Here is a 144179-nt window from a genome sequence, read left to right as displayed (position 1 = left end):
CTAATATGTTATTTGCATTTTTCTAAAAGCCTTTTGATGCTTCTTTGAAATATTTTGATACATTCCCCGATCAATAATTCCAATATGACATGCACCGTTTGGAGAAAAATCAAGCAAGATATTGTTAGGGTGTAAGTCTATGTGTAACCTGTATAATCTTCATCTTGAAATAACGTAGCCTATCTATGCTTTCTATTTCTACTTTGATGTTAATGATTCTTGTGTTTAGTGCCAAGGGGAACTTTCCGTCTTGCAAAAAAAAAGAAGGTTTGGCACTAAACACAAGCAACATTAACATCAAAGTAAAATAATCAAGTGAACCAAGTGTTTCGATAGCAATTATTATAGAAAATAAATAGCTTGCAAGAGAGAGAGAGATGGAGGCCATAATAGAAAGCATAGATAGGCTACATAATTTCAAGATGAAGATTCTACATGACACACATAGACTTACCCTAACAATATCTTGCTTGATTTTTGTCCAAACGGTGCATGTCATATTGGAATTATTGATTGGGGAATGGATCATGATACTTCAAAGGAGCACCCAAAGGCTTTTAGAAAAATGAAAACAACATATTAGGAATTTGGGAAATTTCGAATACTTTGGGAATCCCCTTAATTTTAAGAATTTAGTTAATATTAAAATAAGCCATGAGATAGTGTATTTAGTAGAACTACAATTGTATTATGTCTGCCTCCATTTTCAGACATGGTGTGAGGGGCTAGGCCACATGGTAAAATATCATGATGGTAGTGTTTGTAAAACTAGCTATGAACACACATGGTACAATCTTGATAATACTCATATCGATGGTGTCTATAGACACCACAAACATTGGTAATAATCATATTAGTGGTGTTTATGAACAATGTTTGTAGGGCTTGCATAATCTCACTACATCACAAAGATGCCTTCCCATAGGACAATTGTAAATTTTCTTGGGCCTTTGCTACATGTCTTGGTGAAATCTTTATTTTGGGAGTTAGCACTCGTATGCATGCATGAAAATACAATACTATCTATCATCTCCCATCACTTAGGATCCTTTGTGTTGCACATTAAAAATTTATACCAACTCTCTAAATACACTTCTTCATCTATAGAATTTTGGCAAAATGCAAATAGGTGCCTAATATTGTACAAGTATCTTCTTGTAGTTTTTTTAATGTCCTATCACTTTGTGCAACTCCAAGACATATTGGATAGATTGCTTCTAGTGGTTGAACAAGCACAAAATAACCCTTCTTCACATCCATCTTTGGCTTAAACAGAACTTTGGGTCTGTCGAATGAAGGCCCACAATAGTGATCATCCAATTCTTCCAACTCTTCAAAGTCATCCATGTCATCTATGGTAATAGATAAGCATGCGCCATGTGTCCTTGGTATTAAATATTACGTCTTCCTATGTATTTGTAGTTTCTAGAGTATCCACCATATTTTCCAATAATCAATCATAAGTTCAATGTACTTTGTGAACATAGAGATTTTCATGTCGAATACATATGAATACATGGCCATCTTCCCTCCCCTTGTATCCAAATCTCTCTCTCTCTCTCTCTCTCTCTCTCTCATATGGGATGAAAACAATATATATAACATCAGTTAGAATGGCCCACAAGCATGGGTCTAGTTCAGATGAAAGTGAACAAGAGTTAAGATCCTCAAGCAAACACATAAACAAGAGTTCATGGGTAAAAATATTTAGATATCTGAGGAGCTCATTTTGGTCCATCTCAAACAAAGAAACTATGAACTCACCAAAGTAAAGGAAGCACACAAAGCAGGCAAGTGGGCAATCTATCAAGATGGGCAAGCCTTGATTAGGGACTTCAAATCCAAACCCAAAAACTCTCAATCTTAGATAGATGTTATAAAGTCCACATTATGATAGTGTTAGAATGTAGCTATGCCTTATAATAACTCAAGAGGAGGTAGGTATGTGCACTGCCTAGATTCTTTGGTTATCTAATTGTAGTAAGTCAATTTTGGACATTGTAATTTGTCTTATAGGCTTCTACAAGTTTTAATAGATCTCTCTCTCTCTCTCTCTCTCTCTCTCTCTCTCTCTCTCCCCCTCCCTCATGGCATGTATTGTTGTGATTTCTTACCTATAGCTTCGTTCTTAGACTTCTTCTCTCCGATTTCACCCATTATTGTCTTTCAAAGATTAAAATGTTTAAGCTTCTAATTGATTGTTTTTGGTACTTGGTTGCGATTGATTGCAGAGAATTAGGATTGTGCAAGAGAATTTTTTGGCACTTGGTCGCGAGACTGATAGGAAATTTTGCATTGAATTATCTATCGAGGAACAAGGTTGCTCTCTCTTTCCTTTATATTTTTATTCTTCCAGTTTACAAATTCTTCAAAAGGTTACCTTCTCAGAGTTTACAAGTTCTTCGGTTTTGGGTTGCATTGTATTTGATAGGCTAGGAAGAAGTTGGTGATTACAACACCAGAGACGACATAAAAACCTTGGTATCTCTTAACTTTACTCTTGGTTTTTTATCTTGGTGTCTTAACTTACTCTTAGTCTTTATCTTTTATTTTGGTTATATACATGTTAAATTCAATGCTGATCATAGGTTTGTAGTTCGAGTGTTAGATTGCATTATTGATATTCTTTTATTATGTTTTAGGTGTTCAACTTCCAACAGTTTTATAACCTCTTTAAGTTTAGAATGGCCCATTATCGAACTTGTTAAAAATGTTTTGTTGATCAAAATGGCGAGGGAGAAAAAATAATTGAGATCCGTTACCTCGCCAACCTAAGGCTTCTATTTATTCTACGGAAATCGCCAACAAAATCACAATTGAAGGTCTCTGGCAAACATTGAGTATAGCAAACGGATGATGGCTGCTAATGCAACCTGACAGGAGAAGGAAAGAAAGGCCTGGCAATGAATGCCTGACATCTTGGAAAGGAAGAGAAAGATTTTAGAACTACAGATGGGAAAAAATCCAAACAAGAAATATTGATTCAACATGTGTAATGCATAAAGAGCCTGTCTTGTTGGATCATCCAAAGTACCTTTCATGGCATAGACCAAATTGTAAGTGACCTCCTTGAACGTTTGTATAACATAACTTGAGATGTTCTTAAAGCGATCTTACACTTCATCTTTTTTATTCAGATGTTTACCCTTCATCTTATGAGCAATAGCAACGAATAGAATGCATTTTAGGGTTCATGGATGTGATGCATGGATGTATAGGAGAATTGCAATATGCAAGCAGATCTGCAATTCATCTTGCCCAATCAGGTATCTTCTTATATAATCATTATTACAAATTATTGGATAAGGCCAACACACATGGTATGTTGGAAAAATTAGACCTCCCAGCATGGAATAGCATTGATTGGCCAATTCTTGAAGGCAATGTGATAGAGAGCTACGGAGCCAAACTATTTATGAAAATACAATCATCTCCGAGCTCATAATACCATACACACCACAGCTCAATGGGGTAGCTGAGTGCGTTTTCAGGGATCGTGCTTAACATGGATCACTGCAATTTGGTTGCCACTCCTATGGAGCCCACTGCCATCTCTACTCTCAATGCTGTCTCTTTACCCAGTGATCCTTCCACTTTTCCTTACCAAAGTCTTATTGGTAATCTTCTCTATACCATGGTTTGCTATCGCCCCCGATATTGCTTTTTTAGTGATTACCTTGTCTTAGCATAGCTCTCATCCTCATTCCACTCATTGATAGCTCCTCAAGTGCGTACTCAGGTATCTTCAAGGTACTCCCACCCACAGTCTCACCTTCCAACAAGGGGAGTCCACTATTTTTCTAATGACTACATTTTGTGATGCCAACTAGGGATCCGATCAGCTCATTGGTAGATCCATTTTAGGATGTTGTTTTCACATCAATGGCACAGTGGTCAGTTCATTTAGCAAGCCACAAAAGGCAGTGGCCCTCTCATCCACTGAAGCTGAGTACCTTGCTGCCTCCATTGCTTCACGCGAGATCGTTTGGCTCTATCGGCTACTTCACGATCTTCATGTTCTCTCTCCAGAGTTGTCCATTGTTTTATGGTGTGACAATCAAAGTGCTATTGCCATCACAAAGAATCATGTTCTCCACTTATAAACTAAGCATTTTGCCCTTTACTATCCCTACATTCGTGAGCTGATTTCTGACGGTCTTCTCACTGTTTAACACCTTCCAACTGAAGACATGCTTGCATACCTCCTCACAAAACCCCTTCCTTATCCACAGTTTCAACAACTTCGAGCTCTTCTTGGTGTGCATCCCCTTCCTATGCAAGGTGTCACATAAACGAAGGGAATTCATCGACGTGTTTGAGGGGGGATTTGATGCATCAACCACATCCATGCATGAGCTTGCATGGCACATGGCCACATGTACACACATGTGTAGCTTAGTATATTTAGCATGCATGTGCTTTGCCATGGACCATCAGAAATACTACCAGCCCAATCAGCATTAGTGTATCCATGCAACTGTATCTGTTAATAATATTGCAAAACCACTTAAAAGGGTTCTTCTTTTTCCTTTTTGAGATAAAGGATATGGCTTGGAAGGCCTTCACCATGCTCTTTGGACCATAAGGTATCAACCTCTCTACTTAGAGTTTTGGTCTCAGAACTTCAATCTTGACAAGCCTAGATCCACCTTTGTACTCGTTTGGGTAGAACTCCCTGACCTTCCTTTCTCTTTGGTGAATCAAGCCTCTAACCTTTGTAGAAGCTTAGGACAAGTAATAGATGTAGAGAAGGAACAATTTATCAATCCTAGAAGTCACCTCTAGGTATGTGTTAGGTTAGATGTTACTGAGGAGCTCCCAGAGACATTGGTGATACTCAACAGAAATGGGAATGTCTATTTGGAGTAGCAGCCTCTAGTTTACAAGAACCTCCCTAATTCCTCCTTTCTGTGTGGATTGTCATCTCACACAGTTAAAAGTTTGCCTATAATGAGGAACAAACCCAAACAAATTTAGGAACCAACTCAACAACAGGCCAATCCCCCTCCCAAGCCCAAGTGGACTATCAAAGCTAGACCAAAGAATCAGACTTTAGAGAAAAATACAAAAATAGGGGCAGATTAGGGTACACTCAAGGAGACAGATGAATAGAGGAAGCCTGATATTCAACAAGAGAAGGAGAGAGTTACTTTTCCATTGGCCACTAACAATGCTTTTGAGGCACTCATTGACTAGGAGGCACTCATTGACCAGGGCCCAAATGGAAGAGACTGAAATCAAACTTGGCTGGTCTAGAGAGTTTGAGGAGGATATTAATCAAGTAGATGCCAGTATGAGTGAATCAGATGTGGGAGAATCAGAGGAAGAACTCCCTCTGGCACAGAGATAGGATTAGACTGCTAAGGCCCTTGTCAAACCTCAAGCCACTACCCTGAACAAGAGAAGAATCTCTCAAGTCAAAGGCTAGAGTGCCCCACCTAAAAGTCTAGCCCCAAAGGCTAAAAAGGGAAAGAGTAAGAATGGTAAATAAACCATTCACTTTTCTCACACTCAATGTATGTGGGTTAATTGACCCTTGGAGGAGTCATGAACTAGCCAAGTGGCTAAGGGATAGCTCTTTGTCCCCAACTTTTCTTGTTTTACAAGAGGTTAAAGTAATTAATGACACTCTGGAAAATAGACTAAGAAATAATGACAATAGAAGAATATGGTATTTTACAAATCATGAGGAAGGTAGAGGAGGCACTACAATTGGGATACTTTCACACTTCAAGGATTGTGTCATCAAGTGTATGGAGGACTTCAATCATAGATGGCTGGCTCTAGAATGCAAAATGAAAAGGTTTTCTTTCATAGCTGTGTCAGTATATGTCCAAACAGGATCCATGCATTGTTGAATTTGGGGAGTGACTGTGTCATTATGGGGATTTCAATACGGTGGAGAATTTTAAAGACAAATGGATGCAGAAGGGATCAGTAATTAGAGGGCCATAATAACAAATTTGGGAACAATTTCAAGAAAAACTTGCAAGTTGTTGACATTGGAACACCTAGTATTTACACTTGGAGCAACAGGTAGGTAGGCAATCTGAGGAGGGAAGCCAGATTGGACAGAGTGTATATTGCTCAATCTCTAATTGATCAGGCTCTAGAAGTCAAGCAATCAACCTTTTCCTCTCTCACCTTGTCACATCACAAGCATGTGTCAGCTTGTATTGATTTGGGGAGTGGGAAGAAAGGAAATTCATGGTTTAAAGTTGACCCTTTCTTGTTCAAGCTGCAGATAGTCCAAAAATAGATTATAGAGAAATGGAAATTTTCTTTTTCAACAGTAGATACATTTTCATAGGGTTGGCAAGATGCTATAGAAGGTGTCCAAACAATTCTAAAGGAAGCTAGAAAAAATAGAGCTGCTATTAGAGGAAGGAGAATGGACAAAATTAAGAAGGAGATTATAATACTGGAACAAAGAGCAAGGATGAATGATTTCAATGCTTAGCAACAATTACTAGATAAAAGAAAAGAAATCAGGATATAGGAGTATATCAAGATACAAAATGCCAAGATTTATTTCAAGGATTGGTGGGCAAGCAAGATAGACAGACCAACCAAGGAGAATTTCATGAGGATTAGAAAAAAGAGAAACCAAGAGGAAATTCCTTTGTTGCAGAAGGAAGATGGTGAAGTGGCTAAAACAGAAGTAGAAAACGTGGACATCATTATCAGCCACTTGAAAAAACATTTGAGTATAGTGGACATAGCAGATAACAAGGTCCTGGAGGCTAGAGACAGGTGTCAATCAGTCATACAAATCAAAGTGTCTAACTTAGACAAAAATCACCTAGAAAATGATCTCTCTACAGGAACTTAAAGAGGCTGCCTTTTCAATCGCTAATGGCAAAACACATGGAGAAGATGGACTTCCTCTAGAATTTTGCAAGTTTTTAGGGACACTATTGGCTGTTTGGAGGGAGAGTGCTAATCATGGCTTTCTTCCAAATCACTTAAATGGAGGGGTAATAAAGCTTATCCCAAAAGAAGGGGACAGGTCAGTCCTAAAAAATTGGAGACCCCTCACCATGTTAACTTGCTCATACAAGATTTATGCCAAAGGCATTGCTTTGAGATTGATGTAAAATGCACAAGTAGATTTTGGAGGAACAAAAGGGATTCATAAAGAACAGACATCTTCTGGAGGCAATTATCAACCTGTGGGAAGGTTGCACACATGCTAAAGAAAGCAAGCAAGAGATCTGTTTAATAAAAATAGGCTTTGATAAGACATATGACCAACTTAATTGGGATTTTTTGCTATAGTCTGGACCTTAATAGTTTGGGACTGGAACTAATTTCACATCTTATGTAGCTCTGCTGCTCTCCAATGCCTCTGCAAAGGTGTGTGTTAATGGAGAAATGTCCCAGAGCTTCATGCTAAAAAGATCCATAAGACAAGGATGCCCATTGGCACTCTCTTATTTTCTATAGCTATAGATGCTTTAGGATGGCTGATAAAAGATCAGGTGGCAATGGGGAAAATCAATGGTATAGAGATCTCTTCAGGAAAGTAGCTAGTAAACCATCAATTTGTAGATGATACTACTCTGAACATCAAAAACACAAATCTAGATATATAAAGAGCTATGGATTGTATGGATATCTTTTGTACTGCATCTGGATCCAAAATAAATCACTTAAAAACTAGTAATGCTTTGTTATCTAGGGACCCCCAAAATCTTCTGGAATAGAAGGGCTATAAGAGAATTCCTCATGGACAGATTTTCAGACTATTGGGTATCCCTATGGGTTTCAAAGTTAAGATGAAAGACAAATGGGATTGGTTTCTAGAAAGGTTCCAAAAAAAAAAGATAGACTTAGGGGTTTGCACGCAAACTTAGCAGGAAGAAGGGTAGTACTAAATCTCTATATATACCCCAAAGCTATCTTCTAGGTGTCCTTCTAGAATAGGCTTAGAAAAGTTTATAAGAATCCGCAGCTCCTTCTTTTGGGGGGGGGAGCAACACTAGAAGAAGAATAGTCAAGGTCAAGTGGGCTTTCTGCACTAGACCCAGAAAGGAAGGAGGCTTGGGTGTTATAAATATACAGTTAGTAGCTTATAAATTAGCAGCCACTTGGATAATAAATGCCATCACTGCTCCTGAAAGTAATTGGCACCACCTATGTCGAGGATCTAGTAGGCCTCACAGGTTCCCACCTTGGGTTGGATTTTAACTTGGCTTTAGGAACTGACTCTTAGGCAATTCCTTATTCTTCTCAAGGAGTTATTCACATTTCTCATTGACAGGCCCCCCTACACACTCCACAGTGCATAGATGGGAGTGCCTTCAAGGTAGACCCTTTGGCATTTCTAGTGGAAGGATAGGTGTTTGAAGGGGGGAAATTGCCGATGTTAGCTAATTGTCCACCCCTCCATCAAAATGACATGTTGACATCATATATCACTGCCTCTTCAGGCCCTTCATTCTCCAATGTGTCCCTTATAAAGCAACAAAATGTAGACTACAAGAAATTGTTGTCTATCCTTCACAAGAAACGCTCTCTTGTTTGCTTGGAAGAGGAAGATGTCAATCAGATCTTCACGATCCCTTTACAAGAATCCACAGTAGAGAACATGAAAACTTCTAGGGCACAGAGTTGTTGCATGGACTTGGATCATCTGGCACCAATGGAGACTCTAGCAAAAGTAGAAGGATGTACTATGCCAACCATGTTTGAGGAGTTGGGGGATGTGATAAATATGGCAGACCGGCTGAATTTTAGTGATAGATATGCATGGATGAAGAGATCCTTGCATCTAGCACAGCACATAACTAATGAAACCTTCACCCAATTGGGAGCCGCACTCCTTAATTTCATAGGCTATACACATAAAATGCTCTCCTAGCAACAACACTTGAAGCTAGAATTTGAAAAAGCCCTTGTAGCACATCAACAACTTCGGAGGTGTGCTTCGAAAGCATGAAGACGGCTAGGAAAAACAACAAGAATTTGCTATACATGAACGAGACATAGCATGAAATATTCAGCAAGCCGCCCTTGAGGATCACCATCTAATTCAAAAACAAGAGTGGGAGGCAGACATGGCAGCTTTGCGAGGCCACCGTGCCAATGAGGTAACCAAATTATAACATGAGTTTACTCAGTTGCAAGACTCTCTAACTTCATCGATGTATGCGAAGGAAAAATCAGATTGACGAGTGGCTAAATTAGAAGAGAACCCTTCAGCAATGGATAATGAGTTCATGCAGCTCCGTGCATAGCTTACCACCCTTCAGAGCTCACATACCACCTTGCAAACATGGCATGAGCATTAGTATAGAGCATACCATCATTATAAAGCAAAGTACTAGAACATGAGGAATGTGATGGATAGGACTGAAGCAGAGGAAGAGACTATTGCAATCCCTCCTCAGTGATCTCTAGACACACATACTCTCTATTTTGATCCAGTAACTTGCTATCGATCCTGGAGGCTAGAGATAGGTGTCAAATAGCCAGACAAATCAAAGTGTCTAACTTAGATAGAATTCATGTGGAAAATTATCTCTCCTTATAGGAACGTAAAGAGGCAGCCTTTTCAATGGCTGATGCAAAACACCTGGAGAAGATGGACCTCCTAGCCTATAGAGTTTTACAAGTTTTTCTAGGACACAGTGGGATCTTCTTTATTGGCTATTTGGAGAGAGAGTGCTGATCAAGTCTTTCTTCCAAATCACTTAAATGGAGGTGTGATAAAGCTCACCCCAAAAGCAGGAGATAGATCAGTTCTAAACAACTAGAGACCCCTCACTATGTTAAATTGTTTGTATAAGATTTATGCCAAAGCCATTGCTTTGAGATTGAGGTGTAAAATGGACAACTAGATTCTGTAGGAACAATAAGGATTCATAAAGAACAGACATTTTCTAGAGCCAATTATCAAATTATGGGGAGGCTGCACATATGCTGAGGAAAGCAAGCAAGATATTTGTTTAATAAAAATAGACTTTAATAAGGCACATGATAGGCTGAATTGGGACTTTCTATTACAATCCCTTAATAGCTTGGGACTGGGAACCAAGTTCATGAACCTCCTTTGTTGCCCTACTGCTCTCCAATTCCTCAGCAAAGGTGTGTGTTAATGGAGAGATGTCCTAGGGCTTCATGTGACTTATTGATTGTCATGCCAAATGCCAATCAGAGAGGAAATTGCCATCTCCTCATGTCGAATGGAAGTTTAAGGTGAAAAGATGCATAAGACAAGGATAACCTTTGGCTCCTCTCTTATTTGCCATAGCTGGAGATGCCTTGGGATGGCTGATTAAAGACCAAGTATCAAAGGGTGAAATTAATGGTATAGAGCTCCCTTCAGGAAAGCATCTAATTAACTAGCAATTTGCAGCAGATGACACCACTCTCACCATAAAAAACACGTGTAGATATACAAAGAGCTATGGATTATATGGACATCTTCTATATGGCATCTAGATCTAAAATAAATCACTCAAAACTGGGTATGCCTTGATAACTAGAGACTCCCAAAACCTTCTAGATCATATGGGTTGGAATAGAATTCCTCATGGACAGATCTTCAGACTGTTGGGTATGTTAGATATAAATGCTCCACTCTCGTGTAACTATGTAGAAACCAGCTAACTCTACTTGTAAGCCCCCCATATGAGGAGAAGGCATTTGAGTAGCTTGGTTATCCGGTAGATCCTGGTTTGGACACCAGATGGGGGCCATGTGTGGCCTGATGGCTGGACGGCTCTAGATAGAGTTGGCACACTTCCAACTAGGCTACATGCAAGTGCAGGAAGGCATCCCATGACTGACCGCACTAAGGGTAGATGGAGCATTTCCCGGGGCAGCCCACTCTCGGGCTGCTAGGCCTGTTTGGAACCCCACATGATCTCGGATGGCTGTGGGCCAAACGGAGATGGTGTTGCTCTATTCTGTGGTCGGTGATCTATTTCGGGACCGACCTCCAGTCGGTCAATTTGGGCAGACTAGGTCGGTCTCCCAATTGAGCCTAACCGACTATGACTAGTGGCTATATAAGAGCAAGCCCGTGAAGCCCATTATCATTATTGGCTATAGCAACCCTGATTTCTTAGCATCCAGCCTCCGTCCTCTACTGTTTCCAGCATGCCATCGAAGCTTCTTACACAGGAGCGCATGGCTGGGAGGCAGCGCCATCTATTGTATCAGTTTTACAGTACTCAAATTTTTGATTCTCCATACTATCTGTTTTTCTCTCTTGCATACGAGGTCCTGTTATCTGTTGAGCATAGACATTGTATTGTTTTCTTACAGGGTATCCTTGTGGGTTTCAAAGTTAAGATGAAAGACAGGTGGGAATGGTTTCTAGAAAGGTTTATTAAAAAAAAGACAGACTCAGAGGTTTGCACGCAAACTTAGCAGGGAGGAGGACAGTGCTAAACCATTGCATATACCCAATAGCTATCTTTTATCTCTCATGGTGGTGTCCTTCCAAAACAGATTTAGAAAAGTTTAAAAGAATCTGCAGATCCTTCCTGTGGGGGGGGTGTGACACAAGAAGAAGAATAGCCAAGGTTAAATGGGCTTTCTGCACCAAGTCCAGAAAGGAAGGAGGTTTGGGAGTTATTCATATACAATTGGCAGCATATAAATTAGCAGCCGCATGGATAATAAAAGCTATCACTTTTCCTGAAAGTGATTGGGCAACCTCCTTCTTAGAAATTTCAAGTATGTTAGACCTTACAGGGCCCCTAGATGGAAGGACTTTCCTCTTTTCTCAGCCATAGGCAACCCATAACCATGCACAACCAAGGGGAGCTAGCTTTGGAAAACTCTATGGTGGGCCTTTGAGCAGATCAAAAGTCACATTATCCTCTTTGGAAAAGGGAGCTTCATGTCTCTAGATTCGATTTGGGTTTCTGTCTTCTTCACCAAACAACAGTTAAGTGATGAGGACTTCCTGAAAGAAAGCATGGCATCTTTTAAAGAAGGGATTATCATGTTGGGGAGATGTTTGGGATAAAACCAACTTCAAGTGGAAGACATGGTTTGAGATAAGAAGGGAATTTAGACACAGTAATGCAGACCAAGAGTTGATTACGAGAAGAATATAGTTGTGGGAGGGAGACATTACTTGGACAGGTGGCAGGGTCCTAAACTTCTCTAGAGAGTTTGGCTAGGTAGGTAGTTCATCCCTCTGACCTATCCCCACTCCCTTTGAGGCATTGAAGAGGTTGTAACCAAACTTAATGCCAGATGGAATAGTCTGATACTGAAAGGAAATGGGGTAACAGATTTGAATTGATCTAGGATAAAAGAATCCCAGAGAAAATGTCCACTTTGTTATGGCTAATTGTGCACAAGGCTATCTGGACTAATTGCAGGAGCCTCAGGATTGGTAAGGGAGATGATACATGCAAATACTATTTTGGTATCAAAGAGGACATTTTCCATTTGTTTATAGCTTGCCCAAGAGCAAGAAAGGTCTGGAAAGTTGTTTAGTTAAGGATAGGGGAACCAATAAACTGGAGGTCTATCCTATTGGGAGATGCACTCAAACTTCCTCATGCTACATGGGTATACATCAGGGCACATGCATTATGGTTTTTTTGGATTCTCAGAAATGCTTATCAATTCAGTCATGCATGTTGATCAGATTTTTTTTAATTAGTATGAAAGATATTTCCTACTAACTGAACACTACTTGTTGTGGTCTAGGCCAAATTCTTGTTGGACCAAGAGTTCCATAACTATAATGATCAGGTCTCACAACTACAGACAGAGCTTGAAGGCCACATTAGGGATGCAGGGAGGTGTACCAATTCCAGGGTTCACTTGCAAGCAAAGCTCCTACCATCTCTATTCCCTGTTAAAGAAGAACCCTGAGTTTAAAGAGCCTCCTCTGGCACACTAATTATCATTGGTGAATCATACTTTACAAGAACCAAGAAGATGTAGCCAAACCATATCTTTATGGGTCTCATAGCTCCCACTTTCACTCCCTTCTAAATAGGGCTAGCAAACATGGCTTACAAGTAATATAATTCACTAGCTGCATTGCTTGCTCAACCACACAAAACACCCACAATAACTTCCCAAGGTTGTCCGATCATCAAATCAAGAGAGTTTGAAGCATAAGGGGTCCACACAATATTGGGATACTTCTCCTCAAGGAGACTCCATCCTCTTGCAATTGGAGCAATTGTTGGCGATGGCTTGCACCACATTGTCTTCACCAACCTCCTAATGGTTGCCTTAATATGGCCCCATATCCACTCTTGTGATGTGAATCCCATCATCTAAAGCATCAACCACCCTCAAGAAGATGCTTCCCACACAACAAGTCACCAATACACTAATCATGTGGTCTCTCCAAGATGGTAATTGAAATGATGGTGTATCCATACCAACCCCAAGTGCCCTTTATTCCTTCCAAGTTTTTCTTGATCAACCTTACTTGCTTCTTCAGATGTGTGGTGGAGAGAGTCTCAGAATTTGTATGTGCAAGGGATGATGCTTTTGCTTGCATCAACTACAAGTGCATAGTAAATTTTCTTGTAGGTCCTTGTAGCAAGAAAGAGGATAGTGATAGAAATAAAATTTGTCCTTTGCATTTTTAGCCTCTTGCTTTAGACATGATGCCCAAGCACCCTATATAGGAGTGACTCTTGGAGTAGATTTTGTTGGCCGTCATGTCCTCTTCGTAAGAGGAAGTGCAATAATTGCCATGGTAGTTAGTGGAAAGCCCAACAATTATGGATAGATTGGATTTTCAATGGATCTACTCTCATGTCCTTGTGATGTTGGTTGAGTATTCTCATTCCTCTCATGTAGTGAGTGTAACACACCCAAACTCTCCACATCCTTCGTATTTGTTGAAAGGGAGAGGGGGGGGTTCCTATCCTTTCGGAGGTGTTACTAGAGGCCAAAGGCCACTGGTATTAGAAGCATGGGTGTCGTAAGCTCTAGTGCATTGGATCATGCGAAGTACAATGTGTAGTGATGTGCGGGTGTCATAGGCTGTAATGTAATGAATCATGCCTTATGAGTGAACTATGCCAAGTGATGGTCACATCGGGATGAGAAATCCACAAAATGAATGCAAGAGAGTCGGGATGAGAAGTCCATAAAACAATCATAATATACCAAAGAGTCATAAACAATCCCCATATGCTAGGGAGACAGAAGGGATGAGAGAGAGACCAGGTTGGTTGAAGTACACAAATCACCAGAATGGACAACCGATGTCATAAGCCACAAGTCACAAGTCACAAGAGGTGGTCATAGCTACCAGAATACATAGGTCTATCCCAATAGTGAACATAAAGCTACAACTAGTTCGCTTGGCAGAAAATCCCTAGGGCCAAATCCACCTGATATGATTGACCTCCTTAAAAAGTTGATTTGGTGGTAGGGCTGATTGCCTGAAGATGTGGTGGGACTTGGTTCCCTATGCATAGCTCCGGATTCCAATGGTTGGGTTGACACTTGAGGCTCTTTTGGCACCCTATTCTACCTATCAAATGCATTTACCATGTTTTTTGGTTCAATCATCCTAGACTTTTCCATCATATTGAAAGACGTTGGATGGACAAAAATAGTAGAGCCTAACCCGCCTTCACAACCACCCTCATCCACGTTTAAAACAACCCGAACAACACAATCACAAGGCCAAAGGCATTCATTCAACATCAATGTCTCTACTCATCCAATTCATACACTGGCTCCATTTTCCCATAAGCCAGACAACCTAAAAAAAACCTAGTGGATTATGTAGCTCAACACGAGCTCTCCTACTGATTGGGCTTCCCTCAATAACTCACAAACATTCAGATTCATGATGCATCCATTCTTGCCATTTACAAGACAACCACCCACATAGTGACCATAGTTAGTAACTTGTCACCCATCTCTATGTTCATATAATGACTCCCAGAACCACAGCTATCTCTTTCTCACAGGATTTGTGGAGCTCATGGACTCTATTGCCCATCACCTCTAGCATCGTTTCTTCCTAATATTAATAACAAGTACCGGTTTGCTATCGAGATCCTATCGAGATCCTTGAAAAACTGAAGTAAAAAAAAACACTCGACATAGCTTGCCATCACTGGCACTCTTCATTATCAAGGTCTCTGCAGTTGCACTCGTCATCTTCATGAGATTATAGTTGCCACTTAGCTTCTCATCTCACAGAGCACACATTCCATCAATCAAGGCACCCCCGACGTGCTTTATAAAGATGCCACTTCCAAGTCCAGAACTCTAGCTCACACAGTGTGTCTTTCAAACAGCATCACCGCCTTTACGTAATAATCCAAGCATCCTTCTCTCCCGACTCTCCAGGCTGCAAGCTTCATACCATGCCTCGTACATTTTTGGCCGCCCTTCAGACCCTGCAGTCTGTAATCACTCCTCACTGCAGCCACTCTCCCTTGCTCTAGAGCTCGCACCCTTCCTTGATCCAGGATTTCCCTGTAAAAAAAACATCCCGTGCTCTTCATGCTAGTCTACTACAACTCTTCGTTCCTCTCCACTTCCATGACTCTCCTCATCCTCACAGAGCCGATGGAGCTCATGCCTCTTCCCAAACAAACTACCTGAGATGTAGAGATGCCTTTTCACGAGACCAAGAAGCACAAGTGTTTACTCTCTGTTGCTTACAATCCTCTCCAGATACTAAACCAGACCCTTCAACCAAAAAAAAACTTCAAGCTTCCATAGTAGAGACACACCCGCTCATTCAAGAATCTTCCAATAAGAGCAGTCGACTTCTCCTTTGCAGTGATAGATAATCATAGTCTCTCTACTGTTCATAGAGCACCCGCATCGCCATGGTCCTCCAGCTTATGTAGTAGTGATGCTCCTTGCTAGCCCAAAATCCCTCCACCATGAGCTCCTTAGTAGAGCCTTCCTCCTGTGAACTCCTTTTTAGCTTCTTCTACTGATCGCGCACCTCTTGGTGACCTCCACAGCTCCTGAAAAATCCTCGGTCTCCTTTTCTCTCTGTCCAATCCTTCCCCCCCTAAAACTGTCCTCCTTCCTTCCTCTAGGCAGAGAGAGAGGCAACCAAGTAGCAAGATCCTCCGTTGCCACCTCACCCTCCATAAGTATCCTTTCCTCACATAGCATGCATGGCTTTCCCAAAAATTGCCACGTCATGCTTTCCTTTTTACCCCTCCCAAAACTTCCTTCAACTTTACACCAAGACCATTGATGCCAAAAATCCCATCCTTTAACACACCAATGCATGCCACAATCACTTATCATCTAATCGCCCACCACTGACCATCCACATATGATAACACATCTCGACCCTGGATACCATGAAGTGTTCGAAAGCTGCTTACACAAAATCTGATTGAATGCCAGCAAGCACACACACAAGTTGAACATCACACATGTACATATGTACAAGACAAGTTTGGGGGTTTCAAAAATCTTCACACACCTTTAGGTTGCCCCTTTTCTTCTGCTGTGACATTCATGTCCAGCAGCTAAAGAAAAACATCAGCAAACCACCTGGATAAAAAACAAAGCAAGTTTGTACTCTATGCCTCTGCTTTTCTCCTCCCGGATCAAAAGGATAACTTTGAACCCTCCACTACCAGATATGCATAATCCACCATCCCCCTGGATCAAAAGGAATCAACAACACACCAAATTGATATAACCACCAACTCCTTCCATGTACCCACATCTTCATTAAGCCCCCAGGATCCCATATCTTATCCTGCCAAGACATTACACAACTCCACTGGCTATTAGCCATCACACTTGTATCATGAGTCTTGCTCATTTTCACATGAGTCACATCTTTTGAAGTCACTACCTCATAATCTATGATTAGGGACTTCTTAGCATACCCTATTGCCTCGACCTTGAAAGTTGCAAAACTTAACCCATCACATGAATTATCAAGATCACCTAGAAGCAAACAAACATTCTTCCCACTTGTAGAATGCCCTAACATATCAGCACACTCTTTCTTGTCATTGCCAACCACACATGCAAAATCCACAAGGGTATTATCAAGTAAAGCATCCAGCTGATCGTCAACCACACTATCACTACCATCCTGCTCAACACGCATACTAGTGTTTACATTCTTTTTCAAAGAGATCAATGCTAACATATCATCCAGTGCATCATCAAGAACATAATTCAGCTCATCCTCTGAATCACCATCATCCTGTAAACATTGAATCTTAACCTCATCATACACATCACAGTCCACATGCACACAATCAACACTTGCTAGTCCCACCCAAACTAAGTGTTTTAACTGCAGGTCTTTTTCTTTATCAATAATAGCCATTCAACTTCATCACTGTCACACATGATTGAGCTCTCATCTTCACTACTAGTTTCACCTCTTTCTTCCTCACTTGCTGAACCTAAAATCTCAGCCTCATCGGTATGCACAATCACAGTGTCAGCCACGAATTGATTGCATATAACCATGATAGGCACATCATCACATAACACTGGAGCATGATCATCATCTACAAACACAGACTTATCCTTAGCTGCCTTTAATGGGCTCTCAACCTTTCTGCCATCTATGGCAACAACCCCTTCTCTCGGGCTCTCCTCTGCTGACCAGGGGAATCTTCCCCCGTTGGGAGAGCCCACCCATTCGCATTTTAATAAGTCTGGTTCTTCACGTCCGATATCAGAGCAACGCCTCTCTCCTGTTATTTTGACCTCTGCTTCTTCCTGCAGTCTCCATCTAATTTAGGCTAAATGTTTTCATCAGCTCCACAGCTTCATGCAAATCCTTTCTCAGGGAATTATCCTGCACAGGAACAGACACCGGCTCTCTCTCTGCATATGCCTTAATCATTTCTGGCCTGCTGACCAGGGTTTTAGGCTCCTCTTGTGTGCCAAGTTGCCTCAGTCTCTTGACTTTTCACTCCTTCTCCTTGGCCACTCTGATTGCATCCTCAAAACTATCAATATTCCTTAGCTCCACCTTCAAATGGAGTGAAGGCTTCAGGCCTGAAATGAAGCAGTCTTTCTTAATCATCTGAGGGGGCACCTCCTGCACAAGAGCTTCACACCATAAACTCCATAACCTCCCAAACTGAATTATGTACTGATTCACATCTTGTTCTTCCGCCTGTCTTACCGAGCATAGCTCTTTCCAGACTTCATTAGGGCTCCTAGATTGTGCAAACCATGTAAGGAAAGCTGCTCTCACCACTGTATACTTCGGATTTTGTTGCTAAGGATGAGCAGTCCTGAAGGTAGCAACTTAAGTCTGCAACCATGCTTTTGCATCTCCCTGCAAACAATAATTCATGATCTGAAACAAAATTTCAGGGGTTGCCCTATCTTTCATAAGTGCTGTAAATTCCATCTTCTCCAAGAATTTTACTGCATTTTCATACGGCATCCCCCAGTATTCTGGGAAATCTTGTGCCATCCCTCTCAGCTCTTCAACACTATAACTGATTGCACAACTTCACACTTGTAAATTGAAGTGCATAGTCCTCCATGGAGGCACCAAAACGTGGATGGACAAAAATAGTAGAGCCTAACCCGCCTTCACAGCCACCCTCATCCATGTTTAAAACAACCCGAACAACACAATCACAAGGCAAAAGGCATTCATTCAACATCAATGTCTCTACTCATCCAGTTCATACACTGGCTCCATTTTCCCGAAAGCCAGACAACCTAAAAAAAACCCAGTGGATTATGCAGCTCAACACGAGCTCTCCTACTAACTGGGCTTCCCTCAATAACTCACAAGCATTCAAATTCATGATGCATCCATTCTTGCCATTTACAAGGCAACCACCCACATAGTGACCGTAGTTAGTAACTTTTCACCCATCTTTATGTTCATATAATGACTCCCAGAACCACGGCTATCTCTTTCTCATAGGATTTGTGGAGCTCATGGACTCTATTGCCCATCACCTCTAGCATGGTTTCTTCCTAATATTAATAACAAGTACCGGTTCACTATAGCCAGTAACCCTCAAGCTCCTATCGAGATCCTTGAAAAACTAAAGTAAAAAAAACACTCGACATAGCTTGCCATCACTGGTGCTCTTCATTGTCAAGGTCTCTATAGCTGCACTCGTCATCCTCATGAGATTATAGTTGCCACTTAGCTTCTCATCTCACAGAGCACACATTCCATCAATCAAGGCACCCTCGACCTGCTTTATAAAGATGCCACTTCCAAGTCCAGAACTCTAGCTCACACAGTGTGTCTTTCAAACAGCATCACCGCCTTTACGTAATAATCCAAGCATCCTTCTCTCCCGACTCTCCAGGCTACAAGCTTCATACCATGCCTCGTATATTTTCGGCCTCCCTTCAGACCCTACAGTTTGTAATCACGTCCTCACTGCAACCACTCTCCCTTGCTCTAGAGCTCGCACCCTTCCTTGACCTAGGATTTCCTTGTAAAAGAAACATCCTACACTCTTCATGCTAGTCCACTGTAGCTCTTCATTCCTCTCCACTTCCACGACTCTCCTCATCCTCACAGAGCCGATGGAGCTCACGCCTCTTCCCAAACAAACTACCCATGACGTAGCGATGCCTTTTCACGAGACCAAGAAGCATAAGTGTTTGCTCTCTGTTGCTTACAATCCTCTCCAGATACCAGACCAGACCCTTCAACTAAAAAAAAACTTCAAGCTTCCATAGTAGAGACACACCCGCTCGTTCAAGAATCTTCCAATAAGAGCAGTCGACTTCTCCTTTGCAGCGATAGATGATCATAGTCTCTCTACTATTCACAGAGCGACCGCATCACCATGGTCCTCCAGCTTGTGTAGTAGTGATGCTCCCTGCCAGCCCAGAATCCCTCCACCACAAGCTCCTCAATAGAGCCTTCCTCCTGTGAACTCCTTTTCGGCTTCTCCTACTGATCACGCACCTCTTGGTGACCTCCCCAGCTCCTGAAAGATCCCTGGTCTCCTTTTCTCTCTGCGCAATCCTTCCCCCCCTAAAATTGTCCTCCTTCCTTCCTCTAGGTAGAGAGAGAGGCAGCCAAGTAGCAAGATCCTCCATTGCCACCTCGCCCTCCAGAAGTATCCTTTCCTCACGTAGCATGCATGGGTTCCCCAAAAATTGCCACATCATGCTTTCCTTTTTACCCTTCCCAAAACTTCCTTCAACTTTACACCAAGACCATTGATGCCAAAAATCCCATCCTTTAACTCACCAATGCATGCCACAATCACTTAGCATCTAATCGCCCACTAACCATCCACATATGATGACACATCCCGACCCTGGATACCATGAAGTGTTCGAAAGCTGCTTACACAAAATCTGATTGAACGCTAGCAAGCACACACACAAGTTGAACATCACACATGTACATATGTACAAGACAAGTTCGGGGTTTTCAAAAATCTTCACGCAATGTCTCCCACAATTGAGCTACTATAGAAGGGGTAGAGTAATGGCATTCAATAGAGTCGGAGTTTGGTGCCATTGAGGCTCTAGCATTAGAGGGCTCTCCCTTTTCTTTATCAAAGAAAGATCATGGATTCTTTCAAGCTAGACCAGTCACCCTAGGATGGTCCATGCATGGAGCATGAGCTAAGGGTTGAAGACCCTTATTAGATTGATGCAAGATTGAGTAGGTAACTGGTCAAGATGTTGTTTGAGGTACGGTCTTCAAGCTCAGGTTTTGCTTCTAGTACTCTATCAAACCAAAGATGCATGTAGAAGAAACAATGTCACCTTGTGTGTAGCCCAGTGGTGACTCACCTATCGTAGGGATCTTCAAGTAATGCTGATGGAGCCTCCTACTCCAAGCTACTCCTTCTGGGAGTTATGCAAGCATGCACGGTCTGTAAGTATCACTGAAATTGCTCTCAAAGCTGTTGCAAATGTGAATCACCTACCAAAATTTGTGTGGCTCTATTCTAGCTCTCCCTCTCTCTTACCCTCTTTTGTTCCACTTCCATTGAGATCTTTTGTTTTGCTTTTATTGAGAGCACTTGTAGTACTGGGTGGTGCAGTGAGCCATCTCAACATTATCGGGTGGATGAAGATATGGAAACTCAACTAGAATAGCCAATTAGGTGGGAAGGGACTGTGATGGAGAACTTTGATTGGGCCTCTTGCAGCCTTGAGCACTTGCTGGCAGTGGTGGCAGACATCTCAATGATGCGGCCTTTTTTGGCCTTCCTCTTGAACAGTGCCTTGATGGGATTGTTGAGCCCAATGATCACCCCAATAGTGGTCTTTACAGCGACATTCATCAAGGCAAGGGGAATAGACACAGAGGTGGCAAGGAGGGACACAATTGTCGGAAGAATAGATGAAAAAATGGCCAGTTGGGAGGAGAACGTCAAGGTAGTCAAAATAGGAGGGTGGAGTGCCAACACGATCTTGCCATCGAGGGTGAAGGCCACAGTTTTGAGGCCAATGGGCAAGGGAAGGAGGTGATCAGCTGAAGTCGTATCGACAGAGGCATCAGAGTCGATGGTATCATTGGGGCTGTTGTCTTCTAGCTCAATGACTCTTGCTGTCTATTTTGTGTGCCCAGTCTTCTTCTATAGTGCATGCTTCGAGTGGCACTTCATAGCCTTGGAGGTCTCTATTGATGGGTTGGCCTCCATTGCACCGCCTATTGGTGGTATTGAGAATGGGAACAAGACTGAGTAGATTTGGCCAATGCAGCTATGAGCATTTGCCTGCTCTATGAGGCATTTTTCCTTGTTGAGGAAGTGCTATAGGAATAGCCATGTCCATGCCATGGGCTTCCCTTCCTTTGCCTACATCAACCACCCTATTGCAAGAACCGAGATGTTACAAGTTTTTTCTTGCAACCAAATTAGTTAGAGAAAGAACCTAATGCAAGGGTTGAGGGTAGGGTTGGCGAGGCTGCTAAGGAGGTACTTGGGCAAATTTCTTGCCAAATAGATACTCCATATCATTGGACTTGGCACTGGGGCAACAATTTTCACCATTGTGAGGGAGACGAAGAGTTGTGGCAACCAACTTTGTTGTGAGCATGTATTCCTTGGAGGCGACACAAACTATCTTTCCTCGTTGTAGTTGTGTCATAATGCTTTCAGCCTTGGGGTGAATGGGGATTGTGCTCCAAGGCAAGATCGCTGCATCTCTTAGTCATGTTGTTGTCAGCCATTGCTCAACGTGGGGTACTATAGCATCGAAGGTCAACTTAGTGTAAACCACCATGGTGGGAGCTGGAGGGATCTGAGGCAGAGTGCAAAGAGTAAGAATGGTAGTCACAATGAGAAGAGTTGCAAGTGACAAAGGGGATGAGCAATGTCATGGAGGAATAGGCATGCAGGGAGACACTCGCATGCATGCAGAGTGACGATAGCCTTTTTTGGGAGGAATAGGCATGGTAGGGAGACACTCGCATGCATGCAGAGTGATGATAGCCTTTTTTGGGAGGAATAGGCATGGTAGGGAGACACTCGCATGCATGCAAAGTGATGATAGCCTTTTTTGGGAGGTTGCATCCCACGTACTACAATTAAGCTCACCTTGGGGCACGCCCTATCACTCGATGAGTTAGAATTCAACCATATCAAATCCACTTATGTGTACATTACTACCAGTGCATCTTTCGATTCCTTGGGGAAGACATATGGTGGCAAAAGGCCACCATTAATTGGCTTTTTGAAAAGTTCACCTTGAAGCATGCCAAGTAAAAGCATGCTATCAAAATAATGATGTACGAGCCAATACGGTATGGCCATCGGATCTCCAATTTGCCGGGGTGGGGACCATGTCTGGATCGAAACAATAATACTACATCCTTTTCTTTAAAGATCCAAATCTTTGCATGGTGGTCGTCCCATTTCTTTTTGTGGATCTGGACTATATCAAAAGTGTGGGCTGCAACAAATTTGGTCCACCGAGGTGTTTTGCAGGTGATCAATACAGTGTGTGAGCAATTCTTCTGAGCTCACATGCTCTACGACCAATCCAGAGACTTGGCACTGAATACTCCATAGGTACCACCACTTCAATTCTATACACCATCTTGAAATGGGGTGAGGCTAGTTGCTACCTTATAAGCTGTTCGAAAAGCCCATAAGATGGAATACAACTTTTAGTCCCAATTTGTGCGGTTCTCATTGACGATTTTTTTCATGACCTTTGTCATGATCTTGTTAGACGATTCTGCCTAGCCATTTGCTTGTGCATAATAGATGTGGATAGCTTTGGGATAATCATATGGTGCCTTGTCATCTTCTTCATCACGTCATTAATTTTAAAGAATTTCTTGGAGGAACAACCCTTATTTGTGAAGGCCCTTTGCCTAGCTCTGGTTTCCCATTTCTCCACTTTTCTATGGTCATTGCATTGAAGAAGTGTTTAGCTTGATGTATGCAATCAGTCTCAGCTTGAGACAAACCCTAAAGATGACTAATTTTTGTGAAATTCTGGCAAGTGTATTTAGCTTTAGCAACATTATCTTTGAGGTTGGGCATGTAAGTTTTGCCATAATCACAAATGACAGTTTGCATGCAGGAAACAAATGTTGTCCAAGCATATCAGCATTTATGCGACACAGTGTCCAAAGAGGAGCAAAAGTATCACGTGCCATATTTTTATATTCCTCATGTTGCAAATTAATGATGCGACCACCTTTGTGGCGACCACATTAGAGTTTTTAGATCATGTTATTGTGGGAGCATGTGAGTGGGGAGAGACCCCAATAGAGAGAAGCCTCTTGTTATATGCTTCAGAGACACTCAAGCACATTTGACAGCTCTACGTCGTAGATTGGCCCTACGGGATCATCCCACCATATCTATGGATGAGGACCTGACTCCTTTGCAGATAGAGGAGAGATGTGCTCTCCTCATCCTGTATAATATAATGATGCAAGGTTAGTGTGTGCAACAAGGACAAGCAATATAAATATCCATGAATCATTCAAATATCATTGGTTTACCAATGATTTACTAGCAGGTCAACCAATATCCTCTTCTAGTGGCACCTCTCCATACATCTGCAAGTGGTGCATGACAATACGGCATTGACAATGAACCCCTCACCTGCAATGCATGCAAGGACAAGGCAATCTCTCATGAAGCCACTTGAAACTCCCCATTACACTCTTCATTCTCACATTGGGTTTGAACTTCTCTTCACAGTGGAAAGGGGTGTTGTAAATGTCTACTACACACACACACACAAGAGCCAATGTAGAAATACTTAAATCACAAATCAAGTATCACTGATCCAGGCCTTCAATAATGGTAACGAATACTCAATAAATAAGAGAGTGCTGGGCTCTAGCAATATGCTCTCCCCATGAACTATTGAAACTTTACAAGACAGGAAAGGACTTCTCCCTAGTCACAATAGTATAGATTCCATATACAAAACTTATAGTTAATAATAAATATAGAGAAGACAATTTAGCAAATGCTCCAATCGCCTTTATATAGTAAGAAAAACGTGCCCTATCCTCAAGGTTACCCACAAAACCCAAAAATCACTTCTACTTGATCATGCCCTTTGGGTCCAATGGTCCAAGAAAGCATAAGATATAATATACTTTATAGAGTACAATTATCATCAAAGATTTAGGTAATGAGCATAACATAGTTAGCAAATTGGTAATGTCAAATCGCATCATCCATGAACTAAAGAACTATTAGGTAGGCCACCAAACACGTGAGAGACTATCCACCCACCATTTTTCAAAGCAATTCAATAAGTATATAAATTTAAAACATCAATCATCTTCATCACATCCCGTTTTTGGAATTTACCAAAGATCTAGAGAAGAATGAGTGTCAATCGGCTTCTTAGAATCTATAAGAAATCAAAATGATCAATGCTAGGGTAATCATTAACAACAAATATTGTGATAATAAAATGTTAGACTTACTATGTTTTAAAAGCACTAATTAGCAAGGATGCAAGGGACCACATTAAAATATAGGATCAAAAGTCTAATTGATATTAATAGGGTAAAGGCTATTGGGATCATTGAGTACCCATACAACCTATAAAGCCAAAAAGGGAATTAGTGTTACTAGAATGTGGAAAAAGTAATTGTTTATTATCCAAGTATTTGTATAAAACTAGAAAGCATTTTTAGCATTTACTTTAAAGTGTAGTTGCAACATGATCCATTTTCAAATATACAATGCCAATAAATCATAATAGGGGAAGATGTGATATTTTTACATTCAGGGTTGGAATCTTTGTCCATTATGCTATGAATAACTCTCCTTTGGGTATTCTAGAAAATGTATTAAGAGTATAGCGATTGGGGATTCAAGATCCATTGTTTGTTTAAGGTGATTGAGAATCACCTTAACACCCTCACAATACTAGGTGTTCTATACTTAAGCTCATTCAAAACCTCCATCCCTGAATGTAAAGATGTTTGATGTGAGCAATTATGTTAGGGACTTGTCCACCAACACAAGAATGAAAAACTTAAGAGCTCATCCCTGAGAGCATACATTCTGTACATTAAGTTAAAACCATATGGAAGATCTAACAAAATATACTATGGGCACAAGGAGGGAGCAATTGCTAAAACTTTGGCAATTACAAGCAACTTTTAGTATATGGTCCTTAAAAGTTCCACATATTTTTTACATAACAAGTGTCATTGTCACTATCCTTGAAGTCCACAATTCCTTTGGTGCATGGAAATATCCCAAGTAGAATGGGACATCTTGGCATCATCCATATCATATATTTTGAAAAGATCATCGATTTAATAATCTCATTATTGGGTGTTGCAATTGTACTCCATTAAATGCATTCAACCTGCACTCCTCTATAGCAATGGTGTATAAAATAGTAGTTAAAAGATTAGTAGACCCATGAATCCATGGAAATAGGTGATTAAATTAGTAAATGACTAAACTTCATGTCTCAAAATCAAAAGAGGAGCAAGTCACCACCACCCACCATGTGTGGCAAGCATAGAAAGGGCTTGGCCACCCTAAGGAGAATAACCAAACAAAGGGAAGTTGTGGGCCTATCCATCTCAGCCTGAAGTTCCATCATGGTTGCTACAACTTCTACATTTATTGAGAACACTCATTAGAGGAAGATTTTGTAGGTGCAACACAAGAATTGGAAAAGTAAAGATCTTGTCAGCAATGACTCATGGAAAATCGCATAATTCAACTTCTTCATTGGAAAATACTCTAGGTCTTTGGAATCTTGGACCATGCATGATATGACCCACTTTAATGAACTGCTCACTAATCAAAACAATAGATACAACCTCAAATAATATTAAGAGCTTCATTGACTTGCCAAAACTAAGGATAGCAATAGTGAACTTGTAGGTTACGATCATTGAAATCTCAGAGGTTGTAATGATATCATGTAGACAAGCATTGACGATGCGAGACATAATTTTTTGGGGGTCATTTGGGAAATAGCTAAGGTGCTATTGACATAGCCACAAAAACCAAGGAACAGACTGCCATCCAAGCCCCATTCAAGATCACAAATCTCTTTCTTAGCATAACTACCAAGATGTAGAATGCCTTAACACATTTAAGTGCCATAGAGCTAGCAAATGCTTGCTTGGAGGTGAGTTAACTTATGACTAATATAGTACCCGTAGGTCCGTACTATGTTATACGAGGAAAAACTGCTTAAATTGGCTTTAAATTATGATGCAATTTACTAATAGCTTATGTTGATGCAATTTATTACTAGCTTGCATTTCAAACAAAATCTTTATAAACGAGACTAGTGCAAAGAGCTGCATTACAACATTTTACAAAACCTTGCTTTCCATATATGACCACTTTCATTATATTTAGTATCTATTGAATGGATAAAGTTTCACCACATGATTGACGTGTTTTTGTTTAAGGTTCTACTTTGCAAGGAATGAGGAAGCTACATCAAAAGACTTCAATGACAACAAGGAAGGGAAAGATGGTTCGTGCGAGAAGGGTAAAGAAGAGGCCCCAGAGTAGATACTCCCCACTCCCTCGCAGGTGACGGAGAAATGGTTGATGCTACTAGACTCATGAAGCCAAAGGTCCTGAAGCTCAGCTCGACAGAGGAGGCGGGCAACAAAGGAAAGATGGTTGTTAGTTGTAGTCTCACAAAACGTATCAAAGAAGCAGCTCACCATGCAGGAGGAGGTAAAGAAAACCGCTTCAAATTTTTAAGGATGTGTATAAGATCTTTTTGTAGCAATAGGGGTAAGGGGGTCGGAGATAAGTCGAAGGTCTCACTTTTGTCATGGAATGGAAGGGGGTACTGCAACCCCACCAAACAACAAGGTTGCATGTCGATCTTGAGAAAGGTCAATCGATCAATAGTCCTTTTGCAAGAGGTGAAATGCAGAGGGTATGATAGATTTTGGTTCGCCTTACATCAATCTAGGTTCACCACATTTGTGAATAGTCTAGTGAGAGGAAAAAGAGGTTGTATGGTCCTAGTTTCTAAATCCTTATTTGTTAAAGACGTTGGGTAGGGGTGAGGAGGGGTGTTGGATCGTGGTCTCAGTTATGGTCGATGATTTTGAGTTTGGTGTTGTAAATGTATACGCCCTGAATTGTCCAAGTGAAAGAGAGGATTGCTAGTTGAATATGCAGGATAAGCTGAATGAGGGAAGATGGATTTGGGGAGGGGACTGGAGTTTCACAGAATCCTATAGTACAAAGAAGAGCCAAGGAGTGGCAAAGAGTTTGTTTAAAGTTTGGTCTCCTTGTTTGTGGCACCCTACTACCACAAGGTCTCACAGAGTTTACTTGGAATAACCGTCTAAAAGGTGAGGAATTTCGGGTGGGGAGACTAGATCAGTTCTATGTGTCGGACGAGGGCTGGTGGCTTTGAGGCCTATTCAAAGGTGAGATCCTGGCATGCTCGAGTCTGTTTGATCATTTATTTGTGACTTGGGACTTCTATGTCCTGCTTGAGGCCCAGAGACATCTCCTTTACCTTTAACAAAAAGTCCCACAAATGTGTGAGGCCCAGGAACATCCCCTTCACCTTTAACAAAAAGTTCCTAAATAATATAGAGTTCTGCTCAGAGGTTAGAAGGACATGGAAGGAGGCGAGAGAGACGGTGGCAGACCCATGCACTAAATGGGATGTAGCTATCCGTAAAGTAATGTACCTGGCCAGGGAATGGGACATAGCTTATAGAATCATTGATGGCAGTACTACGACTGGCCCCCCAAGATCAGATTTTGGTGACACCAATAGTGGAGGTTGAGCTTGAAATGATGACGTGGGAATTGGAGGAGGCATAAACAAACCATAATTAGAAGTTGACAACGCCAATGGACTTTGCCTTCACATTAGGACATAAAGCAATGTTTGTGGGGATTGATATGGAAAAAGCCTATGACAAAGTCCAATGGACTATCTGCTTGGAGTCATGGATTCATTTGGGTTTGGCAAACAGTTCTTACAAAGGTGGCCAATTTCTTCAGGAACGCATCACTTGCCCCTATAGGCATAGTCCCTTTGATGCACCAACTCAAGGCAGCGGTAGACTCGGGTAGAATTAAGGGCTTCCACCTCCCATCGGGTGAGCAACTTTGTATACAACTCTTTGCCGATGACATGATGGCTTTGGCAGAGGAAGACGAGGTAAGTAATCAACAATATGTTGGCGATTATCAACAAGTTCTGTGTTGCATGGGGTTCCAAATGTAGCTGGGCAAAGTCCTACATCCTTCATTCCGACTATGGTCATGGCCGGTGAATCAACATGTTCATATCATCCCCAAGGGCGGAGTCGTAAGATACTTGGTGCCCCAATCGGGTTCAAGGTTACCTTGCATCAAAGGCTCCAATGGTTCAAAGACAAAATGAAGGATAAGCACTAAGCCTGGAGCGGGTTGACATTAGGATGGAACGCACAGGTGCTCGTTGTTCAACATATTTTTGCACCATCAATCACCTACATTGCCACAATCTAGAACTTCAAGAAGAGCCAATGGATGGAGATTGAGTGCCTGCTGAGAGCTTTCATCTGGGCTTAAGAAAACGGAAGGTGGAGGATGCACAACGTCTCGTGGGAAGCTTTGAAAGCCCCCAAACAACAAGGAGGCCTTGGGCTCCATCTGAAGCACATCGCGCTGTCATGTAAATGGATCTTGGCATTGTTCAAAAAAGGGTATACTTTTTCTACCTTGTTTAAAGAGATCGAGGAGATGTTAAGATGGTCTACTACCAAAGAATATTGTCACATATTTATGGTAAACTTTGAGATTTGAAAACACATTATGATGACAAATGTTGTTTTTTATCAAAGATGCATCAATTGGATTAGCAAACTGAGGCATGGACATTTTGTCATGTTTTAACTTACCTCTAGGTCATCCACATTATCATATTGTGAGAGGCCTATGTTGCTCATTAGAGGCATGCATGGACGTGTTTAACATCATTATTGTAGGCCTTGGACATAATGACGAAAAAGCTCAAAACATCCACAAGGACAATGTAAAGTCATTCTAGTATAGATGCCTTGGTATTGAGTAATTTTGGGTTATTTTAAAGAGTAGCCTTCTCTTCTCTATATATATATATTTCAACTACCCTTCCAATGCACAATGTTTTACTATATGATATAAAGGACTAAAAACAAGGTGAATGATATCTATCATTCAAGAGGCTTGCCTTGTAACTACGAAAGCAAGTGACGACAGAATGTCGAACAGAGCACCATTAAACTCGTAAAAACATAAAAAAGAATACGGTTCCATGCGATGTCCAACTCTCCTTTAATCGTTGATGTCCTACTTCCATCCACAATTGAAAGTAGAGCCTAGCAAGCCTCCATTGATCGAGAGCATGGAAGAACTACACCTGTGGTATAATAGACTAGACGAAGAGGATCTTAGCATTAATCACCGGCCTTGACGCCAACTGTAGAGGACAACAATGTAAAGAAGACACGAGCGCCATAAAGAAGCGCCGCCTCTGCAATCATCTTTGTCAAAACCTTAATCCTTCAATAAAACCTCAATTTACTGATGCATGAAGAACCCAATCAAATATTTCCACGTGGGCAATCATAAAAATTTCAAAAATAAAATATTTTACCTTTGGAAGGAGAGGACCCTTCCCACAGAGATTAGGCCCAAAAAAAGTGAGAAGCATAGGCGCATGATGTAAGTGAGAGTAATATAATGTCTTTGAGCATGTGTCCCCGATGTTGAAAAATGGGTAACTACGGTGTGGTAGGCCGTCTAAGGGGAAAGGTCGAATGAATGAAGAAATCTTTAAATCACTCGATTTAAATTAACAATGTTTAAATTTAAAATGAGAAAAGTATGTGGAGAATATTTGAATTGTCGTTATATCACTTAGCATTGTTCCCGGCTATTGTTGATGGCTCTAATTTGCTTTTCTTCTTGTCGAATGTCCTACTTATAGCTAGGCGTTGTTTCTCGATAATCCTTTGTGTCATCATGATACCAAATGTATGTATCATAAGATGTGAGTATAGGAATTGGTTCATGTGTTCAAAATAAACCAAAATTAATCAAGAAGAAACTTGAAATGATGTAGCGAGTTTGTTCTTTAAGAAATTTGTAGATGTACTGAAGATTGTCATGCTTGAAAACTATGATTTCTCTAAGTTTTGAAAGTGAAAAAAAGGGAAATACCTGACTAAGCCAGCAACAGCAAGTCACGTGTGTGTTTAAGTGTTCCCTTCTTGTGAGCACCTCAACACAGAAACATAAAAGAATTTAGAACATGCAAAAACAAAAGTCAATAAACAAGGTGAAATTGAAAACATATATATACATATATACAATATACTTATATAACTACACATAGTATGGCCGGGGAGGTGGCACGCTTCCTTTCCCGATGAGTTATAATCTGAGGGAACGGGCCTTTCCCCATGCGCCGAGATTGGAATCGCCGAGAATATTAGTGTCGAGATTGAGTATCGCGAATATGTAAGAGAGTGAGATATTACCTAAATCTCAATGGGCATATCTGTATTCCAAGTTGAGCATCCAAATTCTTGTACACCCCAAGTATGTACGTCTGCTTCACTTTTTGAAAAGATGCAACAAGCACATCCGAAATGGAAACAATATCAAAATATAGTATTATTAAACAATTATTAGTCTAGCTTGTATTAATATTTTATATATGAATTGCTTGCTACATGTAGTGTTGGAATATAAAACAACATTTTCAAGAATATGTTTTTAAATTACTATAGGTGGTTTTGCAATGTAAAATGATGTTTCTCACAATACATTTATAATTTGATTTACAGAAGTAAAAAAGCCTTAGCTAAAAATATGTCGTGCTCACTCTCTGATCTCAAGGAAATTAATTAAGCATCATGCAAGCTGCCAAAACGAATAGCGTATATTCCCATTGATCTGATGGTCCACGCTCCTAGTTTAAAAGTACCCTCTTTCAACTTTTCCCATAGCTATTTGAAGTTTAGTGCAGCTTCAACTCGTGGGGACTCAGGGTGTTCTATGTAGCAATTGATTTTTGAGCATTGCAATGGCAATTTGTCACTTCCATACAAGCAATTTGGATCCAAATCATCCCTCCTTCTCTGGGCTCGAGATCTCACCTAGGCAAGGAGAGGTCTGCCACTGGGTGCGAGCTGACGAGCATCTTTGAGTTTTTTCTCAACAATGACCTTGTTGTCTAGCAATACGCCCTTGTAAACAACACTAAATCCACCTGCACCAGCCTTCATTGGTAGTCAAGAGATCTTCGGTCCTAAACCTTTGCCTTCCAAAGGTTGCACATAACGCGGAAGTAGCTTGGGGTGCGAAGTAGAAGATACCAAAGTAATCCCCCCAACAATGGCAATGTAAGTAATAACAATGGTAACGAGCTTTGATCGTAGAGAAAGTCGATCCTTGTCATGGACTAAAATCGCTCCATCACAGACTTTAAGAAAGATCGGCCCACAGAGGCCCATGTTGCCTAGGTGGCAAGGAGATTGGGGAGGGTGTTTGAAGGCTGATGATCTGCCACAGCTGCCATCGCTCAGGGTGCAGCTATCTCTGCCTCCACAAGACTTTCCACACCAACACAACTTGACGATGGAGTTGAGTTCCTACCAGCCCGACGATGGGTAGAATAGGAGCAACCTCCCCTACTTCGTTCAACCTTGTCGAGTTGCAATGAAGCAGCATCACCACTTCTAACTAGTGCTCCAGCCTACTAACTAATGCTTCGACCTCATGTGTAGGAAGACTTTCACCTTATCATTTATTGCTGCTTCGGCTACGATTTCTCGACAGCAGGTCAACATCATGGCATGAAGGCGGGATCAAGTCGTACGAGTATGTTCCAATATGGAGACTGTAATTTCATTTTCAACTAAGTCCATGCTAAATATATGGTAGCGTGCCCTATGTATGTTATTTTGTTCTGCATTTTCTTGGTAGTTCTTACTTAATAAGCAGATTTCTGCCCATCATCGGGCAGCTACTATTGCCAGGTCAAGCACATGTTGGTGGACCTCACCTCCTTCATTAGGCTGTGTTCATGTGGGAAATCGGGAAAATTCATTTAGAGTATCAAGACGTGGGATGTGGAAGCACATATAAGCTGCATCCTAAGCGATGGCAGCTTCTGGCGACGTTCCTATCCAAAGGCCTTTTTCAATGGAAGGGTGCAGCTTATTAGCTAGCATTGATATGCAACAGAAGGGAAGAAAAGAGACTCCCGCCATAGCCAAGCATGCGAACCTCCAACGAAACGTATTCCGAGGTAGCCAGAGAGGCAGGGAGGGACAGAAGGCGATAATCTACCATAGCCAGCGAAGCTCCTACTACATGAATTCCAAGAAAGCCAAAGAGGTAGTGGAAAATTCAACTGGGAAGACGATGAGCCGCCATAGCCAAGCAGATCGACGCCTACAGTGAGGGAAGGCGATGATGAGCGAGGCAAATAGAGCTAAACGAAGCAGAAGAGGTTGTTTGAAGGCGATGATCCACCATAGCCAGCGAAGCAGGAGAAGACTTATTATTCAAAGCAGGCGAGATTGTGATCTGAAGGTGATGATCCGCCATAATTAGCCACCACATGAAGCTTCACTACACTTACTCAGGATCGTACGATATATTCGTAAGGGAGCTGCGGATACTTAGGAGACTACGTCATAGAAATCTGGTGAAAATCTTGGATTACATCTCTACTTTCGAGGTGAAGCCTTTGGTCTTGGAATTTCTGAGCAACGGGAGTTTGGAGCGACACTTGGTTCACATGATGAAGGAGCGATCAGCAAGACTATTCTTCTAATGATGAATTCCATAGAAAGGGTTGATAGACGTGCATACGTTGTCAACCCCAGAGAGCTCGATCGCACATCATAGATTTTATGCGAAGCCATGTATCGCCATTGAACCGCTGATGTATTCGTAGCAAACTACACTAGAGACTACAGACATACTTCCTAAACTTTGCACGCACATTGCTTAAATTTGAGAAGGAAGTGAGTAATTCATATACAGACGGACTTTCTAAACTTTGCATGCACATTGCATAAACTTGAGAAAGAACTGAGTAATTCATAAATATTATCTACGAACCTGGAACCTGGAGATTGTTTATCATCAAAAGCATGTGTACGCTTTTTGTATTGGTAAAGGTTCAAATCAACCTATGCAATCTACATCAATGCTAATTTAGATCTACGAACCTAGAACCTGGAGATTGTTGTTATTGCTGCACTTTCTCCCACAAATTCTTCTTACGGTATTCTTTCAAAGTTTATATAGATTTATCATCAAAAGCATGTGTATGCTTTTTGTATTACCCAATAAAGGTTAAAATCAATCTACGCAATCTACATCAACACTAATTTCGATCAATGCCTCCTATTCGTTACATGAGGCTCAAGGAGGTAGGAGAAAACCAAAACATCCCTTTAGGCTGCCTACCGTTGTGTGAAGATTTTTGAAAACCCCAAACTCGTCTGAACATATGTACATGTGAGATGTTCAACCTGTGTGTGTGCTTGCTGGCGTTCAATCAGATTTTGTGTGAGCAACTTTCGAGCACTTCATGGTATCCAGGGACGGGATGGTGTTCATCATATGTGGATGGTCAGTGGGCAATCAAATGCTAAATGACTGGTGGCATGCAATTGTGTGCACATAGTCAATGAATATGTGCTTAAGTGCCTTGGTGTGTGATATGGGGGAAATGTCTTGAGAGTGGTAAAATGTCACTGATGAGGTGGCAAATAAAGCTAAGGTGGCCAAATTGATTTGGAAAGGAGCATGCATGCACGTGGCTACGTGATGAGGAAGAGCAAGCTTCTGGATGGCGAGATGGCATGTACGTGAGGTCGACGGCCAGGTGGCGAGCTCGGGTTTTGCTGGAAGCTTTTGGACTTCATCGCGACTGAGATACGAGCGGGGGCGAGGCAAGAAAGGGGGGGTGACGCTATGGTGCAACGGGATGGCCGGGGGAAGCCGGAGGTCGGTGTGCTCCGTGGTGAGCAGGAGAGAACAAAACGAGTTTCATCATGAAGGAGAGACAAGTGACGTAGATATTGCTTGAGGGACGGGTAGTGCTCTGGTCGGGAGTTTTGGGACGGAGTTGTGTGCTCTGTGAGCAAGAGGGTAGCTGCTGTGCTCCGGTTCCTTGAAGGTGACGTGCGATGGAAGTCCTTCGGGTAAGGTTGTCTGTGAGTCAAGAAATCCACAGTGTTGGATCACAAGGCAAGGGAGGGTCTCAGGATGTAGGAGTTGCTGGAGACTTGGAGAACCTTTGATGTCATGAGAGAGGAGGTCCAGGTGCAGAAGAAGCTGCGATCAGCTATTGTTTGGAGTAAGAGGGGCGCCAACAGTACAAGAGGGGAAGGACTGTCGTGGGCTTAAAGTGAAAGATTGGGAGCGACCAAGAGCTGGGCTGGACAGGAAGTAACGGGTGTGGGAGTTTCTGAGAGCAGCTGATGGAGTATGGGAGGACCGCAGACGAGGAGAGCTCTGGAGGGTGACTGATCACGTAAAGAGGAGGGGAGAGTTTTCTGAAGGAAGGAGGATGCATGTAACTACGGGGAGGGGATCTCAGAAGAGGCGATGGGAGCTTGGTTGGAGAGGCACAACCGTGAGCTTATTGTGAAGGGGACGCAAGCTGATAGAGGGAGAGCCTCTTGAACGAAAATGTTGAGCTTGATTATAGGAGGCACGTGAGCATGTAGAAGCTGGTGTGAGTTTTGGCCGTGGCTCTCTACTGTGAGCTTCTTGATCAGGGGTCGACTGTTGCCTCCGCTAGAAGCTATTGGGTTTATAAGACCTGTGATTTCTACCGTGCGGGATGAAGAACTTAACGATGGAGTGTGAGATCCATTTTTTTAAGGGATGAGCGACGGAGATCCTGCTTGGAGGACGGACTATGCGGGCTGGAGCTACTAGACAGATCCGAGATGATGGGCGACCCTACTATACGGGCTGAAGAGGTCGATTGCTACGTGTATAAAGAGCTTCTTGGCTATGGCTTGGCGGATCTCCATGAGCTCTGGGACGTGTAAGAGTGGCTGTGAAAGGCAATAGGCAGTTATCTGTTGCTCTTATTGTGAAGGGGACTGAGCTTGAAGGATGGCTATTGCATTGGTCGAGGGCTCCTAGGAGGATCTCTAAACAACAGAAGTCCATGAGAACGATGAGCAAGAGTGAAGTTGCAGAGTAGCTATCGTCATATGGAAGGAGATGCGCAACGAAGGAAAGTGGTCCTTGTAGAGATGTAATCTGTGCATGAAGGAGAGAGCGATCGAAAAGGAATAGGATGCTGCCATAGTAGAGATTGTGGGACATGGGCTGACCGCGCCTCTATCTGTAGAGGCCCGTGATAAGTTGGAGATTCCATTTCTAGCTTGGCAAGCGATGAACATTAATCCATAACATGGGTTGGCTGAGCATAATGGCCAGTTTTTTTGTTGCAAGCTGAGTGGACAGTACGTTTTAGAAGATGAGTGCCAGTTTACATCGCCATTGCTTTGGGACATGGATGGACATAGAGCTTGGGTAGCGCATCTTGGTTGTGTGTTTGAGGGACTGAACCTCAAGGGGTGCCTTGATGACACATCTTAGAGGAGGAGCCCTGGTTGGTCATAAGGCTTTGTCAATTGCTTGTGAACTATGACACGAGAGCTTGTGGATTGCAAAGAGCTTGTATATGAGATGTGTGAAGGCCTTAAGTGGTTGTGCATAGCGAATAGTTGTAGTTGTGGAGTATGCTCATGGAGATGAATTTATGTTTCATGGCTCATTTATGTATGTTCCTGAGCTTGAGCTCAATCAATAGGAGCTCGTGTTGGGCTGTGTAGTCCAGTGGGTTTCCTTCTAAGGTTGTCTGGCTTCCGGAGAAGTGTGGCCAAAGTGTGAGTTGTATCAGAAGGTATATGTAGAGACAATGATGTTGAATGGATGCCTTTTGCCTTGTGATTGTGTTGTTCGGGTGTTTTGAACGTGGATGAGTGTGGCTGTGAAGGCGGGTTAGGCTCTACTGCTTTTGTCCCTCCACGTTTTGGTGCCTCCACGGAGGAGTTCACTTCAGTTTACAAGATTGGAGGAGCAGGTGTTCTGAGATGTGTTGCAAGCAATGGGGAGAAATCCACACATGAGAGTGATACAGTGTGAGTGGTGTGGAAAATGTGGTCACAGGAAGGACAGATGTATTGAAGTCCAGCTACGTGTGATCCGACTCCGAGCTAGAGTGCAGAGAGCTTTGAAAGTGCTTGCCCGCAGGAAAAAGAATGCTCTTCGGATGTAGAGTGAGCTTCTTTAGTAGTGTGTTTATTTTGTTGCCTTCCAGTTTTGTTGTGGTTGAGAAAGCCAGGGTGTGTGACAGTTGAAAGATTGTGAAGATGGCAGAGGACTTTCCAGAGTTTTGGGGGATGCCATATGAGGATGCAGTGAGATTCTTGGAAAAGATGGAATTCACAGCACTTATGAAGGATAGGGCAACCCCTCAGATTCTGTTTCAGATCTTGAATTATTGTTTGCAGGGAGATGCAAAAGCATGGTTGCAGACTCAAATGACTACCTTCAGGACTACTCATCCTCAGCAACAAAATCCGGAGTATACAGTGGTGAGAGCAGCTTTTCTTGCACGGTTTGCACAATCCAGGAGCCCTAATGAAGTATGGAAGGAGTTGTGCAAAATTCAGCAAAAGGATAGCCAGGATGTGGATCAGTATCTGATAGAGTTTGGTAGACTGTGGAGTCTATGGTGTGAGGCTTTAATTCCTGAAGTACCCCTGCAAATGATAAAGAGAGACCGGTTTGTGGCTGGTCTGGAGCCTTCACTCCGTCTGAAGGTGGAGATGAAGAATATTGATAGTTTTGAGGATGCAGTCAGAGTGGCTAGAGAGAAAGAATGGAAGGTCAAGAGACTGAGGCAGCTTGGTATGCAAGAGGAGCCTAAAACCCTGGTCAGTAGGCCAGAAATGATTAAGGCATATGCAGAGAGAGAGCCGGTGTCTATTCCTATGCAGGATGATTCCCTGAAAAAGGAATTGCATGAAGCTGTGGAGCTGATGAAAACATTCAGCCTAAATTGGGTAGAGATTGCAGGAAGAAGCAGAGGTCAAAATAACAGCAGAGAGGCTATGGATGGAGGAGAAGGAAGTTCAGCTGATGCAAGGAGAGTACCAGATTATGTGATGAGTTGTAGGCTGGAATTGGAAGAGGAACTTGAGGAGACAGTCACAGATGAAGAGATAGATTTTTTGAGTGAGACAGAAGAAGAGAGCATCTCATCAGAAGAAGAGAGTCAGTTGTCTTCACTGTTGAAGGAACCTGATGATGTAAAGGAGCTGGATATCATTACACTTATGAGTGGAGGCTTGTCAGTTGCTATGAAGGAGGGTGTTGCTCAGCTAGTTCTGTGTGAGGCGGTAGAAGAGAACCCGAGAGAAGGGGTTGCTACCATAGATGGCAGAAATGTTGAGAGCCCATTAAAGGCAGCTAAGGATAAGTCTATGTGTGTAGATGATGATCATGCTCCAGTGTTGAGTGGTGATGATATGCCTATGATGGCTGAATGCAATCAGTTTGTGGTTGACACTGTGATTGTGCATACCGAGGAAGATGAGATTTCAGGTTCAGCAAATGAGGAAGAGAGGTGTGAAATTAGTAGTGAAGATGAGAGCTCAATCATGTGTGACAGTGATGAAGCTGATGTGGCTATTACTGATAAAGTAAAAGACCTACAGACAGCAAGTGTTGATTGTGTGCATGCAAATTGTGATGAGTATGATGAGGTTAAGATTCAGTGTTTACAAGATGATGGTGATTCAGAGGATGAGATGGATCGTGTTCTTGATGATGCACTGAATGATATGTTTGCATTGATCTCTTCAAAAGAGAATGAAAACACCAGTATGCATGTTGAGATAGATGGCAGTGATAGTGTGGTTGATGATCAGCTAGATGCTTTACTTGATGATACCCTCATGGATTTTGCATGTGTGGTTGGCAATGACAAGAAAGAGTATGCTGGTATGTTTGAGCATTCTTCAGGTGGAAGAGATGTTTGTTTGCTCCTGGGTGATCTTGATAATTCATGTGATGGGTTAAGTTTTGCAACTTTCAAGGTTGAGGCAATAGGGTATGCCGAGAAGTCCCTAATCACAGATTATGAGCTGGTTGTGCCCGTGAGATCTGTGTGTGAGGTAGTGACCTCAAAAAATGTAGCTCATGAGAAGAGGAGCAAGACTCATGATATAAGTGTGACGGCTGATAGCCAGTGGAGTTGTGTAATATCCTGGCAAGATAAGATATGGGATCCTGGAGGCTTAGTGAGGAAGTGGATACATGGAAGGAGCTGGTGGCTACATCAAATTGGTGTGTTGTTGATTCCATTTGATCCAGGAGGATGGTGGATTATGCACATTTGGCAGTGGAGGGTTCAAAGTTATCCTTTTGATCTAGGAGGAGAAAAGCAGAGGCATAGAGCACAAGTTTGCTTTGTTTTTGATCCAGGTGGTTTGCCGATGTTCCTCTTTAGCTGCTGGACATGAATGTCACAGCAGAAGAGTAGGGGTTGCTAAAGGTGTGTGAAGATTTTTGAAAACCCCAAACTCGTCTGAACATATGTACATGTGAGATGTTCAACCTGTGTGTGTGCTTGCTGGCGTTCAATCAGATTTTGTGTGAGCAACTTTCGAGCACTTCATGGTATCCAGGGACGGGATGGTGTTCATCATATGTGGATGGTCAGTGGGCAATCAAATGCTAAATGACTGGTGGCATGCAATTGTGTGCACATAGTCAATGAATATGTGCTTAAGTGCCTTGGTGTGTGATATGGGGGAAATGTCTTGAGAGTGGTAAAATGTCACTGATGAGGTGGCAAATAAAGCTAAGGTGGCCAAATTGATTTGGAAAGGAGCATGCATGCACGTGGCTACGTGATGAGGAAGAGCAAGCTTCTGGATGGCGAGATGGCATGTACGTGAGGTCGACGGCCAGGTGGCGAGCTCGGGTTTTGCTGGAAGCTTTTGGACTTCATCGCGACTGAGATACGAGCGGGGGCGAGGCAAGAAAGGGGGGGTGACGCTATGGTGCAACGGGATGGCCGGGGGAAGCCGGAGGTCGGTGTGCTCCGTGGTGAGCAGGAGAGAACAAAACGAGTTTCATCATGAAGGAGAGACAAGTGACGTAGATATTGCTTGAGGGACGGGTAGTGCTCTGGTCGGGAGTTTTGGGACGGAGTTGTGTGCTCTGTGAGCAAGAGGGTAGCTGCTGTGCTCCGGTTCCTTGAAGGTGACGTGCGATGGAAGTCCTTCGGGTAAGGTTGTCTGTGAGTCAAGAAATCCACAGTGTTGGATCACAAGGCAAGGGAGGGTCTCAGGATGTAGGAGTTGCTGGAGACTTGGAGAACCTTTGATGTCATGAGAGAGGAGGTCCAGGTGCAGAAGAAGCTGCGATCAGCTATTGTTTGGAGTAAGAGGGGCGCCAACAGTACAAGAGGGGAAGGACTGTCGTGGGCTTAAAGTGAAAGATTGGGAGCGACCAAGAGCTGGGCTGGACAGGAAGTAACGGGTGTGGGAGTTTCTGAGAGCAGCTGATGGAGTATGGGAGGACCGCAGACGAGGAGAGCTCTGGAGGGTGACTGATCACGTAAAGAGGAGGGGAGAGTTTTCTGAAGGAAGGAGGATGCATGTAACTACGGGGAGGGGATCTCAGAAGAGGCGATGGGAGCTTGGTTGGAGAGGCACAACCGTGAGCTTATTGTGAAGGGGACGCAAGCTGATAGAGGGAGAGCCTCTTGAACGAAAATGTTGAGCTTGATTATAGGAGGCACGTGAGCATGTAGAAGCTGGTGTGAGTTTTGGCCGTGGCTCTCTACTGTGAGCTTCTTGATCAGGGGTCGACTGTTGCCTCCGCTAGAAGCTATTGGGTTTATAAGACCTGTGATTTCTACCGTGCGGGATGAAGAACTTAACGATGGAGTGTGAGATCCATTTTTTTAAGGGATGAGCGACGGAGATCCTGCTTGGAGGACGGACTATGCGGGCTGGAGCTACTAGACAGATCCGAGATGATGGGCGACCCTACTATACGGGCTGAAGAGGTCGATTGCTACGTGTATAAAGAGCTTCTTGGCTATGGCTTGGCGGATCTCCATGAGCTCTGGGACGTGTAAGAGTGGCTGTGAAAGGCAATAGGCAGTTATCTGTTGCTCTTATTGTGAAGGGGACTGAGCTTGAAGGATGGCTATTGCATTGGTCGAGGGCTCCTAGGAGGATCTCTAAACAACAGAAGTCCATGAGAACGATGAGCAAGAGTGAAGTTGCAGAGTAGCTATCGTCATATGGAAGGAGATGCGCAACGAAGGAAAGTGGTCCTTGTAGAGATGTAATCTGTGCATGAAGGAGAGAGCGATCGAAAAGGAATAGGATGCTGCCATAGTAGAGATTGTGGGACATGGGCTGACCGCGCCTCTATCTGTAGAGGCCCGTGATAAGTTGGAGATTCCATTTCTAGCTTGGCAAGCGATGAACATTAATCCATAACATGGGTTGGCTGAGCATAATGGCCAGTTTTTTTGTTGCAAGCTGAGTGGACAGTACGTTTTAGAAGATGAGTGCCAGTTTACATCGCCATTGCTTTGGGACATGGATGGACATAGAGCTTGGGTAGCGCATCTTGGTTGTGTGTTTGAGGGACTGAACCTCAAGGGGTGCCTTGATGACACATCTTAGAGGAGGAGCCCTGGTTGGTCATAAGGCTTTGTCAATTGCTTGTGAACTATGACACGAGAGCTTGTGGATTGCAAAGAGCTTGTATATGAGATGTGTGAAGGCCTTAAGTGGTTGTGCATAGCGAATAGTTGTAGTTGTGGAGTATGCTCATGGAGATGAATTTATGTTTCATGGCTCATTTATGTATGTTCCTGAGCTTGAGCTCAATCAATAGGAGCTCGTGTTGGGCTGTGTAGTCCAGTGGGTTTCCTTCTAAGGTTGTCTGGCTTCCGGAGAAGTGTGGCCAAAGTGTGAGTTGTATCAGAAGGTATATGTAGAGACAATGATGTTGAATGGATGCCTTTTGCCTTGTGATTGTGTTGTTCGGGTGTTTTGAACGTGGATGAGTGTGGCTGTGAAGGCGGGTTAGGCTCTACTGCTTTTGTCCCTCCACCGTAAACATAAAAGGGAAATTTACAAGCGTTGAAAATCAGTTGCTAGATTGTAACAAGACTAGTCAAAGGCCTGCTGTGCGGGACAGGAGATAGGAAGGTTAAATGGATAGAAGACCAAATGGGAGAATACGTGAGTGTAGGTAGATACGGGCGACGGACCACGTAAAGATATAACGGAATGGGGAAAAATACTATTGAAATTTGAGGTAGGATCGTATAACCTTTTAGACCAAGTGGACAGTGCATACACAGTTAGCCTGCTTGTTGTATGTACATGTACATGTACACAAGAGCCTCGAGTCTCAAGCTTCCTTCTTCCATCGTGCGCTCTCTCTCTCTCTCTCTCTCTCTCTCTCTCTCTCGCGCCCGCTCTGTAGTCGTGGGAATCGGTCGTCTTGTTCCTCCGACGCCAAACGTACCCCCGCAGCAGTAGCTGCTAGCACGTCGCACGAGCCCCGACGAAGAAAGCACCCCCCGAGGCGTGCCAGCCATTGCTCCAACAGGAAACCAACCCCTCTATCCGCCAAAAGCACCGCGCTCTCTCTGGCAAGCGGTTGATCTTTTCGTGCGGCGGCCATATCTCTGCGGGTACCGAATTTGGCTGCAATTGGTGGAGAGCGAACCCTGAGCGCGGTGCCGCCATTGCCGGCTGCAGCAGGTGCAATACGGAGGTGGTTTCCTCCCTTGCCGGGAGGTCCAATCGAGGGACGATGATGATGATGCTATGTGTAGGGGGCAAGTAGGAAGCAGGGGTTAGGGCGAGGAAGGCAGGATTGAAAGCGGTAGGGATGGTGCTTAGAGTTGGCGAGGTGTGAGGGTGTGACAGTGACAGGGCTGTGAGAGAGAGACAGAGAGAGAGAGGGACGAGAAGGAGCATCATCATCTGATATTAATCCATTCTTTCAATTCAGGCAGACGTAACAGCAAGCAGAGATCCGGAGGAGGAGGAAGAGCTCTTCATAAGAAACAGCCGATTTCTGAGCCCGATTTAGCTCTGCCCGTTTTGGGAAGGAGAAACGGAGCATTTCCTGCAGCCAATCTGTGCGCTCAGGCACCTGTGTTTTTTCTTTTTTGTCGGATTTGACGACAATCCGCAGGGGGCCCCTGGGTCCGGAGGAGCAGCAGCAGCAGCAGCTCCCAGCGGTCATCGTCTTAACTCTCACTCCCTCCCCCCTTCCTTACCACCATCGCTGTTGCTCCGCCTGCCATCGCCACAGCTCCAGGTACGCCCACTTCATGCGCTCGGTCCCTCTCTCTCATCCGCTCCTTTCCCGCGCACGTCGGTGTCCTGCAAACAGCCTCTTTGCGGTTCCCGATTCGACACTATTCCTCAGTCCGCCGTTTATCCGTGTTGCAGGAATTGCTGCACCATTCATCGGTCTTTTGTTGCGAATTTCTGCTGCTGCTCCGTCCAAGTCTCTTTGCGCTTCTCTCAAAGCCTGGCCGTAAAGATAGCCTGGATAGCTTTGCCGCTCTAACTTCCATGCCCTTCCTTTCACCGCTTTGCATTTTTCTGACTTACCCTTTCCGTTTTCCTGGCGTTTTGTGGGCCTCGCTGCCTCCTTAGGCCGTTATCCTTCCCAAAACTCCATATGCCAACCCCACCACCCGCGCTGTAGCTCGCTGGCCTCCTCTTCACAGTTCCCTTTCCTGTTTTGCCTGCGTTCCTCTCCCGGCTTTATTGCCTCCCCATCCTTTTATATAATCGCCTTTGAGCTGCTCCTCACAGACTTTTTTATCGGGGATAGCCCTCGTTACCAACGGGAGCAGCGCAATGTCGTCGGCAAAGAAGCTGATCAACGATCCTAATGGTAAGATCGCTCTTTTAAACTTGGGCTTTTTAATTGCAACTTGCCCGTGTTTCAATCAGAGCTCGTTTTTGTGTGCCTGGCCAACTCGTTCCAGTGGAGCTTTTTCACCGAGATCTAGTTCCTATTCAGTAAACGCTGGTTTCAACCATCAGATTCTGGACATTTAGGAGAAAATCCACCTACTTGGCTGCTTAGATCCTCTCGATCTTCCTTTACCACCCCTGATAGTGTGGTGTCGTCAAAGATACGTAGATGTCGTGCGCGTAGCTTCTCGCAGTGTGCTCTATAACTTGCTTTGGGGTCCCAAATCGGATGTACGCTACTCGCTGTCGCGCCTCCACGGATCGGATCCCTCGCCCAATTTCTGGGCATGCTGCTGCTCAGGAAAATTCAGTCTATAAACTATGCTGTAGCTTAATGCTTCACCTCCTTTTTATTTCGTTTGTTCATGATCGAGCATTTAAATGCCTGAAATTATAGCTTCTTCTCAGGCTGCTCTTTTCCTTGTTAGCTAGGTGTATGCCTCTGTTAAAGTTATTTGACGTGCTTCGATTGCCGTGTAGAAACGCATTCGCGATCATCAATTAAAGCTCAGTATTGCTTTCCTAAATCTAGTGCTTGATCCGAGACCCTTTCTAAGGTTGACCAGAATATATTATACTCGATTGCCCTAAGCATAGTTTGAACTCTTGCATGAATAATTTTGCAGATGTGGTCACCGAGCTCATTGAAGGCATGGTCGAGACGTATCCAAATCTCCAGTATTTAAACGGCTTTCCAGAGGTACAAGGGAGACTTATGGTTTCAGTGCGAGATATCTTTCCCTATTCGGGGATTGGGCGATTCCATTTCTCTGGCAATCAGTTTAAGCATGCCTTGTCGTCATCGTGATGTTGTTTGCTTAGATTGACTGGTATAAATGGCTATCATCTAGTTGATTGTCATTCTGAGTTTTTGGATGGCTTGGATGGTCAGTTATTTATTGCCGTATGTGCCCGGCTGGCAGTCTCCACTCCCTTGCCAGCGCCTCCTAACTGCAATACTCTCAAATTGGGATTAACATATATTGCAGGTTAAGGTGGTACTGAGAGCTGATGTCCGAGAAGGAACCTATGACAAGGTGGCTGTTATTTCAGGTGAGGTGGTTTGCGATGTTGTATAGTAGGGATTAAGCATCGTTTCCAAATGGATACGTAGATGGATTTGTTTACGTGCTATTTGATTATTTTGGGGAACCTGTGGTCAAGGCCGGATTTGATTTCACTTCCAAGGCGTTTCTCTCAAGGCTTCAGCTAATAAAGCTGTCGTGTTTTGATTCCCTGGTCTGCATAAGCATAGTTATAATTCTCCTTATAGCCTGACAGTTATAAGTCTGCTTATAGCATGGCTGTTTATTCCTCAATGTGTTATAGTAAACAGGAAAGGCTTCAAAGAGCTGAAGAATGGTATAAGGGGTTAAAGCAAAGATGCAGAGGGGGGAAAGGCGAGGGGGTATCTTCATGCTGCATGTCTATTGAGAGCTGTTGGGAGAGCATGTTGTCATGCTTGATTAGAAGTCTGTCTATTAGTGCTGTTATAAGTGTGTCTTGTTGTTTTTTTAATTTTCCGCAGAGCTCTATAATCACATCTATAAGCGCATCCTGTTGTTATATAGACGTGCACGAGTTTGTGGATGTGCTAATAGATGCGCCTGTCACTTTTTATTTTAATTCAAAAAATGCACCTGAAAATGCGCCTATGGTCCCTTTTCCTTGTTGTCTAATGGTATTAATCAACACCTTTTGAGAGTTTCAAAACTCTAAACACTGGTAGATATGGCTCATTTAAGCTATGCCCACATCAGACGTGTCATTTGCTGGTCTGTCCTGCAAAAAATTGCAGGAGGGGGAAGCGGACATGAGCCTGCTCACGCTGGCTTTGTTGGACTGGGGATGCTGACAGCTGCTGTTTGTGGTGACGTTTTTACCTCTCCTTCGGTAACGGCAGTGCTGGCTGTGAGTATTAGATTCTCTTGGGGATGCCTTTCAGGTGGTGAAAAATCTGAAGCTTTCTGGTTTAGGTGCTTCCATTGCAGCAAGAGTTTGCTCCTTCAACTCCTTTGCTACATATTGTAGCTGTTCTTGTTTCTCCACAGATATACTGTTGTCAGGTGCACTTTTCTGCTTGCTTTCTCACATGCAGCTCAGTGTGTGATCTGACTTTCATCAAATGAATCTTTGTGCAGGCAATCAGAGCTGTTACTGGATCTCCAGGTTGCCTTCTAGTCGTAAAGGTAGTCTTGTTCATTCTATCATACAGGTGTTCTATATAGGGTATTAGAATTAGGTGTTCAGGGATAAGTCAGAATTTTACATTTCAATTCTGCAGAATTATACGGGAGATCGCCTGAACTTTGGTCTAGCAGCTGAGCAGGCGAAGGCTGAAGGCTATAAAGTTGAGGTATCACTCTTGCCGTAACTAATGCTGCATGTGAACTGCTCCGACTTCTGCTCAGCTTGGCAGAACTAATTGGCAACATGATGTTCTTGTGATACTGGCTTCGTTTTCTCAGATGGTGATTGTGGGTGATGATTGTGCCCTACCTCCACCCAGAGGTATTGCTGGCCGTCGTGGACTTGCTGGCACACTCTTCGTACATAAGGTAATTTCTGTAAGCTGAGACCATCACACAATTTATGGTGGCATGTATTATGAACAGTGTTAGTTTTTGCCTGGCTGTTTACTATCTGTGCACTCCAAAGATAATACACATGAAAATGCTGTAGTTTCTACCTCTATTTCTTAACCTCATACCTTTTACCCTTCCGAGAGCTGATCAGGTTGCTGGAGCAGCTGCTGCGGCTGGTTTTAACCTTGCAGATGTGGCCACTGAAGCTAGGAAAGTAGCAGAATTAGTTGGTACAATGGGTGTTGCTGTATCTTTATGCACGATTCCGGGCCAGGTCACCCCTGATAGATTGGAGCCAGGCAAAATGGAGCTTGGTCTTGGCATTGTAAGTCCATAGAATTAGTGCTATCATTTGAGTTTTGATTTTATGACCCTACGGCTGCAAAACGTTGCAAAACGGAATTCTGTTTATGGTTAATTCTTGAATGGGAAATTTTGGTTCTTCCCTGGTGAAATCAACTGGCATGAGCATGAGCCCCACCATGGCACTTGTGGGTGTGTCCTCTCATGCTGATGCCACTTTGCTTGCAGGCTACAAATCACCTTTCCAACTTCGTGAGCTATTGAGCTAAGACATCTCGTCCGCCTTTGCAGCATGGCGAGCATGGAGCTGCTGTTGCTGATATTCAACCAGTTGACGCTGTGGTGTCACACGTTTTGAGGCAGATTCTTTCAATGGTATATGCCTTGGTGGATTTGTTGATTGATAATCTTTATTGGGTTTACATGATGCTGAGTAAACGCGAGTGGCCACTCTCTAGGATTAATGTTTGTCATGCATTCACACTAGTTGCAACTTTCCTCATTTTTCTGATATGGTCTACATATATCTGCTATGTATAGGAGACTCAGTATGTGCCCATCAAGCGAGGGAGTCGAGTTGCGCTTATGGTAAATGGGTATGTATGAGATTGTAATGATTGTACTTTCATAAAATGCATCAGCTCGTACCATGAATGAAAGTTGACAGACTATGGCTGTTCTCATATACTTATAGATTAAAAGAGCTTTTGGTCTTGGGACAAAACGAAGGAATAGCTTTGATTTTTGGTTCTGCTTTCTGTCATATCTTAGCTTACCTTGCTTCTTGGATTGTAGGAAAGTTTAATTTGTAAGATTGGATATATTCTAGATCTTATGAAGGCATATATAAGTTTAGAAGCTAGTGTTTTGTACAAGCAGTGTAAAGAACGAAGTAACATTGTTGGCAGCAGCCCCAGACTGCTGACCTTTGTTTAACTGGAGTTGATGGTTTATAGAGCGTCCATATACATGTGCATATGGATTCTGAAGCATATCTGAAACTATATGCAAGCAAGATTCTCTAAGTATGAACCCCAGACTGCTGACCTTTGTTTAACTGGAAATGATGGTTTACAGAGCATGGATATGCATGTACATATGGATTGTGAAGCGTACCTGAAACCATACGCAAACAATAGAACTAAGTATGAGTAACAGACATGACGTTAGGGCATCTAAACCCTTAGTATGAACAAAAAGATTTGAAGATGCTCTCTTTGAACCCAGTGACCCCTTTTGTGGGAATCGGCTCTCAATGCTCATCATCCAGGGAAGGGAGCACAGTATGAATTTGCACCTCTAGAAAGTGACACACTCACACACACACAGAGTTTTTGTTGTTGTAAAGCAGATATTTCATTTAGAAAAATGTACATTCATAGCTGTCGATTTGCTACTACTCAAAACTAGAAGCAGTAATGAAAGGATTCTAATTGGGTTAGAGGAAGGTCTCCAAGAGGATGAGCATTTTGAAGAGACCGATACAAAGAAGATGGAAAATAAGGAAAGACATCCACTAAAGAGTGCTCATACATTCGAATGGTACAAGTACGATACAACGACCAGAGGGCCCAATAGCGACACAAGGAGAAGAAGTGATCATAGTAGTGACATCCACCATTTCTTGCTCTAGAAGTTTGCGCTCATGTTCTACATGTTTGTGACAGTGTGCATGTTCTTCTTGCCCTTGCATTGAAGTCTGTGCTCGATCTCCTTCATGTGAATATCCTTATATCTGAGGAGCATATTATGCATCCTGAAAGTACTCAAACATAATCTTTGCATGCATCCTTTTTGCCACCACACTAGGAAATCGCTCCCAAGTATATGCAAGAGCCTCCAATGCACTTTGCAGCTCTAGAAACTTTGATGGTTGAGGAGGAGGCATCACAAAGGTCTTTGAGTCTCTACTTGACATAAGAAAATGAAGACCGCCACCATGGAAGCAATAAATAATAAGCCTTCTTGGTAGAAAGATACGCAAGGGTGATGTGGAGGCTCCGGATCAAACCTCCAATCCAGTAAAAGGAGAGTGGAAAACTTGTGAGGGACAGGCTGAGAAGGTTGCATCAAGGTAGTAATACTGCGTTAAAAGATCTGTGATGCGACCCTCAAATAGATTTGTGATGCGACCCCAAACAATATTGTATCTTGGGCTGTGGAAAGGAAAGAGTGCAACCTCGATCATCTACTACATCTGCCATTGTTAGCAGGGACTAGCTACTACGACATCCCCACGGAAAGAGTGCAACCTTGATCATCTACTACATCTGCCATTGTTAGCAGGGACTAGCTACTACGACATCCCCACTGAGGTCATCAACGCCCAACAGTGGGTGTAGGCCATAGTATAAACATATGCTCTCACACATAGAAACCCACAAACCACACATACTTTAGCTCATTTACAAAGGCGTATTTTCTGCATTGCACGATGGAGTTTTGGTTTGGAGTTTATGGTTTTCAACCTTATGAGTGACTATCATGAGATTGAAATTGCACTATTTTGTGTTTTTAGAGGATAAGTTTGGGCATGTTTCTGGACTCATCTAGTTATATGTAAATGAGCTAAAGAATGAACAAAGGCTGGGCTTCAGTGAAGACTTTGCAACCGAAAATTGCACTATTTTGTGTTTTTAGAGGATAAGTTTGGGCATGTTTCTGGACTCATCTAGTTATATGTAAATGAGCTAAAGAATGAACAAAGGCTGGGCTTCAGTGAAGACTTTGCAACCGGATGGTGTTGCCGGGATCTGGAGGCCTACTAGACCAGAGCAATGTAAATAAGCCAGAGGCTGCTGCAATCATGTATCATGTGGGAAGAAAAAGCACAGCCAAGAATGCGACCTCGGAATTGTCCAAAAATAGCTTTAGACGTAGTCGGAACCCAATGGCCGAAAGCTTTTGTATTCATAGAGGTAACCATACAAGAAAGCATAGGAGTCCATGGCTGATGTTGCTCCCCAAAAGTAGCTAAGAGCATGGCCTTGTGAGCTAGCACATGAGTATGAAGATAATGTTCAAACTACCATGCATCTTGGGCAACTAAACATATTTGCATTTGAGAAGACAAAGTGCCATACGATCTTATTTGGTGTGCCAAAAGCATTTCATGACCTTAGTAATAAATTTTTGAATATCTACAAAAGGCCAGGGAATAATTGGCAAATAAAAATGCACATAAGCCATGAGTATAGACTGCATATTCCGAAGGCGAACTTGCAGTGGCCATGTAGATAGTTTCCAATAGTCTAACTTCGGGAACAACTTTTGTAGCACCCAAAGTCTCTCTTGTGGGAAAGAAATATGCCACCCAAAATATGACACCCAATAGGATAACCAAAATGGCGTACCACCTGATTAGGAGAGAGCAAGGGCCCAGGCCACAAGGTCGATGCCAATCACACTCATGGAGAGGAAGAAGTTGGATTTACTGAAATTCACTTTCAGCCCAGCTGCAAGACCAAATAAATGAAGTGCATGCATAATATGCTGACATCAGCTTTCGAGTTTTGTAGAAAAAAAAAGGAATCGTCGGCATAAGCTTGGCTTACAAAAGGTGTGCCTCCTGGAAACTCAATGCCATGCAAGTCTTATTGTGGAACCAAGGCATCCATATGCATTAATAGTGGATGAGTAGCAATAGCAAAGGGCAGGGCATTGAGAGGGCATCCCTTGTCAAATAGAACGGCCTAAGGACTAGGAAGGTTTGAGGGCATCATATAAAAGGGAACATTCTTGATATAACCAATAAGCCGCATTTTATATTTTGCATCCTAGGCCCAAAGCCCAACTACCGCGTAACTATAAATCCCATGTGACAGTATCAAATGCTTTTTCAATGTCCACCTGCATGATCAGAACATCTTGATGAGTGTATTTGGTATATTCTATGCCGATATAAACATTTGCAATATTGTCCATGATCTGCTTGCGGGGCACAAAGCCATACTATGCAGGGTGCAATCCAATATACAGGAAATGTGATATGCACAAGACCAACGTTTTAGAAAGTCAGCTTGTATGCCACAGACGTCAATGTGATTGGACGCCAATCAAATAGAAATTGACAGAGGGATTTTCAGGAATTAAATGCAGCAAGCCCTTTTCCAAGATCAAGGTAGTGTACCCGAGAGGCAAGCCCTATTAATCATGAACAACAGCACAGGGCTCAGCTGATCCCAAAATTCAGCAAAAAACTCAACTGTTAAGCCATACCAGCCCGGAGATTTAGAGCGCCATAATTTGGGTAATGCTGCTTTCAATTCCTGATCTGTAAAGGGCAACTTATGTGCATCCTCCTGAGAAAGGATTGGTCGGGATTGGTCAAACGTTTTGAAGAAAGAGCTTCCGGGCATTGACCTCCACAGATAGGGTGGAGGTGGGGCTGCAAACATATCAGAAAAATAATTGTGCACTTCATCATCAAGCTGCTGCCTATTCATTGTCCATGATCCATTTTGGTGCAGCACACGATGCAAAAAATGCATACAATGCAAAGTATGAAGGCTGAATGCATATGATGCGAAGTATGAAGGATTTTGAAAAAGTCCTTGGAAGAAGAACTAGTATCCTGCATAGCTTTCTGACGAGAGCCAAGCTGCAATAAGCAATGAAGAGCAGCTTTAAAAGTAGATTGATCATCTATGGACAATTGGCTCTGCTCCCTAGGAGTATAGATCCCACCCCCCCCCCCCCCCCCCCCCCCCCCCCGTATCAGGGCCTATTTCAGCAGTGTTCTAGATACCCCGATCACAGGAGCCTCGATACTTTCTGATGATGGAGTCTTCAAGGTGCGGCTTTGTGGATGACCCAGAAACCCTCCTTGAGGAGGTACTTCTAGAGACCTTGAATGGAGTAGTCTTCAGGGTCGAGGTTTTAAGCTTACCACAGCAATTCTTTCATCGCAAACAGATGGGCCACCTGGCTGAGGCTTGTCCACGCTTTGCGAGCAACCTTTCCCCTAGTCTCCAAGTCCTGGTTACAAGATGGTAGGGGAGATGGGACCTGCCCCTCCCGCACCCAGCACATCCTTGGTCGATACATGGCAAGCCTCTCGCTGCTGAAGCAACTCCTTTAAAGTTTTGTTTGCACCATTTGTATATGAAATCTGCAGATGTTTGCACCATTTGTTAGTACGAATTGATATGAAATCTGCACATGATTATAGTTTTTGCAGTTAACAAATTAAAATCATTGTGTAGCTTTTCTTATTTTTGTGGCATGAATGCCATGCATGCAAATGTGTGTACTATATTTTTAGAGTCCAAAGAAATATTGAATGAATCGTGAGAATGATGTCCAAAATGAAGCTTATTAACTTGCGGTTCGAGCTAAGCATGGTAATTCGTTCAAGAAGGGTTTGACTTATTAGGCGTTCGGATCTTATTAGCTGTGGGACCTTATGGAAAATCTGGCTTGAGGCTTTCCTTAAAGGTTGCATTTCATGGTTATTGTTCTTTATCAACAGTGTTGTTGGATGCAGCTTAGGTGCAACACCTGTAATGGAGCTGATGATTGTAGCAGGCAAAGCTGTGGCACAGCTTCAAGTGGATTATGGATTGGCAGTAGAACGTGTTTATACTGGAAGCTTTATGACTTCTCTTGATATGGCAGGTAAAGACTCAGTGGCACAGCAGCCCAAGCCAAAGTTCACACGCGTTTATGGCCTTGGAGGCTGTGGAGTCTGTTTTACTAGTTTCTCCAGAGTAGACCATCATAGGCTTGTGAAATATGCTGTCATGTTACTACAGCATGGCTAGTTGCCCAAAGGTAAAAAAAGCGTGTCTGCGACACTCTTGTAATGCATCTGGTTGGATCAAAATAATTTTGAACTGCTTATGAAAGTAGAAGATGTGCTTAATGATGGCAGAGTTGACAGGTGCACCCAAATTTTCTGTTATTCCATGTATGCTCTTTGCTTTAAAGCCCCCTCCCCCTCTCTCTCTGGCTCTCTCGTTCTTGTGTGTGCAGCTGTACCTCCGGCCTGTCTGCCAATCTAGCCACCTACCTACACCGACCCCCCATGCGCATGCGCACACCTTGCATTCGCACATACATGTGCATGCAGACACACACACACACTTTTTTTTAGTGAAAGCTTTGATTGATTATATTACACACACACCCACACACCCACGTGCACATATGCACACGTGTATATTTGCTGGTTACAAAACGATAAACGTGTGCTTATGTGCATAGGCACGTATATGCATGCATGATACAGGTTATAGTTTTGTTGCTTATTTTTTTTGGTCATCGGCAGGTTTCTCACTTTCTGTCCTGAGGGTGGATGATTCCATTTTGTCAAGGTTGGATACACCAACAAAGGCGCCTGCCTGGCCAGTAGGCGTTGATGGTAACGATTGAGTTATTGCATGCCTGCTAATATTCAGATCTTGCCAGATTTCATATCCTAAGCTTTTAAATTGGCGATTCTGGAATATTCATCTCAGGCCCTGTTATTTATGGGTGCGGATTTTCCCGTGTTGTGGTCCATTGAACATCATGACGTGTTTCTGAAGTTTTGAAGATTGCTTACTTGCAGGACCTCGGCCACAAACAACAATTCCTGTACCTCTTCCCCGAGTGCCATCTACTCTCAATGTGGTACCACACCTTCCATCCCATCTTTCTATGTAACACAATTGAGCAAGCTGATTTGGTAGTTTGTGAAATGACTTGTGACAATGCATCCTGTTCTTTAAAAAAGACGTTAGAGTTTAGTGGGGAGAGAAAGGAAGAAAGGAAGAAAGAAAGTCTATTAATGTCCACTGGAGACCAACAGATTTATTAAAGTCTATTAATGTCCATGGGAGACCAACAGGTCTATGGGACAACACAAAAACCAGCTAGTACATGCTTAGGGAGGGCACATGGCAGCTACCAAGGAGTGCAAAAAAGGCAACTCCAAGCTATTTAGAGTACTTACATTTTACTTTGGAAATAAAAAACATAATCAGCCATACATTAGTTTAAGACTGAGAATCTTTCAACCTCCTCGCTGAGTGCTACACCCTCACGGTATAGTGCCTATTTGCTATCCTTCCTAGCAGCCTTGGTCTTAGCTAATTCTTTTGCCTTATTTTCCAATTGAGCTCGTGCGGGTTCCTCAGCTATCCATACCTCGGTCCCTTTCAACTTGTAAGATTGTTGGAGAAGCTTGATCTGTAAATCTCGTGAGTTAAGTGTAATGATAGCGTGTCCTCTAGAATGCAGGATATAGTTGCTCTGGCATCCCTCATCAATCGCCAACTGTCCATTCAATGCTAGGGATGGTTAGTTTGACATGTACTAAAGTTTCACTGAAAGAGTTCTCCTCTTTATACTAGCCTTCAAGGAGCCCCACTATTCTAATCTTCATTGCATTATCATGTCTGGTTCATGCTTCTGAATCTCTTCTTGAATATGAGTTTTACTTGCATTGTATTAACCTCTAGAGTCACTTCTTTCTTAGTTGTTTGTATGTAAGTATGAAAAAGATCTTTAACTGTAGAGACTAGTTGAGGGGTAGGGGAAGAAGCCTTGCAAGTTTTCATTACCTCATCTATTACTTCCTGCTTGCAGGTCCTTCAAGAACCTGAAGTCTAGCTGTCACTGCTGCCAATTGCAACTTCAACTCACGCACCTCCTGCTGTAAATAGAAGATCTGTTCTTGACATCCAATGATAGGATGAGGAGGGGGATTTCTAAGAGGAATCAGGCTGTTCCATATTGGCCATATATGAGATTACCCCCTGACTGAGGCTAACCCCTAGGCTATTGATAAATTACTCGGCCTGAGATACTGATACTCCAACACACTAGAAGCTTCATCAAGAGGTAAAAGTCTTTTCAGAACTCCAGTTTAAACTACCTGGGTCCTGGAGCCACATTATCTTTTTGCTGCTTCATCCACCACCTATATGCAGCTTTCGTGAACATGGTGTGTGGCTTCTCAAATTATCATTATATCATTATGGACTTTCACATATGGCAAACGCCTCGTTCCATTTGTGAAGCCATGCCTAATGATATCCAGATTCCCAGTTTCTATCAGCCATCCTACTTGCATATTTCTCTGGCCTATAGTTTGCTTTATTATGCCACTTTAATTTACCCTTTTCCATTGTATGAACACGGTACTTAGACTCCATTATTCGTATAGAGGCTCTATCTGTTAGAGTATGAATGACTTCACATGATTCTTCATTGGCATTCAATTGCTGTGCCATCAACGCTTGTAGGGCATCCTCTAAATTTCCAATCCCAACATCCAATGAGCGTTGTTCATGTGCGATCGGGCATGATGCTTCCTGTATCAGCCAAAATCCCGATATACAAGGTTCACACGAGAATTTCATCTTCTACTTTTCTGGGTGGCCATTTCCTTAGATATCCACAAGGTTTTGACTTTTTTTGTTTGTCTTTTAAATTCTACTAAAATAGAACCAGATTTGTTTTTCCCTATGCTAGGGAAACCAATGCAAGCTTACATATCTGGAAATGCCACAACTAAATATCCAATCTGCAAATAACTTTAAAGCAAGTTTTAATATAAAAGACAAAGCTCAATGAGTTGGTTGGTCTTCAATTCCTTTATTTTTGGGATTGACTGCATAAGACCACAAAGGCCCACTGCAACTTCATGTGAGAAAACAGGGAGCAAGAGTAAGAGTGAGCAAAATGGAGAGAGTGAGCTGAACGTAGTTCACTCCCCTAAGTGTACTAAACCGAAGTACAATGAAAGAGATGAGGGTTTTGTCTAAGTGACAAAACCCTATCTAATCACTAACCGTAGTTAGAGATTAGACCGTGGTTAAGGGAAAAATTCTCTAAGAGGGAAAAGTGTCCCTAACGCCCTTATTACATTACATTGGCCACTGCCTAGAATATAATAATAATTCTAACACCCCCCTGCAGTGCCAATGTGGTGTACAAGGTAGTGATCAATCACCAAAAGGAGATAAGTTTAGGGCACTGCGAAATGCCTCAAACTTCTCACATGGAAGTGCTTTGGTGAAGATGTCTTGTGCTATAGGCAGATGCTAGTGGGGGATGTATTGGGACCAATCTTCTACAAGAAGGACATGATGTTGCCTATGAGAGTCGGAGACTTCGGTATGCTGAATTAAGGTATGATGTGTACAAGGAGTAGTTACTCGTAGTCATACATGCTCTGATGATTTGGAAGCACTATCTCTTGGGAGTTGATTTCTTAATCCAGACCGATCATCAAAGTGTCAAACATTTCCTCACCCAGCCCATGGTGCAAGAAAAGCATATGCGATGGGCAAACTTTCTAGCTGCTTTCAACTTTCAAATTCAGCATACACCTGGGAAAGAAAATGTGGTTGTCGATGCACTTTCACGGAGACCTCAAGTACATTCCATCACTACAGCACATCATGATGCACTTTCAGCCATGAAGGAAAAATACAAGGATGATCCCGACTTCTCCAAGATATGGGCTGAATTGGATCAAGGAGGCGGCCATAAGGATTATTATCTCCATGATATATACTTATGGAATCAAAATTATATATGTGTGACGAGAGATTTGAGGTCCAAAGTAATCAAAGAATGTCACATTTCTGCCCTTGCTGGACACTGAGGCCTTTCACCAACTTTGGGACAGCTTGAGAGGTATTTCTATTGGCCTCAAATGTGCAAAGACGTCTATCAATATGTCACTACCTGTATAATTTGTCAAAAGGCTAAATATTATAGACATAAGCCTCAAGAGCTAATTCAAAATCTACCAGTGCCAGAGGGCCCATGAGAACACACTGCAATGTAATTTGTCACGGGTTTTCCTAAATCCCCCCAGGGGCATGACATGATATGACGGTGATTGAGAGATTCAGTAAGCATGTTCATTTTATTCCTTGCAAAAAGACTCTTAAGGCGACCGAAGCTACTACGCTATTTATTAAACATATATTTCCTCATCATGGCATTCCCAAGTCTATTGTGTCCGATCGAGACAACAAATTCACTAGCATTTTCTGGAAAGCTTTCTTTGATAATCTAGGTACAAAGCTAGGATTCTCCTCCTCGTATCATCCTTATGGCTCAGAACAATCCCAATGAAGTGTTTGGTGTCCTCACACAAGAGGATAAGTTGGATGGTACCAATTATTCTTTATGGAGTTTTATGGTACGTAATCTTTTAGCTAGCAAACATTTGCAGGATTATGTCACTTTTATGGAGTTTTATAATATGCAATCTTTTAGTTGGCAAGCATTTGTGGGATTATGTCACTAGGGATGAGACAAGGCCACAGAATGTGGTTGCACCTACAACTCCTCAACAAGGTGGAGGAAGGGGTAGAGGACAAGCTCAGGGTGCAGGAAAAGTGCTAGGTGCAGTGCCTATTGCAGTTATGCCTCCCACATAGGAACAGAAAAGGTGGGATTCACGTGATGCACAAGCACTTTCAATAATCTCTCTTTCTGTCAAGAGGTTTATTATCCCACACATTTGGTCATGCATGACCTCAAAGGCAGCATGGGATATTTTGGAGAGTATGTTTGCAGCCCACGATGATGCCAGGGTCTCTTTCCTAAAGAGAGAGTTATCGTATACTCACATGGATGAGGGTGACTCAATGTCTGATCGATCACCTCACCAAGCTTCAGGACTTGAGAGAGAAACTGTTGAATATAGATGAGATTATTCATAATTCAGAGATGATAACTACTACTCTGAATTCTCTTCTTGAGTCATATCTCGGATTTCACCCCTCGCTAAATTTGTCATTGAGGGGGAGTGGCAACCCTCTCACTTTTCATGAGCTGATAGGAATTCTATTGCAGGAAGAGCAAACCAGGAAGAACATGGTTTCACATGCTGGTGAGCATGCCATGCTTTCAAAATTCAAGCCCAAAGGGAAGGGGCAGCATAAGCAGCATGCAAATCAACCTACACATCAGCATAAAACTGATTCTGGACAACCTTCTCACAAGGCTAATAATGATGCAGAGAAGCCCAAGGGCATTTGTCATTATTGCAAGAAGTCGGGTCAATACATAGGAGAAAGCAAGAAAAGAATTGCCAAGGAAAAGAAAAATGATTCAAGCATGGCCGTCTCAGATTCAGCTCCTTATGCACATGATGGTTGTGATGCTTCAGCCAACTTAGTGGGAGAAGACTATGCCTTTTTTACTTGCATTTCTGATCTTCAAGTGGCTGCTCCGGATACTACAGCCACATCTGAGGATGACTCTTATGCTTTTTTGACTTGCAGTTTTGACCCTTTTAAGGATGCATGCACTTTCAATGTCAATGAGACATTGAATAATTGGTATTTTGATAGTGGTGCCACCAAACATATCACTTCCAAGAAGTGTTTGTTTGACTCTCTACATCCATCACCCACTGGAAAAAGGGTGTCTTGTGCAAATGATTCTTCTTATTCAGTTCATGGCATTGGTGAGATCGTCACAAATGGCACAAATTTCAGAATTCATGATGTGCTGTATGTGCTTGGAATCAAAAAAATTTGCTTTCAACGTCCTCTCTAAATAAAAGAGGATTTCAGGTTGTCTTTGAGGATGACAAGTGTGCAGTTCGAGACAGAGAAGATGATTATGCCTTGAGACTATCTAGCACACTGTTTCGTGGTCTTTCTTAGCTTGATGTTTTTCAGCTAGATCAAGCACTTACAGTCTCTACTCCCACTGTTGCTATGCAAGATGCGGAGTTATGAGATGCTAGATATAGGCATATCAATTATGGCAGCTTGATGACACTTCAAAAACATGCTATGGTTGATGCTTTCCCTCCCTTGGAGCCACCTCCCCCTCATGCCTATGAAGAGTGCATACTTGGGATTCGGGACGATACACAAGTTTCCCTTCAAAAAGGATGGTGAAGTAAGAGCTGTTGGAAAACTACAGCTCATTCATAGTGATGTCTGCGGTCCCATGAGGACTTCTGCATTGGGTGGTTATCTGTATTATGTCACATTTATTGATGACTAATCAAACTACACTTGGGTCTATGGTTTAAAGAAAAAATCAGATGTGTTCACGCATTTTCGACACTTTGTGGCAAAGGTTGAGAATGAAACAAGACACTACGCATGGATAGAGGGGGGGAGTATATGTTTCATGAATTTGAGGTTTATTTGAATGAGAAAGGCATCATATCAACTTACAGTGAGGCTGATCCCTCAGCAAAATGGCAAAGCTGAGCGGAAGAATCGAACTCTTATGGAGATGGATAGATGCATGCTCATGAGCAAAAAGTTGCCTCACAGGTTTTGGCTTGAGGGTTTCATGTATGCCAACTATGTTTTGAATCGGGCTCCCACTAAGGCTTTGAAGACAAAGATTCTCTATGAAGTTTGACATGGGAGAAAGCCTTCAGTGGAACATTTTTATGTATTTGTATGTGTTGCATATGCCCATGTGCCTGTTGAGTTTCGACATAAGCTGTCAAGCACTTAAATGCATATTTGTTGGGTATAGTGCAAAGCGCAAAGGTTACCATCTCTACAATCCTGCAACATGCAAGATTTTTGTCAGTAGAGATGTAATCTTTTCAGAAAATTCAGCACATACACGTGCTGAATTTAATATGCCAGCTTCTTCCACATCAGATGAAGTTTTTGAGGGATTACTACCCATTGCTTTGGGTTCCGCATCTGAAATCCCTGCTGAGAATCAGCATTTACAGCAAACTCCTCCTTTTCCACATGCCCTGATTCAGCCATTGGCTGATTTAGTTCCTCCACAGGCAGTGGAAGATGCTGTCAGGCAAGAGATTACATAAATACACGCAGCCAAAACTGTTCCGAATTGGCTGCTCCAAACTCTCAGGGAGATTAGGCTTGATGCTGCTTTGCCTGATAGGACTCGTAGTGCAGCAAGACGCAAAGGGGGGCCTCACTCTGTTGAATCAGTTTTTGTAGGTACTCTTCTTGATGAGGAAAAGCCTAATACTTTTGAAGAGGCCAAAGACAATGTGCATTGGATGAATGCCATTGCAAGATGAGTTGCAGTCTATTGATAAAAATCAGACCTAAAATCTTATGGATTTGCCACCAAGAAAGAATGCCATAGGTACCAGATGGGTTTTCAAAGTCAAAAGAAGGCGAGATGGGTCCATTGACACATACAAGGCACAGCTGGTTGCAAAAGGCTATGCTCATTAGAAGGGCATAGATTATGAGGAAACATTTGCTCCTACTTCCAGGATGACCACTATCAGATCAGTTATTGCAATGGCTGCACATTTTGATTGGAATGTTCATCAGTTGGACATAAAAACAGCCTTTCTCAATGGAGACTTGCTGGAAGAGGTTTATGTCAAGCAACCTCCTCGCTTTGAAATTTCGGGTAAAGTTTGCAACCTGAATAAAGCTTTGTACGGGCTAAAACAAGCCCCATGTGCATGGTACTCCAAAATTGATGCCTTTCTGACCAGCAAGGGGCTTCATAACAGTCCAACTGAAAGTACCCTCTACATCAAGAAGGATGGGGGGGGATATTTTAGTCATCATTCTTTATGTAGACGACATACTGGGTCAAATGAAGAAAAAATTTCAGATTTCAAAGCTGAATTGAAAGCTACATTACATTTTATTTGGGGATCAGTTCATACAAGAGAGACGTGGCATCATTATGTCTCAATCCAAGTATGTGCAAAAGCTCTTGGATCGGTTCAACATGCAAGATTGCAAGCCTACAGCCACTCCTATAAAACCAAGGCTGAAGCTTACTATGTATGATGCAGGTGAATCAGTAGATGCCACACTCTACAGTCAAGTTGTAGGATGCCTCATTTATTTGTGCAATACATGGCTCGATATTCAATTTGCAATATCGCAGGTGAGCAGATGTATGCACAGCCCAAAGACAGCACATTGACAAGCTGTAAAACACATCTTCCGTAAGTTCCAAGGCCCAAAGTCTTATGGCTTGATGTTTTCGAGGGGGGGTGATTTGCAGATGCATGCTTACAGTGACTCAGATTGGGCTGGAGACTATGATACTAGGCAGTCCACAAGTGGCAATTGTTTCTTTTTGGGACATGCTTGCATTTCTTGGTTGAGCAAGAAACAAGCTACTGTGGCTACCTCCTCGTATGAAGCTGAGTAGCAGCTTTCACCGCAACAATTGAGTGTGTTTGGTTGTGCCGTTTATTTACTGATCTTCATCTCTCATTGGAGGGTCCTTCTCCCATTCTCACTAATAGTTAGAGTGCTATAGTAGTGGCCAAGAATCATGTGTTTCATGCTCGCACGAAGCACATTGAGGTTCACTATCACTATGTAAGAGAGAAGTTGCATGCAGGGGAGATCAGTATGATCTATGTGTCAACGCATGACAATGTTGCGGACATCTTCACCAAAGCACTTCCACATGAGAAGTTTGAGGTATTTCGCAGCGCCCTGAACTTATCTCCTTTTGGGGATTGAACATTTTCTTGTACATCATCACATTGGCATTGCAAGGGGTGTTAGAATTATTGCCATATTCTAGGCAGTGACCAATGTAATGTCAATAAGTGGATTAGGATCACTTTTTCCTCGTTAGAGGTTTTTTTCCCTAACCACAGTTAAGATCCCTAACTACAGTTAGTGGTTAGCTTTTATCACTTAGACAAAACCTCATCTTTGTATATACCTAGATGAATCCAAGAACATTCCTAAACTCATCCTCTTAAAACACAACATAGTGCAGTTTCAATCTCACGATAGTCACTCGTAAGATTGAAAACCGTAAGCTATCTTTTACACAAAGTCTTCGTACTGAGTTTTTGTCGGCACCCCAGAGGTGAAGGGCAAACTCAGCCATGATGAAGGCTAGCACTAAAGGAGAAGGCTAATCAAAAGGTAGTCCAAATCTCTTCATTCAAGCTACGACTGCTTGTGAAGTCTAAACGATTTTATTCCGAACGAGCATCTAGGGGGTGGTGGTTAGGGGGCACAGGGAGCAGTAGCAAGTAGCTAGGAATAGCATAGAGTCTTCAAGGAAGTTGGGACACATTGATCCATATTTGGTAAAAGAATTCAATATAGTAATATATTTTGATGATTTTGTGACTCAAGCTTGGTTGTGCAATAGTGTGTATGCAAGGTGCATTTGACTAGATCGAGACTTTTTCTCGGACACTCGTGACTTGCTTCATAGGTTTAAGGAAGAGATTGTATCAATTTGGTATCAAAGCTTGAGCTTGGAGCGGTGAAGAATTGTGCACATGCCTTTGGTGATGGTCTAGGCGATAACCAGATTGCTGAAAATCTACGTAGCTCAACTTGCCCCTGATGTTATAGCCTAACCGACACAAGACAATTTTCCCATAGATGATCGTTCTGGATATTTTTTGTTTCGGTGGTCATCAACAATACATGGCCGAGTTGGATTAAGGAGATTGCGCAACATAGTTGCCAGCCGAAACGGAAGAAACGAAATAAACAAAAACAAAAGAAACGGAGTTTCCCACCCCCGCCGAAACGAAAACGGAAGAAACAGCAATATGATACAATTTATGTATAAAATTTTATTTTTTATATATAATATAATTATCAATAGAGTGCAAATCATACATAATACAATTATCTATACTTCAAGCATCATGCATGCTTCTATGGGGATGGAGAGCAGGCTGAGGATGGAGAGCAACTGCCAGCCTGCAAGATGGCTATGCAGAGGCTGCTGCGTAGAGGGTATGGACAGCAGCGGGTCTGGGACATGTGCAAACAGAAGATGTACAGGGGCTAGGGGACTCTACACTCAGTGGCTATAACCAAGTGGAAATTGCTCCTAAAGACCAATCAAAAACAGCATTTGCTACAGTGAACTACTTCTAGTTCTATGTGATGATCCAAAAGGGGACTCTATACTATATACAACTACGTATCATCAAGACAGTGAACTACTTCTAGTTCTATGTGGGGGATTTGCATTCAATCGTGTTTACTAAGAGGAACGAGCACTACTTTAAATCCAATTTCTATTTTCTCTTTCGCCCTCTACTTACAACGAGTAAGTCAGAGCATGACACTTAAGCTTGAAGGCACAAGGAAATTGTTGACGCCACCTTGCTATATATACATGCACACTAGAACACGTTTTGGCCATGAGAAAGTTTAATCATAGTTTGTCTTCTTTTGTCCTGTACATGACAAGCACTTCCCAAATTGATGTAAATCTGTGTATGGTGACACGCTTGATTGAAGTCATCAATCTTCAGGAGCAATAATCAGTTTCACAGGTTTTGCAAGTGACCAGACAAGTAAGTGTGCTGCAGAATTAAAAAATAAAGCTTACAGGGTCAGGCCGGCTGTGCATGGAGCTTCTACCTAGTCATGTTATTATTCCTAATAATGTCAATTGGGAGTCTTGGTGTTGTACATGTGGAGTACAATTTTCAATGAGAAGCAAGAGTATAAAGAAGGGGTGGTTTACAATTGCGATCTGCTCGAGTTAGAAGGGTGGTTCGGTCTAAAGTGTTAGAATTATTATTATATTCTAGGCAGTGGCCAATGTAATGTAATAAGTGGGTTAGAGGCACTTTTTCCTCTTATAGGTTTTTTCCCTTAACCACGGTCTAAGCTCTAACTACGTTTAGTGATTAGATAGGGTTTTGTAACTTACACAAAACCCTCATCTCTTTCATTGTATTTCAATTCAGTACACTAAGGGGAGTGAACTACGTTCAACTCACTCTCTCCATTTTGCTCACTCTTGCTCTTGCTTCCTGTTTTCTCACAATTGGTATCAAAGCAGCTCTCCTTCCCAGACCTGCTCCTTGCTCCTTGCTCCTTGCTCCCAGCTCCCGCACTTTAGCTCCCACGCCATTCATCCGTACAGCTTCATCGCGACATGCAACCTCCATTCCGTACAATCAGCACGACTGTACGGACCCCCGTACCAACTGCATGCTCCCGTCCGTACGCTTCAACCCGTACACCTGCGCAAAACTCCGACTGTACTACTACATTTTCGTCGTCCGTGCTGTCAGAGTACCTACAGCTCGCCCGTACATCTGCGCCTCGTACTCCATACTGTAGGTGGTTGCCATCAGCTTCCGTACAGCACCGTACGACGTCCGTACAACGTACAAAGTGACAATATGTACTGTCATGCATTCCGCCGTACTTTCGTACAGTTTGCCATTTCACCGTACTTTTGTACAGTCGTATAGTCATCCGTGCACTGTACGGATTCCGTACGTTGACTGTACACTGACAGTTCTGTACTGTCAGCTCCATTCCGTACTGTCAATACAACCGTACGAACCCCCGTACCAACTACATGCTCACGTCCGTACGCTTCAGCCCGTACACCTGCGCAGAACTCCGACCATACTATTGCATTTTTGCCGTTCATACTGTCAAAGTACCTAAAGCTCGCCGTACATCTGTGCCTCGTACTCCATACTGCAAGTGGTTGCCATCAACTTCTGTACAGCACCGTACGACGTTCGCACAACGTACGGAGTGAGACAATCCATACTGTCCTGCATTCCGCCGTACTTCCATACAGTTTGCCATTCCACCGCACTTTCGTACAATCATCCGTACACTGTATGGACTCCGTGCGTTGACCGTACACTGACAGCTTCGTACTATCAGCTCGGTGCAAGCTAAAGGTATCCATACACTTCCATTGCAGGGGCATTTTGGAAGGCGTGCTTTTGACAGGCATTTGACACATTTGTGCATTTGAGCCATTGTTTGGCTGTAAAATTTGGGGTTTTTGTAGGTAGAGTGCAAATTGTGCAACATTTGGGGCTTTCAGACCATTTGCACTCTTTCGTATGCAATTGCCCACAAGAAATTGGAGCTTTTGCATTTGGGTTGCAATTTTGCAGGTAAAAGAGCATTTTGGAAGTTTGCAAGCATTTCTGGACTTAGTACAAGTCAATTTGCAGACTTTTGCCACTTTTTTGCAGACTTTTGGGCATTCAGCAGAGCATTGAGGTGCATTCTGAGCCTTGGATAGGTTGTGACAATATTTGTCACTATGGGCAGATTTTCTTTGCAGGTTTTACTTGTGCATTTGGCATCCTAGAAAGGGACTTTACTTGGTCAGTTTGCTGTGTTTTTTAAGATTATCTGGCAAAAATGACTCAGAACAACCCCAATGAGGTGTTCGGAGTTCTCACACAGGAGGATAAGTTGGATGTCACCAACTACTCCTTGTGGAGTTTTATGGTTCGCAATATCTTGGTTGGGAGACATCTTTGGGATTATGTCAATGGAGATGAAGCAAGACTTGTCACTCATACAGCTGGAGGCAGGGGTAGAGGTCAAAATGCACCACAAGTAGTTGGAGCTGTCGCTCCAGGAGCTCCCACAGCAGAGTAGAAAAGATGGGACTCTAGAGATGCACAAGCTCTTTTAGTGATTTCTCTCTCTGTCAAGAGGTTCATTATACCTCACATTCGGTCATGCAAGACATCAAAGGCAGCTTGGGAGATTCTAGAGAGTATGTTTGCGGCAAGAAATGATGCCAGAGTTTCCTTTCTGAAGCGAGAGCTTTCTCATACGCATATGGATGAGGGAGATTCCATGAATTCTCATCTCACAAAGCTTCAGGATTTGAGGGAGCAATTGCTGAATATTGATGAAGTCATTCCGGATTCAGAGATGATTACCACCACTTTGAATTCTCTTCTTGAGTCCTATCTTGGTTTCCACACCTCGCTGAATTTGTCATTGAGGAGGGGCAGCAATCCTCTCTCTTTTCACGAGTTGGTAGAACTTCTGTTGCAGGAGGAGCAGACACGAAGAAATATGGCAACCCGGGCTAGCGAGCATGCCATGCTTTCCAAGCTCAAGCCCAAAGAAAAAGGGCAGCACAAGCAACATGCCAATCAGCCCGCACATCAGCATAAAGCTGATTCAGGACAGGCCTCTTATAAGGCTAAGGGTGATGCAAATAAGCAGAAAAAGAAGGGCATTTGTCACTATTGCAAGAAGCCAAGTCATTATATTGGAGAATGCGAGAGGAGCATAGCTAAAGAAAAGAAAAGGTATTCAGGTATGGCTGTGTCAGATGCATCAGCTCCTCATTCTCATGATGGGGGAGATGTTGCAGCCAACTTTGTGAAAGAGCACTATGCCTTTCTGTCTTGCACTTCAAATTTTTCAGTGGGTAGTTCAGATGCTACAACCACTAATGATGATGACCCTTATGCTTTTTTGACTTGCAATTATGATCCTTCAAAGGATGCATGCTCTCTCAATGTCAATGAGACACTGAATACTTGGTATTTTCACAGTGGTGCTTCAAAGCACATCACTTTCAAGAACAGTCTTTTTGTATCTTTGCATCCTCCACCTACCAAAAAGAAGGTGACTTATGCAAATAATTCTTCTTATTCAATGTGTGGAGTGGGAGACATTATTCTCACATCCACTGATGGCACAGATTTCAGAATTTCAGATGTACTCTATGTGCCAGGAATAAATAAGAATTTGCTTTCAATGTCCTCTCTTAATAGAGGAGGATTTTAGGTTGTATCTGATGATGATAAGTGTGTAGTCAGAGACAAAGAGAATGACGATGCTTTGATGTTGCCTGGCACTTTGTATCGGGGTCTTTTTCAGCTTGATTTATATGAAAAAAGATCCGATCTTGCATTATCAGTGAGCACTCCCACTGTTGCGATACAGAATGCGGAGTTATGGCATGCCAAGTATGCGCACATGAGCTATGGCAGCTTAATGACACTTCAGAGGCATGATATGGTTGATGCAATGCCTCCTTTAGAGTCACCTCCTCCTCATGCATGTGAGGGTTACATCCTTGGCAAGATGCATAAAGTTCCTTTCAAGAAGGATGGTGCAGTGAAAGCTACACGCAAATTACAGCTTATTCACAGTGATGTCTGCGGTCCCATGAGGACACCTGCTTTTGGGGGTTATCTTTATTATGTTACATTCATAGATGACTATACCAACTACACTGGTTAACTAGCAATCTATGACCAGTGAGATATTTTTTAGCAAAGGTTAACCTAGTAATTTTAGTACTGATAGATTTGGGCATGTTAAACTTTTATTTGGGGATCCAGTTTATACAAGACAAGCGTGGCATCGCTATGTCTCAATCCAAGTATGTGCAGAAGCTCTTGGATAGGTTCAGCATTATGCATGATTGTAAGCCTATTGCCACTCCCATGGAGCCGGCGCTGCAGCTTACTATGTATGATGCAGGTGAATCAATGGATGTCACACTTTACAGCCAGGCTGTTGGATGCCTCATCTGCTTGTGCAATACATAGCCCGATATTCAGTATGCAATATCTCAAGTGAGCAGATATATGCACAGCCCAAAGACAACACATTGACAAGCTGTAAAACGCATCTTCAGATATTTGCAAGACACAAAGTCTTTTGGCTTGATGTTGTTTCCCAGGGGGGGTGACTTGCAGATGCATGCTTACAGTGTGATTCAGACTGGCTTGGAGACTATGATACCAGGCAGTGCACTAGTGGTAATTGTTTCTTTTTTGGCAATGCTTGCATTTCTTGGCTGAGCAAGAAGCAATCTACAGTGGCTAGTTCCTCATGTGAAGCCGAGTACACGGTAGCTTTTACAACGACAGTTGAGTGTGTTTGGCTGCGATTTTGTTCGCTGATCTTCGTCTCATATTGGAGGGTCCTTCTCCAATTCTCACTGATAGTCAGAGTGCTATAGTAGTGGCAAAGAATCCTGTGTTTCATGCAGCACATTGAGGTTCATATTCATTATGTCAGAGAAGACTTTTGCAAATCTGGCATGATTAGTACCGGGGTTGTCGTAAGAGCCACTTTTAGCAGTTGGAAGGCTGACTTCTCCTTCCCAAGTGAAAATGATGCCTTTCTTTGTTAAATCATGTAAGGGAGAAGCTTTGTAAGCAAAGTGATGGATGAACCGTCTGTAGTAGGAGCATAACCCAAGGAAGGATCGCACCTCATGGACAGACTTCAAGTCAGGCCACTCTTGGATCCCTTCCAATTTGTCTGGATCCATCTTGATCTTGCCTTCAGAAACAATGTGTCCTAAAAATCTGATTTCTGGAAGGAAGAACTCACTCTTTTTGGCATTGATGAACATCTGATGTTCTCCAAGGAGGATGAAGACAATTTTCAGATGTTCACGATGCTCCTTTTCATCCTTGTTGAAAACCAAGATGTCGTCAAAGAAGATACCAACAAATGACTTATGTTTCTGGAAGATGCGGCTTATCATGCGATTAAAAATAGCTGGTGCATTGCTTAAGCTGAAGGGTACTACCAAATATTCATAGAGGCCCTGAGTAGTTGTGAATGCAGTCTTGTGGATGTCTTGAGGAGCAATTCGTACTTGATGGTAACCACTTTTAAGATCAATCCTGCTAAAAATTTTGGCCCCTCTTAAGCTATCCAGGTTGTCATCTATCCTTGGGATGGGGAAACATTTTTTGAAAGTCATCTTATTTAGTGCCGTGTAATCAACACACATCCTCCAAGACCCATCTTTCTTCAAAGCTAAAAGAATCGGAGAGCAGAAAGGTGAGTTACTGGGCCTAATCAAGCCATGATCTAGAAGCTCCTGTACCTATCTCTGGATTTCCTCTTGCTGTGTCTTGCTCACTCTATATGGCAGCCTATTTGGTGGTGAACTACCCGGAATCGAGTCTATGCGGAGGCTGGTGTCTCAGGTGGAAGAGTCTTTGGTAAGTCCTAGAGGAAGCTATCTTTGAATTCTTCTAGGAATTTTCTTCGCTCAGCAGTTAAGGCATCTTCATTCCCAAGCTTATCCAACTCATGAACAAAAATCAAATGGGAATGAACAGAATTTTTCTGTGTCTTGCTCACTCTATATGGCGGCCTATTTGGCGGTGAACTACCCGGAATCAAGTCTATGTGGAGGCTGGTCTCTCAGGTGGAAGAGTCTTTGGTAAGTCCTAGAGGAAGCTATCTTTGAATTCTTCTAGGAATTTTCTTCGCTCAGCAGTTAAGGCATCTTCATTCCCAAGCTTATCCAACTCATGAACAAAAATCAAATAGGAATGGACAGAATTTTTAAACACCTTTCGAGCTTGTATGTGGCTGACTAGCGGAATCATTTGACCCGAAACTCCAGCAGGAATGATGATCCGGTGCTCCCTATGCTGAATTGTGACCGTCTTCCTTCTGTAGTCAATAACAGGCTGCATCCGATAATGCCATGGCTGCCCTAGTATTACGTCTACATCTGCAATGTCTCCCATGTGGAAGTCTATGTGATCAACATAGCTCTGAAGATGAATCCTTAGCTTACTCCCCACTGGTGTAATAGCGTTCATTGGAGCATCTTTGAAGGCGGCTGAAGCACCTTGGCCTCCCTCGGAGTTTGGAACAATACCTAATGAAGACGCGATCTCGAGAGAGATGATATCACGGGTAGAGCCTGGATCGAACATGAATAAGGCTGGTTTGTCACCAATGTGACCCCATGCCTTGAGAAGTTGGTGTGCCGGTTTGGCTTCATCTTCTTTCGTGATAGTCTTGACTTTGGCTATTTCTTTTTCTGCTACTGGTGGGTTTGTCTTTTGCTCCTTGGCTTTCTTGAACGGGCAATCAAGAAATTTTTGGGCCCATCACATTTAATACACAGGCCTTCTTTACAATACCTGATGATTGTCCCTCGCTTCTTGCCAAGTGTCTGGGTTGAGCCCATATTGGAGAATCAACTAGGTTTTCGCCATTGCGGCCTCCATATCTTTGGTCTGGCCTATGGTTGGTCTCTTCTTGTACCAAACCAGTTACAATCCTTTCTCTTTTCTTCAATGCGTTTGGCTAGGGAATGATCTCCGTCAGGGTTTTTAGATTGAAGCACTTGATTTCCCCACGTAGGGCTCCATGTAGTCCACTCCAATAATGGCGAGTTTGCTCTTCAGGGGTCTTCTTTTCAATCGTGTGTACTTTCAGCAACAATGTCCAAAAGCGATAAGTGTATTCACGAACAGACTCACCGGATTTCTGCGAGAAATCGTCCCACTCCAGTAGGATCTCGGTGTTGAAGCCTGGTGATAGGAATTGCTCTTTTAGTTGCTTCTTGAACTGTTCCCACGTCCCTGCCTTTGTTCCTTGGACCTCTTGAGTCTGGTGCCACAAAGCGGTGGATCCACTAAGTAGGATGGAGGCGAAGTTCAGCTTTGCCTGCTTTGTAGTCTCCTCACAAGCAAAATACATATCAAGGCTCCGGATCCAGCCAAGTAAAATCTCGGCCCTGGAGTCACCATTATATTTTGACATCTGCTCGTGCTTTTCGCCAAGCTTTATCTGCATCTTTAGTTGTGCTGCTTGTTCATCCTTTTCTGACTCTTCTTCTTCTTCTCCCTGATGTGTGTCAGTGATGCTCTTCATCTTCATAATTTGTTAGCATATTCTCAACCCCAGTGAAAGTCAGTGCACCCTGATTTCGTACCTCCTTTTGGGCCGGTTTCCTTGTCTCCTTATTGCGTGCCTGCTCCTTACTGGTCGAACCTTGCAGCGTCTCGGTTATGGCTGAGAATCTCTACTGAAAATCAGCTTCCATGTCGGCCTTGAACGCAGCCAGCTACTGTTGAATCTGTTGGACCGTACCATCCTTTGTGCTTTCCTGTACCACCCGAGGATCCTTTTGCTCCGGGGTCACCCTTTTGGTGGTGGTAGTCTGCACCAACGACTCATACACACGTGTGAGTAGTAGAATAAAATCAAGAATAATACGTCAGTGATGTACTAGCAAAGAAGTACCAGCGTTTCAGTACTTCTGCCCCAAAAAATCAGCCAAGCATTGGCTCACTGCACTGTAGCAATTTCTTGTCGAATCTGCCTGCAAATGTCTGCTGGAAAAAAACGGCACCTGTGCAATGCACTTAGCAATGTCCACACTAATGTGCACGGGTTGGACTTGCAGAAAGAAAGTAGGGCTGTATGGTTAGCAGTATGAACTGTACGACAATCTGTACGGACGAGCGGAGGCAAGCTGGACGGCAGGCACATGTGTATGGACGCAGCAAACGGGGAACAGGTACGGAGAGTAGTGGATCAAGTACGGACAGCTACGTTTAACTGTATGGCAGGTGAGTTGACGATGTACGGACGTGTACGGAATATTGCACAGCTACGTTCAACTATATGGCGGGTGAGTTGACGATGTAAGGAAGGATTCTGTACAGTGTACAGACGGGAAGCAGGCAGGTACGGAGAAGGCACGGGTGAGCGTAGGTTGGAATATGGACAGCGGTGGGAGAATATATGGTTGCCATACGGTGCTGTTGCAGATCAGCGTACGGATGAAGCAGCATACGGGCTGCATATGGACGAGCAGGTCAGGAGCTGTTGACTAGGGAGCTGAAGCTTGTGGGTGAGACGCAGGTCTGAGAGCTCAAGATGATCTGATACCAAATGAAGGAAGCAAGAGAGCTGAACAGAGTGAGAGCAATGCAAAACATGTGATAGAATAAGATAGAAACAACATACAAAGATGAGGTTTTGTCCAAGTGACAAAACCTTATCCTAACCACTAATTGTAGTTAGGGATCCTAACTGTGGTTAGGGGAAAAAACTTTAATGAGGAAAAGTGCCCCTAACCCACTTATTGACATTACATTGGTCACTGCCTAGAATATGGCAATAATTATAACAGGGGGAGGGGGGGGGGGATTCTAAATAGTTCCACCACGTGGCGGTTACATGTGCCATGTGTGTGGTGGAGGATAGTTGAGGGCTATTGAGAGCCCTCTCTTGGAGGCTAATCGATTAAATCAGATGAGGGTGTATGATGAGAGTAACATGCCACGATTTTGATGCGATACTATTGTGGCGTGATAAAGGTGTGTCTATGGAGATGGAGGCCAATGCGCACGACGATGAAGGACCAGAGGATGGCTAGAGTGCGAGTGGTTCTCCATCGAAAAGTTGACGATGAGGAGGCGGTGGATGGAGTAGAGCATGATGGAAGTTCTGTCGTAGCAAAGGAGATTGTAGAGTATGTTTTGAAAGTTGGATGATTTTGTATTGGTCATTTTCATGTTGTTGCCCATTGTTTTCGGATCTTGTATGACAAAGAAAAGAAGGGGAAGGCTTGCAAAGAGCAGTAAGAATAGTGAAGGGCCAAAGGTGACGGAACTCAGTGTTACAATAGGGGTGGGAGGTGGGGACATTGATGTTGATGGTCTACTTGTGAGAATCAAGAGATTCTTGGAGGTGTGTATGTCAGGTTTTTTCACTGCAGAGATAGGTGGTGCACTGTACCACCTTCACTTTCAGATGGTGATACGTATGAGCGTGTAGCATACAGAATGTGAGCGGCCACTCAGTGTCAATAAAATCATCCAAAGATATCTCGGTTAGGATACAGAGCGGCCACTTAGTGGGTTGATAATGTGTCGAGCCTTCAAGCAACGAAATCTACATACTAACCAAGGCATATTGGGATACTGTATAAAGGACTATTTTTTCAAAACAGAGAATATTATATAAAGGACTTTGGACAGCCTCACTTCAAGAGTATTTGCAAGGATGTAATTTCGGCTGACTTCTAAGCTGGATGAGTTGTACGTACGCTATGGAGATGATGAAACGAAGAATTGCGTGTGTATAACCAACACCAATATATTTGATCGGTCGTTTATGTTCTGGAAGTTCAAGGTGCGATGCAGGTATGCAGTAACGCTAGGGTTGTCAGGTTGAATTGGATATTGTATTAGAGCAGTAGATTGTCAAAGAGTTAGAGAGTGCTTGATGCAAGCTCTCCACTGGAGCTCAGCCAGGCTCTCCTTGGCAAGGAGAGAATTGATGATGAACCAGGTCCCTTTGGTGATGGCCTAATATATCAACTCATGTTGGTACTTTCATAGGGGGTGCATGGAAAGATGAGACTCTTGGTGCATCATTTCTTTTTGTGCAAGCTTGGACAGCATAAGGAATACTCGGGCTAGGATCGACTAGAAGATAGTGATTCTATCCCACAGAGAGTGAGGCTTGGGTATCATGGATTCAGAGATGCAAAGCAGAGTCATGTTAGGAAGGTCATTGTTAGACATCTTGCTCTAGGCTCTGATCCTTCTAAGCATTTTTTATGTCAGGGGCTTCTAAGGACCACGCCCCTCAAATGTGTGGTCTCACCGATGGATCTTTACGAAGGCCTCTCACAGGGCTGTGGATTTTGATGGGAGTATGGCGACATCTCTCAGGCAGTGTGATTCGAGTAAGCACCTAGGACAAAATGACAACCCCTATTGGACATTCGAGAGCAAGAACATCATACCACACACACATTGGGCGGGTACAGTAGGACAACTATCCAATGAGGTCTCTGGGGGCATAGAGTCGGCTCCCCCCCGTAGCCCAAGGAGAGGCTGAGCATGCTCGCCCACTTGAGAAGAGCTAGTAGTTAGATAAAGAGATTGAGGCAACCTTCGTGTAGGCATGGCAAGGATCCCAGATGCCGCACTGGTCCTAAGACGTTCTCCAAGAGAAGATTTCCCTGAGAGTCTTCTACATTTAGTAGGACCATGGCAGGTGCTACATGGCCTGTTTAACATTAGCTCGAGTGGGTTACTCCAGATGGATTCAAAGTGATGGGACAGAGACTTGGGGACAATGAGATCTTAGACTCAATTGAGTGGTAGAGAATTAGAGTACTTGGTTGTTCGAGGCAAGGTTGCACCATTGACATCAAACCTTTTGGGTACGCATGGTTTTGGCCATATTTAGGGTAGGGCCCTTAGATTTGTTATAGACTCTCAACTAACTACTGATAATCACGGGAGCTAGCACCATAACTTTCCACCCAGCCAACCTTGCTGGAGCGTGAGAGTACACACAGAGAGAATAAAAAATCTGAAACATACGTGAAGGTCCCTTCTCATTCTCTCACTAACTCCAACAAGCCCCATCTCCCTAGATGGACCTAGATGCCTCATGCCATCATTATAGGGCCTTTTCTAATGCATCTTTTTTTCCCCTCTCTTGGGATACTTTGAAATCCTTTGCCCCTAGGCACATTTCTTGCATTAGGTCCTTAGCCTTAAATCCACCTAGTCTGGTGCTATCAGCCCTCACCTAGGACCTTGACATTAATTCCCTCCCGCTCATTTACATGAAGCGTAAACAAATATACTACAAACGTAGATCCTTAAGGGAAATGTCGACTGATTCTTCCGAGGTCATGCCACCTCAGCTAGAGCGTAACATTCCTTTCCTCTTCAGACATCAGCGTCCTCGACGATAAAGTCTGGGAACACTCTCTGCAACTGGTATATGGATTCCCAGATAGCTTCTGATAGAGGCTGACCATGCCATGCAACGAACATCGTGGGTATCTTTTGATTTCGCACTTGCATTGTTCCTCGGTCCAGGATTCTTGTTGGTTTGCATCTTGCATTATCCTCTATCTCCTGAAACAAAACCACACCTTCGATTAGTGAGTCACCAGTATGCAAAAATTTCTTTAAACGAGAAACATGAAACACTGAGTGTACTTGCAACCCTGTGGCAATTCTAATTTATAGGCTACCTTGCCTATTCTCTTTAGAATTAACCACGGCCCACAATATCGAGATGATAACTTAGAACACTCTCCTGAAGTTAACGACTTCAAGTGCGAAGGAACTCTGAGAAAAACTTTTTCTTCTTCCTTAAATTCCCTAACGGATCCGCATACGCCTTAGCTGTATCCATAGCTTGGCGGATGTTCGCTCTCGCAAGTGCTAGCATGTCCCGCATCTGAACCACAAAGTTCACGGCACTAGGCACTTTCTGAGGTACTCCCAACTATAGTTGGATTCGCTGGTCTATAACCATAGTTCAGTTCAAACGGACTGAACCTTGTAGAGGAATGTTTTCTATCATTGTAGGCAAACTCCAACAATGGCAACCACTTGTCCCATGTATGTTGCCTCAATGACACATATGCTCTAAGCATATCCTCTAAATTTGGTTGATTCTTTCTGTCTGACCATCCGTTTCTGGATGATCCCCACTACTCATTCCCAACTCAGTCCTTAGTGTCTCAAATACCGCAGTCCAAAAATGATCGGTAAATTTGACATCTCTGTCTGACACTATTGATCTGGGTAATCCATGCAGACAAAATATATGTCTAATAAACAAATCCGCCACTTGCGGGGCACTGAGTGACTCCCTAGTTGGAATGAAGTGAGCCATCTTGGTAAGACGATCAACTATCACAAGGATAGAATCATATCCACCTTGTGTCGTAGGCAGACCTACAATAAAGTCCATGGAAATGCTCTTCCGCTTACTTAGTGGTATCTCCAAGGACTGTAAAAGTCTGGGTAGCTTCACCTGCTCGGTCTTACTTACCTGACACGAAAAACAACGTGTCACATATTCATGAATATGCTTTTTCATCTTTGGCCAAAAGAAATCTCGCTTCACGAGATCATATGTCTTCTCGACTCCTGGATGTCCCGCACATGGGCTATCATGGCATTGTTGAATGACTCTCTGCCTGAGATCATTCTGATTAGGTACTACTACCTTGCCATTTCTTTTCAGAATACCATCCCTTATGGTATATCTTGCATAAGTTTGGCCTTTTCTGGATGCCAGGTCATCCTTTTCATTTTCCCCAGGTTTTAATACATGAGTCTTAGGCCAAAGGCTCTGAACAAACTCGTCCACCTTTTGAGTTTCTCTAATCTCCGTCATTAGAGCACTCTCTAATACCGTGAAACTCATGTTAAGCATAATGCGTGACAACGCATCAATAACTTTATTATCTTTTCCTCTTCGGTACCGAATCGTCAAATTAAACTCCTGCATGAGCTCTGTCCACCTAGCTTGGCGGCCTGTCAATTTAGGTTGTGTACAAAAATGTTTCAGAGTATCATGATCAACATCCACATAAAACTCTGATCCATACAAATAATGTCGCCATGTTTTCAAAGCATGGACAACAACATACAACTCTAATTCATGAGTTGGCCAAATCCTTTGAGAGGGAGAAAGCTTCTTGCTTTCAAAGGCTACAGGCCTTTCCTCTTGAAGGAGAACTGCTCCTACCGCAATGCCACTTGTATCGGTTTCCAGGAACAACGGTTTTTGGGGATCAACTATTTATAACACCGGTCCTGTGACCACAGCTTGTTTTATGGTGTTAAAACTTTCTTGTTGATTCTGTCCCCATATAAAAGGTACTTTATCTGAGGTCAGATCAGTCAATGGCGATACTATTTCGGAATATCCTTTGATATGCCTTCTATAAAATTGGACAAATCCCAAGAATGATCGCAAAGCGGTCAGACTCTGAGGGATTGGCCAAGTTAGTATCGCAACCACTTTCTTTGGATCCATTTCTACCCCCTCTGGAGTAATTATGAATTCTAAATATTCAAGTCTAACCATACACAGTATAGTTTTCTTTTTATTTACACAAAGAGTGGCTTTCCTCAAAGTACTGAACACTAATCTTAAGTGTTCGCGATGCTCAGTAATACTTTTATTGAATAGCAGAATATCGTCAATAAAATGTACTACAAACTTTCCGATATACGGACGTAGTAAATCGTTCATAAGCATGACGAATGTAGATGGAGCATTGGTAAGTCCAAAGGGCATTACCAAAAACTCATAATGACCAAACCTGCTTCTGAAAGCGGTTTTATGCACATCCTCGGCTCTAATCCGGATTTGATGGTAGCCAAGATCTATCTTGCTGAAAATCACGGCTCCATGTAATGCATCTAGCAAATCATCAATCCGAGCCATCGGATACCTGTGCTTAACAGTGATATTATTCAATGCTCTGTAATCTATGCAGAGGCGAAACGTATCATCCTTTTTCTTCTTTAATATCACTGGCGAAGCAAAAGGTGAGAAACTTGGTTGAATCTGCCCCAACTTGAGGTATTCTTCCAGTTGCCTTCGCACCTCCGCTTCTTCGGTAAAACTCATTCGATAGGGAGGTCTATTTACAGGTTCTGCCCCCGGGATTAGTTCGATCTTATGCTGAACATTCCGCTCTGGAGGTAACCCATAAGGTAGCTCATCCCTAAAACAGTCAGAGAGCTCCTCTGCTGTAAGATAAGCCAGCTTGGCCATTTCACCACTTTGCGCAACATCAGTGCTAGCTGAAGAATCATCAACCGGCTCTACCGATGCTGTACAAAGGAATAAAAACTCTTCTTGAGCTTTTCGGATTTCCATCACGGAAACCAACGGTCCCGAGGTACATCTTTCTCACCTCGTAAGACATAAAGCACATCATTCATCTTGAATTGATATACGTGCTTTATAAAGAAAGTACTTGGAGACAAATAAGACAATACTGAAGACTAATGATAGCTGAAGAAGAAATATATATCACAAACGGAACTCAATACAAGAGAAGATATGAGAGAGAAGCTCTGGAGGGAGCAAACATCAATCCTCCAGGGAAGGCAACTGTAGTGGACTTCTGCACTAGCTCCACAAGTTGGAACTGAACCAAATCTGAGACAGCAAACTGATGCAAGGGTTGCTGTAGATCTGGAATAAAAAGAACATTATCTGGAGCAGAAGTTGGGGGCAGAGATGGAGCTGGAAGGAGTGACAGATCTGGAGCAGGAAGGAGGCAGATTTGGAGCTGGAAAGAGAGACAGATCTGATGCAGGAAGAAGACAGATCTGGAACTAAAAAGGAGGCAGAAGAGGAGGCAGCCAAGAGGCAGAAGTGGAGGCAGCAGAGGAGGCAGCCAGGAGGCAGAAGTGGAGGCAGCAGAGGAGGCAGCCAGGAGGCAGAAGTGGAGGCAGAAGCTCAGGGTGTGCAGGGACCTCAGGAGCATAAGATAGTGAGGAGCACCTAGGCCCCCCCCCCTTTTAAATAGGGAAGGGCCAGTCGGTCAACTAGCTGGTCGGCCAGCTGGTCGGCCCAGATCTGACCGACGTGGTTAGTCTGGTCGGCCAGATATTGACTGACCAGGTCAGTCTGGTCAGCCAGTTTTGGTCGGCCGGAATGTGGCCAGTTGTGGCCTCCGATCCTGGGCTCTTCAGGGGCCTGTTTTTGACAGGGCTTTGGTTGTTGATTTTTATCCTGACGGAGATTCACCTGTGGTGTTTTTACCTGTAATTTATCGGACCTTTGCGCCAGTTTGGCCTTTGATTATCCTGTCCTCTAGAATTGGAGATTGCCTGGCTTAACACCCCCTCTCAATGTCCAATGTAGAAGAGAGAAGCAAAGAGGTGTTCTAGGAGTGATCTATCTTCTTCATCAGCCTTTTTTTTTTTTTTTTTGGGAGGGTTTTCATTTAGATGAAGATGCCTACAAAGTAGGTTTTCATCTTCACTAAATGCCCAGATGATGGTATAAAAAGAACTACTTGAAGGAGTGCCCTCGCAGGGTATTTGTTCACTTAAGTATACCAAAAAAAAAAAAAAAAGAAGCTAAGAAGAAGGAGGCGGTATACCAATCCCCAACCGTGGGCTGAGATGCTCAAGAGTAGGGCGATTAACCGGCTTGGTAAGAATGTCAGCATGATTATCGGTAGCTGGAACATAGATCTATCGAATAGTACCTAATTCCACTTGCTCGCGAGTAAAATGAAAGTGTACACTGACATGTTTGGTGCGGTTGGAAAAAATGGGATTGCCGGCGAGAGCGATGGCACTTTTGTTGTCGACGTAGGGGATCGTTGGTTCAGTACAAGGAAAGTGTAGCTCTGCCTGAAACTGTCGGAGATATATGGCCTCTGTGGTACAATCATACAAGGCCCGGTATTCAGCCTCAGTAGAAACAGGTGCCGAGCCAAACGAGAAAATGTAGCCGCCATGAGAACGGCGATTGTCCGGGTCGCCAGCCCAGTCGGAATCAGTGTATCCCTGTAGTGTTAGTCCTGGTCTGAAATGTAAACCATAAGAGTAAGTACCACGTATGAACCGCAAGATACGAATACATGCATGCCAATGAGTGAGCTTTGGTTCATTAAAGTACTGACTGAGAATGGAAACGGAGTAAGCAAGATCTAGACGAGTGTGAATGAGCCAGAGCAGCTTGCCAACAACCTGACGATAGAGATGTTCATCAAAAAGGGAGGAGACTCCAAGTCTTTTGAGAGCTTGACTATGGGATCTAAGGGAGTGGCAGCGAGCTTAGGCTCGTGGGGAATGATCTGATCAAGGAGTTGAAGAGCATATTTCTGTTGAGAAACAAAAATGCCACCAGAATGCTGAACAACTTCCATGCCTAAGAAATAGGAGAGAAGACCGAGATCGGTCATTTCGAATGTGGTGCTGAGTTGAGTTTTAATGAATTGAAGTGTAGTGGGAGTAGAGCCCAAAAGCAAAAGATCATCTACGTAGAGTAAGATAAAGGAGACCCCCTCTGAAGATTGATGGATATATAAATTCAGATCAAAAGGAGTGGAATGAAACCCATTAGTTTTGAGGAAGGTATCTATTCTGTGGAACCATGATCGAGGTGCTTGTTTAAGTCCATAAAGAGCTTTGCGGAGACGGAATACCTTATTTTCATGGCTAGGAGGAGAAAAACCAGGTGGGGGAGTCACATAGACTTCCTCATCAAGGTAGCCATTGAGAAAGGCACTCTTGACATCCATCTGATAGATAGACTAGCGGTGATGAGCGGCTAGGGCGAGAAGAAGGCGAAAGGAAGTTAATCGAGCAGTAGGGTCAAAGGTTTCCTCATAATCGATACCATGTTTTTGGCGAAATCCTTGCACTACTAAGCGAGCTTTGTACTTGTCCAGTGTTCCATCGGCTGTGCGTTGTCTCCGTTCGACACGAGCATTTTGGGAGGGTGAATTTGGAGATGTAAGATGGCGTTGGATACCATGCTCGTGAAGGAATTGAGTGAATTCATGGGAAATGAATTCACCACCATTATCACTACGAGCAATCCCAATAGACTTTTCCGTTTGGTTCATAACCAAGCGAGCCCAAGTAGCAAAGAAGGAAAAAGTGTCAGATTTCTCTTTCATGAAGAACACCCATTGATATCGAGAGTAATCATCCACAATTAAGAAGAAATATTGTGAGCCATTCAGTGAAGGAACATGAGATTTGCCACTAATATCGAGGTGGATTAGACACAATATCTCACTGGCTCGAGAAGTGGAATGAGAAGGAAAAGGAGTTCGGCTTTGTTTGCCTAATTGGCATGGACGACAAATATCTTTGCCTCGCGATAATTTAGGTAGGCCATCAACTAGATGATCCCGAGACATTTCATATAAAGAGTCATAGGACAAATGTCCCAGACGATAATGCCATAATCGTTCTGTGTCAGTTGGATCTTTCAGGGTAGCAATATCATAAAGCCGATGAAACTCAGAGCCAGTATGGGAGGGAGTCTCAAGAAATTGAGTTATGAAGTACAGACCATGAGGTTAGGCTTCGCCTCGAGCTAAAAGGAGTCCCGAGGTCTCATCTATGATGTTGACATGCATCTTTGTAAATAGCACCGTGCGACCAAGAAGGCAAAGTTGATGGACGGAAAGAAGATTGACCCCTAATTGGGGGACATAAAACACTTGATCCAATTGAGCAAGATTGGGGTCTTTGTCGGTATCAAATGTGATTGAACCAACATCATGAATAGTAGCAATAGAGTTATTGCCACAACGGACTCCCCCTGTTGCCGGTTGGTGAGAAATGAAGAGATCATGATGAGGAGTCATATGATGAGTGGCTCCACTATCCACAATCCAAGGGGATTTAGAGCCACATGGAAGAGTATGAAATGCTGATCCAGATATGGATGGGGAGGAGTCAAGCTCGGTGATATGGATCAAGGCTTGAGAAGTGAAGTCTAGAGAATCTCCAGTGGACCAGTCAGACAGACCTTCGGGAGTGATAAAAGGAGGGGATGGGGTGAAATGATTAGTGACATGGCCCTGTGGTCTCCAAAGACCAGTGTTCGGAGGAGGAGGACCACTCCTAGGGCGCCAACGAGGTGGTTGAGGAGTCGTGGTAGGGGGCTGTGGAGTCCAACGAGGTGGCTGAGGAGTCGTGGTAGGGGGCTGTGGAAGAATGCCTTTGGCTTTGGAGCGACATTCATCATCAATATGCCCAACTCTCTGGCAATGCTGACAAAACCTATTCTTTTTGGGAAGGGTGTGCTAGGCGGGTTTACTACTAGAGGAGTTATTGGAGTTAGGAGTGGGAGAGGGCTTCCCAAAGCTGGGTTGATCTTTTTGAATCTCGAAGAGAAGAGCCCCCTTTGAAGCAGGAACGCTATGTTTTTGGTGGACCTGAGAGTAAAGGCGAGCATAACGCAAAAGTTGACATTCGAACTCATAAAAAGTAGGAAGAGATGGTTGAGAAATGATTTGTTGCATAAAACTGAAATACTTGGGCGGAAGTTTGTTTAAAAAGAAAGTAACTTGATAGGTCTTGAGAATCAAGCACATGGCGCATGAGATTTGACCATGTGGTATAATTAGACCTGTTAAAACGAGTCATATCAGTGAAAGCATGTTTGGCTGTTGCAGAGATAGGGTGAGAGGAAGAAAGAGAATGATAGGGAGAAGCAACCGGTGGAGGCATAAGAGAATTTAGAACAGGAGCGGAGTGAGAAGAAGGGAGAGGCGGCACCATCGGAGGAATAAAAGGATTCGGAGAAGGTCCTGAGGGGGAGGGATGAACATGAGAGGCGGGATATGACATGAGAGGGGAAAAAGGGGCAGCGGGAGAGATAGAGGGAAATAAACTATAGGAGTCCAGTGGCATGGGAGAAGGAGGAGGATGAGAAGCCATTGGAGGAAAGATGGCAGCGGAAGATATGAGACGGATGGGAGGGAAGGAAGAATGTGAACCGAAAGCAAACTCATTGTCAGACGCATTTCTCCTTTCTCGTCTGCACGTGTTCACATGCATGTATGGATCTGTGTCCTCGTGATTACTCGTTTCTATGCCTTGCATAACGGATGGAGTTGTACCAAGGGAATAGGGCAACATACCTTGCACTGATTCTTGTGGGATAGGCACTGTCGAATAACCCAATGTTCTCATGCCGGCCTATCCTCTTTCATCAGGGTACACTTGTTCTTCGTCGGCACCGAACTTGAGATGTTGCTCAGCTTCTTCTGAGTTGAATAGAGGTCCTTGTTGACGTATTGGAGAAAAACGTGGAGAAGTAGAAGCACGAGGTGTGCGGGTACCTGCTTCAAGTTCCTTCCATTTCTAGAATTCAGCAAATTCTTTAAAGAGTTTGGAGAGGTATTCATCACCTTCAATCCTTGCAGACTCTCTCTCGACATATGACGAGGGTGGTGGTTGAATAGAGGTTGATTCAGGCTGAGATCGCTTCGGGGAAGAGGGAGAAGACATCTTCAGGTGATGATTTATCTTTCAAGCTTTCCAGATCAAGGCTCAGGTGTCGATTGGCACACCTGGCTCTGATACCATATAAAGAAAGTACTTGGAGACAAATAAAACAATACTGAAGACTAATGATAGCTGAAGAAGAAATATATATCACAAACGGAACTCAATACAAGAGAAGATATGAGAGAGAAGCTCTGGAGGGAGCAAACATCAATCCTCCAGGGAAGGCAACTGTAGTGGACTTCTGCACTAGCTCCACAAGTTGGAACTGAACCAAATCTGAGACAGCAAACTGATGCAAGGGTTGCTGCAGATCTGGAATAAAAAGAACATTATCTGGAGCAGAAGTTGGGGGTAGATCTGGAGCAGAAGTTGGGGGCAGATCTGGAGCTGGAAGGAGTGACAGATCTGGAGCAGGAAGGAGGCAGATTTGGAGCTGGAAGGAGAGACAGATCTGATGCAGGAAGAAGACAGATCTGATGCAGGAAGAAGACAGATCTGGAACTGAAAAAGGAGGCAGAAGAGGAGGCAGCCAAGAGGCAGAAGTGGAGGCAGCAGAGGAGGTAGCCAGGAGGCAGAAGTGGAGGCAGCAGAGGAGGCAGCCAGGAGGCAGAAGCTCAGGGTGTGCAGGGACCTCAGGAGCATAAGATAGTGAGGAGCACCTAGGCCCCCCCCCTTTAAATAGGGAAGGGCCAGTCGGTCAACCAGCTGGTCGGCCAGCTGGTCGGCCCAGATCTGACCGACCTGGTCAGTCTGGTCGGCCAGATATTGACCGACCAGGTCAGTCTGGTCGGCCAGTTTTGGTTGGCCAGAATGTGGCCAGTTGTGGCCTCCGATCCTGGGCTTTTTAGGGGCCTGTTTTTGACCGGGCTTTGGTTGTTGATTTTTGTCCTGACGGAGATTCACCTGTGGTGTTTTTACCTGTATTTATCGGACCTTTGCGCCAGTTTGGCCTTTGATTATCCTGTCCTCTAGAATTGGAGATTGCCTGGCTTAACATGCTTTTTCCAATCGATGGCTGGATTCTTCCTAGAATGCCACGCCTTACCCAGGGCTATATCTGCATGAGCAAGCTTAGTCATTTCAAAATCAAGCTTTTCAGCATAGTCCTGAATATGAAGCTCCAACTGGGTAACCCTTTGGTCCCATACTTAAGTTGAACGTCCATCTGCCATCCTGACTGTATACGCACAGTCAGATGGGTTAGTCTTTAACTTCAGCCTCTTCACGAGCTTGGAGTTAATTACATTGTGAGTTGACGCCGAGTCAAACAACACAATGACATCATGATTGGCCACTTGCCCTTTCATCTTAATTAACTCCGTATCATTAAAGGTTGTATATCCGTTGCTGCGAGCTTAGATAGAATGTTATCAAGTGCACTTGTTACTAGCTTAGCAACAGACACACATAACAAACAAGGTATTGACCTCTGAGAAGATCCTGCTAGCTGAATCTGCATTTGTTCTGCTCTGGGACTTCCCTCCATTTCCATGTTGCATTCTGAGACTACCATCTCAACCATCCGACGATCCTTATTTCGTGGACAATCTTTCCACTGATGAGGCTGAAGGCAATCAAAACACAAGCCTTCTCTCCTCGCTTTTTCTCTTTGCTCTGGGTTTAAGGGAGACTTTGACCAAGCCCGGGCTGCCATTGGTGTTACTTTCCTCTTCACTCCAATGGTGGTACTTGATTTAGGAGTTTCAGCTGGTTTCGCCTGCTTGTCTTGACCACTCGGCTGAGAACCACTCCCTTTACTAATCCACTTCTTCTTAAACTTAGAATTCTTTTGGTACCCATATTGGGTTTCGACCTGCGCAAACCCACTTGGCCTGCTGCCCTTGGCATCTTCATAGTTCAGGGCTATGGCTATTGCATCATCCAACGTGTTCGCATACTTAGCCCGAACTTCCATTTTAATCCGATCATTCAATCCAAATATGAAATCTTTCACTTGGATTGATTGAGTTAGGGGTTCATCAACCTTCATTATGCTCTCTCGAAACTTAACAGTGTATTCTGCCACTGATAAATTTCTCTGACGAAGGTTTCTATACTGATCCCAAGCTCGGGATGCTTCGTCAGGAGGTAAGAAGTGTTTCGTAAATTCCCTTTTAAACCCCTCCCAGGTAGTGGATGCAGTACCATCTTTCTGTTGTTTAATCCACCACCGATCCGCTGCCTCACTAAACATGTGGGTGGCCTCGCGGATTTTCTTGATATCATTTCTGATTTCACAAATGGTGGACGCCTCGTCCCATTTGTGTAACCAGGTCTCAATGACATCAGAACTACTGTCATTCATCTGACCAGAATACTTTTTCGGCCTATAATTGGCAATATTAGGTACTTTAGCCCTCCTAGGATCGACCGTATGGACACTAGACTGCGGTTCCATCGGAGCCTTTCCTTTCTCATCTCGTGAAGGTCTGGCAGACATTCTGTGTATCACTCTTCTAAGTTTAGACTGCCCTGCATTTGCCTGTAACTGTTGCGCTAATATCTGTTGCAAGGCATCCTCAAGTAATGCAATTCTGCCAGATAAGGTGTGAACTATTGGGCGTGACACCTGCTGGGTTGGTCGGACTCCTGACTTTATAGGGTTCATCCTGGAAGCTCCTTCTTCTACTTCCATTTAGGTTAATGGGTGTTTTGCTTTTTTTAAAAAAAAATAAATAAACACCGCTAGAACACTGTATTTACAAATTGACACAATTCCCTATACTATGGAATACTTGCAATCTGACAACTATACTGACTAGGTAATTGACACAGGCGTATATCCAAATACCGCCTTTCCCTATACTAGGGAAATTCCTGCAAACAAACTGACTTTATCACAAAGGCATATGCACAAGCATAATCTCTCAGATTGCCCACATGAATTTGAAGAAGTCAAAAGAATCCCAAGTCTGCTATGTACCCTGCTATGGCATCCAACCTTCATGCAGACAAAATATTCCACGAGAACCTCTTTATGCAAGTGGAGCATCAACAAAGACTAAGGTCGGGAAAAAAAAACATAGAGTTGATGAATGCCAAAGAAAGCTCCCTGGTTGATTCGCCTCTGCACACAGCTCGCATTGGCTATCAAGATTTTGTTGCGTCAACCGTCACCGAGATTTGATCACCAGCGCGGGAGGATCACCGAATATCGATTCGTCACCAAATGACACGATCGCTTTAGATTATGTTGCCATCAACTAACAGCTTGCGCTCTACATATGCCTTGGATACGGGCCTCCCGCATAGATGTGCGTCAATTGCTTGCAGTTACGTCGTCACATCGTCCACGAGCTTCACGTCATGTCAGACGCTATGCTCACCGATATCGAGATCACGACACTGCTAGCTATTGCTCGACTCTCGTCAACCATCCTGCGACTCAGTTCGTATGTCCACGCTCACAACCCGTCATGCTGGCCACCGTGAAGCCTCACGCTATCACTTCCCAAGCTCGCCTCCCCAAGCTCTGATACCAAATGTTATAGACTCTCAACTAACTACTGATAATCACAGGAGCTAGTACCATAACTTTCCACCCAGCCAACCTTGCTGGAGCGTGAGAGTACACACATAGAAAATCAAAAATCTGAAACATACGTGAAGGTCTCCCTTCTCATTCTCTCACTAACTCCAACAAGCCCCATCTCCCTAGATGGATCTAGATGCCACGTGCCATCATTATAGGGTTTTTCCTAATGCATCTTTTTTCCCCCTCTCTTGGGATACTTTGAAATTCTTTGCCCCTAGGCACATTTCTTGCATTAGGCCCTTAGCCTTAAATCCACCTAGTCTGGTGCTATCAGCCCTCACCTAGGACCTTGACATTAATTCCCTCCTGATCATTTACATGAAGCGCAAACAAATATATTACAAACGTAGATCCTTAAGGGAAATGTCGACTGATTCTTTCGCGGTCATGCCACCTCAGCTAGAGCGTAACAAGATTAGGTGGCAAAGGTGACCCCTCCCTACACTACCCGGCGCCCGCATTGGTAGTTGGATGTGCTAGCTTGGACCCCCTCATGGGAGCAACATTGGCTCAAGTAGTAGGTGCCACATGAGGTCCTCACAAGGTTTTGGGCTAGTCTTCGGAGTAGCCTATGTCAGAGGAAGATTTCTTATTTCTTCTGGTTGGTAGCTCATGAAGGTTTGGCTATAGGTCCACGGTTGGATCAAATGATAGTGGTAAGGGGTTAGCCATTGTTTTGATTTGGAGGACCTTGAGACGATAGCTCTTGCTTGTGGAGCTGTCTAGTTTCTCAGAGAAATCTGGCAGTCGCTTCCTTAGGGTGGTTGCTAGGATGCATTGTATTTGAGGTGACTCCGTTTGGGGCTGGTTGGCAGAGGGACGACAAGCTTTTCTCACGAGAATGGTTTCTCCATCCTAAATGGTAGATTGAGCGTCACTTTCTTGGACATTTAGGTCTCAATCCCTCCCTCTTGCCAGAGACCTGAGTTCTCTTTGGAGGACGGAGTTTGGGACATAGTTGCCCACATGTCAGCCTAGAATATTTAGGTAGCTTGCCGTAGTTTAGTGATGGTTTGCATGATAAAGCATCTACTACAACATTATCCCTGCAAGACGTATGTTGAATTTGAAGCAAGAAAGTTTACTCAATGCATGTGCTTTACCGATGGCTGTGTAAGAAAATAACGCATACTTGATGGTCAGTTTGAATGAGAAACTCAAGTCTTGGAAGCCTTATGAACACAAAACCTAAAATCAGGAGATAAGGAATGCTCTCTGAGTTGCTATTTGAACCCGTCCCAAGTCTTTGAAACCATATCTAGAGATGCAAGTGCTTGATGCCAAAACAACATTGATCCTTCAACAGGTGGTGTCACAAAGTTCAGTTTTTCTCTTTCTGTGGGCTCCTCATGTTTGCAATAGTTGTCTAAGCTCTTCATCCATCCTAGAAGCATCTCGAGCTTTAGATCACCACCTACTTCGTCTGTGAACTTGCTTCTCTTGGAATTCGATACGTTCCACTTGTCTAGATTGTTTGGAGCAGACAACAAGATCCATCGTGAAATGGCATCAACTTCTCTCATGAAGTTTCACTTTCTTGGGCACTATGGAACCTCTCTTCTCCCCTTCCTCCTTATAATTTGTGAGATCGTCCTCCTTGATAAAATCCCTAACATCATCATCTTTTAGCAATCCTCTAAACGTTTCTATACCCCTTGGGATTGCACTGTCTTTTCCATTCTATAGGCCCTTCAATTAGCCTTCTTCTTTTCTTGCTGCTCCTCTGCTGAAATCTGCCCCTTAGCTGCCTGATCTATGTCTCTCTCCTTTTTAGGCTTCCCTAGGGCATTCAAAAGAGTTGGACCCATCTCCAAAAACTTAGGCTTTAAATTTGACTCAATTTCAGCCTTGGAAGAGTTAAAGAGCTAAAATAAGTTAGTCATTTTCAGCTCCTGTGACGACTCCTTAACATGACTCCTTCCATTAAGCACTTCCTTCTCTGTGCCTAAATTATTGACTTCATTTTGTTAACAAAATGGAATGAATTCTTCCTCTTTGTGGTCATGATCTTCTTTAGGGCAAGAGGTGATCCCTTTGAACCCTTGACATCATGGTTTTGGGTGTCTCTCATGGATTTAACAGGAGAACTCGGAGTCTCATACTTTCTTTTCCCATACCATCAAACACAGGCAGTTCTAGGCGATCTAAGGCTACAACTCTAAGGTTAATTAGATAAATCAATGGAAAGAAAGCAGACTTTCATATTTGTCAAAGTCGGGCTTTAGCAAAAGCATGTTTCCAAATATTTTTCAATTAATAGTAAATACTTGAGATTTATAACCGTAAACTAAAAAAATGACATTCATCAGTCACACATGCTTAAAACTTGAAAATAAAGAGAGATAAGAAACATGAAACAACGACGTTGCATGGGGTGCAAAGGATCATCCCTGATCAGAGTCAAAGCCCTAGAATATTTTTGTATTTCAGTAATGCTGAATTTCCAATACAATAGCATTTAGAACTTTGGATGCCATGAAAATAGCACCCTGGGAGAATTATAGGTATATTGTTGTTCCTCTATCATGTAGAAGCAAGTTATATAACAATAATGTTTGCCAGAGGTGCCCTTGGAAGCTAAGATAAGAGATAACATAATGGAAAGATGCCAAAACTCTGCGAAAAGACTAGGTTGAAAGTGAAGATCATGCTTCCACCAACAATCTTTCATGGGTTGTCTTGAACATGCGCTCGGAACATTTATGGGCTGATGGTGAGGAAGATCAGGTGTCACAATTGTAACAGGCTGTTGCAATTCAAATCGCAATCTGCTACTACAGCAGCTTGGGCTGCTTGGTATTGTTGAATGGTAGTTGTAGGAGCCGGCGGAAATGGAGAACAAGTCACGAGCAAGAGGCTGCATGTAAAATCACAATTTGCGAGGGAGCAATTGGATGCACATGAATAGCAATGGTAAGTAACATGGTTGGCCTCTTAAGCACGACCTTCAACTTGCACATCAATCATGAAAAAATGAATGAGAAAATGGGATACATTCCCAATCCTAACAACGAAAATCTGAAAAAGCTATTTTTAAATTCTTAGAATTTGCCCTACCCATGCACACAAGTAATTACTTAATGGCCTAGACCACTCAGTGTACCCTAGGCTTGTTAAGGCCATAACTCAGATAATCGTTAGGGCTTGATGTATACTATGTGCAAGTGAGTGGTAGGGCTAGAAATGCAGACACTCAAACTTTGTTGGTTTTGGAGATTATGTCCAACTTTGAAGTTTGGCTATGTAATCTCTGCGTGTCCTGGTAGAAATCCAGCATTATTGCCTAGCACACCAAGGCTCACCCCAAGTGGATATGGAAACCTGTGGATGTGCAGAGCATCCGAATCTCGTGGGGCATGCTACCAACACCTATGAACTAGACAACCCTTCGTGTCGTATAAGAACTCCATGTGATGTGGATCTATGTCATGCACTAGTTCCGAACATCGTGTCACCATAATATGATTGGGTGTACACTGTAAGAGTGTCAGCTGCGGTTCAAGAAACCACCATATAAAGGATGGTGTTTTGGATCTGAAGTTGTGAAATCTTGTAAAGAGATCTTACTCAAATTTATAATGAATAACTCAGCTGAAAATGAGAAGTATGGAATAATTGCCCATAAATGTCCGCAGGAAAGTGTAGGCCTATTACATGGTCGCACCTTCAAATCACTTGCAGCCTGCGTATTCCCCTAGAGCCTAAGTGGGTGATGTCCTGCAACAACCTTGATGGGGCAGTTCCGTCTGCAGCCGATGGTGAGGCGTAAGTCTCTGCTCATAGATATGTGCTACTTAGAGACCTACTCCATTCTCCAGGTACCTCTGTATGGTTCTGATCTGAACCTGCAAACCTTGCCCGACTGCCATGCAGTCGCACACAGGCCCAGCCTTTTCTTGTACTGTACATGCTGCCCACATGGCAGCCTGCATGTTGCCCATGTGGCAGCCCTGCCTTGCATCCCAAATGTGCCCCTTGGCAGCTCTCAGACCTTGATGGTGCACCTCCCCGATGTCGTCCTCATTTGGGCGCTCATAAGTGGGGTGGTGACTCGGATAATCCCAACATACTTGACTATTTATCCTAACTTGAGTGTATTTTGGCAAGCTGTGGGGAAACTTTCCAGAAATCATTGAAATTAAGGTCTGTAAGACCCTTCTACGTGCTAGAGACTAGATCAAATGCTGTGCTGCTACAATTGTTTCCAAGGCAGGAGTCAGCTTATAGAGGAGGGGATGACTCTTGTTGATCCTGAACAACTGGAATGGAATGAGGTGTCTGCAGAGTTCACAATAGTTAGAGATATTGGTCTTGCGTGGGCAGATCGCACATTTATATTTTTTTCTTCATGTGCCTTCATGTTAAAAGCCTATCAGCTATCTTTATGGCATTTTATGCATACTTTTCATCCTTGTAAAGTCTTCTATGCATATGTTTTCAGATCAAAGCCCTGTAATAGACTGGATTACATTGCAGTTTCTATCTTCACCACCAGTAGAGCACATTGCAGTTGCCACAGGCAGCATTGTCACACCTCTAAACAACTCCAATTATGGTACTTGAGAGTATCAGATGGAGACCATACTTGTTCTATAAGAGAAGTGGAAGTAAGTAGATGGTACTACACCTAGACCGTATGACGATCGTGCAATATGATTTACCATTGCCCAAGCAAAGGTAGAATGGGATAAGAAAGGCAAGTATGCCTATCATTTGATCTAGCCAAATGTTCAAGGTGTCATGCTTGGACAACTGAACATGGCCAAGACATCTAAGTCACTTGCATTATGAGAATTTAGGGAATTTCTGTGATGTGCCTATGAACAAGGAGAAATTCCTCTTGACTAACGTGAATCATTCCCTCTAAGCTTGTCAAAAGTGTTTAAGTGTTGTGATGCATATGCTGATCAACTTTATGAACATGAATGACTTATATAACTATGAACGTCACTATGAAGCAAAGCGCAATTGAATTAATGTCATGACTGTTGGAAATAAGCTGAGACTCATGAGGACAGAGCAAGAAAAGCCATGCATATGGCATGTTGGTGGTATGTTAAGTGCATAGCATGTGGCTTTGTGGGAGAGTAATGAGAATCCTCACGGTAGCAAAGCCTTCCAACGGAAGCATAAACATTATTGGGTGGCTTGTAAGCTGTGATAATATGACATTAAATATCAAAACTTGTGATGAACTCATTTAATTGTTGTCTGACTTCTTAGTGGCTTCAACTCTTTGAGAGAAGAGATCATAGTAGTTTTGATGGACTTTAGAGATTTTTATGATAGGATGGACTTTGGAGGTTCTGAATAGAACAATTAGAACTGTAATTTTTGTACGTACATGTCATCTTGCAAAAGGGGCTTGAATAACAAAGGACAATAACGCATAGAATTACTAGATCCATATCTTTCAATTTGATGCAGCGTTTTTCTTATCTGAATTATGCAACTGTCTAAGTCAGTGTTTGATTTCACAGGGAGTCTTCTTTATTGGTTTGTTCTTTATAGAGCATGCTGGTACTGTTGAGCACCTCATCAGTGTCTTCTATATAAGTCAATACTTTCTCTGTTCCCCCAAATGTAGACTCTACCCATCATCTCTGACATGCCATCAGATACTCAATGTAAGGGCCTCCCTTTCAATGTGTGTTCGCATGCATCTGAGTGTGCTGACCAGAATTTTAGTTCACAGATTTTTATGCATTTCCATGCCATGTTTACATAGATGGGCGTATGTGGTGCATTGTTTGGGTACTGGCATTCACGTGTGAGATTTATATGATTATAGACTATTGCCGAAGTACACATTATGTTGGGGAGATATCATCGCAGAAGTAATAATTTGCAGCACTGAAATGATGTTTTGTGACTTTACAGTTGACCCTCATAAATTATACAATGCACGTTTGTTTTGATTTTACCAGGTGAGCTCATGTGGGCATGCTCCAGGACTTGCTTGATAATATTAAGTGTTTTCCTTGCACACGTTTTGCCATGGTTGTGTCGGTCTTTGCATTTTGGGGCTGTGATAAACTCAGCCCATATATCAGTGTCTGGGCTTGTTTGCAAACTCCACTCTCAAAGTGTGGTGCTGAGATCATGGAAGCGGTATCATGCGGTTGGTGCGCCTTCTGTTTGCACAGATGTTTTTTCTTAATTTATGGATATATTTATGGGCTTTGTGGCACTGTATATAATAATCTCATCTAGTATGTTGCAGGTATATATTTGTATGCCATGTGGCACATGCATATGTGGTGCATTACGTGGGTACTGACACTTGTGTGTAAGATTTTACATGCTTATATACCATTGCCGAAGCACATATTAAGATGAGGAGGTATCATCGCAGAAGTCATGCTGTGCAGCATCAAAATGATGTTATGTGACTACTCGGTTGACCCTCATAATATTATACTTTGCTCGTTTGTTTGGTTTTTACCAGTTGAGCTCATCTGAGCATGGTCCAGGACTTTCTTGATAATGTTAAGTCTTTTCCTTGAACACCTTTTGCCATGGTTGTGTCGGCCTTTGCATCTTGGGCTGTGATAAACTCACGCCTGTAAGTCAGTGTCTGGGCTTGTTTGCAAACCTCACCCTCAAGGGTGGTGTTGAGATTGTGGAAGCCGTACCATGCGGTTGGTGCACCTTCTGTTTGTGAACATAACTTTTTTCTCAATTTATGGATATATTTATGGGCTTTGGTGCATTGTATACAATAGTCTCGTCTAGTATGTGGGAGACTGACTTTGTAAGGTTTGTGGTGGGTTTTTCTGCAGTTGAGAAGCAATATTTAATCATCATCTCTGATATTATGGGATCTATCTTGTTGAAGCCTGAGGTGCAAATGACTGACATTAGATCTTATCAGAGATCTAGTCTAATTGTAGTTAATCTCTGCTTCCAGATACCGTGTCGTCCACAGGAACTAAGTCCACAAGGCTACATTTTAGAGAGGGCCATACAAGCTGGAGCAGAGGCTATTTTGAAACTGAAAGAGGCATTGAATGAGTGGGATGATAAAGTAGGTGATGGGGATTGTGGCACAACGGTAAGGCTACACTCTATACACGTTGGGATAGTAAAATTAGTAATGGGGACTGGTGCAAAACTGTTGGCCGAAATTTGTACATGTGCAAATTTTATTTTTGGCATATTCTAATTCTAAACCTTGTCTGTACAGATGTGCAAGGGTGCCACTGCAATCCTTGAAGATCTTAAAAAGCAGTGAGTTGCTACCTTTCTAGTTCCTTTGCTGCTGTTCATGGGCATGAATTGGTCATTTTTAAAAACTTAAAAGCTTGGTTTTGGATAGATTAGCTCGTAAAAGTCAGTCAACTTTTGGGTGCTACAGCTATCCTCTTAATGATGCAGCAGCAACAGTGAACGAGATAGGTATATCCATCCGTCGAGTGATGGGTGGGACAAGTGGTGTGATGTAAGCTCCAAACCCTGTGGTTTTACCTGTCTCCTGCACAAAAAGGGCACGATAAGTCACCTTACACATTCCTAATCATTTAGATGTTTTCAGTCTCTCCATGTTTGAGCTGCTTCAAAGTAGTCTTATATTTGGCAGATGTGAGTTGACGACTATCTTATTTTTTGAACTAATATTTTTCCTAAGAGTAGATTTGCATCTATCTTTCCCAACATTCCCCAATAGATGGGTGTCTTGTTTACTTGAAACCTACAAATTGGGCATGCTTAGATGCTATATCATCACTGCTTGTACAATCACTGATTGTAGCAGCATAAACATTATGGGCCATTCTACTGTGTCATTCATAAGCATCTTAAGCTGTGCATTGCAGTATCAGCCATCCTTAGCACTGCTTTGCTTTTATCTGCTATCTTTTCTAAGCATTTTTTGGATAGAGAAGCTCATTTGGGGGAGACTAAAATGAAATACTATATTCTTTACAAACAGTTGTAGCGTCAATGAAGAAAATGTGGACTACTGTTTGATTAAGCTTCTCCTTCAATGCTATTTGTTGGCATAGCTTAGTCTTCCCTTCACCTCTGCAGTATTTACAAAAACGCAGTATAAGACCTTTGTATAAATGGATGCTCAAGTATGTGGAGAAATGTCTTATGTAGACTTTTTCTCACCACGAACCCCTTATCATACTTCCTGGTCTTCCTAATAATGCCTCTCTCATCATCTTCTGAATTTGAGGAAGAGTTTGATGAGGTGTAATGACATTTGAGACTTACTCTTTAGTTAGTATTGTAAGACTATTTTATTGTTTTGTGTGTTTTAGATGGGATGACATTAGTGACTAGTTAATAGGATAGACTTGTCACTCTACAGTTGTTATCTACTATTTTGAACTTTGTATGTTTGAGTCTTGACATTACATGGTGACATCGTTAATTTGTTACATGTTATTGAGGTATAGGATATATCTCTTTAAATTGAATTTGAAGTTGAAATTTATGTAAACAATGATTCATGGTAATGGACCACGTTAGCCTTGAGTGGTTAAGATTTTGATTCTCAAAAGCTGAATTTTGAAATTTTTACTCCCGAGGATTTTAGTTATAAGAAATGAGATTTATATGTTTGAAGGTTGGGGGACGAGCTGCTGTCTCCTGCTCGTGAACTGCTGCCCTCTCCTTCCTTCCGCTTCACCTCTGCCTCAGCCCCATCACCTCTTTCCTGCTCCGCCTCCCGCGCTCGTTCCTTGGTCTTCCCTGAACCTGGCAGGTCACACAGCCATCCGGCAGCTTGAGCGACTGTTTGCGTGGTACACCCGCCCCTGCTTCGTGGTCCTGCGCTGCACCAAACCGTCCGCGTGAGCCCGGGAGCTCTCTGCCCCCCTTGGTCGACAGCCCGTCAGCTTGGGTGGTGCAAGAGAGTGGGGGAGCAGCGTGCGCCCCCCCTGCCTTGAGCGGCCCAACCTGCCAAGTATAGGCAGCCTTCAGCCTCCCCCGTTTTGCTGGTCGAACAGATTAAGGGAAGGGGGTGGCCTCCCTGTGTGCTCCTTCTCCAGAGGCAGCTGGAGAAAGGCAGCTCACAGCCCCTTCTATGCCCATACTGTGGCGAGTCCAAGAAGGTCCCCTCAAGTGAGTCGTGGCAGCCTCGAGAGAGGTTGAGGACCTCACTTCAGTCCCATCACATCAAGTGGATTCCGTCTTCGAAACGCAGATACCTGTTTTGGTGTGATAGATATCTGGGTGGTGTCTACTTCAAGAGCTTTGGGAAGTCAAGCTTGGTTTTTTGGACTGCACTTGTAGCCCTTCCAGTCTGCACCTCTCTTGCAGGCTGGTTTTTTTGTTTGTTTCCTCCTTGTGGCAGCAAAGTGTTAGTGCTTGTTTGGCGGGGGATCATGATCTTGACAGTGACCTTTTGGTCTGGCCAGAGGTGCTCTCATGGCAGCTTCCTTGACTGCCAGAGCCGTGAAGATTTGTCTCTCCCCCTCGGACAAGCAGCAAGCTCAGCACGCAGTTCAATATCTCCAACATAGAGTAGTGGTAGGCAGTATAGTGGGCTTGACACCATCTAGGAGGCAGATCCATGAGTGGCTCCAGGAAAGCTTAACCCTAGAGCATAGTTGCCAGCCGAAATGGAAACGGAAGAAACGGCAATATGATACAATTTATTTTTTATACATAATATAATTATCAATAGAGTGCAAATCATACATAATACAATTATCTATACTTGAAGCTTCAAGCATCAATGCATCATGCATGCTTCTATGATTCTAAATTCCTGAATGATGCTTCAATAATCTGAAATCAACATGTGTCATGACTAACAAGTTTGACGCTACAAGAATCTGAAATTTAGAAGTTTGAAGTACTTTAAACTTAGCACACAAGTTGAAACTTGAAATTTGAAAGCATCCAATGTCCAGACTTCATAGATGATCATGATTCATGATCCACAAATTCCATGATCATGACTCATGAGTCATGCAAGACTCAAAATAAAAGCACCAATGGATGATATTAAAAAAAGCAGTTGCCACCTGGCACCAAGGTCCAAAGTATACTCAGTAGTAAGTACTGTATCTACTATCATAAAAAAAGAAATAACATAGTCTAGGATGCATCATGCTGTACTGCAGCCTGCATGCATGATGCATCTGAAGTGTCATGACTAGGAGTAGGCTAGCACTGTAGTTTGTACAGTCGTAGTCAAGGATCAAGGTACATCACTACTGATCATCTGCATCATCCATGGACTCCTTGTCATAGTCATCCTCTGCCTCCTCAGATGAGCCTGAGGCATATCTACTATCATACAAAAAGAAATAATATAGTCTAGGATGCATCATGCTGCAGCCTGCATGCATGATGCATCTGAAGTGTCATGACTAGGAGTAGGCTAGCAATGTAGTCTGTACAGTCGTAGTCAAGGATCAAGGCACATCACTATTGATCATCTGCATCATCCATGGACTCCTTGTCATCGTCATTCTCTGCCTCCTTAGATGAGCCTGAGTCACTGTCTCAAGAAGAATCATCAACATCAAGATCAAAACCATCGGGTGCAGCTGAAGTACTAGCACCATCTCCAGATGGTTGAGTCTGCGATCGTGTGTGGTGTGTTGGTGGTGACAGCTCCTCATACAACATGGTGTATATGTCGAGCTCCTCCCGTGGGATATCTGGTATGGCCTTCATCTTCTCCACGTCCCCCTTGTCTACATTCACTTGGCGAGGTTCGGGGCAACCGGCGGCGTCAAGGAGACAGAGGTTGCAATGACAAAACACCAACTGCTCCAATTGAGCCGTGCTTAATCTGTTCCTCTTCTTTGTGTGAAAGAGGGCCCAAGTGCTCCAGTTCCTCTCACAAGGACCGGAACTGCAATCTTGTGAGAGAACATTTATAGCAAGGTGTTTCTGCTATAAGCCATTTAAGCAGAGATAAGTATCAGGAACTTGATAACTTTAAACATATTTGTAGTAGATAAAACTTCAAATCGCTTAACTACTAAGCTCTAACTAGTGATGTTGTAACTTGTCTCTTACCAAAGTAGGAGTACAGTTGCCATATTTCTCCCACCATGAGACAGGCTGCAACTGTGTCTCTTGGAGCCTAGCCGTAGGTCGACCAAAGGAGACGCTGTGATTGCGGAACAACAGAAGCTCATCCTCCATTCTTCGATGCATCTCCAAGTCACTACTCGTCAAATTTTGTAGTTTGGTGCATCCCCTCCTCCAACTCAACATTCTCATATTGCTCTTGACTACGCCAGAGGGGATGCAATACATGTGCCACCACATGGATTGGGCAGTGGAACCAATTCCACTGCTTATTCCATATAGCACGGATGGACTCAACTCTAAATCATGCCATAAGAAATTAGAATGCATTATAAATTCACAGACTATAGTACATACATAATACATATCTGAAAATTCTAGGCTCCATGATAGCAAATTGCAATTTAGTAATTGCAATAATTATACATATTACTAAAGTAAAAAGTCTTACTTATTAGGCGATAGGGAAGTGTTTCTGTTGAGGGCCTCTCCAATCTTTTCCATAAACTCGTACAGGAGCCCTAATGTGCTTCCCTCCATGTTCTTAATGCAAAGCACCGTGTAGATAGGATTAATCGATTTGATTAATGCCTCCGTCTGATTCCACCAAGACTCATCCATGATCATGCGGACAAATTTAATAGACTTTATTGGCCTCTATCATCCCAATCTCCCTACTCCCGAGACACAACCGTGTGCAACAAGCCCTGGTGCACTCGCACAACCTCTCCACCACTATGAACATGTAAGCAAACCTTGTGGTTGGAGGTTTCGGTAGCTCAAGGTCACTGTAAGCCCGATAGATGCTGAGGACTTTGGGTCTCTTCGTGACAAACTTCATGATACTGCGGGTTGTGGAGAAGATGGCATCAATCCAAGGTATCTTCCCTAGGTCCTCGATCAAAAGATCAAGGCAATGTGAGGCACAGTGTGCACACAATCTTAGGGAACTTATCTTCTAGCATGGCACCCATTGATACACAATTGCTGCCATTATCTGTCACCACCTGTACCACATTCTCAGCACCTATCTCCATAATGGCTGCCCGTAAATGCTCCCAAATATACAACCTTGTAATCACTGTACTTGTAGTGGAAGCGTCTATGGCTCTCAAGAACATGGTTCCCTTGTAAGAAGACACTAAAATATTGTACACACTCCTCCTGCGTGTATCTGACCATCCATCGCAAAAGAGTGTGCATCCATATTTTTTCCAAGTTCTTTCAAGGGCTTCATTTGGTCTTCCACACATCCCTCTCTCTTCTTAGCTATCTTGTCTGCAAGGCCTCATATGTAGGCTCTTCCCATTCATACCCAATGCGGCTCACGGCTCTCATAGCCTTTCTCCATCGTGTAGTCTTCGCCACATGAAAGGGTATTGCACATTGTATAAAGAGCTTTGTGAGCTCACTAGTGACGTCCTTCACTGCTTGCTTTTGCAAGCGTGCTTGAATGCTAGACCTTTGTAGTGATTCTCTTTTTCTCGCACTAGCATCCACACTAATTGATCCATGTGGCAAGGGTGTTCTTGTAGCACTAGGACCCGCGCTCGATGTAGTTGATGCCTCTCTACTTCTCTTTGCAGAATCCAATGTGCTGGCATCATCCAATGGCTCAGTGTCAGTAGCCTCTTCTTCATCTTGCAGCCCTTTCCCACTTTTTGCAGCCAAGGTTGCCATGCACACACGCTTCCATTCTGTTAGGCCACCTTTAACTGGAGCATGCACAAATTCACAAGGTCCTAGATCCTTGTTGGGAACACCTACTAGATGGTCTTTCACCCGTGTGACGGACCCTGTTTTGCTTATGTCACAATAGTTGCATTTCCACTTCTTGGAACCACCGCCTCCTTTATAACTATTTAGGAGGGAGACATGGACCCAATAAGCATCTCTTGGCATTGAGGAGGATGGGGAGGTGAGGAGGAGGATGGAGAGGTCACAAGTGAGAGGATGGAGAGGTAGGAGGAGGATGGAGCTCAGAGGTAAAAGAGGATGGAGAGGTGGAAGGAGCCTAGAGGATCAGAGGTAGAAGTGGAGGAGGATGGAGAGGTTATAGGTAAGAGAGGATGGAGAGGAGGAGTACGGAGGGATGGAGAGCAGGCTGCCAAGCTGCAGCTTGCAGGATGGAGAAGATGGAGAAAAGGATGAAGAGGATGGAGAGAGAAGGATGGAGGTCCGAGGGAATCGGGATGGAGAGTCCGAGAGCGAAGGATGGAGGGATGGAGAGAGCTTAGAGAAGGTGGAGAGAGCAGCAAGGATGGACAAAAGGAGTGCAATGGGCGGGAGGTGGTGAAAAAAGGAGCCAGGCGACGAAATTGCAATTTTGGGGGTCTAGGTCAAAAGTAGGTTTTACGAGAAACGCCTAAAGAAACGCCGTTTTCGTTTCTTGCCAAGAAACGGTCGTTTCTGGCAACTATGTCCTAGAGGGTGACCACATTCAGGAGGTTATTATCTACGGGAGGAGCGTTTTTCTACTCCAGTTGAGCTCCCTAGTCACCACCTAGGCCCTCGTGGAGCAGAGTCCGATGTTCTTGAGACCACAGCTAATTTACCTTATCTCGTGGTAGCACGGTGTCATGGTAGATGATATGGACACGATAGATTGGGGGCCTTTGGTACAACGTTGGAGTCCCTGCAAGCTACGACAGCTTCAATAGTCGAAGATGATGGGGTCTCCAAGCTCAAGTTAGTTGTCGAGCACCCGCAGGCCCTCCCCAAGATGATCCTTCTGGAGACCTTGGATGGGGGAACACTTTGGCAGAGGGTGGAGATCTCTGGGCTCCCTAGGTAGTGCTTGTGTTGCTAATAGTTGGGGCACCTAGCCAAAGACTGTCCTATAGGGCAGTAGTGACCCCCCTCCCTCCCCCCCACACTGTTTCGACAGAGTCAGCATCGAGAGAGGAAGGTGGAGAGGGACCGGCGCGCTGCCAGGCAGACCTCAGCAGGAGTCACAGACACCTTGGGTGACGTCCTTTGAGGGCAAGTGAATCCCGGTGAAAAGCAAGAAAAATCCGAGCAAGCAAACCCATAAGAATAGGAAATGAAGAGCTAGACGTCAGGCGAAGGAGCGTTTGGAGCGCGAGTCATCTTCCTCTCCTCAGGCGGAGCAGACAACAAACTCACCTACAAATCCCCCCGTAGGCAGGGAGGGTTCTCGCTTCAGCATAGGATCCCGCGAGCGACGAGTAGGCAGACACGTAGTCTCTACCGCTTCCTCAGGGTTCGGAGATACAAATGTCAGACGCACCCCCAGGGAGATCCTCTCAAGAGTTGAAATAGGTGAGGCATGCCATCAGGCCTCACCATAGATGCAGGTGCCTTCATCGTAGGTGGAGCCTCCCTCCCACACCCTCCCTCGCCCCCAGTTTCTTCCCCCCCTCTGCCTCCCCTCCCTGTTCCCCCTCAGATCCCCCCTCACCACTCCCCTCTAGCACCCCCGAAGGTCATCACCCTCCACCCCCCCCCCCCCTTCAGCTCCTCCCTCTACAGCAGAGCAGACCACCCCTCCCTCCTCCAGCACCCCGCTTGGCCCCAAGCCACAGGGCAAGGGCAAGGATTCGGCCCCTAACACAGCCCCCCTTTCAGTGTAGCAGGCAAGAGTCCACTAGTAGAGGACCACAGCCTCACATCAGGAGTCTGAGGGTAGTAGGACCCACACTCGCAGGGCCCGCACCCGAAACTGAGGCTCGGACTCCCCTTGTCACAGGAGTTTTGGTGTTGGGACCCTGGAACTATCTTACCATTCCAGAGGCTTATCCGTTGTGTCTCGACTTGACAGTTTTGATTCGATAGCCCTGAAAGGCGGGCTCTTTCAGCGTGAGCAGATCTCGCACACATTCTTTCTGGGATATGGAGTTTTTTTCCAAAGGAGAGGAGAGATGGACGTCGGAGATGCTTGATGCCATGATAGAGGAGCAACTATCCTGCATAATGGACGAGTGGATGTGCTGAGGCTCTCGAGAGAGTAGAGGTCCATCCTTCCTTCCATAGGGGGGGCCTTTGGTACAACATAGGAGGCCCCGTAGGCTACAACAGTTGCAATAGTCGCAGATGATGGGGTTCCCAAGCTCAGGTTAGTTGTTGAGCACCTGGAGGCCCTCCCTGAGATGATCCTTCTCGAGACCTTGGATGGGGGGACACTTTGGCAAAGGGTGGAGATCTTTGGGCTCCCTGGGCAATGCCTGCGTTGCTGACAGTTGGGGGAGAGGGAACAGCGCGCTCCCAGGCAGACCCCAGTAGGAGTCACAGACACCTTGGGTGACGCCCTTCGAGGGCAAGTGGATCTTGGTGAAAAGCAAGGAAAAACGGAGCAAGCGGACCCGTAAGAATAGGAGATGAAGAGCCAGACGCCTGGCGAAGGAGCATTTGGAGCGCGAGTCATCTTCCTCCCTTGAGGCGGAGCAGAGAACAGACTCACCTACAAGTCCTCCCTCGTAGGTAGGGAGGGTTAAATCTTCAGCACAAGATCCCGCGAGCGATGAGTAGGCAGACACGTAGTCTCCACCACTTCCTCAGGGTCTGGAGATACAGATGTCAGACGCACCCCCAGAAAGATCCTCTCAGGAGTTGAAGGAGGTGAGGCAGTGCCATCTGGCCTCGCCACAGACGCAGGCACCTTCATCGTCAGTGGAGCCTCCCCCCCACATCCTCCCTCGCTCCCAGTTTCTTCCCCTTGCCTCTGCCTCCCCTCCCTGTCGCCTAGGATCATCTAGGTTTTACTCGCTACGTCCTAGTACATCGCATCCTGTTGGTGCTTCCACAGAGGCTGCATGGGACAGCTTAAACGACTGGTGCGCAACTTCTTATAGGAGGGTTCGGATGGCACACAGAACACAAGGGCTAGAGTGGTGTGGCAAATAGTGATCCTTCCACAGGCTCAAGGTGGCTTGGGGATCATAGACCCAGAGATGCAAAACATAACCCTTCTTTTTAGAAACATCTGCTGGGCAGGTGGATAGTGGCAGCAGTCCTATAGGTGGATTTCCTCGGAGGCACCGCTCACAGGGACATGATCCCCCTTCATGAGGAGCTTGATCAACTCATTCGGACCAGCCCTTCCTGCAGTGAGAAGTTCGAGAGACAACCTATTCTCTAGCATCCGGAGGTCAAGGACGTGGATGGTCGAATGCTAGGACAGAGGACACACATTGGGTGGGCACAGTGGGACAACAGTCCAAGGAGATTCTTTGGGGCTTGGAGACGCCTCCCCAGGGATATAGAGGCTAGAGCACAGTCACTTGCCTACGTGCGCAGGGAGAAGGCTTACGTGTGATAGAGATCGACTCAGCGAAACCCCGAGTCGTGTTGGGAAGGGTTGTAGAGCCCTTGGACCCCTCATTGTTGGGATGGGCAGTTCTCACGGACGGGAGGGCCTCTCAGGGTTCGTTTTTTCAATCGTCGCAGGTTCTACAGGGTGGGACTAAGGGGCCTTGTATGAGAGGGAGGTGGAGGAGTTGGCGGTCTTGGAGGACATAGAGTAGCACATAGCATTTGGATGGCAGTGCTCGGGATTGTGGCCAGGACACAAAGGATGCAGAGAGACTTCACTTGGGGGATGGTGGCGGGGCTCACAGAGGGACGCCATGCTTTTGCTATTGATCTGGTCTCACCAGCATACATGATTCACGGTGAGCAGGTCTTTGGGTAGAGCTCCTTGATGCCATACCATCGTCCTACACTCGCTTGGAGCCGCTATCAGAGGATAGTGTGTGAGAGACAGTGGCTAGCATCACTGCTTGGAACATCTAGGTCGCTCTCTGTAGTCAGTCGCTCTCTGTAGTCAGGTGATGGGCGGGCAACAGATTCCATTGGCGGCTACACTGGTAGCCATTTAGTAGGACATCATCTTCACATTGCGTGGCTGCTGGGAGCGAGCGTCCCGATCATGAGGTATCGCTGAGCAGCGAGAATGTTTCTGCAAGGCTTGGTCTGCATGCATATTCTACACCTCTTTGATGGGAGATATCTGCTAGATGTACCGGCCTCCATCTTGGCTGTTAGCCCTTGTTTCGGATAGTCCCTAGGCAGCGAGTTGGGATTGCCGGCAGCTCGAAATAATCCATATTCGCACGTCCAACCCCAAGTTTACCTTTTCGGTGATCTCGGTTACGGTGAGTTCCCACTTGATCCCAACTTGGTGTCAGTAGTGCCCGGGCAGGATAGGCTGAAGGCCTCGGCGTGAATTTGGAAGTGGGGTTTGCCACAGGGGGCCGAGAGCCCAGTTTTTTTTTCTTTGTTTTTTTTTGCTCTAGGAATGCTCATTTGGGAGAGACGAGAATGCAATACTTTAGTCTTCACAAGCAGTTGTAGCTTGAATGAAGAGAATTTAGACTAGGTTTTGATTAGCCTTCTCCTTTAGTGCTAGGCTTTGTCATAGTTGAGTCTACCCTATACCTCCAAAATGCTGGCATGAATGGAAGCTAAACGATGTGTGGGTGTCTGTATGTGTGAGAGCATATGTCTATGCTATGGTCTACACCCATTGTTGGGAGTCAATTGCGTCTATGAGAATGTCATAGTAGGTAGTCTCTGCTGTGCGTGACGGCATTTCTGCTTTTTAATCACGATTTTTGCATCCGCCCTCTCTCCTTTGCTTCACGCATGGTCTCCTTTGCTTCTTTTTTGCTTGTCTTTTTCCTTGACTTGCATCACTTTAGGCATCCTCCTTGTCCTTTTCCTTCACTAGCATCAAGTTGGTTGGTCCTTCTCTCGAATCTCCACCTTCTTTCCATGTTTCTTTACTTCTTGAATCCTTAGTTTGATATGAATTGTTCCATTGCATATGACTTGTTTTGTAAGTCATTTTCAACTAATCAAAGATGTATCGTTCAAGCTCTTGCAATGTTTCCATAATGATATATGACATGCACACACACACACTTTTTTTTTTAGTAATATCCAGTGCAGTATATTTATATGCTCATGAATTTACATGATGGGAGGTCTCCAAAATGGAGAGTATCCCAAAGATCAGAAAACTAAAAAGAAAAGCTCTATGCAAGAAGCATCCATATCACCCTCATGGCAGGCATTATATAAGGATTGCCGCAATGAGGCTCGGCAAGATTCATACGACTTGTGAATCTGCCGACCCAAGTATGCCAAATTATGCTCACTCTAGATTGTCCAAAGAGCCCAATATCTCACCCAAGAGAGAAATAGTGAGTATTGAGACAAAGACCTCATAAATCTGCCAAAGAGCCAAAAATGTTTCCCAAATCTGTGACTCGGGAAACGGAGCCGAAGATGATTTGAAATTCTCCTGAGGAGGATCCTAGAACACAGGCAGTGCCAAAGCAAATGAAGAACAGTCTCTGAAGGAGCCTGACATCTTAAACATGTGGATGGTGCAATGCGACGTTTAGCAAGTGTGACCCCCACTGACAATGTGCCTGTCATACATCTCCAAAGAAAAACTCTTTGTTTCAATGGCATTTTACACTGTTGGGGTAAAGGCACATTGCCAACCCTTCTTTAAAAGATAGGACACCTATGACTGTCCTAAGACAGTCATAGGGCAAACCTAATCCTAATAAAACATAAGTGAGTTTGTGGTGTGGCTCACTCTCACTTCACACCCGCACTAGAGTGTCACTCTCTCTTACTCTCACTCTCTTGCTCCCTTCTACTTCTCTTCCCCTCTCAATTGGTATCAGAGCCTCCTCTTCCTTGCCTACCCCTTTCCGTACGGACGAACAGTGCGCAGGCGGCGGCGAACAGGGCGACAGTGCGGGCGCGGGTCAGATCGAGGTCACGGGCGTGGTCACGGTGGTGGTCGCTGGTCGCGGGTCTCCTTGCACAGGAGCTGCTAGCTGCAGCTCGAGGCGCCGCATCCAGCTAGCAGCCAGCAGCTGCATAGCAGCTGCTACTAGCTGCTAACCCTCTCGAGGCATTGTGAGGGCGCAGGGCAGCAGATCAGGGCGTCGTCGGGTTGCGATACTGCATCAGGCAGCTCCATAGCTGCGTGGCGCAGCTATTCCACGGCAGCCGTACGGACTGTCCGTACAGTCGTACGGACTGCCGTACAACTGTACGGACGACAGTCCTTCATCCACCTGCAGGTACAGTAAGGTTGGCGTCGACAGCAGGGTACAGAAGTACAGCAGGACTTGTTTGTTTTGCTGCAAAGACTCAACTCGATTTTTTTTTGGGGGGAAGCGTGCTGCTGCGAGGACAGAAGTACAGCAGGTACTCTGCAGGGACAGAAGTACAGCAGTACATGAAGCATTTCTGATACATTCCTGAAGCATTTCAGCTGTATACTGTGCATTTGTTGAGGTACAGCAGGTACTCTCGTGTCACTCACGCTTGAGGTGACTTGTGCCACAGTGGTGGTGTTTGCGCAGTTACTTGTTTTTCAGGAAGGTCAGATGCTTGTTTTGCAGAAGCTTCTATGCATTTACTGAGTGCAATTCTCAGTTTTGGGTGACCTTATCAAAGGGCTTTTGCCTGGATGTGTTTGCAGTATATGCCTTGAGGCAGTGTGTAGCCAGGGAGCACACATTTGCTTTGTTTCCGCAGTGCATTTGGTGACATTTGTTGCAGGTCACATTCTTTGTACGCACTTTGAAAATCTCAGTTGAGCCACGCTTGGTCAGGGCGCATCGAGTTTACTCGGTCCCTAACTGCCCATCGTTGACAGTGCTCAAAAGATTTTCTTCTTGGTGTTTGTATTGTTACCGAGTACACAGGGGCAGTCTATGCATTGCACATTGTCAGGTACAAGTGTCAGAGAGATTTCATATTGCATGCTACCTCAGTGTTGAGGTGTTCTCCACTTGATTCAGGTGTCAGATCAAGGGGCTTTTGCCCAGACTTTGTTTGATAGCACTTGGGTCACCGACAGAGATCTTCAGATGCATTTTCTCCCCTTGGTATAAGGGTGATTGCTTGGGATTTATCCCATTTACTGTTGCAGGTTTTGTGACAGGCTGAAGGATCATTTACTGTTTTTGTTTGGGGTGTTTGTCAAGTGGTTTCTGCAATTTAACTCAGTGCAAGACCTCATCTGAGGTGGGAGAAGTGATCAGTACAGTCAGTACAGCAGTGTTTACAGCAGTGTTGGTGGTTTTGTCAGATGATTGTGCACTGTTAAGCACTTGTTGAGTAGCAGCAGTCTGAAATTACTGTTTTTTATGCCTCCTTGAGCTCAGAACAGTTTGTCAGAAGGTACAGTATTTGCAGGGTCATTTACTGTTTTGCTGCAGATTTTACTGACAGTAAAAACAGCACCATTGAGAGTGCTTCTGGCTCTTGAATAGAGCAGGTTTTTCTGAGAAATCAGAACTTTTATTCAGTCTTTTTACTTCCAGGGTGTCAGGTACTTTCCTCATCTGATATGGCATCAGGGGGAAGTGATGCTTCAATTCTGAACATAAAGAAACTGGAAGGAGCACACAACTATCCATTATGGGCAGAACAGTGCTTGAATGTACTTCTGTTAAAGAAGATTGCTAAGCCCATAAGGGTGAAGGGTGTCAAGCCATCCGATATGTCAGCTGATGACTGGGAAGAGCTTGATTTGTCCGCGAGGGCAGCTATCATGCTCACTATTTCAGACACTCTTGTGTTCAATGTACAGGCTGAAAAGACCTCTTATGGTCTATGGCAAAGACTAGAAGAATTGTATGCCCAAAAGAGCTCAGCCAGTAAGGTTTATTGGCTGAAGAAGCTGGTTGATCTTCGCATGAAGGAAGGTACAGCTATGACCTCACACTTGAGTGAGTTCAATGCTATCTTTACACAGCTGATTGCACAGGGGTTGAACCTTGATGAGGAGTTCAAGGCTACTTTCTTGCTGTGTACCCTCCCCGAGAGTTGGGACACATTCAAGACCACCCTGTCAAACTCGAATGCCACTCTTATTTATGCTGATGTAGAGAGCTCTCTCCTTATGGAGGAGATGAGCAGGAAGAATAATGCGGGCAGCAAGTCTTCAAATGCTTTGCAAGTACAGGACAGAGGCAGGACTCAGCAGAAGGGGAGATCTGCTAGTAAGTCCAAATCCCGCAGTCAGTCCCGTGGCAAAAAGGACATTGAATGCTTTTATTGTGGCAAGAAGGGACATGTGAAGTCGAAGTGCTTCAAGTTCATACGGGATCAGAAAGCCAAGAAGGCTGAAACAAAGGATGCAGGAAATGCAAGCAAAGGCAAAGGCAAGGCTAAGGCAGATGACTTGGATGCAGTGAATGTTGCAGCAGAGGACAGTGACAGTGACATACATGATGTTTTATGTTCTTCTGCTGTAATAGAACATGCTTTGGTTATTGATGGCCATGACATGCACACCTGGCTCTTGGATTTAGGTGCCTCTTTTCATGTTACTCCTCATAGGGAGTGGTTTACTTCCTACACAGGTACTCATGGAGTTGTTCATCTTGGGAATAACTATGCATGTCAGATTGCAGGGATTGGCAGTATACAGATAGTATTTCCTGATGGACAGTCATTTATGCTTGATGGTGTTCGCCATGTGCCGCAAATCAAGAAAAATCTGATTAGCACTGGCTTATTGGATGACAGTGGTTACCACACCACATTTGGGGATTCCAAATGGGTGATTACTGATGGCCAGACTGTAGTGGCTGAGGGTTTTAAGAGTGATACCTTGTACCCTCTTTATGTTTCCAGTGTGGGTAATCATGTTGTTGCCATAACCGAGCTGCCAAAGGTTTCATTGTGGCATAGTCGGTTGGGACACATGTTTGTGAAAGGAATGCAAGAACTGTCACGTTTGGGTTATCTGCCGCCTCTCTCTTTTTCAGATTTGCCTACTTGTGATCATTGTATATTTGGCAAGCACTCTGTCACTCCTCATAAGAGGAGAACTCCCCAGAATAGAGCACCACTTGATCTAGTGCACACTGATTTGTGTGAGATGCCACAGCTATCACTAGGGGGTGCAAAATATTTTATTACTTTCATTGATGATGCCACACGTAAGGTGTGGGTCTATTTCTTGAAGCATAAGGGAGATGCCTTAGATGCTTTCAAGAAGTTTGTCGCTCAGGTTGAGAATCGGACAGGTCGTAGGCTGAAATGCCTCAGATCCGATAATGGGGGTGAGTATGTATCACATGCCTTTGTGCAGTTTTGCCAAGCTAAGGGCATCAAACAGGAACTCACAGCCCCTCATAATGCATCTCAAAATGGTGCAAGTGAGCGGATGAATCGAACTGTTCAGGAGAAGGTTCGATGTATGTTGTCTTATGCTGCATTACCCCATGGCTTTTGGGCAGAAGCCGTGCAAACAGCAGTTCACATTATTAACAGGTCGCCAAACAAGGCTTTGGAGTTGAAAGTGCCAGAGGAGGTGTGGTCTGGCAAGCCACCCTCATATAAGCACTTACGTGTATTTGGCTGCGAGTGCTTTGCTCATGTACGCAAAGAACTACGCACCAAACTGGATCCAAAGTCTATCAGATGCATCTTTATGGGTTATGGTGACGAAGGTGAAATGGGGTACAGGTTATGGGATCCCGTTAAACGGAAGATTATACGCAGCAATGATGTCATCTTTAAAGAAGATAGTGTACACAAGGAACCCGTGCAACCTGTGGAATACAGGAGGGTTATTTATGATGATGTTGGATAGCAAAATATGCCCATTTATATGCAGCAGCAGGCTGCTGCAGATCACCCTGTTCAAGAGGGTATACAGGCTGAAAATCAGCCAGATAATTTTGCCAATGATGCACCACTGGATGTGCCAACAGATGGGGCTGTAGAACAGCCAGATATGGTGGTACAGCCACCCGTCATGCATGAAGAACAGGCTGAACAGCAGCCTAATCCGGAACATTTTGTGAGGAGGAGCACCCGTGCACAACGGCCTCCTGCCAGGTTTGTTCCAGGAGCCAATAATGTGGCTGATTTTATCATGCTGACTGATTGTGGTGAGCCTTCCAGCTTCAAGGAAGCTATGGGAAGAACAGAGAAAAAGAAGTGGGAGAAAGCCATGCAGTCAGAAATGGACTCCATACTTCAGAATGATACATGGGACTTGGTGCAGTTACCTGCAGGCAGAAAAGTTTTGCCATGCAAGTGGGTTTACAAAGTCAAAGTGGATTCAAATGCTTTACCGAGGTATAAGGCCAGATTGGTTGCCAAGGGATTTAAGCAGGAGAAGGGCATTGACTTTGATGAGATTTTTTCCCCTGTAGTCAAAATGACTACTTTGAGAGCAGTGTTAGCTCTTGTTGCTCATGATGACATGGATTTATGTCAGATGGATGTGAAAACAGCTTTTCTTCATGGAGATCTCCATGATGAGATCTATATGAGTCAGCCAGAGGGATATGCTGTTAAAGGGAAAGAGCAGCTTGTGTGTAAGCTCAAAAGGAGCTTGTATGGACTCAAGCAGGCGCCAAGAGAATGGTACAAGAAGTTTGATGCCTTCATGCAGTCCCAAGGGTATCATCGGTGTGAGACCGATCATTGTGTGTACACCAAACGGGCAAAGGATGGCAGTTTGATGCTACTCATTCTATATGTGGATGACATGCTTATTGCCAGTAAATCTCAGCATGAGATTAGTGCTTTGAAGAAACAACTGCATAAGTCTTTTGACATGAAAGACTTGGGTGATGCAAATCATATTCTTGGCATGCGTATTACTCGTGACAGGTCCAAGGGACTTTTGTTTCTGTCACAGAAAGAGTATATTGACAAAGTACTGCAGAGGTTTAAAATGGAGGGGGGGAAGTCCATTAGTACCCTGTTGCCTCCACATTTAAAACTCAGCAGTAAGGACAGCCCCAGATCAGATGATGATAAGGCTGAAATGGCCAAGGTTCCGTATGCATTTGCAGTTGGATCTTTGATGTATGCCATGGTTGCCACTCGTCCGGATATTGCTTTTGCGGTGGGAGTCATCAGCAGGTATATGGCAAATCCAGGCAAGCGGCATTGGGAAGCAGTGAAAGGTGTCTTGAGGTATCTCAAGGGTACCAAAGACTTGTGCATATGCTATGGTAGGCAGGATGCATTGGTGCATGGTTTTACAGATTCAGACTATGCAGGGAATGCGGATAACCGGAAGTCTACTACCGGTTATATTTTCACATTTGCAGGAGGTGCTATATCATGGGTGTCTCGGTTGCAGAAATGCGTTGCACTGTCAACCACAGAAGCTGAATATGTTGCAGCCACTGAGGCTTGCAAGGAAGCAATATGGCTTACTCGGCTGGTGGGAGATTTGGGCATTACAGGAGATATGCCAGTTTTGCATTGTGATAGTCAGAGTGCTATCATGTTGGCAAAGAATCCGGTCTTTCATCAGAAGACCAAGCACATAGAAGTGAAATATCATTTCATCAGGGAGGTATTGGAAGACAAGCGACTTGAGCTTGTGAAAGTGCATACTGATGATAATCCTGCAGATTTGCTCACTAAGAGCTTGCCTACAGAGCGGTTTGCACATTGCCGCCACATCATGGGATTAGGATGAGACCATTCTTATTTTATGGTCTTGTATACAGTAACTGTATATTGCTGTAATTTTTATTCTTTTCTCCCCTTTAGGCACATTGGCCTTTAGGTGGGAGGTTGTTGGGGTAAAGGCACATTGCCAACCCTTCTTTAAAAGATAGGACACCTATGACTGTCCTAAGACAGTCATAGGGCAAACCTAATCCTAATAAAACATAAGTGAGTTTGTGGTGTGGCTCACTCTCACTTCACACCCGCACTAGAGTGTCACTCTCTCTCACTCTCACTCTCTTGCTCCCTTCTACTTCTCTTCCCCTCTCATACACTTCCATAATATCCCGAGATTCTTCTGCCACCATGAGAGGGGCTTCCTTATATGCCACAGAGAATCAGCATATTGCTGAATCCATGGAGTAGGCTGAAGAAGCCTGTAGGCTTTGATGGAGGTTAAGGTAGACAGAGGAACAGGATGAGTGCATGTAGCAGAGGGTCGCAATTGCCAATCCGTAAGCCTGTCTGTGTCAGCCACAGGAGGAACAGGTAGAAAAGGATGTAACAAATCAGCAATTTTCTTGCATATAGACCTATGATGCATTCCCAATGCATAGGAAGCAGTGGCCTGAGGAAAAGATAAAACATAGACTTGATCATCTACCACATCATGTATGTATCTAATTCCCAATTTCATGAGATTGTTTGCCCGAACAGGTTCCTGTAAAGCGAGTGGAATGTCAAAGATGGCACTCCAATGAATACTTTCTTTCCTCATTGAGCTTGTTCCGGAGCAATCATCAGGAGCCCATTTGACCTTAGAAAGTACTTGTTTCCAGTCAAGTATGAGAGCAGTAGAGAAAGGACAGCCAGGTATCTTCCCTACAAATCTCCCAATGACAACCTCCCAATGATCAGTAGTCCAATGACCATAAGCACAAGTCCTCATGTTGACACACATGGATGCTAGCATACAAGTCCATGGCGGCTGTTGGCGGAAAAAAGTATGCAGCATAGTCGCCTTCCTTGCAAGTACATGATATCTTATATTGAGGACATTAAGTCCACCATGCATCCTAGGAGAGCACACCATTTCCATCTTCATCAGTCTCAATGCTTTCATAGCAGTTTTTGTCCTCCATAACATCTCCATAGCTTGAGACATAAAGGCTGAAATATCCCTAGAGGACCAATGCAGCAAAGGCAAATAGAACTGGACATAGGACATTACAATGGACTGTACTATTCTGAGCCTGACATGAAGAGGCCAAGTAGAAATCTTCCAGTATTCCAGTTTATGTGGAAGTTTTTGGAAGATCCATTTTAGTTGCTGCTTCCTGGTGATATGCCATCCTAATTTAGATTTGTCAAAATTGACATGCAATCCCGTTGCCAAACCATACAATGAAAGAGTGGTCATAAGTATGTGAACTTCCCGAGGAGAATTCTGTGGCATAAAGAAGGAATCATTAGCATATGCTTGTGCCAAAAAAGATGCAGCCCCAGGGATTTTAAGACCAGTCATCTGTCCTGTGTTTGTAAGATGATCAAGATACATTAAAAGGGGATGGGTCACAATGGCATAGAAGAGAGCACTGAGAGGGCAGCCCTGTCTAACTGATCGACCCAATGTCCATGACCGAGACAGATGACCCCCAAGAATGCACTGAGAAGTAGAGCCAGAGTAAAGCCAGTAAACTGCATTTGCTATCTTGGGACCAAAGCCCAACTTTGTCATGATTTGAGAGATAAAATCCCATTGAACAGTGTCAAATGCCTTAGCAATATCCACCTGCAATATGAGCACATCTTGATGCGAATACTTAGCATATTCAATTGCAGTCAAGGCATTGGGTATATTGTCATGGATTTGTCTTCGCGGCACAAACCCATACTGATGAGGATGAAGTCCCGCATCCAGTATCTTGTGAAGCCTATGCACAATCATTTTGGCAATGAGTTTATAAACTACAGGCATCATAGTAATAGGCCTCCAATTTGACATATGGTCACACAGATGTTTTTGGGCATAAGTTTGACTATGCCATGCTTCCAAGAGTGCGGCAACTGATTTTCTTGCCAGGCAACATTGATCATTTGCAAGAGGACTTCTTTCAAATCATCCCAAAAAGAAATATAAAATTCCACCGTAAGGCCATCCCAGCCAGGGGACTTGTATTTCCTGAGGTGGAACAATGCATTATCAAGTTCTGTGTTAGTAAAAGGTCTCTCCAAGATAAGAGCATCATCCATTTCCACTATTCCAGAAACAAATTGGAGAAATTCAGTCCTAGCATCAGTCATTTGATTTGATGGGGAACCAGGAACGGAGAACAATTTCTGGAAATAATTTTGGCATTCATCTTGGAGATCAGAGAAAGAGTGCGTCCAAGAGCCATCGAGCTTCCTTACCCTTAGACATGAGTTTTTCTTTCGAGTAGCATGCAAGCCCTGGAAGAAGGCTTTTGATGAGCAGCCCTTATCCATGAGGGGCTTCATTCTTGCCCTAATCTGCCATTTGTGCAATTTCCTCTGATCATTAACAGTCAATTTAATCTGAGCATGTGAAAGGGAATCGTTTTCTGAATCAGAGAGAGGCCTTAACTGAGAAAATTCAGTCAATTGTTGTGCTGTCCTTTTTGCCCATTTAACCTAATTCCTCCATTCAGTCATATGCCAGTTGCCATACTCCCTAATGACATTCTGCATACGAGAGACAAAACTGTCCCAAGCATAATTCATGTCCTCCTGGGCATGCACACACACACACACACACACACACATTTTTTTTGTGAGAAGAAATCTTTTATTGCTGTAAAATAATTACATCCATAGTTACCTCGAAAATGGAGTAACTATCACTCAACTAAATATCTCAGTATAAGCTGTATACACATCCTGATCAATCAAACGAGTTTGAACACAATCATAGAATGATTGCTGCAGAGATCGTTTGAAAAAAATAAAGGATGAAAAAAAGGGATCACCAAAGACTCTATGATTTCTGTCCATCCATAAAGTCCATAGTGCCCAGTAGCGTACCCATATAAAAAATAAATCAAAACCCGGTCTCGCTGGATGAAAACCAAACAACCAAAAAAGCCTGCCAAAGGTAACAGTAGAAATTCTCGCTCAAAGCCTCTGTCGGATGAGAGCGATGAAGGCACAAGTATGTGGACAGAACCAAAATATGTGAAGCACAGATTGAGTAGGATGTAAGCATCTGTGACAAATAGCCGGAGCAATATGTCTGTGTGCAAGTAGCTGGCTAGATGGAAAAATGCCAAGCAGGACTCGCCAAAGGAAAAGCTGTTGTCGAAGAGGGACTTTGTAATGCCAAAGGAGACACAGCCTTTTTCTCCACCACTTTAGTGTGGCGATCCATATGCTAAACAGTATTTGTTCTATCAGAAATCCAAGGCGGAAGTAATAGCACTTTATACAGTGATGGCACTGTGATATGTGAGAACTTCAAGGGACGGGTTGAAGAAGAGGAAGAGCGTAAAATCCAATCCTCAAGCCTATTCTGAAGTTCCAAGCGAGGTACCGGCAAAAACGGTTGAAGCATTGTTGAAATCCTATGCCATAAAGGACGATAATGAGCTCCTAAACCGTATTGTTGGCAGCCATAGAAAAAGAGAAAAGTATGCCATCATCTTGAAGTACATCCGCCACAGATGTAATGCCTTTAAAGGAGAGAAAGTAAGAATGTCTTGGTTCTTGAATGGCCAAAGAAGGGTGGAATACTTTAAACCAATAAATATTCTCAGCCCTCAAAGAGTTTCCCGACAAAGAGTCTCGGCCATGCCATTCCAAGTGGGATAAGATATGTTTCCAGTCAAGAAGCAGGCGAGAAACAAAAGGGCAGCCTCTGATCTTGCATTGGATAGAGCCAAATATGAAATCCCACTGAGTAGGCTGCCAATGCCCAAAGGCAGAAGTATGAATATGTAATAAGAGAGAGCGGATCATGAAAGCCCACGGCTGATCTCCTTGCATAACACACATACACACACACACACACACACACACACACACACTTACACTCACACTCACACTCACATACTCACACACACGCACACACACTCACACTCACACTCACTTTTTTTTGTGAGAAGAAATCTTTTATTGTTGTAAAATAATTACATTCATAGTTACTTCGAAAATGGAGTAACTATTACTCAACTAAAGATCTCAGTATAAGCTGTATACACATTCTGATCAATCAAACGAGTCTGAACACAATCATAGAATGATTGCTACAGAGATCGTTTGAAAAAAATAAAGGATGAAAAAAGTGGATCACCAAAGACTATGATTTCTGTCCATCCATAAAGTCCATAGTGCCCAGTAGCATACCCATACAAAAAATAAGTCAAAACCCTATCTCGTTGGATGAAAACCAAACAACCAGAAAAGCCTGCCAAATGTAACAGTAGTGAATCTCGCTCGAAGCCTCTGTCAGATGAGAGCGATGAAGTCACAAGTATGTGGACATAACCAAAAGATGTGCAGCACAGATTCAGTAGGGTGTAAGCATCTGTGACAAACAGCCGGAGCAATATGTTTGTGTGTAAATAGCTGACCAGATGGAAAAATGCCAAGCAGGACTCGCCAAAGGAAAAGCTGTTGTCGAAGAGAGACTTTGTAATGCCAAAGGAGACGCAGCCTTTTTCTCCACCACTTTAGTGGGCGATCCATATGCCAAACAGTATTTGATCTTCCAGAAATCCAAGGCGAAATAATTGGCACTTTATACAGTGATGGCAGTGTGATATGTGAGAGCTTCAAGGGACGGGCTGAAGAGGAGGAAGAGCGTAAAATCCAATACTCAAGCCTATTCTGAAGTTCCAAGCGAGGTACCGGCAAAAATGGTTGAAGCATTGCTGAAATCCTATGCCATAAAGGACGATAATGAGCTCCCAAACCGTATTTGTTGGCAGCCATAGAAAAAGATAAGAGTGTGCCATCATCCTGAAGGACATCCGCCATAGATGTAATGCCTTTAAAGGAGAGAAAATAAGAACGTCTTGGTTCTTGAATGGCCAAAGAAGGGTGGAATACTTTAGACCAATAAAGATTCTCAGCCCTCAAAGAGTTTCCCGACAAAGAATCTCGACCATGCCATTCCAAGTGGGATAAGATATGTTTCCAATCGAGAAGTAGGCAAAAAACAAAAGGGCAGCCTCTGATCTTGCCTTGGATAGAGCCAAATATGAAATCCCACTGAGTAGGCTGCCAATGCCCAAAGGCAGAAGTATGAATATGTAATAAGAGAGAGCGGATCATGAAAGCCCAAGGCTGATCTCCTTGCATAAACTGCAACATCATTTTTCCTTTGTGAGCAAGTAAATGCATTTGAATATTGAGAATGTTCAGACCCCCGTGCATCTTTGGAGAACAGAGACGATGCATAGAGAGTAATCTGAGACTTTTCTTGCCATTTTTTGCACACCAAAAAATTTCCATGATAGCTGACATAAAGGAATTCAGCTCTGCCTTAGTGAACATAATGAGAGGTAGATAAAATTGTATATATGCTATCAAAATGGATTGTGCGATTCGCAAACGAACATGCAGTGGCCAAGTTGCAAGCTTCCAATATTCAAGTTTTGCCCTCAACTTTGTCAACACCCAATCAGTTTGTTGGGAACGGGTGAGTTCCCAACCTAGAGGATAGCCAAGATGTCGAATAGATTGAGAAGCGGGGACAATTTCCCCAGGCCACAGAAGACTGTGCCATTCTTGTTCATGCAACAGCAACAATTTTGATTTTTGAAATTTTACCCGAAGACCAGGAGCCAATCCATATGTAGAAAGAGCCTGCATAATCATGGACAGATCACTTCGAGTATTTTTTGGGGTAAAGAATGAATCATCACCATATGCCTGAGCGATCATGCTGTGACTGCCAGCAATCTCCAAACCATGCAACTGGTCAGTGTCCAAAAAAGGTGGTCCAGATATTGAAGCATTGGATGAGTGGCTATGGCAAAAAGTAAAGCACTTAGGGGACATCCTTGCCTAACAGAACAACCAAGAGTCTAGGATGTAGAAAAATCCCCTGAAAGCACACTCACACTCACACTCACACTCACACTCACACTCACACTCACACTCACACACTCACACTCACTCACACTCACACTCACACTCACACTCACACTCACACTCACTCACTCACTCACTTACTATTGACCTCAAAGATTAAAGCTTCATTTCCACCATTTTTTTCGATGGCCGAAATTTCAAAACACTGTTTCCTATTGTGCTCCGTATCATTGTTTTTTGAAACGCTCGAAGTCTGGTCTAAGATTTCTATAATCATCTCAGATTTCTACAATCGTCTCGTACTCCATGATGAGCCTAGTTAGAGGTTCCTTTATAGATGAAGATATGCTTGGGGCCTTGGAAGGCACTCTCTGTGCATAAGTGCTTGAGAGAGGATGGACTCACGTTTTTGACAGTATTTTTAGTTGATTAGCACCCCAGCTTGCCTTATTTCAGAGATCTTTGGCTTGGGCGAGACACCTTCATCTCCTCTCAAGGGTAGATATGCTTGATTCCCAAGGGGTGATAAAGTTTTGGCATTTGGATAGGTCACCCTCTGGGACTCAATCATACATAACCTTAGTCCAAGGTCTTGAGCTTGTGCCTGTGTCTTCTTGGACCTGAAATCATTGGTGGCGCATAGACCTACTTTGTTTAAGAAAGAAAAGAAAGATATATTAACGTCTTTAGAAGCCCTCGCAAGAGAGGAGCATCCTTGAAATCTTCATTTTTTGGGAGGCCATAGATTGGCTGTCAAGAGTGTTAGCCACATGTGATCCTTCTCTAGGACTACAACAAGTTGTGAGATGGGTAGATTGGATTTCTTGGAGGGCATCACATAGTGCTAAGGTTTCTCAACACAATGGATCAAGGGATCTTTGTAATGTACGTAGGCTGATTCAATGAGCACCTCATTGCGAGCCCACGAGAGGGGTCTTTTCTCTCACATGCTCAACATTGTAGGGCTGCTTGTTGGTCTCCTTCACCACACTGCTAGGTTTGGATCAACATAAACAATAGGTGGACCTTGCCCTTGATGGTTTGTCATTGGAACTCTAACAAACTCTTTCTCGCAGATCGAGCTTTCATGTTATTGTGCAGCTTTCCTTGGGTAGGATCAGCTGGCAGATCAGACATTAAGGCAAGAGTGGTTTAGGAGACAGTGACTCTACCTCATGTTGAGGGAGGATTAGGGGTTCTCGAGCCTAGTTGCGCGAACCTAGTTGCGGAATGCTCCAAAGATTGGATGTTAGTGGCAGCTTTCTTATAGATGGATTTTCGTGGAGATCACCTCACTGGGAGGGGACCCCCTACTGATGTGGAGAATGCTGAGGGTTTGCTGGCATCCTGCGAGAGAAGTCTCATTAGGGCACTCGGCAACATATGAAGGATAATAGAACACCAACCTGCTTATTTGGCACCCAAAGGTTTATGATTCAGAGGGGATGTCATAGTAGCTAGTCCCTGCTATGCGCGACAGAGTTTATGGTTTTCAATCGTATGAGTGACTATCGTGAGATTGAAATTGCACTATGTTGTGTTTTTAGAGGATGAGTTTGGGAATGTTCCTGGATTCATCTAGGTATATGCTTATGCCGTATTAGCGGACATGCAAATTTCACCTTGTGAAGTTTTCGTCCAAGTTGCGGCCTATTGATATTGCGATAATTCTTTTGATCTTAAATGGTGCATTACCCTATCAGCTAGATTTAGATGCTCGCTTGGGAGAGACAAATCGTTTAGACTTCACAAGCAGTTGTAGCTTGAATGAAGAGATTTGGACTATTTTTTGATTAGCCTTCTCCTTTAGTGCTAGCCTTCGTCATGGTTGAGCTTGCCCTTCACCTCCGGAGTGTCGACAGAAACTTAGTATGAAGACTTTTATAAATGGATGCTTAAGTATGTGTGGGTGTGTGAATTTGTATGTGTGAGAGCATATTTTTATACTATGGTCTACACCCACTGTTGGGCGTTGATGACAAAAGTCCTTGCTATGCGTGATGGAGTTTATGGTTTTCAATCTTATGAATGACTAACATGAGATCCGTATTAGTGGACATGCAAATTTCACCTTGTGAAGTTTTTGTCTAGGTTGCAGCCGGCTGATATTGCGATAATTCTTTCTATCTTAAATGTGTTGCCCTATTATCAGCTAGATTTAGATGCTCATTTGGAATGAAATCGTTTAGACTTCACAAGCAGTCGTAGCTTGAATGAAAGAGATTTGGACTACCTTTTGATTGGCCTTCTCCTTTAGTGCTAGCCTTCGTCATGGCTGAGTTTGCCCTTCACCTCCGAAGTGTCGACAGAAACTCAGTACGAAGACTATGTATGAATGGATGCTCAAGTATGTATGGGTGTGTGGATTTGTATGTGTGAGAGCATATTTTTATACTATGGTCTACACCCACTATTGGGCGTTGATGACGTCGGTGGGGATGTCATAGTAGCTAGTCCCTGCTATGCATGATAGAGTTTATGGTTTTCAATCTTATGAGTGACTATCGTGGGATTGAAACTGCACTATGTTGTGTTTTTAGAGGATGAGTTTGGGAATGTTCCCGGATTCATCTAGGTATATGCTTCTGCCGTATTAGCATACATGCAAATTTCACCTTGTGAAGTTTTTGTCCAAGTTACGGCTTGCGAGTATTGCGATAATTCTTTCTATCTTAAATGGTGCATTGCCCTATCAGCTAGATTTAGATGCTCGTTTGGGAGAGACAAATCGTTTAGACTTCACAAGCAATTGTAGCTTGAATGAAGAGATTTGGACTACTTTTTGATTAGCCTTCTCCTTTAGTGCTAGCCTTTGTCATGGCTGAGTTTGCCCTTCACCTCTGGAGTGCTGACAGAAACTCAGTACGAAGACTTTATATAAATGGATGCTCAAGTATGTGTGGGTGTGTGGATTTGTATGTGTGAGAGCATATTTTTATACTATGGTCTACACCCATTGTTGGGCCTGATGACATCAGTGGGGATGTCATTGTAGCTAGTCCCTGCTATGCGTGATGGAGTTTATGGTTTTCAATCTTATGAGTGACTATTGTGAGATTGAAACTGCACTATGTTGTGTTTTTAGAGGATGAGTTTGGGAATGTTCCTGGATTCATCTAGGTATATGCTTATGCCGTATTAGCGGACATGCAAATTTCACCTTGTGAAGTTTTCGTCCAAGTTGCGGCCTGCTGGTATTGCGATAATTCTTTCTATCTTAACTCTTTTTTTTGGAGAGATCAAAAGGATCTTCATCATGAGAAGTGGTTACCTCTGGTCTTTGACAGGAAGACATAAAGAGTAGAAGCCTATGCTCACGAGCGATTCGGTTTCTGGATTTCTACATTTGTGAGAGCATCCTTATATCTTTTATCAGAAGCTTGATGAAGGAACTCCAAATGCCATCATTGTTAAGGCATTTTGTGCTCGTACAAAAAGTTTGTGGGCATTCCTACATTCATATAGAATCTGGATATAGATCTCCCAATTTTTTACAGAAAGCCTCCAAGGTATTCTCACATTCCTTATATCTTGTTGGCTTTGTTGCTTGATTTATATGTTCCAGTCACAGTGCTGTTCTTGAAATCTTGGTGGCTTTTGTAGTCAAACATTTGCTTAATATTTTTTGTTGTTTGTCACATGAGTTATTTCAAAAAGTTGGAGTAGAATTCTGTTAAAGAGAAGGCATTATGATGTGAGAACTCATAAGTGCGCGTCTTTTTGTTTTTTGAGGTTTAATCCTTTCTAGCTTGCTTTGCACAATGACAGTGTATTTAAGTGTCGAAAACGTGTCAATGTTCCAAAAGTTCCTGTGTTTTCTTCAGCATATACATAAAACATTGAATCAAAGCTCTGATGCTTCTCGCCTTTTCATCTGTTTCAGATATGACATTTTTTGTAAAGCTGCATATGTATGGTTGAAGGAAAATTCATCCACATCATCTGTGTCTGCAAAAAATTGTAAGAGTACTTGGCTTTTCCTGCTGTATGATTGGAGATTTCTTACTTTGGTATTTACGTGTGGTTCTTTGTATCTAGTTTGAGGGCATCGTTTGAGGATAATTTCAGATCCTTCTTATGTTCAGAGTCTAATTGGAGCTTTTCTGAACAGGGGCTGGCGCCCTAGATGCAGCTGTGGCTGCTGTGAGCAAATATGGTGGTGCTTCAGCAGGTTATCGAACATTGTTGGATGCTTTAATTCCTGCAGCGAACTGTCTTCAGGAAGTGAGCCTCCGATACTTCAATCCTGTGTTTTGAATTTCAAGTCTGATTAACGTTGTTATTTGCAGTTTATTTACTGAACACGTTTGTTCTCATAGAGGGTAAAAGCAGGAGAGGATGGAGTGAGAGCTTTTCTTGCGGCGTCTGAGGCAGCGAGTGCAGGTGCGGAATCAACAAAAGATATGCAAGCTCAGGTATGGAGATTTTGTACATTGTGGACAATGAGAAGTTTCAGAGCTGCAACTCTCTTCAAGTTACAATAGTATGATTGAGCAGTTGAGTAAATGTGTGGTGTGCTTTGTCCCCATCTTTATTTTTGGATAGGATAAACTTTAATTGCTTAATATGATGATTACAACGTGAAGTCTTTCTGTTGAGTAAAAGTAGCCATTCCAATGACCTTCAATTACTAGAGAGGACTCTAGGTCACCATTGTGAAGTGGGAACTTGGTATACATAAGAAATCTTTTTGAAGTATCAAAGAGGCCCCGATCCCATCAGGGAGTCATGCATCAACCTCCTGATTCAATCGTTGATGTCTTCATAAAAGTCCCTATAGCTTGCAGATGCACCACCATAAGCTGCTTTTAGGTCTCTTTTAAAGGATTTTTAGTTACGTGTTTCCCCTTTACATTGGCAACGACTCCTAATACCTCTGCATAGGTTTGTGCCCATATCACAGCTAAACATAGAGATAACTTCTCTTTCTGTTCGTATGTTCGTTAGAGATTGATAATTTTAATCTGTAAAATGGTTTTCTTGCGTTCTATCAGCTGCTACTTTTGTTTTAAAGCGGAGTGGCGTCCTTGAATTTGTATTATTATTGGTGTAACTTGTAGTGTACTTTGAATGCTTTCTCAATCTCGAAGGCCCAAGGTGTGGGAGAGGGAGCCTTGTGGGATGCGTATGAAATGAAATAGTAATTGACAGATGTCAATTTTAACTACAGTTTCCCGGGCATTAGTTTTTTCATTTCTGTTTGATGTCTTTCAATACATGAGCAGGTGTGCTTATTTGTGTGTAAGAGTGAACATGTGTACATTTGAACATTTCTGTTTGATGTCTTTCAAATACATGTACGGGTGTGCTTATTTGTGTGTGAGTGTGAACATGTGTACATGTGTTGGGAGCAGATAGTTATAAATTCCCATGTGTTCTCAAATCAAAGCTATTTTGCAGGGAGAGATTTGCATGCTTGTGTGGTTAGAGAACATAGGGGTTCTGCAGCATCAGAGCAAAATGCAAGTGGACATATCTAACACAATATTCAGGCATGACGGTAGGATCCCTAATGTGATAGACATCACAAGGAAAGGGGTATGTACTTCCCTTGGGTAAATGTCAAATATGGGAAAAAAGCTGACATGGCTGCCTCCAGCAAGAGGGATATGGATGCGCTCGGTCAAGTAGGCTGAGGACAGATGCCGGGCTTTTAGGGGGAGGGGGTGTGGAGGATGGGTAGAAATAAGGAGGTAGCAAGCTGTTTTAACCCACCATTGTTGCATTGCCTATAACTTCTGAAAACCACAGGGGTTCGTGTTCCTCTCGGGACATGGGATCAATATGTTATTGAGTGTTTGCCCATGATGCTGCTGCAACAAAGGTTTGCTGTTCCAGAGCATGTAAGGCGTTTAAAGCATTGCCGTGAATGATGTTATGTACTTAACTGTATTCCGAGGCCTTATTAAGGACTTGCACATATTCTTAGTTCGGTAGTTGTCAGGTCTCTATGTTTTGTCTTGGCAAATTAGACAGCAAAATATGACCTTGCTTTTTTTTGGGGGGGGATGTGTATGTGGGTTTGGGGGAGAGAGGGGGCGGGGGGGCGGAGAAACACGGTTTACTTTTCTCCCCTTGGATACCGATAGATCTTGGGCTTTTCTTTTTAGCTTATGTTCACGTCTCTTGGGTTGCATGGCAAGGTTGTAGTTTCTCATCAGTAAAGAGTCTGCTTCTTTTCTTATAAAGAGCACTTCTTGAATAGTATTGATCCTGACGGTTTCTTCCTATATTGGTTAGTGGCTCAAAAATACGAAGTGCCATTCTACATTAGTTTTTGTTTAACCAGGACATTTTCTTGCTATCGAATGTCAGGCTGGTCGATCTAGTTATGTACTGGCGGAGTTCCTAAAAAATGTTCCAGATCCAGGGGCTATGGCAGCTGCGGCTTGGTTTCGGGAAGCTGCTGATGCAGTTGCAGCATACCACAAAATTTTGTAGCTTTTTGAAACTCTTTAAAACCTCACGTTGTGCATTGGGAAGAAACCCAAAAATTTGTTGAGCCTTAAAATAATAGTTGTAGCTTTTGCATTTGGGGAGCATTGTTGTAGGTTGGCATGTTTAAAAGAAGGTTTTGGACACGCTTAAGAATAACCAGCACGAGCCTGTGGGGTTGAAGGTTCTCAATCTTTCTGGTCCCCGTCCCCCCGCCCCCCCCCCCCCCCCCCCGATTTCTTTTACATGCAGTGGCTCTTGAAGCTACTCGAGATTTTCCTTGGAATAAAGGTGGGAAGCCCATATAAATCAAGGCAGATGTACATTTAATGATACTTGAGTTTAATACTAGTTTTCGTTGGCTCAGCCTTTTTTCCATGAGAAGCAGCAATGTGCTATCGATGTTCATGAACAGTAACTTTTCCCTTTCCTAGTTCTTTTTATTTGCTTTCTTGGTGAAAGGCATTACTGATTTATATTGATGGAAACTGATAAATAGCAGCAATCATTTATTCTGAATCATGGTCCTATGGCTCTTTCATGGATGAGTTGTCTTAGACCGTAGTTTTTTTTTTCAAGTGCTATATACGTACGTGCATGGGAATGGTGGGCAGCATCTGGTGTGTGCGTGCGTGCGTGCATGTACGCATGAGTTCAGTGCAAGTGCACCTGCATGAGTGCAAGTGATTATTGAGTTTGTTCCTAATAATGTTATTGGGAATAGAACAAGCTTGGGAATTGCAACCCATGATAGGGATCCTCTTTGTTGCTTAAAATCTCGATCAAAATCTAGAGCTGTGTATTTCACTCCCGATACCTAGTACTTGTCTATAAATTGCAATGCTTTCTCCAAAAGAGATTGACAAAAGAATGATTACAACTTGAGTCATGCATGGCCTTCTTTAATTGTGCAAAGTTGTGATTTTTTTTTTAGCAATATTCTCACCCAAAATAATTGAGTCAATGAGCATGAAAGAAGTATTGTGTACATGGTCATTGTTGATTGGATTGTGTATTTCTAATATGATAAAGTCCCTTAGTATTGAACTCTTGTTCTCTCATACCTTCTCAAGTTGTCGGTTGCCCAAATTTAACCATGGTCCCACCATGCCACTAGCGAAGTCTAATAGTGCAATATCTTTGGTTTTTAGCACTATTTCAAAGGAATTGAAAGCAAGGACTAATTAAAGGCAATGTTGCTAGAAAAGCTTTGTGCCATCGGAATTTACATCCATTTGTATTATTTTCACAAAATTGTTGAGCCACTTCCCATCAAAGAAGCTAGCCCAACTTGTTGACATGGTTGACAAAGTAGTGATAATGGTTGAAAGTCATGATATATTGTCAAAGTGGAGGACCAATTTGATCATTTGATTATTTATAGTTGTAGAAAGAGAATTTGGCAATCATGATGTTAATCTTGAACTTTCAGGTCAAAAGATAATGGTGTGTTATCTATTAGAATTTAATACTATGAGAAGTACTAATGTTACTAATGGAAACATGACAAAAGCAATACGTCCATTAAGCATTGTTGGAAGCTATGAGTAGATCACAACCAAGTTGAACAAAGGTAACAACAGTGGTGGTTATTCAATATGTATGTATATATTCCTCATAATATAAGTTAAACATGATGGGAAAATGTATATATATGTATTCTCTCATAATATAAGCTCAACATGATGGGAAAAATGCAAAATCTAACAAGGTCATTGAGGATAATGTTGGACATGCAAATGAGGTGCAAGCATTCAGGAAGATAGTAGTAAGTAGGATGGACTTGCAAGTTGATGATTAGGAGTTGAATCTCATGGTCGTGGTTGGAAGACTCTTTATCCAAACCCAAAATGGGAAAAAAACCTTGGTAGATAAGATAGGGAACATTAAGCATCCATAGAACGAAGGCCCAAGAATGAGGAAGATAGTAAGTAGAATGGCCTTGTAAGCTCATGATTAGGAGTTGAACCTCATGATTGTGGTTGGAGGACTCTTTATCCAAACCAATGTCAAAATGGGAAAAATCTTAGTGGATACGATAGAGAACATTGTCAAATGTTTAAAGCCAAGAAGGCAACATGAAACTCGTTACTTTTTGAGAGGGAATGGGTGCACTTTAGTAAGGACGGTTACATAATATGGCATTTTGAATAATGATGGTTGCACTTTGGGGAACGAACCAAAGGTAAGAATGTCAATGGTTGCAAATAGGTATATAAGGTTGATGAGAGCATAGACAAGTATGTTTCAAATAGGTATACAAGTGTAAGGTTGACGAGAGCATAGACAAGTACAAGGTGAGGATATTTAAGTATGTTTCAAATAGGTATACAAGTGTAAGGTTGACGAGAGCATAGACAAGTACAAGGTGAGGTTATTTAAAAGCGTATGTGTCGAAAGAGGCCATAGATTTTTCGGACATATTTGTAGTGGTAATCAATATGAAGATCATTTGACTTATTGTCTCTCTTGCATGCAAATTGGGTTTATTAGATGGATGTCAACTCTACTTTCTTGATAATGATTCCAAAGAAGTTTATAAGACGTAGCCAGTAGGGTTAGTGGGTTTAGGACAACCAGATTGATATTTATTTTAGGTAGCAAATCCTCACTAGGAGTGAGCTTAATCATGGAATATGGGCATTCTTCATACAAATCCTAGTCCTTGATTAATGGAAGTCCATAGAGCATAACATTTGACCAATTTAAGTGTAGATGACTAAACCTTTGGGGCCATAAATTCAAAACAATATTTGTAAGTAAACATACTTTTTGATAAGGGATAGAATTGTTAACTTATAGAATTTACAATATCTCAAACCATGCCTTATGCTTTCATCCTTTGGGAGCAAGATCACCACATTATTATCAAACAAAACTTCGATCCTATCAACATAATGTAGGATTAACAAATAGGTTCGATCTCTCCAATTGGAAGTTGAATAGATATAGAACTTAATCAAGTGCCTTGGTCAAGTTGAACGGTATACCACTAATACCTTTGATCAAAAGTGAGTGCTAGATGAACATGTGTGACTGATCAAGGGCCTTGAACCAATCTTTTCTACAAGACAGATGCTATGAAGCACCTAAGTCCACTATCCCATTGTCTCGGTCCCAATCTTTTGCAATCAAAGATTTGCATATTTTGATGATCTTTAGATGTCCTAAACTCTATATAGCCTTTTTGGCTCAATTAACTCTCGCCATTTCACAACACATCTTGTGAGGCATCATATTTATTAGACATGACTGAGACATTATTGACTTCTATTGTATTGGCCCTATTTTCTTTGTTGCCTTGTCCACTCTTATGCTTGTTGTGGCAATGCTTAACAATGTGGCTCAGCTTGCCACAATTAAATTAATTCACCATACTTTTGGTAGGCACCTTTTATTTTTCATTAGATTAGTATCTTTTTTGGCCTTGGTTGCCTTATTTGGTCAAGGCTTGTACCAAGGATTTCCACTATATTGATGTTTGTTTCTTTGAGACTTCTCAACTTTGAACTATATTTCAAATCTTGGCAACTAGTGCACCTTCCACATAGTCTTCTCGAATGCATTTTCCTTGACCCTCTTCTTAGATCTATAGGCTAACCAATTCGTTCGACTTGATAGATTTCCATATGTGGAATTTGTACTTATCAAAGACTAGGATATCTTGCACCATAAACTCTGTAGCAGTAGTAGCTGACGTCATCTTGGTGATATTATCAATGTGCTTGGGTGAGGCAAGATCCAAAAATATTACCTTTGACAATGATAATGTGTGAATCTTGCCATGTGAGATGATGTAGGGGGTTCAACCACTCCAATAAATTTCTTGATGAATTGCCTGTAGAATGATAAATGACAAACTTACTTGATGTTACTAGGCTCCGTTTATGGAGCTATAAATTCATCCAGTATGATATTTTCTCTCATACTCCTCTCTAAAGACTAAGAGATCCCTCTGTACAAAAATAGCTTTTAGAGGATGAGATTGGGAATGTTCTTGGATTCATCTAGGTATATGCATATACATGATAGGAGAGAATATGAGAGAGGTGAGTCTAGAGTGATAGGAGAGAATATGAGAGAGGTGATTCTAGAGTGACACACAAGGTATCTAGCTATACACTACTCATTATGGACCAAGGCTTGACTCTAGACAAGTTAGTGGTGGATAGTATTAGAATTTAGGTCCCTTGTACCACTTATTCTTTCATGCCCAAACAAAGCACATTAATGTCCATCATCACTTTATAAAGTTAAACGATATTGAGTAATTAAATTGAGCTTATCTATTGTCTAGTAGAAGATGAGGTGGCTGATATCCTAACCAAACTTGTTGCTAGAATTGGGCAAGAGAAGTTTTCCAATTTGATGGGCATGAAGCCTAATCTATCATTCATCAAGGATTTTTGAGCATTCTTGCTCACGTGAGCAAGAATGTGCTCTAAGTCGTCGTGGCTAATCCTATTACATGGTTTCTCATAGATGTGGGTTGCAGGATTTCTTGTTAGAATGGGTGAGGGGGGGACCAATGCCCACCATCGCTAAAAAATGCTCACAATCACAAAAGAAGGCTCAATAACGTTGCTTGAGCATTGTCAAGCTATGCGGGTATGCTCTCTTAGAGAGCATGATCATGATGCTAGGATGCCCACACTTTGTGGAAAAAGTGTAAACTGTTGGATGGTGGAGGAACGCTTGGGTAAGAATTGAAGAACAAGATAGAGCTAGAGTAGAGCAAAGAGGAAGCTCATGCCCTGGAAGGGGTTCCCAGAAGAATAGATATCTTTGAAGGCAAGGCCTACAAAACTTAGAAATGTTGCAAGATTGCCAACACTAGAAAGTGGATAAGGCTTGGTGCAATCACCTCCATTTTGCATGAATTTTGGGTTTGAATAGATGAATAGTACCTAATTTATTAGCACTTTCTCCTGCTATAGTCTAGAACTGGATTTTCTATTGTGAATTTCTAAGTGTAATTGTTTGAGAAAAGTTGAACCTTTTAAACTTCCTTTTATAGAGGTCGTCCTTAACCTTCATGCTAGTGGCTGTCTTATAATAGCCCAATGTACTAAAAAATAGTTTCCTTTCTCTTTTATCTCCTATTAGAAAGGTAGGATTTTGATTCTCAAATCGAGTTTGAATTGAATATAACTAGGTCAATATACATCATTCTTTACATATTCTAGTACATTAATGCATGTATAAATAGCCACATATTGTGGGGGGTGAGAGGTGGCAAGATTCTTCTCCAAAAATTATAGTCCAAGAAACATGCTCTTCCTTGGGCAAATTTGGAGAAAGCATTGGTGTCCTTCAACCCTCGTGGTGACACATGGATTAATTGTGAAACCTTAGTCCTACATATAACTGTGAGGCCATGATGGGCACGAAAAGACCCTCCACATGCCTTGTAAGAAATTTTGGGAGCTTTTAGACACTTTGTGCGGCTATGGGATGAGGATTGGGAACCCTGCATCCAGGGCTAACAAGTGGTAGCCTCTGGCTACTCCAGTAATTGGTATCAAAGCTAGACAAAGTAGAGATGTATACTAATTAGAAAAGTAGGAATTTAGTTCTCAAATTACAACAACATGAGTTTGAATTGGATATAAGTAGGTAAATATATATTCTTCCTTACATATTGAAGTACATGAATACATTTATAAATAACCAGAGACCTCTTTCCAAAAGTTATAGTCTAGGGGACATGCTCTTCATTGGGAAATGTTGGAGAAGGCATTGGTGGCCTTCACCCCTTGTGGTGACACATGCATTAATTGGGGGATCTTAGTTCCACCTATAACTTGAGGCCGTGATGGGCAAGAAAAGACACTCCACATGCCTATTAAGACATTTTGGGCGCTTTCAAAGACTTTGTGGGCTATGGGATGAGGATTGGCATTCCTTGAAATAGGTGCATCCATGGTTGACAAGTTGTAGCCTTTGGCTACTCCTATAATTGATATCGAAGCAAACTTTGCATATGGCTACTATATTATTGCTTGCCACTAATATATGTCGGTGGTTGTCCTATTTATATAAATTCAATATTATGGGATGTGATGATCTATGGTAGTAGCTGCTATTGTTGTAATGGCATAGATCAAGTGGCGAGATGTGTGCTAATCACATGAATTGCAAAGCGCTGGCTACTAGAACCCATGGATTATATTTGATGGCCTATTGATGGCAAAGGTTGAAAACCTATTGATGGTAACTTATGGTGGGTAGAGATTGGAAATGACTACTCCATGTGTTGTGATCATGACAATCATCCACTCACTATTTATGTGAGTTGACCAGAAGTATCAGTTGTGGAAATTTTGGCCATTGTGGGGGTGTTGGAGAAGACACGGTGGCCTTCACCCCTTGGGATAATACATGGATTAATTTGGGGACCTTAGTCCTAAGTACAATATTGAGGCCATCATGATGGCCTTGAATATATTGGCAAGAAAAGACCCTTTATAGCATCCCTCTTGGGACTTTTGGGAGCTCTAGGAGGTTTTTGGTGGCTATGGGATGGCAATTAAGACCCCACAACCGATGCATCTTTGATTGATAAAATGGTAACGTCTAGCTACTCCAACATGCACATATTATTTTTCATTCAACATATGCTTTTTGACAATTTGCTTGAATGTAGGAAAAACCAAGAGGGAGACTTTTTAAAACCTTCATGCAATGTGGATTGTAGAGATCTGAAGAAAAGGTTCACACTTTATTTGTCCACATAGCAAAGACCACATACTCAAGACTCTCTCTCTCTCTCTCTCTCTCTCTCTCTCTCGGCTTGGTATGCATGCATAACCAAATGGTTTCATAGTCAACGCATTTCGATGGACCATTTGCCCCCCTTTCGGTACAACTTAGATGCCCCTTATCCTTTGCTCCGATGGGATGAGATCAATTGTATTATAGGTTTGGACCTACTCCAGCTCTATACATCATGGACTTGGGGAAGGATCAGGACTTTCCCACCAAGGTTCGATTCTACTATGATCGCTTCCTGAGAGTATGGAAGGACATAGTAATTATCAGACCCTAGTATTTGGAGGATAGACAAGTCTGCATGCCTTGAGGATTGCCATCAGACATATGTAGGTCTCATCCCAATCCGTTGACGATTGATAGGGAGAGCCATTGGTATGCCTAGAGAGCAGTAGATCTATACACTATGCACATTGGAGGATCATGTGGAGACAAAGGAACACTTCCTATGTGCTTGCTCTGTTTCCTATGACCATTGCCTAGTTCAGAAGGAGCAAGGTTTTAGTCCTCTCTCTCTTTTGATCCTCTTCTAGGACCAAGTTTGCGTTGGTCTCTATTTGATGGAGATGCGACGACATAGAGAGATCTTGTTGTGCCAGATCAAAGAATAGGATGAGATAGTGACACCTAAGACTGAGATAGATTGAGCCCAACACATGTCATAGAATTTTACACATTTGAGTCTACCCATGGAAATGGCGGAATAGAGGAGAAGGAGATAGATGATATGAGGGCCACATGGGTCATTGGGATGAGATGATGATAGGGAGAGATGCAGCTACAAATGCAAGAGCCACACATGATGTGGAGATGACCAGGACACACACGATGGAGGTTCAACCCATCGCAGCTCTACTTGGAGGTGATCACGCTCGACTAGGGCCATCACTCTTAACATGATCCATCGGATATAGAGATCATGGAGATTTCTCCCCTTGCTACCACCACCAGAGAGAGACAACCTGATAGACATAGATACGAGATGTTTTTGCAGTGCATAAGAGAGCCATCATGGCACCTGGCTATGTATTTTGATTATGAGATTGAGTACTAGTTTTGTCTCTTGAGATTTGAGTTTAGTTTAGTATAGTACTGAGCAAATTGCCTTAGTGAGCCCTTTACTTCAGCCCAAAGTGGCTTTTATGAATTATTCTTCGATTATACTTTGCCTCATAGGCCCGCAAGGCTTCCCAAAGATGGCTATACATCTCTCTCTCTCTCTCTCTCCCCCCAAGACATTTGGTACAATAAGACACCAAGGCATTGAGCTTTAATTGGTTGGTTTGCTTCATAGTTTACCCAAAGTCCTTAGGCTTGAATATAAACAAAAATAGCTTTGTATCTCACCTCGTTAGACATGGGAGCCCCTATCATGGGTAATTATGATATAATTCAGAGAGAGCACCTTTCTTTCATAAGAGAGCACGTGATCTATGTTTAAAGATTCAGTCAAAGCCTCTCTCTTTTGCTACAATGAGAGTGCTCTCAACGGAAGTGGAACAGAAGAGGGTAAGAGAGAGGGAGAGCTAGAAGAGAGCCACACAAGTTTTGGTGGGTGCAGAATACCCTAATCTTCTATGTCATTTATATATATATGTGTGTGTGTTTGAGTATTGTACATAAGCAGGGTTAAGGAATAGTGTCCTTTAAGCCTTGAGGACAACCTCCCACTTAAAGGCCAATGTTCCTTTAAGGGAGAACAACCAGGAGTGAGCATATTATCCAATGCCCATCAATACATGACAATACTCAAACCGTTGACTAGATAGATCTTCGTCAGCATATCTGTAGGGTTATCATTTGTATGAACCTTGACAAGCTCTATGCGCTTATCCTCAAGTACCTCCTTGATGAAATGGTATGTCACATCAATGTGTTTGGTCTTTGAATGAAAGACTAGATTCCATGCTAGCTGAATAGCACTAGTGGAATCACTATGCAATGTTGGTACACTTGTATGAATCCGCAAATCTCCCACTAGCCGATCAAGCCATATAGCCTCCTTGCAATCCTCTATGGCTACAACATACTTGGCCTTTGTGGTGGACAAAGAAACACACTTCTATGCACGAGACATCCACGACATTGCACCACTTGCAAAGGTGAACACATAACCAGAAGTGGATCTCTTGCTATCCACATGCCTTAGATAGTCTGAATCTGTGTACCTAAGTACACGCATCTCTCCTCTACCAAAGCAGATGCACATCTCCTTGGTACCCTTCATGTACCTCATGATGCACTTAACTCCCTTTCAATGTCTCTTTCTTGCATTAGCCATATACAGCTAACAACTCCCACTCCAAATGCAATGTCCGATCTAGTAGCTATCATAGCATAAGACTCCCAACTGCTGATGGATAAGGAACCTTAGCTATCATAAGACTCCCAACTGCTGATGGATAAGGAATTTTGGCTATGATGGTCCTCTCCTCATCTGGTTTGGGATAAGGACTCCCAACTGCTAATGCATAAGGAACCTTGGCCATCATGGCCCTCTCCTCATCTGATTTGGGACTATCTGCCTGACTCAGTTTCACATATGAAGGCAATGGAGTACTTACTATTGCCTTCTCCTCCCTCCATATTGAAACGCTGCAACACTTTTGTAACATACTCCTTCTGTGATATCCAAAGGAGTTTCCTACTTCGGTCACATGATGCGCATACCAAGAATATGACCTGTAGGTCCCAAAGGAGTTTCTTACTCTGGTCACACGTGATGCGCATACCAAGAATATGACCTGCAGGTCCCAAATCCTTCATGTCGAGGGCCTGATGCAACTTGGCCATCAATGCTTCTAGCTCATAAGTGTTCTTGCTAGACAATAGCATATCATCCACATAAAGTGCCAGGAGTATCAGGCTATTATCCTTAGTCCTTTTAGTGTAGAGGCAATTATCAATCTCACTCCCTTGTTTGTTCTTTGCCTTATCTGTTCTTTCCACAAAGAAAAGTTTATCCCGTCAAACTTTTCAATGCTGAAAAATTCCTTTTCAGACATGGAAGAGGATGCCATGATGCACATTAGGAAAATCCCAAATGCTAGTGCTTGTAAGAAAGAATCACACCAAAATCCCAAATGCTAGTGCTTGTAAGAAAGAATCACACCAAATACTAGGTGCACCCAAATGTGTATGCCACAATGGAAGGTAATATCACAAAACCTCAAAGGCTCAAAGCATCAAAATGCAACTAACTCATGTGCACATACTATGCATCCATATGAGAAAATCTAGCCCAAAAGAAAATGTTGCCCTACAATGGCAAACCCAATGCCAATAAGAACCAAATGCCTCAAGCATAAACACCGTCCATGGACACAAGCATCATTAATGTCTCATCAAAGAAGGCATAGTAAAATCATTGCATCAACTGCAATCTATCAAAGCTATCCCTTAGCATAAAATAGCATCTGTGTGGTAAATATCCATCAATAAAGCATCCCACAAGGCAATCTAATCCTATCAGCGCATCTAACAAGGATTGCAATGCATCCAAACAACCTGTAAAGCATCCATTCCAACATAATGCACACCACGAATGAACGCGCACAACTCAAACTACAACTAGAGTGATCTGCATAAGCTATGTCTAAACAATCACGACCCCATGACAATGATGGCTAGTAAAAATTGAACTTGAGATGCCTCAAAACATGGGCATCACTGCATAATCGAACTCAATAAGACAATCTGCAAATATCTCTCTTCTACTGGAACTCTGAAATCCCAACCGACGGATGGAAAATAGGGAGTCAACCCTTGTAGTTTAGCAGCAATTAAAACCTTAGCAAATGCAACCTTACCAGATAATGCTACATGGCACTTGTGTAAAAAGCTATGAAGAAATTGCAACAGAGATAAAAATCCTCAACACAGAGATCTTTAACTCCTCGAATGCTTCACCGAAGTGCCCCAAAATTTGCAAGCAATAGTTCTAGTATGTGCCTGATCCTCCAGAAGAGACGGAACGAAAAATGGTGGTTTGTGGGAGTGTATCTGAATCACGGGCATTTAGATCTTTATGGGAGCTCAAAGAATGCAAAATGACTGCTTCTAGTGGGTTTTTCCTGCTCCTACTACTTCTCTCAAGCTTCTTGACAGCTAGATGGAGGCCTGGAAGAGCTTTGGAAGGCAATGGAAACTCACAAGATATTTTGTAGTAGGGGATGCCAGAGGCTCAAGAAGAAAATGAAATTGGATTTTGAGCTCACAAGATGAGCCAGAGAGTCCAAGAACAGGGAATGGCAGCACCCACCACGAGATGATATTGAGCAAAAATCATCACCCATAGAGAGAAAACATCTCCTTGCTTCAAAAAAATGACCTTTTCTTCCAAAAAACCACTCTTGGCTCTTGAAAACCACTCAGAGGTTTTGCAAACCACCACTCTTTTCAAGGTTTTGCACACCAAGATGCAAGTAAAGCCACCCGTAGAGCTTCTCCTTCCTCCTACAGAGCTATAGGACAGTAGACTCCAGGCTCCATGCACACACATGGGCACAGCTAGACCACCCACAAGCATCAGATAGACCATCTGGGCTCTGATACCAGTTGAGAGTGCTCTCAATGAAAGTAGGATAGAAGAGGGGGAATTTGCTCTTAATTCCACATGAGAGACTGGGTCTCCTCCACCAAATTTATTTGAAGGGGACTGGGTCTTCTTCACCCAATAATTTAATGATCAGTTTGAAAATCATAACTTGGTTGCTTCTTGATGAATTTGATTTCCTTTTTGTAAATACTGGAGTCTGACACCCATTTCTACGTCTTATACTAGGATCCTTATGGCATCATCTAAAATTACCATCCATAAGATGCGAGCAATTCGAGGATACGGTGATCCTCCTTTGTACATAGGTGGTCTAGATGGAGGGTTCTAAGAACTAGGTGGATGGGCAAATGTAGGGTTTGAAGAACCTGATTCACTAGGCATTCGCATTGTGAGCTAGGGTTGGCTAGGTCTAGTGGGTTGAATTGAAGCTCCCTCAGGCATGGGCATGTAGGTAGTGGTAAATGGGTATGAAATGCCTCCCATGCTTCTTGCCCCAAGTTGGATAAGTTGGGACTTGAGGTATTGGGGACCTAGCTAGTGGATCTATTGGGTTACCCATTTGTCCTTCTTGGATAAGCATTTGGTAGTCTTGTGGGGAGGGGGTAATTCTCTAGTATCACTAGCGATAAGTTGCCTGTCAGATTGCACACCACATAGATTTGCATTTGAGGGCAAACTACTTTGTAAGTACAAAACTTACAAAGTTTTAAACCCCAAATATCCTACATTTTTGAAAGGCGATTTCACCGATAAATTCTACTCTCATACCGTTACTTTGCTCATTCCTTCAACCTATATCCAACAATTTGTAAACTTTTTACAAATTAGAGAATTTTATAGAGTGGAGGGAGCAAATGTAGTTGCAAAAGGATGAACAGAAGGTGGAACTTCAAAATTCTCTCTACTTGTTGATGCAACCACTTGCATCATCAGGGGGGAGCCTTTTGAGGGAAATCTTCGCTTGTTGCCAGATCATTTCCTTTGCACATAAGTTCCTTGGGTTGCTAAAAGTATAAACTTTGGAAAGTTAAGTGTTTCCAATGTCATGGGAACTCTTGCAATTGTCATAATAAAGGTTGCAAGTAATGAAGGGATGGCAAATCAAATTATAGTTGTTGACGTACCAGGAGACGAAGATAGAGTAGTAGTTGTCCTCAATCTAGTTGATTAGCACTAGTGTTTTTTTTAAAACCTCAAATTTGGCAAACTTTTGAATATGTTTCTTTGCTTTGTTGTTGTAGCTATCTTTTTTCAAAGAACGAAAAAATACTCTCACCCAGCTTGTCCAAGAGTTTAATGAAGGTGTTATTATGTATATGCTCAAGAATGTGTCATTCTTGAAAGCAAAAGGAATGATTTGCATCTTTGACTTCACAATTTTAGCGGAGTTGCCCGACAGTTCAATCAAAGATGGCTTGAAACAAGCTTTTGTTAGTCAAGTTGCAAGACTAGGATATGGCACGTAGGTAACTTCACCTCTGAATTTAATTTAATGTTAATCATGTATAAATTTGATCATAATAACCTTTGCCCTTTTATAGGTGTTTGGGGTTATGCACTTCACAAACATCAATGCAAACTTGCTTGAGTTCATTTGCAAGTCATGCGGAGGTGTTCATGTTAGTCAAGATCCTTTGCATCCATATTGCTTCACTTGCAAGGGTCCTCAGATTATTGCCCAGGTCCCTTGCTTGACCAGAGATATTGTTCAACGTACGGGTGACCAAGTGCCTGTTCATATCAAAGGCCTGTGTGTCGACATTGTCCTTTCCTTGAGTATTCTTTTTGTGGAGTTGTATGAGCAGGATCTCATGATGGCTCGAGAGAAGCTTAGAAGCTATAAACCTAGTGGAAGCTTCACTGTGGATAGTTCAAGATATGTAATTGCTTTTGAAGCAAATGCATAATATCATTGCCTCAATTCAATTGTCTCAATTTAATTGTCTTGATTACCATTCTTTTGTTTGATCATTTGCCTTCTTTGTTGTCTTTTAAGTTTATATATATTTTCATTAAGTTGTCATATTTTGCAAGCACTACAAAGAACACCATTAAAATTGAAGAAGTTCTTAAGACAAACCAATTGTCGCAAAATGAAGATTTCATGTTGAAAAACCCTCTAAACTCAAATCTTCTTATTTGTATTCTAGAGTTTTTCCCCGCCATAACATATCAACAATTACTAACACTTCTATTTGAAAACGTCCTTGCTACATTTGAGTTAACAAAAACACCATGGCATACATTTGCAACAATTGCACAAAAGACAACAGTCTCTATACAAACAATCCAACATTTAGTACATAACTCTTCGAGTTATCGTGCCTTGGTTGTAAACATTCTCCAATGTTTTCATACTATTTCATGGCACAAGCAGGAAGACTTTTGAATGGGGCTGGTTGAGTGAAAGATTGATCATCTTTATAGATTTACAAATGTTTGCAGATCTAAAAGTGTGATAATTGCATTGAAGGTCAAATTTTCATTTATGGGTTCTTCCTTCAGTCTATGCACTCTTCTTGCCTTCCATAGACTCAATCCATCCTGCATCAAGTTGCAAACACAGTGAAATGACTGAAGGCATGTTCCAGCATGCTGTGTCATGAATTTGCAAGAAAACGCAAGGTGAAGGCTTTAGGAATTTTAAACTGCTGAAATCGCGTTTTGTTGCAAATATTGAACTGTTCCTTCATCCACCCCTATTATTGTAGTCTTGTGTCTTTCCAAGGTGTCCATGGTTGTACTCTCCTTGCATAGACTCAATCCATATTGTATTTAGTTGTAAAGACAGAGAAATCACTATGGGAATGTACCAGCATGTTACTTCAGGCTTTTGCAGAAAAATCCGAGAGTGAGCTATTAGGAATTTCAAACTGTCAAAATCGCGTTTTGTTGCAAATTCATTAATGTTGCTTCATCCACCCCTGTCATTGTCTTTTTGTGTCATTTCATGTTCTCCATGGCTGTAATTTCTTTCCATCGAATTTTTCCTTATGGCAGATTGTCAAAGTGATGGCAAGAACCAAGTCCACTGCAAGGATTGCTGGCAAAGGACCAGGGCTTGCAGCAGCAGTAGCTGGGGCAGGTACCAAGAAATTAAGTGTGCTTTTAGAGGGAAGAGGTGCACATGGCAGGAAGGGGAAGCCAATGAGCCTACTCCAGCAAAAGGCCAAGAGATTAAAGCATGGTGCAGGTGTGCTAAAGGAGATCAGGAAGCAATAGAAAGCTATAGGCTTTGCAATCCCCAAGGCACCTTTTCAGAGACTAGTGAGAGACATATGTGATGGTTGGCACCTTGGTTTCAGGTGGAACAGGACTGCCATTCTTTCCTTATAGGAATTGGCAGAGGATTACTTGGAGAAATATTTTGAAGATGCAATGCGTGTAGCAGCCCATGCTCATAGGGTAACTCTAATGGCCAAAGACTTCAACACTTTGTCCAGAGTGAGATGGAGGTATGTCAAGCTGGTCCATCCTGTGGAATAACAAGACATCAAGATGAGAGACATATTATTAATTCCACCTACAAGAAAGTCAAAGGTAGATGAGGTTAAGGTTGTTGAAGTAACCCACTCAAAGAACACCAGAGGGAAAGCTGCTTATGAGGAGTCACTGAAGCAGCAAATAAAAGAATCCAAATCTGTTATAGATCTAGAGAATATACAAAGGGAGCTGCAGATAGAGAGAAGGTTGCAGGAGTTGGGACCTAACATAGTTGTCCATATTGAGGATGAACTTTCAGTGAATGATTTTCACTTGACAAAACAATGCTTGGCAGCATTGGCTCATAAGAATGAGTATTGCTCAGATACTATCATTCTTGTAATGCTCTAGTAAGTGTCTATTATTTTACATTTGTTTGCAAAACAATCCTTCTTGTACCCCCTTTACACCCTACCCTAATTATTTTTTGGTCCAATGCAATATGATGAGAAGCTAGCTTAACCACTCTATACAGCACACAGTTCATATTATTGATCCTGCCATTTCCTCCAAGTTAAGAGATGTAAAGGAAACTCCCATGGATATTTCCAAGTGGTTCACATACTGCAATTTTGATGTTATCGATGTTTTGCTACTTCCATACCATAACAGGTATGTGGGTGACTGCTTCTTTTGGGATTCTCCCTTAAGATTGAGAACTCTTGTAGCCTTTGATTTCTTAATGCTTTTTTCCTTACGCAGTGATCACTGGAGTTTTGCTTCTATTGACATCCAGCAAAAGCAATGCTTTATATTCAACTCTCTTAAAAACACACATAGAGAGCTGAAATTGTAAGTGGTGTGTGTGCTTTTTTTAACTTCAAACTTCATTATTTTGATTTAATGCACACTAATTGAATTATATGTATTGCAGTTGTATTAGAAGGCTTCTAGATGCATTAGATCATTGTCCTAATGTCAATCTTTTGGATCCGATGGAGCCAGTAAATTTAGAGGTAAAAAGTCGTTCCCTCTACTGATGTCTATTTCATGCTATGCCTTTGAACCTATTGAATAATTTTTTTTTGTTCAGATGTTAACAGTTTCTAACATATCTTTCCAACTATATAGACACCACAACAAGATGATTCAAGTAGTTGTGGCTGGAGAGTGCTGATCAATGCCAAATATATACTTTCAAGCTATTTTGAGATAGGACAGCCAGAGCTTGTAAGAAAAAATAATTCTCATTTAGCTTCAAAATAATTGATATTGGTACAACGTGTTCTTAATCATCACATGCCATTGCAGATGAGAGAAGATAGGTTCAACTCGAACTATGTATAGTTTCAAAGCTGATACAATTTGGAAGTTTTTGAAGTATGCCTCCCCCAAACCTATTGTACCAGCTACTGTCGAGTTGGGTGAGAGCTCTAAAGTCCGAGAAGGTGTTATACACCTTGATGACACAGATGATGCTGATGTGGTGCCACAGGAACAAGGACCTAGTGCTGATGAGAAGAAGCCACGAGAACAAGGACCTGTTGTTGATGTTGTTGAGGAGAAGACAGAGCAGCAGCAAACAGATGCTCCAGGGGCAGTAGAGGAGACAATGCAGCAGCACCAAGAGACTGTACAGGACAGGATGGAGCAGCAAAAAACATATTCTCCAAAAAAAGATGATACGGAGAGCTTGGACCATGTAGAGCACCCTCTAGATCAGGCTACATAAATAGACAATGGTTGTCAAGAATATGTTCTACATGTACAATTAAACACTTCTATACAAAACTTTACTTTATTGAATATAATACCTTTGTTTATGGAGTCTGTGTTATCTCAATTTTCAAATTTCCAATGTCTTTGCATTTTATTGAACTCTCTTCTTTTGAGCACCTGCAAAAAAGCAATATGAAGTCCTTTGAAATAGAACCTTCTGCGTCAACCCAGCACATGGGTCAATTGTTGTTCGTTTTCCTAGTGACACTATGGTTGGTGGGCCTTTGGATGATCTAGTAGAGTGAAATCCAGCAAATATGGTGTCTTTAGGCAATTGTGACTTGCATTTTTGATGAGGCACAAGCATGAAAGTAGAAGTAAAAGTGGCAAGAAAGAGGCATCAAGGGCCACAGTAGAAGAGAGCCCAATAGAGAAGAGCATAGTAGAGGAGGGTGTGTTGAGAGAAGTGGAGCAAAGAGGGGGTCCTGATGAAGAGGCAAGAAGGGTGTCAGCCCAAGGGAGGCACAATTAGAGGAGGGTGTGTTGAAGAAGTGGAGCAAGGAGGGGGTCTCGATGAAGAGGTAAACATGGTGGTGACCATGAATCGCAATCAGATGAGCCACAAGGAGGTCGCAAGGAGCCACGAGCAAAGGAGCCATGAGGGAGGGGGAACCATGATTTGAGGAGCCACGAAGGAGGGGGTAGGGTGCTACAACAGGGGAGCCGCCAAGGAGGGTTAGGGTGGATGGAGTAGTGTTTGAGGGAAAGGGTGAAGCCAAGAGCGGAGAAGGGGGGTGGTGACGTAGGGAGGGCAGGGGGTTGTGTAGCTAGAGAGTGAGCGAGGAGGTGAGCGAGGTAGGGAGAGAGGTGGGTGAGGGGATGGAGGAAGAGAGAGGGGTGTGAGCGATGGAGAGGGGATGGAGGGAGCCGCAGGTAGGGAAAGAGGGAGGGACCACAGCTAGGGAGAGAAGGGGGAGTTGATGTAAAGGGGGGCTGCAGCTAGGAAGAGAGGGAGTGGGGGCCACCAGGTTGAGAGGGAGTGAGGAGAAGGGCAGTTGAGCAGATAGGGAGAGAGGGGAGAGTCACCACGGAAAGAGCGGAGGGAGGGGATTGCTGCTAGGAGAGAGAGGCATAGCTAGGGGGTGGCGAAGAGGGCGTAGGTGGCAGATAAGGGGAGAGATGAAGTCACTAGGGAGGGAGCAAAGAGAGGGGGGCTAGTTGCTAGGAGAGGGAGACTCAACCAGGGTGGGGAAGGTGGCACATGTGGCAGCGATGGAGAGGGGGGGAAGTCACCAGAAGGGAGCAAGGAGAGGGGGGCTAGCCATTAGGAGACATGGGGCATAGCCAAGGGTGGCAAAAGTGGAGCCGGCGGTGTGAAGGTAGATTCATGGTAGGAGGGAAGGAGAGAGTAGGCAAGGGAGATAGGGGATTGTAGAGATGGAGGTGATTGCTGAAATAAGTCCAAAGAATTTTGCCACAGAGAACTTCCAATCGCCAAAGGAGAGGACAAGAGGAAGGACGGAGAGGAGATGCTAAAAATACCAAGGAGATGCTAAACTTAGCAAAGAGATGCTAAATATAGCAAGGAGATGCTAAACTTAGGAGAGGAGAGGCTGAAGTTAGCAGACTTTGCTCGGAGCACTAAGGAGATAAGTGCTGAAAATAGCAAGGTGACATGGGGTGGAAAGAGAAGAATTATGTAAGAGAGAGGTGGTGGTGGGACAAGGGGTGGAAAAAGGTGTTTGTAAGAGAGAGGTGGGAGTGTGACAGAGGAGGAAAGGGAAGGTGTTTGAAAGAGAGAGCGGGAATATCACAAAGGATGGAAAGAGAAGGGTTTGTAAGAGAGAGGTGGGTGTGACACAGGGTGGAAAGAGAAGGTGTTTGTAAGAGAGGTGGAGGTGTGATAGAGGGTGGAAAGGGAATGTGTTTGTAAGAGAGACGTGGGGGTATGACAGAGGGTGAAAGAGAAGGTGTTTGTAAGAGAGAGGTGGGGGTGTTGAGAGGGTGGAAAGGGAACATGTTTGTAAGAGAGAGGTGGGGGTGGGATAGAGGCAGGAAAGGGAATGTGTTTGGAAGGAGGTGGGGGTGTGACAAAGAGTGGAAAGAGAAGCTGTTTGTAAGAGAGAGGTGGAGGTGTGACACAGGGTGGAAAGAGAAAGTGTTTGTAAGAGAGAGGTGGGTGTGTGACAGAGAGTGGAAAGAGAAGGTGCTTGTAAGAGAGAGATGGAGGTGTTGCTTGTAAGAGAGGTGGGGGTGTGACAGAGGGTGGAAAGGGCAGGTACTTGTTAAGAGAGAGATGGGGGTGTGACAGAGGGTGGAAAGAGAAGGTGTTTGTAAGAGAGAGGTGGTGTGACAAAGAGTGGAAAGACAAGGTTTTTATAAGAGAGAGGTGGTGTGACATAGTGTGGAAAGGGAATGTGTTTGTAAAAGAGAGGTGGGGTGTGACAACGGTCAGAAAGAGAAGGTGGTTGTAAGAGATAGGTGGGCGTGTGGCAGAGGGTGGAAAGAGAAGGTGGTTGGAAGAGAGAGGTGGGAACATGATAGAGAGTGGAAAGAGAAGGTGTTTGTAAGAGAGACGTGGAGGTGTAACACAGGGTGGAAAGAGAAGGTGTATGTTAAGAGAAAGGTGGGGGTGTGACAGAGGGTGGAAAGAGAATGTGTTTTTAAGAGAGAGGTGGCGGTGGGATAGAGCATGGAAAGAGAAGGTAGTTGCAAGAGAGAGAAGGTGGAGTGACATGGTGTGAAAAGAGAATGGGGTGGTGAGGTAGGGAGGGAGGGGGGTTGCGTAGCTAGAGAGGGAGCGAGGAGGTGGCCGAGGTAGGGAGAGAGGTGGGTGAGGGGATGGAGGAAGAGAGAGGGGTGTGAGCGATGCAAAGGGGATGGAGGGAGCCGCAGGTCCGGGAAAGAGGGAGGGACGACAGCTAGGGAGAGAAGGGCGAGTTGATGTAAAGGGGGGCTGCAGCTAGGAAGAGAGGGAGTGGGTGCCACCAGGTTGAGAGGGAGTGAGGAGAAGGGCAGTTGAGCAGGTAGGGAGAGAGGGGAGAGTCACCAGGGAAAGAGCGGAGGGAGGGGATTGCTGCTAGGAGAGCAAGGGATAGCTAGGGGTTGGCGAAGAGGGCGTAGGTGGCAGATAAGTGGAGAGATGAAGAGGGAGGGAGCACAGAGAGGGGGGCTAGTTGCTAGGAGAGGGAGACTCAACCAGGGTGGAGAAGGTGGCACATGTGGCAGCGATGGAGAGGGGGGAAAGTCACCAGGAGGGAGCAAGGAGAGGGGGGCTGGCCGTTAGGAGACATGGGGCGTAGCCAAGGGTGGCAAAAGTGGAGCTGGCAGTGTGAAGGTAGATTCATGGTAGGAGGGAAGGAGAGAGTAGGCAAGGGAGGTAGGGGATTGTAGAGATGGAGGTGATTGCTGAGATAAGTCCTAAGAATTTTGCCACAGAGAACTTCCAATCACCAAAGGAGAGGACAAGAGGAAGGACGGAGAGGAGATGCTAAAAATACCAAGGAGATGCTAAACTTAGCAAAGAGATGCTAAATATAGCAAGGAGATGCTAAACTTAGGAGAGGAGAGGCTAAACTTAGTGGACTTTGCTCGGAGCACTAAGGAGATAAGTGCTAAAAATAGCAAGTGACATGGGGTGGAAAGAGAAGAATTATGTAAGAGAGAGGCGGTGGTGGGACAAGGGGTGGAAAAAGGTGTTTGTGAGGGAGAGGTGGGGGGTGTGACAGAGGAGGAAAGGGAAGGTGTTTGAAAGAGAGAGCAGGGAATATGACAAAGGATGGAAAGAGAAGGGTTTGTAAGAGAGAGGTGGGTGTGACACAGGGTGGAAAGAGAAGGAGTTTGTAAGAGAGAGGTGGAGGTGTGATAGAGGGTGGAAAGGGAATGTGTTTGTAAGAGAGACGTGGGCGTATGACAGAGGGTGAGACGTGGGGGTATGATAGAGGGTGAAAGAGAAGGTGTTTGTAAGAGAGAGGTGGGGGTGTTGAGAGGGTGGAAAGGGAACATGTTTGTAAGAGAGAGGTGGGGGTGGGATAGAGGGAGGAAAGGGAATGTGTTTGGAGGGAGGTGGGGGTGTGACAGAGAGTGGAAAGAGAAGGTGTTTGTAAAAGACAGGTGGAGGTGTGACACAGGGTGGAAAGAGAAGGTGTTTGTAAGAGAGAGGTGGGTGTGTGACAGAGAGTGGAAAGAGAAGGTGTTTGTGAGAGAGAGGTGGAGGTGTGACACAGGGTGGAAAGAGAAGGTGTTTGTAAGAGAGAGGTGGGTGTGTGACAGAGAGTGGAAAGAGAAGGTGTTTGTGAGAGAGAGATGGAGGTGCTGCTTGTAAGAGAGAGGTGGGGGTGTGACAGAGGGTGGAAAGGGCAGGTACTTGTTAAGAGAGAGATGGGGGTGAGGGTGAAAAGAGAAGGTGTTTGTAATAGAGAGGTGGTGTGACAAAGAGTGGAAAGACAAGGTTTTTATAAGAGAGAGGTTGTGTGATAGAGGGTGGAAAGGGAATGTGTTTGTAAGAGAGAGGTGGGGTGTGACAAAGGTCGGAAAGAGAAGCTGGTTGTAAGAGAGAGGTGGGCGTGTGACAGAGGGTGGAAAGAGAAGGTGGTTGGAAGAGAGAGGTGGGAATGTGATAGAGAGTGAAAAGAGAAGGTGTTTGTAAGAGAGACGTGGAGGTGTAACACAGGGTGGAAAGAAAAGGTGTATGTTAAGAGAAAGGTGGGGGTGTGACAGAGGGTGGAAAGGGAATGTGTTTTTAAGAGAGAGGTGGCAGTGGGATAGAGCATGGAAAGAGAAGGTGGTTGTAAGAGAGAGAAGGTGGAGTGACATGGTGTGGAAAGAGAAGCTTCCATGTAAGAGAGAGAAGGTGACATCTGGGTGGAAAGAGAAGCCCCTATGTAGAGAGAGAGGTGATAAAACAAGAGGGTATATAAGAGCTTTGGGAGGAAATTTCCTTAGTGGACGTGGTACTTCTTGACTCGTGACCCATGTTGGAGTGTGCCCTCCAAAGTGGCCAAATAAACTCCCCTGCTTGGGATAAGCTTGGCTGTGAAAATGGGTCTTGTCCGATCACTTACAAACTTAGATTTGTGTTTGAGAAACTTACTTGAACACTAGAGTACCAAATCACCGACTTTTCCTAAAGTTACGATCATGACATGCTTTCTATCTTTTCCATCACACTTCTTGAGCAAAGACTACTCTGCAATGATGTTTGTCCAAGGCTTCAAGATACCATAAACTTTCAAGTGTGCATGCCTCTAAGTTATCATCCATCTCTGCCATTACTCTAGTAGTGTTCATGTGAAACTCATAGAGCATGACCCGTCTTGCGATTATAAACTAGTTGGAATGGTAAGCAAAAAGAGTGGTTGGTATATCCTAATCCACCAAGGAATGAAGACATACATGAGCCACAATATGAGACATGGTCCGATTGGAGCTCTCAACCAAGCCATTGGCTTGAGGGTGGTATGAACTAGATGTCTTGTGAAGAACAATTTGGAGTTGGGTGATGAGGCCATCAACGATGACATCATTGAGAAAATGGGTACCTCTATCACGCATCAATTCCACAACGCATCCAAACCTAGAGATGATTTGATCATTCAAGAATGAGGCCATGACTTGAGTGGTGCATGTTTTCACGGACTTAGCCTCCACCCACTTGGTGCCATAGTTTGTAGCAACCAGGGCGTACTTGTTTCCTCTTAGACTGGCAGGAGAGATGGGTCCGACAA

General features: G+C 43.4%; 1 protein-coding gene and 1 pseudogene across 3 annotated transcripts; both read left to right on the top strand.

Moving 5' to 3' along the window:
- Positions 1-41886: 41886 nt before the first annotated feature.
- LOC147901550 (putative 3,4-dihydroxy-2-butanone kinase) lies at positions 41887-122478 on the top strand. 3 transcript variants are annotated; one of them, XM_087374535.1, is made up of 21 exons: positions 41888-42187; positions 42441-43340; positions 44050-44123; positions 44413-44476; positions 45222-45334; positions 45565-45612; positions 45708-45779; positions 45892-45981; positions 46160-46333; positions 46603-46686; positions 46852-46907; positions 51797-51927; positions 52580-52672; positions 52862-52923; positions 91987-92130; positions 92263-92306; positions 92434-92517; positions 119431-119507; positions 119659-119771; positions 119867-119962; positions 121863-122478. In XM_087374535.1, exons 2-21 carry the CDS (start codon positions 43304-43306, stop codon positions 121986-121988), a joined length of 1782 nt encoding a protein of 593 aa, XP_087230661.1. In that variant the 5' UTR covers positions 41888-42187; positions 42441-43303; the 3' UTR covers positions 121989-122478. The 3 variants fall into 3 exon arrangements, with proteins under 3 accessions (XP_087230663.1, XP_087230661.1, XP_087230662.1); XM_087374536.1 differs by having other exon boundaries at positions 41888-42752; positions 42887-43340; XM_087374537.1 differs by lacking the exons at positions 119867-119962; positions 121863-122478 and having other exon boundaries at positions 41887-43340; positions 119431-119491; positions 119646-119771.
- A 14998-nt stretch (positions 122479-137476) lies between these two features.
- Positions 137477-138466, top strand: LOC147901549 (uncharacterized; annotated as a pseudogene).
- The last annotated feature ends 5713 nt before the right edge of the window (positions 138467-144179 follow it).

Source organism: Dipteris shenzhenensis, chromosome 5 (genome assembly GCF_047967505.1).
Source record: "Dipteris shenzhenensis isolate YYH24624 ecotype China chromosome 5, Dip_SZ_1.0, whole genome shotgun sequence".
Classification (NCBI taxonomy): Eukaryota; Viridiplantae; Streptophyta; class Polypodiopsida; order Gleicheniales; family Dipteridaceae; genus Dipteris; species Dipteris shenzhenensis.
Note: the sequence above shows the minus strand (reverse complement) of the source record. Positions and strands in the feature narration are given on the sequence as shown.

What these genes read in the sequence shown, in the direction of transcription:
- LOC147901550 (XM_087374535.1), top strand. Translation starts at nt 43,304, where the DNA reads ATGTCGTCGGCAAAGAAGCTGATCAACGATCCTAATG. An exon ending in CAAGGTGGCTGTTATTTCAG is followed by an intron (nt 44,477 to 45,221) that starts GTGAGGTGGTTT and finishes AAAAAATTGCAG; the next exon opens with GAGGGGGAAGCGGACATGAG. An exon ending in TGAGGCAGATTCTTTCAATG is followed by an intron (nt 46,687 to 46,851) that starts GTATATGCCTTG and finishes TGCTATGTATAG; the next exon opens with GAGACTCAGTATGTGCCCAT.